Below are 110236 nucleotides of genomic sequence, written 5' to 3'. Positions count from 1 at the left end.
TTGGGTAAATGTCTTAATCTGCTCAAGTTTCAGTTTTCTCATATGAAGTGGCTAAAATAACATTAATTATCTCAAGCAAATGTTGTGAGGGTTAAATGAGATCTTTTATGTAAAATACACAGCGCACATTGCCCAGCACATTCAAGTGTTTAACAATTATTAATTAGTAATAATATATTTTTTTCAGTCTCTGGCTTCTAGTTGGGTAAGTGAATGAATGAACCAGGTTACCCGCCAAATCTAGGAATGCAATCTGGGCCCCAGAATAGTGTTGCAGTTCAGTAGGTACCAGTGGCCTTGTGCTCACCAGAGATTTTCTCTCACCAAAGGAGCTAGACAGCCCAACCAAAGCACTGCCTAACACCACTGCCCCCAAATAATTTCCTCTATTACAACCTTTTTATAAAATATTTTTCTTTCCTTTTCAGTTAGGGTTAGCATATGTTATTATATTACTTTCAGGTGTACAACATAGTGATTAGATACTTATATACCTAACGAAGTGTTCACCCCAATAATTCTAGTACCCACCTGCCACCATTTCCAGTAGTTACAATATTACTGACTGTATTCCCTATGCTATATTTTACATCCCCATGACCATTTTAATTACAATTATTGAGGTGCCATTGGTTAATAGCAGCGGTTCTCAACCTGTGAGTCGTGACCCCTTTGGCGGTCGAACGACCCTTTCACAGGGGTCGCCTAAGACCATCCTGCATATCAGATATTTACGTTATGATTCATAGCAGTAGCAACATTATAGTTATAAAGTAGCAACGAAAATAATTTTATGGTTGGGTCACAACATGAGGAACTGTATTTAAAGGGTCAGAAAGTTGAGAACCACTGGTTAATAGGATCATATAGGCTTCAAGTGTACATTTCTATGATAAAAAAATCAACCTTTACAATCCCATTTAGGACCAGAATTTTGTAAATAGAAGGTTCAGAGAATTCAATTTGTTTCTAGCCTTAGGGGGCCTCTTGGAGATGGAGAAAGGCTTCTGGGAGGAGAGCAGGTTATGTAAGTTTGATTCCTATTGGTGAAGTGTGGCTTTGGGCAACAACACCTCAGTGTGAGGAGGGCTGGAGACTCCTCAGGACCTTGCAGCTTCTTAAGTGCTTCTCTACAGTCTAGGGGAAAAAATATGTTGCATGAACATAAAAAGGCAGCTTTAAAATTGAAATTTATTCACCATCCTATGAATAAAGGGTGTTCTGGACCAACTAGGTCCATTGAAGAGCATGCGATCTTTATTTCTGCATGGTCTTTACAGCATAGTGACAATTCAGTGGCACAGATTTGCCATCAGACTGACCCAGTCTAAAACTCTGGTGGAAATGTCACTTCCTTTTTAAAGTGAGTCATGAATCACACAGGTTTTGGGGGAGAGGGTTGCTGATAGATTCCCCTCAGGCCTCAACTCCCAGGGACTGTGACTTATATTTCCAAAGTCAAGGATTCTAAATGTAAAACATCAGTAGTGTGTGTGTGTGTAAATCTCAGTCAGTTCTGTGCTGATGATCTGCAGACCTTATCTTGAACAGAAAAAAAATCCACATAAAAACGAATAAAATCCACTAGACAACAGCAAGAAAATGACTGCTGCAGACACAACTTGGTGTCAACATAGAAAACGATAGAGATATATGAGAGTCCTTGTGGCAGATATGGCCAGTGGACTCCTGCACTGACATTGGTGGCAAACTGCCACTGCCCCTCACCCTTTGAAGTAGACATTTGAGTACTGTATTCATGACTGCTCATTATCTTTTGAATTGCCTAATGCAGGAGTGAGAATCTTGTACCTGGGCATGCAATTCGAGCCCCAACTCCGTGCCACCCGCATAGAGACCACCTGAGAGGGAGCACTGATGGAAAACAGGGTCCGTGTAGTTTCCATTTGTTATTTGTAATTTTTAGAAAATATTTTAGCTACTCTTTTAGTGGTTTTCAGGCTTTCAATGGTCTGAATAAAGCTCAGGTATTATTTCTGGAAGTTTAATTTCTTGTTTCTGATTAAAAAGGGTATGAGTCTAACGTGTTCTATTAAAAATAATGTTTTCCAATGCTTTCCATAAATTTCTCTTGCTAAAATTGATTTCCCTTTCTTTTTTTTTTCTATTTACATTGCTGTTCTCTAATTTCTTTTGATGCTTAGCTTGTGGGTTTTTTTTTTGTCCTCTTTAATAGCTTAATTTAAGGCCATACATTTTCCCTAAAAACAACCCACAAGAAGTAGTCAGTGCACCCACAAAATTTGAGCTATACAGTAATTAAAATTATTTTTGAAATTCCATTTTGATTACTTTGATGTTATTTCAAAATATGTTATGCACTTTTCCTAGTATCTTCTTCTTGTTTTCTAGATTCATTTGATTGTGGTCAGAGAAAATGATCTGATAGATTTTAGTCTTTTGAAATTTGCTGAGTCTCTTTTTAATAGCTGGGTATTTGGTTAGATTTTATAAACATTTAGAATGTGCTTGAAAAGAAATCTTATTTTTCAGTTATTTAGTACAACATTTTATGAAGGCAAATTAAGTCTTTTTTAATGCATTTTTTATTGATTTCTGAGAGGAAGGGAGAGGGAGTGAGAGACAGAAACATCAATGATGAGAGAGAATCATTGATTGGCTGCCCCTGGCATGCCCGCTGACTAGGAATTGAACTTGTGACCTCCTGGTTCATAGATTGATGCTCAACCGCTGAGCCATGCTGGCTGGACAAATTAAGTCTATTTTTAAATCACATTGTTCAGATGACCACTAGTCAACAGCTTTGTTGGCTTGTCAAGATGGCAGTTTGCATGGTGTCAACCTGGTTAACTGGAGCTGCACTTACTTACCAGTAGTCTATAGTATGGTGTCAGGTTAGATTTGCAAGAGGAAGACAGAAGTGAAGCAGCAGCTATTTCTCTCTGAAGGTCTTTGGGACCAGATATGGTGAAGGACACACAGAAAAGGAACCATCTAGTGGACTCTAGCTCATTCTCACTCTTTTCCAGTCCATGTCCAGGTCTTCTGAACCCGCAGTGGCTCCAAGCCAATAAGTGAAGTGTGGCTGCAAACTCACAGGAGTAGCTCTATAGAAGCAGCAGCTTTCCATACACTTCTTCAATAGCTTCCTTCTCAGGCTCACGTCAGCACTTGAGTGTCCACATCTGCTGCAACTTGTCCACGTCTGGCAGAGTTTCAGGAGAACTGAGGGGTGTCTTTTCTCTGACCTTCCAAGTCTCCCTTCCTGCCATCATTTCCCAGTTCCTCCCACAATTTCAAAAGATCTCTTTTATATAACAAATTCTTTATTCTACAATTTTCATAGTAGCTTTTCTGTCCTGATTAAATCCTATCTAGGAATCTATTTGTTCTTTCAAATACTTAGAATGTGATGTATTCACCTTAATTTCTGGTTGGTATTCACTTTTTCTTTTCTTGAATATATTGATGAAAGCAAGTACATTTTATCTTATTCTCCCTCTTTTTTTAAAAAAATTAAGTAGAGACTATAGGTCTAGGGCTCTTAAGGTGTAAGATTTCAATTACTTCTGCACAGGATTAGAGGACTTCTACAAATTTGAAAACCTGAGTCTACATGACTTGGCATACTTCCCTCATGGTTGGAGTGGTAAATGAATGTTTGATGTTATTAAAAAATGCTTGAGGCTAGAGAATTTGATATTTTTATGAAATTCTCATCAGTTTTATATCCCCCAAAAGGTAACCCTGCACATTTTTTTTAAGGTTCTAAAGGTATATTTTTATGACAAATGGCTCACACACTTACCTTATGTATTAAAGAATATGGTTTTGTGAACCAATATCATCATAATACATTCAATTTTTTAAAAAGATACTAGCCCACCTGTCATGGCTCAATGGTTGAGTTTTGACCTATGAACCAGGAAGTCATGGTTCGATTCCCAGTCAGGGCACGGGCCCAGGTTGCAGACTCCATCCCCATTGTGGGGCATGCAGGAGGCAATCGATCAATGATTCTTTCTCATCACTGATGTTTCTATCTCTCTCTCCCTTCTGCTCTGAAATTAAAAATATATATTTAAAATAAATAAATAAATAAATACTAGTTTCCCAGCTGGTGTGAGTCAGTGGTTGAGCATCAACCTGTGTACCAAGAGGTCACTGGTTCAATTCTCAGCCAGGGCACATGCCGGGTTGCAGGCTCAATCCCTGGTGTGGGGCATGCAGGAACCAGGCCATCAATGATTTTTCTCTCATTGATATTTCTATCTTTCTCTCACTCTTACTTCTTCTCTCTCTAAAAAATCAATAAAAACTTTGTTTTCTAAAAGATACTAGCAAACTATAACACTATGTCAGCATAACATTCTTCAGATATTCTGTAACCTTGAAGACTGTTTTAAGGCTCCTCTCCCAGAGGCTTCTTCTGCTTTTAAAGACCTAGGGTAGGACCAAGGGATATGCATTTCTCACAAGTAGCCCAGAGAAGTCCAATGAAGGTTATTATGGATTTCTTCTGGGGAAAGACAGGAGTGGAAGAAAATTCAGAAAATATATTATCTTGCTATTTATGTCCTTGGACCTTTCTATTCACCTATATATCACCCCACAAAACAGAAAAAATAAAGAGGCAAAACAAAACCACTACCATCTCCAATTTTTTGTGCCTTCCAACCTCTATTTCAAGAATTTGCAATTCTAAATGTAACAAACGTAATTCTGTGAATTAAACATGTTGCATGTAATGCATTTAATGTTTCTAATGACTTAAAACCCTCTTAAAACATTCCAATTCAGAAAAATTATATCAACATACTATATAATAAGAGAAACATGCAAATTGACCATCCCTCTGCTACGCTCACCAGCCAATTAGGAGTTAGTATGCAAATTAACCAGACAAAGATGGCAGGCCTGTGGTCAGTGCCACATGCACAGGTGCCAAGTGGCTGGTTGCAGGTGTCCCACCTTGTCCTGGCTGCTCTGAGCCAGTAGGCAGTGTGTGCAGACATGTCCCAGCTGGGGTGGGGCAGGGGAGGATGCCTGGCTTCCACCCTGCCCCGGTCACTTTGGGCAGGTGAGCAGCACATGCTGGCGTCCCACCCCGCCCAAGCCACTCTGGGCCTATGGGCAGCACACGCAGAGAGCCTCTGGACAGGGGAAGCCGACCAGCAGAGGGAGGCCTGTACTCCCCACATGGTGGCGGTGGCAGCCGTGAGCATGCCAAGCAGAGCCTGCTGGCTGAGCTGAAGTAGCGCCTGCAGGCCATCAGTGCTGAGGAGTGGCTGTGCCAGTCCCACCTCCTAGCCAAGAAGGTGCATGATCACAGGGACAGTCACCGTGGAGAGCCAGGTTGACATCCTCCTGGCCACGCCATGGGGGTTTGCAGATCTGCAAAGCCACAGGCCTCCGGTGTGCACATCCTCTTCTCACCCCCTGGTGTGAGAACATCCCTCAGCGCGCTGTCACCCTTGCGTGCCTGCAAAAGTCCTGAACAAAGGCATGTGCAAGTTCCCCCCACTCCTCCGACGCACTTCCATCAACCCCAGCACGTCCCCTCCGGCATGCTCACGTCCTTTGGAGAGTGTCTGGGTGTTCTAGGTGCTGAGGGTGGGCGCCTGTGAGATGACAATGAGGGCCAAGTGGTGATGCCCTATTCCTGCAGAGGCCAGTGCAGTGAAGAGATCACCTCCATGGGGATAATGCAGGTGCTGAGGCAGGAGCAGGTGCAGACAGACGCAGCTGGTGGGCGCGGGCAGCCCTCGCTGAGGTGCCTTCGGTCAGCGTTCAAGATCAGGAACCCAGAGGAGGCGAGAAGTTCCTCTCAGTGAAATGGTGGGATAGTTGGGGTGACTGCAGAGGAGGAATGTGCACTTTGGGTGCTGGCACCCATGAGCAAAGGCTGCCCTGACTGAGCCTCGCTTGCTTGGGGCCTAGCGCACTCTTGCCGGTCAGAGGGTGACAGGACGTGCTTTTCCGAGTTAATGAGAGAAAACATTGATTCTCCTGCTGCCCACAAAGGTGGAAAGTGGAGTGGGGAGACATGCAGGGAGTGAGCGAGGTTCCCTGTCTGGGGGTTCCAAATCTGCTATTGGTTCCTTTCACCACTGACTAGAGATATACAGGGTTTCCCCCCAAAATGTATACACACTTTGAATACCTACTAATTCCAATGGGTTTAAGCATGAAAAGAAAGAAACAACAATGGAGCTGTTATCTGTTAAAAGTGTGGGCACAAACCCGCAGTCGGACATTCCCCGAGGGGTCCCAGATTGGAGAGGGTGCAGGCCAGACTGAGGGGCCCCCTTCCCCCAACCCCCTGCATGAATTTCATGTACCAGGCCTCTAGTTTTTCTATAAGAACAAATTGAGTTCATGTCAAAATGTAGTTTAAAAATAAGAATTACTTTATTCACTGAGTGAATATGAATCTCTTAGGATTTGTTACTTAATAGCAATTTTCCCCGCATACCCACTTCTTCCCACGGTATGCACACACGTACAAATTGGAAGAAAGAAAAAAACAGAACTATTTTATTATTTTTGTCAACTGCATGGCATATATTCACTCACAGAAAAGACATACCTAGTCAAATATTTTGGGGTGATGAAAGCAGGTATCTCACACACACTGAAAGATGCTATCTTTTAAAAATATATATATTATCATGAATTTTTACATAATGCTGGAATAAATGACATACTTAAATTGTTACACATAAAGGAAAAGAGTAATAAGTTGTTTAGAAAAAAGTATTAACAGAATAATTACAGTGAATCATGGTAGCAGACTTATAAGCCTGGCCAATGGTACTTCTTGCAACATTATTTTTCTTAAAACAGTAATTGATAAAAACTATTACTAATTAAAAACAAGTAGTAGAGAGGTTCTTTCAAAACAATAAATTCACCTTTTGAATGAGCAATACAAATTCCTCACCTTCAACTGGAGTCCATCAACAGAGATCCAGGGCTACACATAACATGACACCACAAAATCACTTGGAATCAGTTTTACTTTTGACACATAGTAGTTTCCAACTTGAAATTTCTTTTAGCGCCCCACCCCAACAGCTGCACCATGATACCTTACACAAACAACTCTCTCCCCATGGAAACATGCAGTTTCATAAGGAGAGAACTCCTTTATCTTCTTCTTCCTAGGTCCCTCTCCTCTTTATCATCTTCTTTCCTTCTTCTCCTTGATAACTTGCTTAATGGCTTAGATAAAAGAAGAATATTAAATCCAGGAGGAGTCATGAGATACAGCAAAAATAAGAGAGTATTCCATTTAATTAAGATACTCCATTCTTGATGGATTACTCTAAAATAAATGTTTTGAAGTGGATTCTGCTTCTTATGTTCAAAGAAAACCAGATGAAGGCAAGGATTAGAGATGACATTTGAAAAGAGTTATGTATTTTTCAGCATTTGCATTTAAAATTATTTCAAATAAAATCTCAAATGTTTCCTGTAACATTTCTAAAAAAGTAACTGTGGGTTTGATTGGATGATAAACACATTGGTCATGCTGATCAAAATCAACTTACATTTGACAGCCATGTGCTATTAATTCATCCCTCCCATAATAATCAGTTGGTTTAATTAGATAAGACAAATCTATCTGAATGGATTTGGCTTTGGACTTGGACTAGAGAACTTTTATGAAAGTGATGGATATACTTACATTTCATTTTAAAATCTGTAAAACTAGGAGAAACTCTTTGTAGAAGACTGAAACATGAAACAAAGTTTTATCAACTAGAGGCCTGATGCACGAAATTCGTGCAAGAGTAGGCCTTCCTTCCCCCTGGCTGCTGGCACCGGCTTCCCTCTGGCACCCGGGACCCAGGTTTCCCTCTGGCTGCCGGCAGGCACCTGGGACCTGGGCTTCCCTCACAGCCCTGGCTTCATCCAGAAGGTCGTTAGGAGGGACATCTGGTCTAATTAGCATATTAAGCTTTTATTATTATAGATATTTTAAAAGAAAAATACCAACCAATCATAAAGACTAAAATTTACTATTTCCTCTCTTGTCTTCCATACAGCCTAGGAATCTAACACTTGAGTTGATTTAGGATGGCAATGTACAGACAACCTTATGAGATAAATATGTCTTTATTTTCTTACAATCCAGCTCTATAAATATTGTTAGGCCACAAAAATTAAAACCATAAGAAACCAGTTTCCATATTTTAATTTTTATTAACACCTAGGAAGGAACAATATGAGCTGTGCACAATGTACAACACCGTAGTAATGCAGTTTTATTTAACAGGTCAAACATACTGCATCTGTGGCTTACTTCATAGTAACACTGACTGGACTTCTCACGCAAGAAATTTATCTCCTCCACATGTGAAATCATGCTTCAACAATGAGATAATTTCAAATTACACAAAAATATTCATAAAAATCTACCTAGTGGGTGACAAATTATTACTGCCAATATTGGGATAACTGTCTCATAGTTTTATAAAATTCATAATCCTCAGATCTAAATGCTTAATATTGATCATTGGTTAATACTACCTGACATATACTTAATACTGACAATTCCACAAAATATATTAGCATCAAATAATGAAACACCACTTAGAAATTTTTTGCAATAACGTTTCTTCTTTTGTGTGCAATTAAAAAACACTATTCCTTTGGAACTTAAGTGTAATTTAAAACTAGAGATTCAAGTTGACTGGTATCTCTCAACTTATAAGGTTAAAAAATATATATGGCATTTATTTTTAAGGGAAATAAGAATGAGTGTATATGTGCCACAGACCTAAGTATGAGAGTAATAATTCAATTTTTTTAAAAAAAAATTTAGCTATCAAATTACCACCTCATTCTTATTTTGTTGACCCATTTTTGGTGGTAAACTCTGTGATTGATGTCAAATCACATCAAATCAATAGCCAACAATACCACTGTGTGTCAAAGGCATAGGGGCAAGGCACTGAACATTGTACAAAGGGATGAATCAATATAAAAGATTGTAAATGCATTAAAAGAGTTGAGATTACTTTAAACAAAAAAATCAAATTTCATAAACAACCTGTGCCTAACATACAAATAGCTAATGCTCTAACAAGCTTCATGATGAAAAAAGGCATTGTAGAAGACAAATAATTTTTTGAAAATAATTCAACATTTTTATATTAAGGTCAATAAATTAATCAATATACATTGTCTGGAATTTCTTAACTACAAAGAAAAGACATTACTGCTTTCAAATGTCTTTCATTCACTCAAAGACCTGAAACAATCTAATAACTTCTTAATACTCTTTTCCAGATAAAACAATCCAGTCTTCAAACTATTTTTATCAAAACGTTATCTTTAAACAACTGAATTGTTAGTCTTTTGTTGAAACCCAAATGTTCAGTCTCTTGAAAAAGCAATTTTGCATTTACCTGAAGGACCACCTGGGATTCTTATGAAAGTTTCACTTATTCAGGACAACTTCAGAAACATACTCTCGCCATGATATTTACCCAATATGCTTAATATGTGGGTCTTCTTATGTCATCTGAGTTTGGTTTTTCATTTGCATAGTCTAAAATGGCAGGTTAAATATGGCTTTTTAAGCCCCTTCACTTCTTTTTTCTTTGTCCCAACATTTTTCTTGATGGGAAAGTGATATGAAACAACCCAGTAGAAGACCATGAAAATGTGCAGAGATGCACTGGAAGGTGACGGGACAGCCCTAGTCCAGTGTTGGATTATAAACTGCAACATTCCATGATTTCCCATATTCTGATTCCACATGCACTTTTAACAATCATTTATAGAATCCCAGAAAACAATATCTAGGGAGGGCCCAGCCAATGGAGCAGAGAAGGTATTCTTCTGACCTCACAAAGTTGGCCTCTATAAAAGTGTACAAAAACTTTGAGTTAAAAAAGAAGGGATAAAATTGACACATGGCTTCTGGCCTCTGGCCCTAATCTAGGGAAAATGTGAAGCCAGTCAGGCTCCCAGCTGCTTACTCATTTTGGTGACTAGATTGTTGATTTAGCCAGCTATACTTTGTTTTCCTGAATCATGAATTCCTTGGCAAATTCACTAGAATCAAATGTCAAGTTCTCTTTTAATTTCTTAAGCTCAAAGTCATGGAGAATCTTGACTGTCATTAGCCTTTCTCGCTTAATTTTCTCCAGAACATCTTTTGGAACATCAGGGATCATCCAAGCCAACAAAAATTTAACTAAAAACACAACATGCTGGAGAAAACATTAAAAACAAAACAAAAACAAACAAACAAACAAAAAAAACCAACAGTTAGAATTGTCAAATATTCAGCAGGAAGCTCTTACAAATAATTTCATTCATTCAATAAACTGTGCTCAATGTAGGAAGTACCAGGAAAATAAAGAAGATATGGCCCCTGTCTGGAACTTTCCTACAAAGACCAATAGTAAACAAATAAATACATTCTAAAATATGTAATACAGAAATTGAGGTTGAACATGTCATTGAATATACTCTTTTTTCTATGCTCCCTCCTAAAAACCTAATAAAATACTTGAAAATAAAATTTAAAAGATATAACCAACAAAGACAAAAAGAAGGGAGGGAATAGTAATAACAGACTCCAGAGTAGAGAAAGCTTGCACTTAAACTTGCAATGGTTCCCTGCCCCAGGTAGGGGTGTGGGCAGGAGGCAACCAATCGATGTGTCTCTCTCGCATCAATGTTTCTCTCTGTCTCTCCCTCTCCCTTCCACTCTCTCTAAAAAAAATCAGTGGAAAAATATCCTCGACTTGAGGATTAACAACAACAAAAAAAACACACACAAAAAAAACCAAAAAACCAAAAAAATTTATAAAGACTAGGGAATCAGAATGGTTTTGCATTTGCATTTCATAACAACACTGGCTCCAACCCAGGGAAAAACTAACAGAAAATAAAGCAATGTCTTTAAGAAAAATTCAGGATACCTAAATAAAGATAGTTAAGCATTTTTTTAGGGAAAATGACTTTCAATCTTGAATTTCATACCAATTAATCATCGATAATGAAAGAAAATATATTTTTAATATGCAAGTTTTCAAAAATTGATGGCCCATAATTTTCATCAGCAAATTACTGAAAGATGTACTTCATTAAAATAAGCTATCAATCCAAAAAAGGGAGAAACATGAATTGCAGAAAATATAGTAATTAATACAAGAGAAGGTAAAGAGAAATCCCAAAAAGACAATGAGTCAGAGCCTGTGATAATTGCAAAAATTAGTAAGAATAATGAATAAACAAAAACAAAAATATCAAAAGATTCCTTATGCAATTTACCAGACTGAAAGGTGATGAAAAATGTAGGAATGAAAGAGTGATAAAGAAAAGATAGAGAAAGAGAGAAAGGGGGAGGGGTAACATGTGGAGGAATGCTACATAAGACTGCTCTCTTTTCTTTATTGTGCAAAATTATTTGATTTTTAAAAATTACTTACATGTATAAAAAGAAAAACTGATTAGACTTTGTGTGTGCTTGCATTAGACTTTTCCATTATTGAGATTCATTGTAGAGTAAAAAAAGTGCCTTACATTGACTTGTCTCTCCCTTATTGGCTTTCATGTCTTAGGATTTGTAGCTCTCAATTTGTGTCTTAGTCAAATACCACCTCTGTATTTGTTCTTTTTTACTGCATGTCTTATATCTAAAATTATACTGGAAGTTCCACAAGGGAGAAACATAATATAATGGACAGAGCAGAGGCTTGGGAGTGAGACATCTGGCATCAAAACCCAGGTTTAATATTAGCTGATTACCTTTCAACCAAATATCTTATTTTGATAAGTCTCAGAGTCATTTTACAAGGGCAAATAATAAAGTCTAACTTATAAGGTTATTATTATAGCCTCTGCAACCAATATGTAAAGGTATTCAGTAAAATCAGTGGGTCCTCTGCCTTTATCCTGTCCCTCAAGGGATGTAGCCATATTTTTTCTTTTCTGCCACCTTGATAGCTAGTAAGTGAATAACAGGCACTCATTATACTGAAAATATCCCTACATTGCTTTCTATGACAACAAACATATCAAAACAATTTATCGAGATAATGCTAATTCTTTTCTAAGCAGATATCTTTAGACATATATGGCTAAAGGGAGCAGAAAGACTAATTGGAATGAATGCTAAGAAGGGCTTACCTCCATGACTATGATGAAGGTCATTTTGGCAGCAAGGACGTGCCAGAATTGCATATTATGAGAGTATTTCTCTGCGTGATTAGGGGGATATCTGTGATCTCTGTACCTGAAAAATATATATACAAAAAATTAGCTACAGAATCAAATAGAGAGACTTCTTAAGAGACTCTTTAATTGACTTCAAAAGTCAAGTCACAGTAAGATAACTGCTACCATGAAACATTTATCTTTCTTGTACAGATAAAAGTTATAAATGTTGCTCACATAGAGTATAGATGTAGCAGGAGACATAAGTGAAACTTCTCTCCTGTCCTTCAAAGACAGATATTGCCATCTCCATTACCTCCCTTTCCTACCCCTTAACACAGGTAGTTCTACCCATCACCCCAGAGAAACCAATTGTCTCCTGTCATTATACTCAAGGAACATTTTAATCCTCATCTTATTGTATCTTTCAAGAATAGAACTTGACATTATTAACGATTTCTATTTTCTTGAAACTTTGTTTTCTTTTGGCTTATCTGACACTGCATTGTGTAGTTTGGGATTTATTCTTTACTATCCTTCTGGAGTGTTTGTGCTCAACTTTGTGAGCTCATTGTTTTCTACAAAGTTACTAGAGATTGATGTGCTTCAAGGTTTTAGTCCAGTGATGACATCATGAAATACAACACAAGTGTCCATGCTTTTAAAGGCAATGCTATGATTCCTCTAGATGCAAATATGAAGCATAACAATGCTTCTGTCTACCTATGATGCAATATTTTGCAGTTTCTTTGCTGGAATCCAAAATGAAGTAATTGGCTTAAGAATTAAGGGGCCTTAATGTTTATTCTATCAATATATTATAGTATAGTATAATATAATATAAATAAAACCCTAATATGCAAATAGACCGAACGGCGGAACAACCGAACAATCAAACAACTGGTTGCTATTACGTGCACCAGGAGGTGCGTGTGGAACATGGCAGGCATTGGCAGCAGGCAGAAGACTGTGGAACATGGCGGGCATCGGCCGTGGTGAGATGGTGGAGCAGGTGAGTGGGGGCGCCAGACCAAGGCAGGGTGCCAGTTGCTGTCATTGGGGCGAGCCTCTGGTGGTTACTGAAAATTCTTTGCTCCATGTGCTGCGGTCCTGCCAGGCACTCACACCAGCTGGCAGCGCTGGAGCCGCTGCTTGCACCTGCTGCTGGTTCCCAGCTCCAGCCCCGATCACTCAACACTGTCAGAGGGTGTGAGCTGTGGCTGACAGCCCCAATCGCCCATCAGGACTTCTCCTCCTCCCCTTGCTCCTGAGGGGCAATAGGGGCCGACAGTTGCCTCTCACACCCACTCTTGGTGACGGCCGCACTCGCACCTGCTGCCAGAGCCGCCTCTTGCACCCACTGCATGCTGGCCCCTCTTGCACCCGCAGCCGGCACCGGAGCCACTGCTTGCACCTGCTGCCGGTGCCCAGTGCCAGTCCTGATCACTCAGTGCCATCAGTGGGTGTGAGTGGTAGCTGCCGGCTCTGATTGCCCCTGAGGACTTCTCCACCTCCCCCTGCATCTGAGGGGCGATTGGGGCAGCAGCCACTGCTCCCACACACTGATGGCGCTGGCCCCGCTTGCACCCGCTACTGGTGTCAGCCCCAATCGCTCTGCACCATCAGCGGGTGCGAGCAGGGCTGGCACCATCAGCACATGGGAGCAGCGGTGGCGGGAGCAGGGCTGCCAGCAGACAGGGGACCTAGGACTGTGGTGGGAAGGGCTGGTCGGGGGTGCAGAGGATGGGCTGAGACCCACCCCTGTGCCCACCGCAGCCTCACAGCCCACAGTTCCTTTCAAGGTGCATGAATTTGTGCACTGGGCCCCTAGTATGGTATGGTATGGTATGGTATAATGTATAATATAATATAATATAATATAATCAATATATTATAAACATATTATATGTAAATCTTTAAATTCTATAGTAAAAAGATACTACACAGGATAAGTGTAGAAAGAGTAGGTTTACAAATCCAATTTCACTCACTGCATAAAAAAGAACCCTTTACATAGGATGGATGGTGAAGCAATCATATTTTTACTTCTTTTTTAGTTTATCTTATTTTGAGGACATATAATTAAGGTCAAGTAGATTAGATTCACCTATAACATAATTATATATATATATATATATATATATATATATAATTATATATATAATTATATATATAATTATATACACACACACACACACACACACACACACACTGAGTGGCCAGATTATTATGACCACCTGACATCTGCAGCAAATTAGCTATAATTTCACGCTGAAGTTGCTACAGGGCCAGACCATTATAAATAGGGAAGCAGGTTGCTTACCACAACAGTAGAAGTGATTTTTTTCTTTTTTAAAAAAATATATTTTATTGATTTTTTACAGAGAGGAAGGGAGAGAGAGAGTTAGAAACATCGACGAGAGAGAAACATCCATCAGCTGCCTCCTGCACACCTCCTACTGGGGATGTGCCCGCTACCAAGGTACATGCCCTTGACTGGAATCGAACCTGGAACCTTTCAGTCCGCAAGCCGATGCTCTATCCACTGAGCCAAACCGGTCAGGGCAGAAGTGATTTTTTTTTCTGAAGATATGGGTAAACAATGCGATTTAACAGCCTTTGAATGTGGGATATATATTATTATGAGTGGCCAGATTATTATGACCACCTGACGTTCGTAGGTAAATTAGCCATACACTGCATCATATGGGATATGGAAGCTGAAGGCCTGTTTGAACACCTTTGCTGTCTGCAGTTACTAAGATAAAACTCCTCCAATTCGCACAGAAACACAAGGATTGGACAGTTGAGCATTGGAAAAAAGTCATGTGGTCCAATGAATCACATTTCCAGTTGCATCATGCAGATGGCAGGGTGAGAATTTGGCATGAAAGCATGCACCCCACATGCATGTGTACAACCCTTTAAGCTGGTGGGGGCAGTGTTATGGTTTAGGGCATGTTTTCTTGGCATGATTTGGGCCCTTTAATTCGTGTGGAACAACATCGGAATAGCACAACATACCTAAGTATCTTTGCTGATCAAGTTCATCCTATCATGATGGCATATCCCAATGGAGATGGCTTCTTCCAATAAGATAATGTGCCATGCCACGGTGCTCGTATTGTGAAGCAGTGCTTTCAAGAACATGAGGGAGACTTTACCTTGCTTAGATGGCCCCCACAATCACCAGATCTCAATCCAATTGAGCACTTGTGGGACGAAGTTAAAAGTGCCATCAGGCAGCTGGTTCCACAACCATCAAATCTCACAGAACTGGACAGTGCTATTCATCAGGCATGGTGTCAGAATCCTCGTGTCACCTTTCAACATCTCGTGGAGTCAATGCCAAGAAGAATCGCCGCAGTATTGAAGGCAAAATGTGGCCCAATGAAGTACTGATGGGATGGCCATAATAATCTGGCCACTCATAATAGCATAGATCCCACGTTCAAAGGCTGTTAAATCACATTGTTTACCCATATCTACAGAAAAAAAAAATCACTTCTACTGTTGTGGCAAACAACCTGCTCCCCTATTTATAATGGTCTGGCCCTGTAGCAACTTCAGCGTGAAATTATAGCTAATTTGCCTACAAACGTCAGGTGGTCATAATAATCTGGCCACTCAGTGTGTGTGTGTGTGTGTGTGTGTGTGTGTGTGTGTGTGTGTGTGTGTATGTATCTTTATATCTCTATATCTCTATCTCTATCTCTATCTCTATCTCTATCTCTATCTCTATCTCTATATCTATATCTATATATAGCATCTTGGAATCAAAGGGCATTTGTTGGTGAGAAATCTTTCCAATAAATTTAGAAAATAAAAAGCAATTCAAAATTGACATTATCTTTACCCATAATATTTTCTTACTTTGGGACATTCTACATTTCCAAATCAGAATCATAGAATGTGTGAATTCTAAAATTATGCACTTGATTTATCCGGGATTTTTATTGCTCCAAGGAAATCCTTTATGTTCTAAGGCATGAATGAAATACAGAACTTAGAAATACATTTAGAGGGTAAAATTAAAGTCTTAAGAAAACAAGAGGAAACCTGCAAGTGGTGAAGTCTCGTTTGTCCAAAGGTGCAGTGGTGTTTGGTAAATCGGCTATCAGGAAGACTGACAGGCTGTTATTGACATATCCTTTCAAAGGTTCATTGCCATTTGTTGAATAGGCATAGTAGTAAACTAAACGAGGAATGATGTCCGATGTAAATGCAACAATAAAAGCCTAAAGGATAAAGCAAGAGGGAGATCAGGAGCAAGCAATCTAGTTTTTAACAAGTCAGATTTGTTCCCTGGCTGGTGTAGCTCAGTCCCATGTGCGAAGGGTTGCTGGTTGGATTCCTGGTCAGGACACTACCTGGTTTATGAGCTTGATCCCGGTGGGGGGCATGAAGGAGGCAGCTGGTTGATGTTTCTCTCACACTGATGTTTCTCTTCCCCTCTTCCTTCCTCTCTCTCTCTCAATCAATAAAAATCTTTTTAAAAATGTCTGATTTGTATTTCTCTCAGTTCCATGTGCCATATGGATGCAAAATGATTAAAATGCTATTATAAATCATGATAATATGAGTCTTTGGCCTAAAATATGCAATACCACATTTATAGTATACTAGAGGCCTGGTGCACAAAAATTTGTGCACTCGGGGAGGGTCTCTCAGCCCGGCCTGTGCCCTCTCGCAGTCTGGGATCCCTTAGGGGATGACCACCTGCTGGTATAGGCCTGCTTCCCGGCAATCAGACATCCCTCTGGCAGCCCAGTAGCCCTTGGGGGATTTGCATGTTTCTCTTTTATTAGATTAGATTATGGTGTGTGTTTTCTTGCCATCATTAACCAGAGTAACTGTTGCTTATGTATTAAAGTTCTATTCCTGCTAAGTCTAGAAGCAGCCTCAGAATCCTTCTCACCATTCATCTTAAGTCTGATGCTTCGTTGATCAGAATTAATACCTGAGGTGAAGCCTCTTACTGCAGATGTACCCCAGAATGTATGGCATCCTCTCTGCTTTATGATCCAGCTAATAATACATTGCCTCAATCATGTTGGTTGAGGTCATTTTTCCCCTTGCAGTTTCTAGTAGTAGATTACCAATTACTGCCTAGGAAGTAAAATTGACTATCTCCACGTAAATCATAAAATAAGGCATTTTTCTCATCAATAAAATTTCATTATTTCAGCATGAGTAATTTTGTCAACAACGTTTTGAGGCAGTAACAGTTTATAACAAATTGAGTTGAATTATTGTTTCAGGTACTGTGCTGTGTCATTTTATCTTTGCAACAACTCTATACAGTAGGTACTGTAATGACACAGATGAGGACACTGAGGTATAGAGAGATCAGGTAACTTGACCAGTAAAACCCAAAAGTGGCTGAGTCTCATTTCAAATCCATGAGCCTTGACATTTAACCATTACACTCCACTCAGTATTGTGCTAGAGCCTGCTCTCACTGGCTCACAAATTTTCAGGAATTTTGTAAGCTGGTTGTTAAACATGTTCATTATTAAAAATTAAATTATATAATCTTAAAAGTGAATAAATTACATTAAAACCAAAGAAAATACATACTCTAAATTCATCACTCCTCAATTATTTACTACACTTTACTGTTCTGACTCTTGACATTATTTATATCTTTTGGGTCTTTCTGGTAGAATATAATAGTGTATTACTGCCTGTTTCTCCTGAGCTCTGCATTTAGTGGCATCACATTAGCAGCTGAAATCAGCCTTGGATGGAGAATTTATGCCACAGAAATTGGCCAACTGTATAAATCAGAGTTTTGTTTTCTTTGATTGAGAGCCAGTTGTTAAACATTTATCAGCACAACACTGACCACATTGGTGGTGGTGGTCTTGTCAGAATGTGTTAGATTATGCAGATGAAAATCTATTTAAACAGATTTGATGTAGGTATTTTCAAAGATGGAAGAATTGTCCCTGTCAACTATGTTAGTTGATTCATATCTTTTTTTTAAAATATATTTTTTATTGATTTTTTACAGAGAGGAAGGGAGAGAGATAGAGAGTTAGAAACATCAATGAGAGAGAAACATCAATCAGCTGCCTCCTGCACATCTCCTACTGGGGATGTGCCCGCAACCCAGGTACATGCCCTTGACTGGAATCGAACCTGGGACCTTTCAGTCCTCAGGCTGACGCTCTATCCACTGAGCCAAACCGGTTTCGGCAGTTGATTCATACTGTAACTAATTGTTATCATTGCAAACTTTTCTGTCCCCATATGGATTGCTGGATATAATAGGTCATGCACTGTCCCTGCCCTCCTCCCTTTGTAGCCTTTGTTACCTTAAGAACTCTAGTTTTCCATTTATATGTTTAAGTAGCAACCTTACCGACTTAAACGTGTAAGCTTCTAACACTGCTCTGTTCCGTATCCTTCCGATGAAAAGTGGAGTTGGGTTGTGGCACAGGAGAGAAATTAAGAAGGGGAATATTGAAGTAATGACTGCAGTAGAAGAAGAGGGAACCTATTTGCCGGGCCACAGGCGCTGGCACCCTGGACCACAGGGCTGGCAGCTTCTCCAGGTGGCTACAGCCTGGGACCTTGGGGCGGGTGGCTTGTCCATCTCCTGGGCCGCAGCCAGCTGCAGGCGCTGGCGTTTGGACTGCAGGTGGGCGGCTTCTCTGTGTCCCCTGTGATGTAGTGTGGGCAGCTTCTCCGGCTGGCTGTAGCCTGGGATAATGGGGCAGGCTGCTTCTTTGTCTCTTAGTCTGTAGCCAGCCTCAGGCACTGGGGCCCGGCTTCTCAGTCTTCCCGAGGACTTGGGGCGAGCAGATGTGGGGTAGGCAGCTTTTTTGGCCAGCTGCGGCCTGAGATTATGGGCAGGAGGCTTCTCCGGCCGGCTGCGGCTGAGAGCATGGGCAGGCGGCTTCTCTGGCTGGCTGAGACCTGGGATCACGGGGCAGGCAGCTTCTCCAGCCTGCTGAGACCTAGGATCATGGGGCAGGCAGCTTCTCCGGCTGTCTGCGGCCTGAGATCGTGGGCAGGCAGATTTTCCAGTTGGCTGCAGCCTGGGATCACGGACAGGCGGCTTCTCTGGCCGGCTGCAGCCTGGGATCATGGGCAGGCTGCTTCTCTGGCCGGCTGCAGACTGGGATCACGGGGTAGGCAGCTTCTTCATCTCCCAGGCTGCAGCCAGCCTCAGGCACTGGAGCCAGACTTCTCTGTCTCCCCTGACTTCTGCATCTCCAATAGGCCTGGAGCGGCCAGAGCCGGGATGCTTGCATGGTAGCTGTAGCTGCAACGCAAGTATCCTGGCTCTGGCCTCCACTATCTTATAAGTACCGCGCGCTAACTGATTGCGCCACTGGAGCTCCTAGCCTCCACTATCATTGTTGGGTTAATGTGCTTATCTCTGGATCGGTTTGTGGGCGTGGCTTGGGGGTAGCAAAGGTACGGTCAATTTGCATGTTTGTCTATTATTAGGTAAGATAATTAGTTGTCCAAGATGACATAGCTAGAAAGTGACTAAGTTAAAACTGAACCTAAGTGTACCTGTCTCCAAAAACATGCTCTTTCCACCCTGCTTTTCTATTTCTTACATTTCTCATTGTTGCACAGTGTAGTTCCAGTGTCCTTAAACAAAATCACTTGCCTGGATCAACTCCCAACTCCCAAAGCTAGGACAGTGTTTGGGTATGTGTGTATGTATGTGCGCGTGTGCGTGTGCATGTGGAGGAGTTTGGAGGGGAGGGAATGGAGAGAAAGACAACCATGAGCTAGTACAGTGATGGTGAACCTTTTGAGCTCAGCGTGTCAGCATTTTGAAAAACCCTAACTTAACTCTGGTGCTGTGTCACATAGAAATTTTTTGATATTTGCAACCATAGTAAAACAAAGACTTATATTTTTGATATTTATTTTATATATTTAAATGCCATTTAACAAAGAAAAATCAACCAAAAAAATGAGTTCGCGTGTCACCTCTGACACACATGTCATAGGTTCGCCATCACTGAGCTAGTAAATTTCCCATAGTTAAATGCAATTCATTTCAATATTTTATTTCATAGGGAAGCTATTTTTCCATCTTTCCTAAGCTCTAAATGGTATAAATAACATGTTTCTTTTAGGGTTGATAAGTCACTTTAAACCACCTGGCTCTATATCTACATTTCTAGTGGTAGATTTTTTTTTTTAATGATCTACACTAATAAAAGACAAACATGCAAATTGACCGTACATTTGCTACGCCTTAAGCCATGCCCACCAGCAAATCAGAGCGACTATATGCAAATTAACCCAACCAAGATGGCGGCCGGCAGCCACGGAGCTGGAGCAAGCAGGAGGCTTGGTTGCCCCAATGATGGAGGAAGCCAAGTTTCCCATTTGTCATGGCCTGTCATGGCATGGCCTCCACTCAAAGCAACAAAGTTTCAATTATAGAAGGTAAATAAACCCCAGAATAAAAAAAGAAAAAAGAAAAAAAGGAGAGGCTGGGAGCTTCCGTCGCCAGGGGGGCTTGGCCAGCTTGAAAACGGCCCTCAGCCCCTCACCCAGACTGGCCAGGCAACCCAGTGGGGACCCCCCACCCTAAAAGGGGTGTGGCCAGCCTGCAAACAGCCATCATCCCCTCACTCGGGCTGGCCAGGCACCCCAGTGGGGACCCCCACACTGAAGGGGGTGTGACCAACTGCAAACAGCCATTAGCCCCTCACCCAGGCTGGCCAGGCACTCCAGCAGGACCCCTACCCTGATCCGGGACACCCTTCAGGGCAAACCAGCCAGCCCCCACCCATGCACCAGGCCTCTATCCTATATAGTAAAAGGTAATATGCAAACTGACCCTAAGAGCAGAACGACTGGGAATGACTGGTCACTATGACACACACTGACCACGAGGAGCCAGATGCTCAATGCAGGAGCTGTCCCCTGGTGGTCAGTGGTCTCCCACAGGGGGAGCTCTGCTCAGCCTCAAGCCAGGCTGACGGCTGCCAGTACAGTGGTGGTGGTGGGAGCCTCTCCCACCTCCTCAGCAGAGCTAAGGATGTCTGACTGCAGCTTAGGCCTGCTCCCCACTGGCAAGTGGACATCCCCTGAGGGCTGCCGGGCTGACAGAGGGATGTCTGACTGGCAGCTTGGGCCCGATCCCCCAGGGAGCGGGCCGAAGCCAGCTGGTGGACATCCCCCGAGGGGTCCCAGACTGCAAGAGGGCATAGGCCGGGCTGAGGAACACCCCCCACCCCCCCCGCGAGTGCACAAATTTTTGTGTACTGGGCCTCTAGTCTTTATATAAAAGAAGATTTAATTGTATTATTCAAATCCTCTATACCTTTACTTGTTTCCTGTTAATTAGTCACAGTATGAAACTGTATTGCGTTATTTTAATGAGAGTGATTTTACAATTTTCCTTGTATTTCTAAGAGTTTCCATGTTAGAGATTTCTCTATGCTATTTACTGTATGAAAGTTTAGGGATATTTTACCTTTGTGGATTGTCAGCAAATGAAATCAATGCAAATAAAGATTGAGCTAAGCATCATTCACATTTCCCCATCCCCAAGAAAACAAAATACAATGTACCCCACCAAAATAGGTCCACTTACATTACTTGCAACAGAAAGAACAGCCATTGCATGAAGAATGTCTTGCCAAACACCTATGCTATGAGCTTTAGCTGCAACAGGTCTCCTGTACTGAGTAGTGAGTTTCCAGGCATCCACTCGAATCTCTAAAATATTATTCATGAGAGCAAGAAGAGGAGCCAAAGGAAAAGAGGCCACAAATAAGGTAACAAATCCAAATTGGATAACTGTAGGGAAAAAAGAAAAATTTGTAAACTCATTATTATGGAGGAGAAAAGAGGGAACACTCTGCCCAACACCTGCCACTTCTGACATTTTGGAAGTATCTATACCAGCAAAGTACTCCAGGTCTCTTTCCATCTGCCCACTTCCTCCTCCTTACAAGAAGCATAGTGATGTATTTGCTTGCTAAAATAGAAAGGAGAGCATTATGCTAAGTGAAATAAGCCAGTCAATGAAGGAAAAACACCACATGATCTCACTCACTCATGGATAATAAAGACCATTATAAACTTATGAACAAAAATAGATACAGAGGCAGAGCTGCCTCAAACAGACTGTCAAACTACAGCAGGAAAGCAGGGGAGGGTTGAGAGGCGGGAGGGGTGGATGGGGGGGGGGGCGGGTAAGAGATCAACCGAAGGACTTGTATGCATGCATATAAGCATAACCAATGGACATAAGACACTGGGGGGGGTAGGGGAGGCCGGGGTGCCGGGGTCCAACCCCAGCAGGTCCAGGGGTCCCCAAAGGTGTGGACGGAGTCGGCGAAGAAGGAATGACACGGAGACAGCGTTCAGTTGATCAGCAGCCTAGCCAGGATCTCTAGCCAGGATCTCCAGCCAAGTTCTGGTCTGGATCTCCAGCGAAGTTCTGGTTATGTGTCCATGTTGTCTTGCTAGGTTCTCCAGGTTCTCCAGCCAGGTTCTGTAGCCAAGTTCCCTCGCTAGGTTCTCCAGCCAGGTTCTGTCCAGGTTCTCCAGCCAGGTTCAGTCACTAGGTTCTAGTCAGGTTCTCTTGCCAGTTGCTGTAGTCAGGTTCAGTCCAGGATCTTTTGCCATGTTCTCTCGCTAGGTTCTGAGCCAGTTTCTGTCCAGGATCTTTTGCCATGTTCTCTCCAGCGAAGTTCTTCTGTCTCTAGAGAACGTTCTGTGTAGGTTCTGTGCCTAGGTTCTGTCTCTCCTCGTTCTGTCTTCTTACATCTGTATTTATACCAGTTGATTCAATCCTATCAATCTCTATTACAAAGGTTAGGGCGTTTCTTATCTCCATTCCAGGGAGTAAAGATTATGTAGCTTAAGCATGATTGTTCGTAGTTAAAGTGATTAATTACCCGCCTGGCACTTAGTTGAGGGGTTTTATTCCCTCCCTAACTTCAGGGGAAAATCCCTACCTGGGGAAACAACCTTTCTCAGAGACCTTGGTTAAAACACATAGTGCCAAGAAGGTGAGCAAACATATATGCCAGGTCCCTTGAAACAGCAAGCATGGACCGGCTCCCGGCAAATTCCCCCTTTTTTATTTTTTAAAATCAGGCATTAAAAAGAAAAACCCGAAATGCTCTCTTATATCCATTTTAAGAGTAGGATTGGCGCTTTCCGCTATTACCTGAGTCCTGATCTATCACCCCAGGGAGAGTTTGCCAATCCTGCACTTTCCCGGGGTGGAAAGGCTGCAGTGGGGTTAAGGATAAGGCTCCTTGGGCCAACCTCCTCCCATGCCTTTACATTTACCTTTCCTTCCTCAGAAAAGCATGGACATACTTCTTGTATAAAAAGTTCTGTCTGACTGGGAGTAACCTTAATTCCTCTGCTAGCAAGCATATGTGTTAAAAGATCAATACAGAGTCTTATTTCTTTAGACTCAGTATGGCACATCTTCTTAATCTAAAGATCAATACAGAGTCTTCTTTCTTTGGACTCAGTATGGCACATCTTCTCAATCTAAGTTCTGTACTATCCACCTTCTTACCCTACTTATCCTCTATAGGGGGGTCTGTAGCACCCTGGTGGAGTCCTATCCGTCCTGAGTGTGGGGGTTCTCAATGGGGGGGGCTTACCTATGGGAATCCTGTTCCAGGGGTTCCCAAAGGTGTGGACGGAGTCGGCGAAGACTATCCACCCTCTTCCTACGGTGGAGTCCTATCCGTCCCGAGTGCGGGGCGCTTACCTAGGGGTCCCTGTTCGGGCGCCAGATGCCGGGGTCCAACCCCAGCAGGTCCAGGGGTCCCCAAAGGTGTGGATGGAGTCGGCAAAGGAGGAATGACACGGAGACAGCATTCAGTTGATCAGCAGCCTAGCCAGGATCTCTAGCCAGGATCTCCAGCCAAGTTCTGGTCTGGATCTCCAGCGAAGTTCTGCTTAGGATCTCCAGCCAGGTTCTGTGTCCATGTTCTCTTGCTAGGTTCTCCAGCCAGGTTCTGTAGCCATGTTCCCTCGCTAGGTTCTTCAGCCAGGTTCTGTCCAGGTTCTCCAGCCAGGTTCAGTTACCAGGTTCTAGTCAGGTTCTCTTGCCAATTTCTGTAGTCAGGTTCAGTCCAGGATCTTTTGCCATGTTCTCTCCAGCGAAGTTCTACTGTCTCTAGAGAACGTTCTGTGTAGGTTCTGTGCCTAGGTTCCGTCTCTCCTCGTTCTGTCTTCTTACATCTGTATTTATACCAGTTGATTCCAATCCTATCAATCTCTATTTCAAAGGTTAGGGCGTTTCTTATCTCCATTCCAGGAAGTAAAGATTATGTAGCTTAAGCATGATTGTTTGTAGCTAAAGTGATTAATTACCCACCTGGCACTTAGTTAAGAGGTTTTTTTTTTTTTTTTTTTTTTTTTTAAAATATATATTTTATTGATTTTTTACAGAGAGGAAGTGAGAGAGATAGAGAGTTAGAAACATCGATGAGAGAGGAACATCGATCAGCTGCCTCCTGCACATCTCCTACTGGGGATGTGCCCGCAACCCAGGTACATGCCCTTGACCGGAATCGAACCTGGGACCTTTCAGTCCGCAGGCTGACGCTCTATCCACTGAGCCAAACCGGTTTTGGCTAGTTAAGAGGTTTTATTCCCTCCCTAACTTCAGGGGAAAATCCCTACCTGGGGAAACAACCTTTCTCAGAGACCTTGGTTAAAACACATAGTGCCAAGAAGGTGAGCAAACATATTAAGAACAGTATGCCATATATGCCAGGTCCCTTGAAACAGCAAGCATGGACCGGCTCCCGGCACCGGGGGATTGTTAAGGGTGGGAAAAAAAGGAGACATATGTAATACTCTTCGTAATACTTTAAGCAATAAAACAATTAAAAAAAAGAAAAAAAAGGAGAAATAGGGCATGAACAGCTCAGTTCTGTCCTTGCTGTTTCTTTTGATATCTGCTTATCTAAAGAAAGTATCTATTCTTCTTAGATAAGATATTCTTCTTAAAACACAGTCTTTTATTATTCTATATAATAAAAGGATAATATGCAAATTGACCAAACAGCAGAATGACCAGAATGCCTGCAGCCCCTTGCCCTGGCTGGCCCACCCTCAGTGGCCTCCATCAGGCAGGCTGGCTGGACCCCACCAGTGCACAAATTCATGCAACGGGCCTCTAGTAGTCTATAGTTAGGCCTTATGCTGGTCTACACTTTACATTGGTACAGCCATACTAGTGGGGTAATCAAGTTTTTCTCTCTTGCTAATCTGAGTACTTTTTCAAATCAGGGATATGAGCGATTCATTTGTATGCTTCCAATAGCCAGCATATGCTGGGTATATAAGAGTACACAACTATAAGCCTTATAAATTAACTAGAGACCTGGTGCACAAAATTCGTGCACAGATAGGGTCCCTAGGTGTGGCCAGTGATGAAGGCCGATCTGTAGGGTGACAAGTGGGATGATCGGGAGGCCCCCACTGGCACCCGCCTTGGCTGGCCTGGCACCACCCGCTCGCTGGCCCCACCCCCTGCTGCCGCAGCCGCTGGTCGCCTACCTCTGCGGGGCAACCAGCGGGGCAATTGGGGGGACCCCCACTGGCACCTGCCTTGGCTGGCCTGGGGCCTCTGGGCTGGGGGCAGCTCCTGTGTTGAGTGTCTGCCCCCTGATGGTCAGTGCGTGTCACAGCGACCAGTCGTTTCACAAGTTGTTCTGCCATTTGGTTGATTTGCATATTAGGCTTTTATTATAAAGGATGCTTTATTTAAGCTCTGAAGAAGCTAATGGATAAAAAGTCAGTGCAAAACAAACTATTTGAGAATAAACCATAAAGTGAATTTTCTAAAGCATTGGAAGTATATACGAATTATAAGTGGGCAGAGGAAATATACATTTTCTGGAAAAAAGTATTAATTAAAGTCCTGATTCTTTGTGATATCTTGACATCTTTCTAAATAAGTTTTACTCTCCTCACTTGGTAAGCTGGCTTCTCTCCCCATTTTTGTTATTTTGTTTCCAACAATGCTTGGAATAAAAAAAAAAATGCAGTTGGCAGTCTGGGCTTCCCACATGAATAATAATAATAATAATAATAATAATAATAAAGATATGCAGGAATGGCTCTGAATTGAAGGAGGAAATAATCTTCCACTAGTCCTCTATTTTTACATGAATCTTGAGTGCTTCTGGATTTCAGCTTTTCTTTTAAAATTTTCTCATGAAAATCAGCCTTGTCATCTACTAACCCAAGTGAACAAATTGCCTCATTCCTGCCTCCTCTGATCCAAGAAATACGAAATTAAGAGGAAGTAGTATGTAGAAATAGCTTACATTTTCCATGTTCAAACTCTAGATCTTTACTTAAACTCTTTGTGACAGTAGAAAATTAAACTATCGACGTTTCAGTATCCTCTGAAATAAAATGCAGTAAATAATGACTACTCTGTAAGGTGTTTCAAGATTAGAGATAATGTATGTAAAACATCCAAATAAATTACTTATAGCACAATAAATGGGAGTCAATCTTATGAAACCTTGATTTTATATTTTAATCAGTGGTAATCTCTGATGCATTTACATACAAATTCATTTGAAACTTATACAATTAAAAACTATAGCCTTATCACCCACAAAGCAAACATTACCTAACTCTGGAGCCAGCTACATAGAGACTTCTTTTTATTTGTCCTCAAGTTACCTATTTCAATCCAGGTAGCATAGATATGTACTATAGTGGGGAATCAGCAACAAATTCAGGCCATCTCATTCATTCCACTGTGATTTTATGGGTTTTAAGAATAAGTTAAAAATTGTCTAACTTAATTTCACCAGAGAAGCAAAGAAATGTCACTGAGAGGAAGCCCTCTAAGAAGCTATGTAGGCAGTCTCTCCATCATTCTCTCTCCTAAAATGTTACCTCAAGCTCTCTTCTCTGTTCAATCCTTAGAATATTTTACGAATTTATTGTGTTCAATTTGGGTTTCCCTGGAATAACTGCTTTTAACTTGCTTCTTTTCAGCATGAATAAGGGGAAAACTAAATGTATGTCATTCACTGGAAATGTTTTTCAACTTATTCTCTCTCAGCTGCCACAGAGGCAAACAAAGGGAGAAACAGCTAGGTAAGCTAATTTGAGACAGGCATTAAAAAGTAATCTTTATTTTATTTTGTTCAATATTAACATTCCATTAATAGAAAAAATATATCTAAGATTGGTGTTTTAAAACTAAACTTCACTCTCCATTCTGTTTGGTGGGTAAAGTCAATGTTGAGCCAATCTTTTCTATACTCATCCACCTATCTTCTCATCCATTGTCCAATGATTTATTGAACACCTACTATGTCCAAAGCAGGAAGAAATACTAAGAGATGAAAAAACACTTATTTTACTCAGCCATATTCTATGTTTCAAAACAAGTCGTTGAAAATTACCTGTTTCTAAGTATTCATAGAATAGTCCAAGATTTCCAAAAGTCTCAAGGTCATGATCCTGCTCCCATCGACTGTATAACTTTTCAGAGTTGGTCCGAGCTTTTCGGCGTCTCCACCAATTCAGAGCCAACCTGTTGGAAGTGAGAGAAGTAAATACATGGAATAGTGTTTTAAAAGGGTTATAGAATCAGATCTAGAAATTGGAAGTAAGAAAGGTTAAGTAATTTAAGATCACAGAGCAAGTAGAGCTAAAGTCCAAATCAAAATCTAGTGTTCTTTTCATAACATGGGCCAGAGTCAAAAGTTCTTTATTGGAGTGATTAAGAAAACGTAATAACCTTGAATCTTCCCATGGAAATACATTTAACCAGAGACAGTTCTGTTAAAGAGCACGTGGAGAAGAGGATCACCATAGGGCTGTTTTTTTCTATTTAATTTACTAACTTTTTTCTTTGCTTGTATATTTTTATTTTTTAAATTTATCTTTATTGTTGAAAGTACTTCAGTTAGCCTCCTTTTTCCCTCCATTTACTCCTTCCACCCTGCACCCACCCCTCCCAGGCCTTCACCACACTATTAACTTAAACATTTGCTAAAAAAAGCACCATGATAATAGAAGAATTTCATCTTCTTCCAGAGAAAATTTCTCATGATTACTTAAATCAAGCAAAAACTTCTAAGTCACACATATGGATAAATGGCTTCTTGAATGTTTCCGAAGATCTGTTTCCCATTCATTATGATAGTCAACTGGATTGTCAATTCTATAAGGGTTATGCATGTATGCATATGAATTCCCAGGTTAATCTCTCCCCACTCTCCCCACCCCCACCTTCCCTCTGAGATTCATCAGTCTGTTCTTTATGTTCTAATGCTATTAAGAAGAACACTCAAGAAAGTAAGAAACTGCTTAAAATAGAAAATGCATGACAACAAAAACACAGAGGCTTATCTAATCCATGAAAATAAATGCAATAATCCTAAGCAAAATATGGCCTAACTAAATTCCATATTATATAAAAAATAAATGTATATATATAAAAGGCTAATATGCTAAGTGTCCTTCCCACTGTCCAACTGGTCTCTATGATGCACACTGACCACCAGGGGGCAGATGCTCAACGCAGGAGCTGCTATGATGCACACTTGCCATTTACAGAGAAACAGCAGTGTGGACCTGGCCAACAAAACAACATTCAGCTTCCCCAAGTGGGACACAGACCCACCTCCACCCCAGTGTGACAGCCTACCAAATCACAGCCAATGCAGCTGAAACCCCATGGACATCCTGTAAATGGTTGCTGTGGGCACTGCGTAATGACTTCACGTAGCAATGCCTGGCTTCCTCTCCCTAGCGACTAGCCTCCTTGCAGTTTCTTCAGCCCACAAACACAACTTGCTTTATACCCAGGTGGAAACATTTACACTCTAACCAAATGTCTGTGAAGTGTTTTCCCGTGCCTCATCTCATTTGATCCTCACAGAAGTCCTGGAGTAAGTAGATAGGAGACTCAGCGGAATCCTATTTTCTTTTCATTAGCCGGAAAATGGAGATTTAGAAAGCTTAGAAACTTGACCCGATTGAAAAGAAGTAAGAAATGGTGGACTTTGAAAATGACTTCAGGTTTTCTCACTGTTCAGCATATAGTCAAACACTGCTGCAGTTAAATATTTTACCCTTCGTTCTCCCTGTGTGATCTACAATAATATTCTGCTTTGTGTTGATATTTACTGCTGTGTTGCTGACAATTACTTGAAAGAGAAGTAGGGTGCTTCACTGGGCTGGAAAAAGTTTAGCTAAATCAGAAAGCAGGTCTAATTAATCAAGTTTATTCTATATCTATAAAAGGCTAAGTTGACTCGCACATGCGCGATACATATAAAACTCTTGCTGGCGTCAAACACACACGTGTATTTCAATCTATCATTATCGATCATGAATTTGGTTGACACTTCTATTATAGAGAAAGGGTGAATAGCGATATTAAAATATTTCTTCTAATTAATTTCCTTTTAATATACAAGAATTTGTGCACTGGGCTCCTAGTATAATGATAATGTTGGATTACTTTAAGAAACAAGAAGATTTTTTTATTTTATTAATCAATCATTTATCAATCAATGTAATAAACCACACCAACAGATTTAAGAATATAAAATCATGTCAACTGCTGCAGAAAAATACATTTGATATATTTCAAGCAACTATTTATGACAAAAAGGTAGAAAAGAAGGAAATTACCTCTATCTGATCATAAGCATCTACCAAAATTTTGGGCGAACATCATTCTTAATAGGGAAAAGTTAAAAACATTCCCTTTAAAACCAAGAACAAAATAAAGAGTGTGTATGATCACATAAAATAGACAAATAAATAGAGCACTTTATACTACAGGTGCTAAACAAACCTGACACTATCATTTCCTAACTAGGAGCCTTGCAAGATTACAGGCTTACGATTCTTCCTCTTTTTATCCATGGGAATTTTCATCTTATATTTGATATCAACTGTTATGTTGGTTTTCACTTTTTAAAAAGTATTTGTTATTGCTATGCTTTTGGAACAGAAAGCAAACCTTTCATGTATCTGTATTTCATTCATGACAAATTTTTGCCTAAATGTGTCCAGGAAAAATAGATACTATTACAGAGTTCAGTCTGTGACTATATAACATGCAGAATAATCTATAGAGGATATGATACATAAATCTTCCTAAAAAGGCGCATAATTACCTTTCCCTCAACTTCAACTCAAGCAACAGTGATGCATATTTAAAAGCCTGTAATACCTTAATGCATTCGACTGTTGATTAAATGTGAAGTTTCTTTTTTCATTGACTTAAACATTGCTAACAAAGGCACTATGATAATAGAAGAATTTCATCTTCTCCCAGAGGAAATCTCTCATGATTACTTAAATCAAGCAAAAACTTCCAAGTCATACATACGGATAAATGGCTTCTTGAATGTTTCCGAAGACCTGTTTCCCAGTCATTATGATGGTCAGCTGGGTGGTCAGTTCTATTAGGCAGCCTCCAGGGTCACACTAGTTAGAAGGGAAGGGTGCAAAGAGAAGTGAATGACGAAAGACAAAACATTTGCAGTGAAATAAATCCAGAGGATAAGAATCTGAAGATTTGGGTTGAAATGGATACTAATGGGATATAAAGTGATATTTAGCTCAATAATCCAAGCATGATCACAGACTAGTGCTGGGATAGCTGCATTAGATTCAGCTGTGTTAATAAAACATTTGTGGATCTCATTCTCAGAAAATTCTGCATCTTTATGTCTGGGTTAGGGCAGAAGTTGTTATTTTTCTCCATGTGATTTGGATGCACAGCCAGATTTGTGGACCACTGATCTGACCTAGCTCACACCCATGGTGGAGTCCTCTCTGCTGTACTTTGAGAGAGTTATCATTCTTCCTTTGCAGGAAGCCTTCGGGAACATAGAACTCACTTATTCCATTTTGCAGCTCATTTTTTGATACCAACAATAAGAAAAAAATAACTTCTTGCCCTAAAGGAACAGGGAGATCTATTAGATGACAGAATTCTAAAACCAATATTCTCTGCAGACAGAGTTAGTATCTTATACTTTTCTTCCAATTTGAGTAAATTTGAGTCTGTGCTGGGCACAAAAAAAGGTATTTGGTTAACACTGAGTTATTGAAAAAACAAACCTCGCTTCTCAAAAGAGTTCTTACCTCTTCACTTCTCCACACATTAAACAAATATGTGTACTTTCCAGGATAGCCCACAAACTTCCCTTTAAAGAAAGCTAAGTAGAAGCATGATGAGTAAAAATTTACAAACTGAAACAGGAACATTTTCAAGGTCAGGCTGCTTTCATACTCCTGGTAAGTTCGAGGGATTTCTGGTAAGGAAAAAACACCAATGTTTAACAGTGCACTTTCCTGTTTCTAATGAAAGTTTTTAGTCCCTGGGATAAGTGGATGTCTAGTCACATTTTTCTGTGAGCCTGTTGAAATGTTTCCCACTCTGGTCATAATACACCAATACTTAATTATAGACTTGTGCTGGGCTGCCGACTACAGACTTTTTGTGTTGATCTAATCACCAGAGGAGCCTAGGAAGTGGTCAGTGTTACATTTAGAGGGGTGAGATACTTGGCCTGGAGTCGCACAATCAGAATATGGAATTCCCATCCATATCAGACTGAAGAGCCTGTGCTCATCCCCACAACTATATATCCTGTAAACTTGGGAGATTTCACTCTCTCTTTTTTTCTCTCTCTCCTCCTCCCTCTTTCTCTGTTTTCAATCAGGTTTAAGCAAAGTAAGCTCATACCAAGGGCAGAGGATAATTTGCAAACCAATTTGTGTTTTCATTTCATGAATTAAATTTATATATATAAAAGACTAATATGCTAAGTGTCCCTCCAGCTTCTATGATGCACACTGACAACCAGGGGGCAGATGCTTAATGCAGGAGCTGTCGAGCTGCAGTGACTTGGCAGCAGCGGTTCTCGGGTAACACACCCCGAAACCAGAGAGGAGGGAGCCCGATTCCTCACGGGGCTGAGCGATTCCACCTTCAGCCATGAGTTATGTTTTTGCTGGGGCACTGTTGGCCCTGAATCTGGATTACTGCCCACTTGCATTTGCATTCCACACCCTGTATGACAGCAACTTTGCAGAGTGCCCTCTCACACTCCAGGACTCCTTGGGGGATGTTGGAGAGCGGGTTTCGGCCCGATCCCCACAGGCCAGGCCAAGGGACCCCACCTGCCAAAGGGACCTCACTCACTCCATAGACACCTTTCAAGTGATGATGCCACCCCAGGTGTGGCCGGCCAGGGAGGGACCGCGGGAGGTTGGCTCCAAGGGTTGTCTGGCCCATCTCGCCCAGTCTTGCCCCACCGGCCACCTTCTAATTAATTTCCTTTTAATGTGCCTGAATCCATGCCCTGGGTCACTAGTAGCTATATAAAATTTTAAAGCCATGTCACACAAATGGTGGCAGTAATAGCATATATTTTCCTTCTCCTTATTACGATCTATCATTTAATGAATTCCAAAATAAGAAAATATTAGATTCTCTTCATGCCACAGTAAAGCATCACTAGGCATAAAAGAACATGTTTTTCTGAGCTGGTGATCTCCCAATTCAACCAAATCCATGACTTTTTCAGTGATGCTGAAATACACATATTATTCTAAAGACACAGATAACACCTCCATTTTAGGTGCATTCTTACAAAATCTCAAAAGTGAACACAAGTGCTTTTTCTCATAGAAGAAAGCTGCTATTTTTAAGTATTTTACTTTTGGGTGTTATCTGCTGTGATATTTTTGTTGTTGCTACCAGAAAAATACAAATATAATTGAGGGAAGAACTCCAAATTGGGGGGTCATAGTTAAAGAAAGTGGCTGCCCAGTGCTCACTCCAGGGCTGGGCGGAAGAGGTGCTCTATTGGGTCCCATTGGGCCTTTCAGGGGGCAGTTTAGAGGAGGAGCTCCTGAACAAAGAGCACTCAGAGAAGAAGCTGAGGCCTTGAGCTGAGTCTCTGATCTATTTCCAACTTGCTGGGGCACGATCAGGAGCAATTATGCTCTGTGCTATTCTCCCTGGCTCAGTCTCCCACCTCACCTGTGGCCACTTCACTTGAGACTCTTTCACCTGTGATGCCTTCACCTTTCCTCATGGCTTTAGGGCAGTGGTTCTCAACCTTGGCTGCACATTCGAATCACCTGGGAATCTTTTTAAAATCCTGATTTCTGGGGCTCATCCTCCGGAAATTCTGTTTCTTTGTTACTAATGTTGTGGCCCCACCCCATAACAAAGAAACAGAATTTCCGGAGGATGAGGCCCAGAACTCAGGATTTTAAAAAGATTCCCAGGTGATTCGAATGTGCAGCCAAGGTTGAGAACCACTGCTTTGGGGGGACATTCAATATCTTAAATAGAAAATAATCTAGATTCTAAGATATTGCACCTGAAAAGAGAGGCACTACATTTCAGATTTATTACGGAGAAGCTGATTGTTCTCATGATGTTTTTAAAAACCAAATACCTTCTAAAAGTCATATACATGAAATAAAAACTCTCTTTGCCTTGAGAAAAGTGAGGATTTTACTTAGGATTCAACTAGCCCAGTGATGGCAAACCTTTTGAGCTCGACGTGTCAGCATTTTGAAAAAACCCTAACTTAACTCTGGTGCCGTGTCACATATAGAATTTTTTTCATATTTGCAACCATAGTAAAACAAAGATTTACATTTTTGATATTTATTTTATATATTTAAATGCCATTTAACAAAGAAAAATCAACCAAAAAAAATGAGTTCGCGTGTCACCTCTGACATGCGTGTCATAGGTTCACCATCACTGAACTAGCCCCATGAAAGGACAATTAAGATAAGAATACATAAAAAGATCTACAAAGTCCTAATTCTTCTTTTTAGTTCGTCATCTTGCTTCCATTATGATGGCCTGGATATAGCGGTTAGGGCATTCTGAAGTACCAAGCTATGGGTCTACCTATGGAACCAAATTGCCTTAAAATGTGCTTTTAAAAAATTAGCTCCCTGGGGGATGACCCAGAATGAATGTGTAGTGTTGCTAGTGACCCTTTTTCAGAGCCATAGTAAAGAGTCAGCTTACCCATCTTTGTAATCCAGACGGATATCTTTTCATAAAAGAAATTCAAGATCAAGATGACAATAAAGTTTAAGCATGACCCAGAGAGTGCTGTAGCTATCTGAGGAGTGAGAAAACTTTTGACATGCTTTAAGGATGCTTCAGTTTCCATGAATCTGGAAAATGTAGCAAAGACTGACAGGCGGTACACGATCACAGCCACCAAACAGGCAATGACAAGAGACATCTGCAGAAGGAAAACAGAATTGGTCACTCTGGTCCTCGTATTATGTCTGTAACATACTCTTCTCTTCATCTCATTCTGTTGGGCTTAGCAGCTCTGACATGGAAATGAAACCAAGTCTCTCCCAACACCAAAGGCAGGAAATGAACACTGGTAAGGTAAAAGGGTTAGAGATAAAGCATATGGTAGTGAGGTAAGTCTAAAATGGAAAAGTATTCATGGTCCATACTCTAGCAAGATATAGGAAAACTAGCCAGAAGGCCAAATTCTGCCTGTTGTCTTACCAGTTTGGCATGGCCCTCGAGTTAAGAATGTGTTTTGCCTGACTGGTGTAGCTCAGTGGTTGAGTGTAGGTCCATGAACCAGGAGGACATGGTTTGATTACCAATCAGGGCATGCCCAGGTTTCAGGCTCAGTCCTCAATAGGGGGCGTGCAGGAGGCAACCAATGGATGATTCTCTCTAATCATTGATGTTTCTATCTCTCTCTCTCTCTCTCCCTCTCCGTTCCTCTCTCTGAAATCAATAAAGACATTTTTTAAAAGAATGTGTTTTGCATTTTTTAGGTTGTAAAGAAAGATAAAGAGAATTATGTGCCAGTGACTGGCCCACAAAGCCTAAAATATATCTGGCCTCTTTACTAAAAATGTTTGCCAACTTCTGATCTAGATTGTAGTTAAACATGTAGCATGAAGATGACTTACTTTCCCAAGAAAAGTACATTTAAAGATTGTATTTCATTTCCCCTCAGAATGTTGCCATTAGTGGCCTGATAAACCAGACAGTTCAGATATTCGCATCTGTTGGGTATAAATTTTGTATACTTCCCATATTGCAAAAAACCCCCACAAAGATGTGGGGATGGCTTTATATCAATGATTGGGGAATTTTACTCTGAAAGTTGAGGAACTGAACCAAATTGAATAAATAATAGAAATAAAAGACAGAATAATCTTTCTGGACACCACTTCAGGATATTTCTCTAGGAGTGTCCCAAATTGATTGTCACCTCCTTTATTCTATGGTCTTTCTTTAATGATTTTTATATTATCTAAGAAAATGCAAATTTAAAATAGAAAAGTCAATACTTTCCATAAGAAATGTTAAAGGTAAGAAATTATGAACTGGTGAAGTTAAGCTGTAGTCTATAATTGCTAATTTTTTATACTTCAACATGCTAAACTCTCAGAGGGTAACATACTTCTTTTTCTAAAATTAAAGTCCTAGATCTGTGCCTACACACCTGCAGCCCTGCATTTCCACTCGGCCTTCTCACACCTGCCCTGGTTACACCCAGAACACCCCCTGCTATGAGATGCCTCCCCGCCCCACCCCCCCAACTCCTGCCCCTCACCTAGAGCTTATATCTTTTACCTCCCTCTTGAAGGATAAACCTGCTCTCTGCCCATACACTGGCCCAAGGGCTTCCCTGACTTGGGAGGGAAGAGGCTACTGATGTGTGTGTCTTTTTATGTTAGGTTGCCATTTTGCACGTCTACCCCTTTCCCACCTCAGCTCTTTGCCTTATCTGTGTTACTGTCACTTAAGCAGAAATACAGCAACTGTTTGTATCAGAAAAAAAAAAAAATAAATAAAATAAAATAAAATTAAATTAAATTAAAGTCCAATTGTAAGAAGGAACACTTTTGGAAAAGGGAGGGCAGGAAATAGATTATAGTGATTGAGGACTCATTAGCTGAAAGGCATGGAGAAAACCTGATTCCCTCAAAATGGGATATAATAATTAAATTCTTCACGTAGATGAAGTAACATTTTTCTTTTGTGTTTTCTTCTCTTTGTGCAAATATTTTAAGTGGAGAAAAAGATAAACTAATGATTTTAAAAAAACCCATAATAAACTAGCCAAATAATTTGCAATAAATTTGGGAAAGAGGGAGGGACAGGCTCTAAGATAAAGCACCTCTCTCTCTCACCCTAACTATTTTTCCAAGATTCAACTATGGTGCATCCATGTAAATTACAGTTTATTTTATATAAGAGCTCTATTTAATATAAAGACTGTGGAGAGAAAAGGAAGGAAGGGGCTTGAGGGCTGTTTCAGATTAAACTGTTGAGATAATCCTAATGCTTTTTAAAATGCTTACCCATAACGTTACTGTGGCTCCTGATAAGAAGTACCATGGGATCCGACTCTTCAGAGGCATGTGAGGCTCCATCTCCTATCATTTTGAATAAATCACAGCAAAATTCAGAATCTACCCACAATTTTGGGATTCCAAGTAGTAGTCAAAATCACAAAGACCAGTTAAATAAGAAACTTCCCAAAACCTCCCAAAAGGGTCCAGTACAGCTCATGGGAAGCTGCATTTTAACAATGGTCCCTCCCCTTTAGGTAGAATACTTCAACACTCTTAGCTGAGATATTTTACATGTGATATGAGACATAATGAGTACACACTATTTCCTGAGTGTTGAATTAGAGTGGTATTCAAGTAGATAGGAAATAAACACTATTTCCTGAATGTTGAATTAGAGTGGTATTCAAGTAGATAGGAAATAAAGTCAAAATCTGAGGGCAGTTGCTTAAGTAGACACTTTAATGATGTTAAAATTCCATTAGAGGCCCCATGCATGACATTCATGCACTGGTGGCGGTGGGGTAGGGAGGTGGGGTGGCATCCCTCAGCCTGGCCTTCACCCTCTTGCAGCCCGGAACCCCTTGGTGCGATGTCTGACTGCTGGCTTAGGTCCAATCCCCGTGGGGGGCGGGGCGAGGCCGGATATCCCTCTCACAGTCTGAGACCCCTCGCTCCTGATCGCCTGCCTGCAGCGGGGGCAGGAAAGGCTCCAGTCACTGCCCCTGTGCTAAGGAGCGCCCCTCCCCCTGTGGGAGCACTCTGACCACCAGGGGGCAGCTCCTGCATTGAGCGTCTTCCCCCTGGTGGTTGCATCATATCAACCAGTCATTAGGCCAATCAATCGATTTGCATATTATATATAGGTTTTATTGATATGACTCTAACTCAAATGAATTAAGTTGAATTTCATTGCTCTGTAATTGCTCTGCATGATATTAAACAGGATGCCTTCTTTATATTTATAGGATTTCACAAAGTTCAGGGGCCCAAACTTTTCCATTTTTAAGCTTGTTAAGTCATTAATGGAAGATATTAATTAAATCAGCTAACATTCTTAGCTACATAAAGAGTTAGATTTTACCCCAAATAATACTGCCATATAGAAAAAAAAAAAAAAGCAGAAACCTAAATTATATAATTCTATTTAAAATAGAAGATTTTGCATTTTTTGGTATATTTTTCTGAGTGGAAACAGAAATCAACAGTAGAGTATGCTCTCTGAGAGTTCTACTGTACCTCAGGATGTGTGCATGTATGTGGATGTCAACATATGAATCAGTGTTCCCAATATGGACTCAAATGTGAGAATTCTGGTTGTACTTAACCACTAATAAAGCACAGCAAGTAAAAAAAAATTCTGATTACAGCTAAGTGGATAATTACAGCTAAGTAATAAACCATTTCATGGAAATCATTACAGCTAAGTGGATAATTCACAGTGAACCAATACATACTGTTGTTGTTTTTTTCAATTGGTTTGAAAGGTAATCATTCAGTACATGTGGCTTTCATGTCAAAAATTTTTGGCAAAGCCAATAAGCCTGCCTTAATTTTCTATTTTATCCCATGAAATATGAATAGATATATGCTGGGGATGATGAACAGCCTGTGAATGATGGATGAACAGATTACTTTGACACAGTTTCACTGTGAAAGAGAGGGCTAAGGGATGGCCTGGCCAAAGGGACCAGGCAGCCTAGATTGCCTGCCTTGTTAGCCTTTTATTGTAACAGCAGTTTGAGATAAATTTATCTTTAAGATACAATCAGTAGGATGAGTACTCTTGAGAGGACACATGTATTTACATTGTCCTCTATGCAAGGGTATCCAGGGATTAAGCAAAAGGATTCCAGTAAACACCCCGGGGGTCTGCTCCTGCACAGAATTGTTTGGAAAGATTAAGGAATAATTAGGAGCACTGCCTTGGGCACTCCCCTAAGTCAGAATTCAGATAAACAGGGCAGGCGGCCTTCCACACACTTCCCTTTTCTCAGATTGTCCTCCTTACAATTTTCCAACCAAGTCTCCTGTGCTCCCCAACAGATATACATAATATTGAGGAGGAAACTGGTCTTGCAAGGAGTGTCAGGCAAAAAAAACTGTGAACAATGCACTGCCCTCGGGTGGGCGGGGGAAGTTTGTTATCACTGGCCCCAGGACAGGTCATCGGATATGGCCTGGGGACCCCCAACACCTGGGGCCTTCCTGTAAGCCCATGAAAGGGGGCAGAACCATATCTGCAAGACAAAGACCCCAGAAGGTTATAAAAAGTGAAGCCTCTGCATGTTTCTTCACTCTGGTTTGGAAATTATTCCTGGAGTCCACTAGTGTTAATAAACGGGGTCCCTCCCTTACTCTAGGAAGTGTGCTTGGTATTTCTTTGGTCTTCTGCTACAATATCATTAGTATGACAATATCACTTGTGATATAATTTTATAATTTCAAACTGTTAATTTCACCCAAGTTGTTAATGTATTTCCTCAGGTGTTCTTCCCCCTTTATTCATTTATTGAATTTTGTAATGTTTCAATGCAATTTAATAAATGTTAAATGAATGCCTAAATTATGTAAAGAATTTTGAGTATTATGCTGCAAGAATAGTGTGCTGAACAAAGTAAGGAATGCTACTAAAAAGACTGTGTTAGAAACATATTATTTTCTGCCTTTAATAGCATCTGGTAACAAAGTGGTTACAGATTATGGAAATGTAGGGACTCTAAGAATATGCAGCCAAGAGTCTAGTGTTTGATGGCAAAGTACCTTCTATTTTCACATGAAAAAAGGTGCCAAGAAGTCAAATTACTCAGTCAGCCACATAGCTGGTTTGCCAGTCAAGGATCCCAAAATACAGACTTTCACCCCAAATAGCAGTGCAATGATTTTCCTATTATAATCAATTAAGAGAGACTAGTTGAATAAAACAATCACTCCTAAGCCCACTATCTTAATACAATACTAATTTTTCCATATTATCTTTAGTTCCATGTATACATATTTATACACATATTTAAAGCCCAGAGCATACACACTGTTTTCCATTTTTTTAAAATTGCACCTGGTATTAAAATAATGTCTTTCATAATATGATTCCTTGGATTTACTTCAAAATAATCCAGTGGCCACAAGGAGTAGGTGTATAAATAAAACAAGATTGTCCATGAATTAATATTAATTGAAGCTGTGTGATGGGTTTCTCCTGGAGTTCATTTTACTTGTCTATCTACTTTTCTATGTGTTTGAAATATAAGAATAAATAGTTTATATGATTTATATGTTGGAGAATACTTAAAGGCAAATTAAAATAGACACCATTATTTGAGAGACAACCTACAGCAATGAGCCCATTGAGGTAGGATGCTCATTTCAGTTTCCTAATCTACCTGAGTCACAGGATTAATTTTCCTCTTTTTACACATGGCTTCAAATTCTGGCCTCAGCTGAAGCTGCTGCTGCTCCTCCTCGAAGTCTACCAGGTCCCAATCACACTCCAGTCTGGCTTGACGCTGTTTCCAAAACTCCAAAAACAATGTGACTATAGGAAAACAAAGTATAAAAACAAATACAATTATGAGATGGAGAAATACAGCGAATAAGAAAATAACTGAGTTTTCCTTTATTTTGATTTATTGTATTTTTAATAGAATTTATTAACATTGGTTAATAAAACTATATAGATTTCAGCTGTGTAATTACATGATACATCATCTATAAATATATGTGTGTTCACCACCCTAAGTGAGGTACATAGTTTTCCTCTATTTTTTGGTATGTTTTTATTAATTTTACAGAGAGAAAGGAAGGAAGAAAAAGGGAGAGACAGACAAAATGACAGAAAGACAAACATAACTGTGAGAGAGAAATATTGATCAGTTGCCTCCGATCTCATCCGGGGATCAAACTGAAAGCTAGGTATGTGCCCTAACTGGGAATCGAATCCACAACCTTTTGATGTACAGGGCGATGCTCCAACTAATTGAGCCACCTGGTCATGGTCTCTATTTTTTAATATCAATTTGGTTGCATGATAGCAATTCTGTCACTATTATTTGATGATAGATTTATAAAATTCTTAATATTAACATAATTATGTAATAACATTGAAATGACTCATGTACAAAATTTTGAGTTAATTCCTTAGACAATAGTCCATGCAAGAAAAAATTCAAGTTAAGTTCTCTCTCTTCATTAAGATAAATTGAAGGAATAAACTTAACTTTTTATTAACAGCTAGATTTTGTTTACAAAATCAGTCTTTTACTGAAATTATTTAGTCTTTTAGTGAAATCATTCAAGCATTATACCTTAGTGAAATTTAAGAAAAATGTAAAAGCCATTTTATAATACATTCTCTCCCCTCTCTCTAAAATATGTATTTCATGTTCATTGCAGCATTATTTTCAATGGTCAAGTCATGAAACAACCTAAGTGTCCATGCATGGATGAATGGATAAAGAAAATGTGGTTTATATAAAGAATGGGATAATATTTTGTCATTAAGAAAGAAAATCCTGCCATTCTGCAACAACATGAATAGGCCTTGAGGATATTATGCTAAGTAAGATAAGTCATACAGAGAAAGAGAAATACTGTATGGTCTCACATGTGGAATAAAAAAAAAAAAAGGCAAACTCATAGAAACAGTACAGTTTGGTGGTTGGTGATGGTGGGGCAAATGGGTGAACATGGTCAAAAGATATAAATATCCACTTATAAGATTAGCAATTTTGGGGGATATAGAGTTAAAACTATATAGCATGGTTACTATAGTTAAAAATAATGTGTTATATATTTGAAAGTTACTAAGAGTTGATCTTAAATGTTCTCATCACAAAAATATTTGTAACTATGTGAAGTGATGTTAACTAAACTTACTGTATTAATCATTTCATATATATATATATAAACTCAATATATTGTAAACTTTAATAAAATCTTATATGTCAATTATATCTCAATAAAAGTAGGAGGAAAAAGTGAGAGAGACCTAAATACCCAACAATAAACAACTAGTTAAATAAATTGTAAAAAGTTCATAAAAGTATAATAAGTTCATCTATTCAGGCATAAATACACATACACACACACAACAAATGTACATATTCATTCTACAAAAGGAGTCCCATAATTCATGTTTGTTCTATAAAAAAGTAGGCTTAAAATTACATATAATACTAGAGGCCCGGTGCACAAAAATTTGTGCACTCAGGGGGAAGGGGTCCCTCAGTTCGGTCTGTGTCCTCTTGCAGTCTGGGACCCCTTGGGGGATGACCAACTACTGGCTTAGGCCTTCTCCCCAGGGGATTGGGCCTAAGCTGGCCATCAGACATCTCTCTGGCAGCCCGGCAGCCCTTGGGGAATGTCCACTTGCCAGCGGGGAGCAGGCCTAAGCTGCAGTCGGACATCCTTAGTGCTGCTGAGGAGGTGGGAGAGGCTCCCACCACCACTGCTGTATTGGCAGCCATCAGCCTGGCTTGTGGCCGAGCAGAGCTCCTCCATGTGGGAGCTCACTGACCACCAGAGGGCAGCTCCTGCATTGAGCGTCTACCCCTTGGTGGTCAGTTTGTGTCATAGTGACCAGTCATTCCTAGTCTTTCTGCTGTTAGGGTCAGTTTGCATATTACCCTTTTACTATAAAGGATAGAGGCCTGGTGCACAGGTGGGGGCTGGATGATTTGCCCTGAAGTGTGTCCCGGATCAGGGTGAGGGTCCCCACTGGGGTGCCTGGCCAGCCTGGATGAGGGACTGATAGCTGTTTTCAGGCTGGCCACACCACCTTTAGGGTGGGGGTCCCCACTGGGATGCCTGGCGAGTCTGGATGAGGGGCTGAGGGCTGTTTTCAGGCTGGCCAAGCTGGCGACGGAAGCTCCCAGCCTCTTTTTTTCTTTCTTTTTTTTAATTCTGGGATTTATTTACCTTCTATAATTGAAACTTTGTTGCCGCTCCAGCTCTGAGGCCAGGGCCTGCTGAAAGCAGATATCTGGGGTTTGTTTAGCTTCTATAATTGCAACTTTGTTGCTTAGAGTGGAGCTCAGAGCCGGGCCGCGGCAGACGGGGAACCTTGGCTTCCTCCATCACTGGAGCAAGCAAGCCTCCTGCTCGCTTCAGCTACGTGGCTGCCAGCCGCCATCTTGGTTGGGTTAATTTGCATATCCTGCTGATTAGCCAATGGGAAGGGTAGCGGAGGTATGGTCAATTACCATGTTTGTCTATTATTAGATAGGATTATATCATTTATGTAAAGTTATATGAACACACACCCACACAGATAGGATAAAAGATTCTGAAAAATCATGGCCAGAATAATAATTCTATTTCTGGTGATTTTAACATAATTGTCTTTCTGTTTCAATATACTACTTGAATTTCCTAAGATGAATATTTATTTTCATTATAAACATGCCATTTTTTTTTAAAAAAAGCATTCCTACCCTTCAGTACAGAGCTTAGTATGCATTACTTTCAGGTCTCAATCCCTAAAACGAGTGTTGTTTTCTCACATCTACTCTGCTAACTCATCCTGTGATTCAGCTTAATTGTGAACTAGTATTTGTACTAAAACAAACATCCTGAAAGTTCTGTTTTCATGAAATTTGGACAAGATCCTCAAAAACAAAAGCTAAATCAATTCACTGCTACAATAAACTTTTCTGAAAGAACTGAAGATAGCACCTCCTCAAAATACAGTGTTGCTGGGAGCTCTGCATATGGTTGCTCTTCTATTTGTGATGAAATATAGAGCTGGTGGAGGTACACAATCTCTCTTAATGGAAACAACTGAAAATTACTAAATATGTTTAAATTTGTGCACCTATCCTTCACTTCTGATTCCAATTAACAACAGAGGCAGGATTTGGCAGCCACATAATGGAGTGCATCTCACAACTTACCAAACTTGGGGCTGCTGGAGAATTATAAGATTTCTCTGTCCTCTCTGCTTGTTGAACCTGGGTGGTCTCTCTAGACCACAGCAGCCAGGCGGAAGTGACAAAAACCCTTCAATCCCTCTGCTTCTCATACACATCAACACATTTTGTTGTCTTTTTGCCTGGATCAAGCTACCTTGTCCTTTGCCCAGTTTTTAAGTGCACATATTTGTGTTTGCTAAATATTTTCTTTATTATTCAGGAAAAAAAGTATATTTTTTCCAAGTCCTCTGAATTTTGAGGCATGTTTTAGAAGTCTGCAGGATTTCCTATCTGATGGTAGAAACAACTTCTTCACACTTCTACTTCCCATGTGATATCCTGGAATATTTCTAAAATTAAGGGCTATTTCACTTTAGATCTACTTCCAGATCTATTTGAAAGATTTTATCAAATAGATCTGAAAGCTGGCACTAGAATTAGCCACAGGGAACTTAGATTCAAACACCAACATATTAACCCTCTATACCTTTTAAAAATTCTTATTCTAGTTTGTTTCCATGATTCAATATCCTCTAACTACCAAATATTTGTTTATTCTCTCCTGAATTAACTACTTATTGACCCTGATTTTTATCATAGTTCTGGGAAACACTGTGAGCTGAACACATATGAAGTTTAAAAAATTATGTTGTCTCTGCCTGACCAGCATGACTCAGTGCTTGAGCGTCAACCTATGGACCAGGAGGTTATGGTTGGATTCCCTGTCAGTGAACATGCCTGGGTTGCAGGCTCAATCCCCACTGTGAGGTGGGCAGGAGGCAGCTGATCAATGATTCTCTCTCATTATTGATGTTTCTATCTCTCTCTCATTTTCCCTTCCTCTCTGAAATCAATAAAAATATATTAAAAAAATAATGTCTCTCAGAAAAAGGAGCAGGTGATTATAGAGGTTTTTTTCTTCTTTTTTGACCAAGGATCAAGGATTAAAGACCATTGTTTGGAAGCCATTAGTGTATTGATGCTAGATACAAATACCTGCATCTAAAATCACCTTTGGTATGTTATACATATGGGCCATATACCACAAAACATGGAGAAAGCTATTTTTTATGTGACTGTATACTCACCCCAAATTCCCATGAATATTGCAAAGAATACTGTGGACTCATTATCAAATAAATGAGAGACCTGTAAAAACAAAAATAACATCACAAAGACAATTTAGTTTCCAATGCAAAAGGAGGGAAATTACATTTTACCAAAATACATACATACCTTTGAAGACAAACATGTAGTATTTAGTCTCCAAAAATCACACAATAGGTCACAGAGTGGGCACATGATAATCTGACCTCCAATCTCAGGGTCACAGACTTCAATGCTGCAGAGGGAACAGCAAAGTTATCTTAAAAGTAATGTGTGTTTGGGTGAGAGTCCAAAGCTATTCTGATCAGAACAACTTTTCATAGAGCTTCTCATATGGCAGAAGGGGGAGTGAAGCAGCAATTTCTTCAAGTTAGCTTTGAAGAGCAAAATCTTTAGAACTAGTCCTTAAAAACAGATTCTTCATAAAATATCTAGTGAGGGGGGCTGCTTGGGTCTTATTCAGAAACATCCCTGATCTGCTGCCATAAAGAAACATTTCAAAACAAATGCCAGGAAAAATAATAACATGTTTCAATTAGCATAAGATCAAGACATTCTCTCTACTTTGGCAACTCAGCTGCACTTACCTCGTTGTGCTAGAATGAATGGAAAATAAGCCATAAATAAAACAAGCTAAACCAACTACAGCTGCAAGGACCAGCATTTCTGTGTAAAATCCGAGAAAGACAAAATACATGCCAATTTTTTCTCCAAAATAATTCCTGTAAAAGAGGATAAAAATAGAATCAGAGGTTGAAAGAATTACATAGACCAGACAGCCTTTGTTTTGCATTCAGACAAACCTTTATTCTAATTTTGGCTCCACAATTTTCTGGACGTATAATTTTGGAAAAGTTACTAAACTCTCTAAACTTTAGCTTCCACGCCATAAAATGCAGGATGATGTTTACCCGAAGAATTGGTGTAAGGATTAAAAGAGATAACATATCTAAGTAGAAAGCCAACTGAAAGTTAAGTTTTAATTTTGAAATAATACAGGAATTTGAAAAGTTTTTAAATTTAAAGAACTTTGCATGTTTGAAATGAAACGGAGAACATTCTGCAATGTAATTTCTAGCACTTAATTTAACAACTCAAAATGACATGCACAATCTGCACAGATTTGTGCTTTATCTCTCTTTCTGAAATTGAGGAAGTTACTCTGACCATCTATTAAGGAAGAGTGGTTGTATTTACAAAGCTCCATTTCCCCCAGGTTTGGATCTCTGATGGATACAGTACTATAGAATTGTGAGGCAGGCAGCACACCACAGGATTAAAAGTGACTGCTCAGTAAAAGTTCCATAAAAGATACAGTTCAGCTCTTGCTTACAAAGAGGTGAAGAGTGACAGCATTACTTGGCATAAATGTTAAAGTCTTACACCAAGCTTTTTGTTGTGGTTGTTTTTTTAAAACCCAGTACCCCTTAAAGAATCCTTCAAGAAACCTGAGAACATAGATCAGCTCACCAAATCCATAAATTCTTTCCAGTTTCCTAATAGCATGCTATTTATAAACCTATTACAGCACATAATATAAAATTGTAGTAATTTCAAAAAGAAGGCAGATCTGAATATAAAGGCATAACCTTAATTTCACAATGAGAAGATTAAAAAATTTTCTCATAGTCAATATTAATTTTATTTAACTTCCCATTCTTCAGTTTTCAAACTGTATAATCATTTCAAATTAAACAGGCATCTTACTGTTTGCACCATCTTTCACTCTTTTCAGTGATATTTTTGCATTGTTGTTTTTTTCTTTTTCTGCTCTTCAAATGACTATAGACTTAAAAGTGTAATTATATCATATTCTCTTATTAATTTGCCACCCTAATTTCCTGAGGTTCCACTCACACTTAGGATGAATAAAATCTTGCTTTTTTCTCCTGTTTTCTTTTTGCTAAAAAAAGCAATTATTGTAATACTGCATACCATCAAACATTTTTAAAAAGAGAAAAAAATTGATTTTGTGTGGTATTTACTATTTATCATGTCTATTTCCATTTGATGTTTTAAAAAACACAGAATCAATCATTTTTGAAGACATAACTATTACTGTAAAAATTCTTCAAGAACTCATAGAGAAAGCTGAGTATTTAAACAAGCTTATTTTTAAAGAATTACACTTTCCTCCCTTTCAAATAGCAGAATCTTATTCCTTGAAAATAAAAAAGTCCTCAAGAAATAAAGTTCGTATAATGATTTACAGAAACATTAGTTTATATGCTCCAGCTATCTTTTATCCTTAAAAGTTTCCCCTTATTTAGCTTAGAGAAAACTGTTGTGATAACATTTCAATTGATTTGGATGTTTGCATCAAAATCAGTCTCCTAAAAAGGATGCCATACAAGCACTGCAGTAGAAACATTAATCACCAAAACAATTGTTCTAATCTGATTATTCCTTTACTGAAATCATAGCAGGAGGCCCCTAATATCCTGTATGTATGTAGTATTGTAATGGTTTGAAGCAGCAGCCTGCAGCCATAGTCTTCTTACTTAACTAATAAAACTGCCTGAGAAATTGTCTGAGAGCATGGAACTCAGACAGGCTCAGACACTAAGCTTATCAATTGCCTGAGCCCAAAAATGAAAGAAGAAAAACAAAACAAAACAAAAAGAAGTTATAGAGCAATTGTCTTCACACACAGACACACACACACACACACACACACACACACACACACACAGCTATACACAACCTTTCTGCTATCCTCTAAATTCCTGGAATGAGAGGAAAACAAAACAAAAATATTATGTATTAAGCAGTAAGTGCTAGTTCCTGTCCTAAAAACGTATATCTCATTTAAGAATGAAATAACCCCAAAAGGAAAGTACTAGTCATTCCCATTTTACAAATGAGTGTCATAGATGTTAAGAACTTGAACAAGTTTAGATAGCTTCTAGGAGGGAGAACTTAGACTTGAACCCAGCCTACCTAAATACCAAGGCCCAACCTCTGAGCCACTGAGCTATCTCTGCAGGGTGGTTAATAGCATTCTGGTAACAGCACTGTGTTCACAAAGGAATGACTAAATGATAGTGTAGATACAAAATTGGGAAGGTGTAAAATATGGTGGGTAATAGTAGTAAAAAGAATGGAATATGATGCCACTGTAAATAAAAATCACATGATCAAGTTTTAATCATCAGTGTGATCTTATGTAAGAAACTTACCTAATCAAGTCGAAAGGCTGCTCCTTGTAAAAATAGGAAAACCGAGCCCAATTCTGGAAAAGTATGTACCTTTGGTTAGCAGGATTAGGAGGTTCTGATGGCTTCCAATATTGACCCTACAAATATTCAAGAAGAAAGTACATTAACGACCAAGCAAAAAATGAGGGTGAAAAGTAAACCAACACAGCTTTTATGAGGTAAGTGAAATATAAAAGTATTTTTGACCTTGTTTTTAGACTGGGATTTTCATGTAAAGTGAATGAATGTGAAATTATTTACTAAAATCTATAATCCCATATAATAAAAGGGTAATATGCAAATTGACCAAACAGCAGAACGACTGGTCGCTATGATGTGCACTGACCACCAGGGCCAGATGCTCAATGCAGGAACTGCCCCCTGGTGGTCAGTGTGCTCCCACAGGGGGAGCACCGCTCAGCCACAAGCTGGGCTGATGGCTGGAGAGCGCAGTGGCAGTGGCGGGAGTCTCTCATGCCTCTGTGGCAATGCTAAGGATGTCCAACTGCGGCTTAGCCCCACCCCCTCGGACATCCCCCAAGGGCTCCCAGACTGCTAAAGAGTGCAGGTCAGGCTGAGAGACCCCTACTCCCCACCCTCGAGTGCATGAATGTCATGCACCAGGCCTCTAGTAAACTCTAATAGTGATTTATTTATTAAATTCTCACACCCAATTATTTAAAAATGCAAGTTTCAAGGCTCTGGCTTTACTCAAGCTATTCTTTTCACCAGGAGTACCTTTCTGCTCTACTCAAATTCAACATAATATGCACAGCTCAGGATGCATATGAATTATATACCTGGCTGGGACTTTAGAAATAAGCTAATACTTTCATTGTAGATAGTATTGAAAGATAAACTGCAAGAGCAGCTAATTGGGTGATCCAAAGTCATACTGCTATGACAGGAATCCCCTCTAGGGAACCTGTCTTATCTGCACTGATATCCATTTCCCAAAGAACTTAAAATCTATACAACAAACTTTAGCACTTAAGAGCCTCAGTACTGCTTCATGCCTAAGTTCTCTCTCCACTGTTAGGTATTGTGCAGGGTTATTAACACCCCTCAGCAGAACACGGCCTACCCAGCTATTCAATATGTTCTTTGTAACTGCTCGCCTAGACAAGTGAACTGCTCAAGACAGCAATAAATAAATACCCAATTAAGCACATGTGAATATCTCTATGTGATAATGTGTAACATTTTATATTATCCAGATTCCAACAGTTTTCTTCTTCTGTAGTTAATCCTACTGAATCTTGAGGACTGAAATAGAAAAAGAAGCAGCCTATTTACCTGTGTATCTGGAAAAATGATTCTCTAAAGTACATAAAGGAAAATCCAGCATATAAACTTTCAGGGGGAAGGGAATTCAGGGGGAAGGGAAGAAATAAAAAGTAAAATTAGCCCTAACCAGTTTGGCTCAGTGGATAGAGCGTTAAGCTGTGGACTGAAGGGTCCCAGGTCCGATTCCATCAAGGGCATGTACCGTGGTTGTGGGCACATCCCCAGTAGGATCTGTGCAGGAGGCAGCTGATTGATGTTTCTCTCTCATTGATGTTTCTAACTCTCTATCCCTCTCCCTTCCTCTGTGTAAAAAAAAAAAAAAAATCAATAAAATATATATTTTTTTTAAAAAAAAGAGATTAACAGTAAATTAAAGCTCTCACTAACAATGCTGCAGTAATACTGGTTTTCTAATAAGCATACTGGAAGGCTAGATGTATGGATTAACATTTTTTGGTGATTGAGGATATTTGATCATTTTAGTTTGGCTTTATGAACTGGGATTAGGAAGAGAATTAATGCTCTAAAAACAAACAATCCTCAAAATCTTCAAAGAACTGAATGAGCCCTTATGTGAAAAAGACTGACAAAAAAAAAAAATGCATTGCCAATGTTCATTAACCTATTATAGATCTCTCTATTTATGTCTATGGCATTTTTTAGAATTCATAATCTTCTAGAATTTATTTTGCCCCAGGGAAAAAATATGGGAGAAGGGAAGGGGCAAGGCTTGGAAGGGTGGGGAGGATGGTTTCGCCTGATTGATACTCCTGTTGAAAAGAGTATTCATTCAGGGAAAATTCTGCTGCACCCTTATAGAACCGTACCACAGATAATCGACTAACCATCATTGAACTGACGAGAGTCAATTAGCATGTTGCTGAATGAATACTGACAGATGACAGTTGGCACAACAGTGTAAGTCCCAGAACAGAGAGAGCTTGGCTTTGGGTTTTTCAAAACTACAACAACAACACTGCCTTCAAAAACATGAGCAATGACTTAGATGCCACCTGTTTATTTTATTTTATTTTTTTCAATTTATTTATTTATTTATTTTATTGCTTAAAGTATTACAAAGGGTATTACATATGTGTCTTTTTTTTTCCCCCCGCCCTTGACAATCCCCTGGCCTCCCCTACCCCCCAGTGTCTTATGTCCATTGGTTATGCTTATATGCATGCATACAAGTCCAGATGCCACCTGTTTAAATGGAAACACTTGGTTCTTCTATATTCCTAAGGAATGTGTTTCTCCAACAGAGAGCATGTCATTAAAAAGTCATCTATAAGTATGGAAGAATAAAACAGAAATAAAATAAATAAAAGTTCCAAGAGATGATGTCAAATAGTTTACATATGTTTAGCCATGTGATTTCTACTTCCAATGGGTGGTGATATTTAGACATGTAATATCTAACAGGAAAGTTTTCCCTCAGAAGCCCCCAGAAACTAGGCTGTCAAGATTTCAGGTTTGGTTGAACGGGGCATCATAAAAAATGTCACTTCCTCATTGATCTTATAAAGCTCAATAATTTTGTACAATGATCTGACGGCCTCAAATAATCATTCTTGTGAATTTCAGTTATTTGTCTGAATCTTTCTTATGGACTGACTAGAGGCCTGGTGTACAAAAATTTGGGCACTTGCGGGGGGGGGGGGGCATCCCTCAGCCCGGCCTGTACCCTCTCGCAGTCTGGGATCCCTCAGGGGATGACCACCTGCTGGCTTAGGCCCGCTCCCCAGGGGATTGGGCCTAAGCTGGCAGTCAGACATCCATCTGGCAGCCTGGGAGCCCTTGAAGGATGTCCACTTGCCAGCGGGGAGCAGGCCTAGCTGCAGTCGGATATCCTTAGCGCTGCTGAGGAGGTGGGAGAGGCTCCCACCACCACCACTGTACTAGGAGCCGTCAACCTGGCTTGTGGCTGAGCAGAGCTCCCCCATGTGGGAGCGCACTGACCACCAGGGGGCAGCTCCTGCATTGAGCGTCTGGCCCCTCGTGGTCAGTGTGTGTCACAGTGACCAGTCATTCCCAGTCATTCCGCTGTTAGGGTCAATTTGCATATTACCCTTTTATTATATAGGATAGAGGCCTGCTACACAGGTTGGAGCCAGCTGGTTTTCCCTAAAGGGTGTCCCAGATCAGGGTGGGGGTCCCGCTGGGGTGCCTGGCCAGCCAGGTTGAGGGGCTGATGGGTGTTTGCAGGCTGGTCACACCCCCTTCAGGGTGGGGGGTCCCCACTGGGGTGCCTGGCCAGCCTGGGTGAGGGGCTGATGGCTGTTTGCAGGATGCCCACAGCCCCTTCAGGGTGGGGGTTCCCACTGGGGTGCCTGGCCAGCCTAGGTGAGGGGCTGATGGCTGTTTGCAGGATGGTGAAGCCCCCCCACCCCCAGTGGGGACCCTCACCCCATGAAGTGGAGGTTTGGCCAACCTGGGTGAGGGGCTGATGGCTGTTTTCAGGCTGGCCACACCCCCTTTAGGGTTGGAAGTCCCCACTTGGGTGCCTGGCCAGTCTGGGTGAGGGGCTGAGGGCCGTTTTCAGGCTGGCCAAGTCCGCCCAGCAACAGAAGCTCCCAGCCTCTCCATTTTTTCTTTTTTTCTTTTTTTATTCTGGGATTTATTTACCTTCTATAATTGAAACTTTGTAGCCTTGAGAGGAGCTCAGAGTTGGCCAGGGTGGGCAGGAGGGACGCTTGGCTTCCTCCATCGCCAGGGGCAACCCACACCTCCTGCTCGCTCCAGCTCCGTGGCCACGGCCGCCTCTAAGCAGGTATCTGGGGTTTATTTACCTTGCATATAGTCGCTCTGATTGGCTGGTGGGCATGGCTTAAGGCATAGCGAAGGTATGGTCAATTTGCATGTTTGTCTTTTATTAGTGTAGATGTCTTTAGCTTGTTTTGAAGTTGTGTACATGCTTTATTTCCCAGAAATTCCTAGTCTACGAGTGACTCATTGATGTCTTCCAATGATACCTAACAGAGTGCTTTATATACAATTAAAACAAATTATTCCTTTGATGACTAAATATGTGCATGCATTAAGTGCATTCATGTAATTTAACTTCTTTACAGCTTTAAAACTTTATGATAAAAGATCTGATAAATTCAGATAGAAATTCCAAATATTATGCTCTAAAATGTTTTACTATAACTGCATTTTCAATATGGGTCCTAAAAAAGTCATGTGCCAATGTAATAATTTTCCCCAAATGAATTTATTTCCATTAAAACTTCAGTGTGAAGAAATGTTAACTCTATTTCAGAGTACTTGTAATTATACATTCTCTCTCTGCCTCCTCTCAGCTTGGAACTAGGGTACTTTTGGGGGATTTTCCCAACACATGAGAGAATTAAGCAACCTGTCAAAAAAGAGAAAGCAAAGGGAAGATTCTCTCTCCCAATAGGGCAACATCTGAATGTGTGAGAGGGAAAATGGGCTCAGTATTTCAAAACCAAACTAAGACTTACATCATGGAGTGGATAGGCAGCTGAATAAGTGTTAGAAGTCAGCAGTCTTTCAATCCCAAACTTTTTCTTCCCATCTTCAATGCCAAAAGGACATCGGGTAAGAATATAATAAACCTGTAAGATAAGCATAAAGAGGCACACATTTCATAACTATGCTTTCCACATTTTTGTCAAGCACAATTTAAAAATGTCTACTTTGTCTGAATGTAGATAGGGGCTCTGATTACAGAAAGAACCTTCCCTTTGTTGTTTGGGGGAAGAGGTGGAGGGTGGGACTATGTGGAGTTTGCAGATATTTCAGCTCCTGGGTATGAGAGCCTATTCCCATAGGCAGCGGTTCTCAACCTGTGGGTCGCGACCCCTTTGGCGGTTGAACGACCCTTTCACAGGGGTCGCCTAAGACCATCATGAATATCAGATATTTACATTACGATTCATAACAGTAGCAACATCACAGTTATGAAGTAGCAATGAAAATAATTTTATGGTTGGGTCACAACTTGAGGAACTGTATTTAAAGGGCCAGAAGGTTGAGAACCACTGCCTTAGGGAGAGTGGAGAGTGAATCATAACTTATTTTGCTTCTTATTTCCCACAATCCTCTGGAAGTCTATTGTGCCAGAATTCCTGCCATACTTAGGGCTCCAAGTTGGAGTCTAATGTCAACACCACCAATTCAATTAGGGGAATATAGAGTAGAAATGATATTTGGACAAGCTGTCTCAAATACTTCTTCGTTTAATTACACTGATGATCTATTTTCCCTGTTATCTGAATTTATTAACTCAGATTATCCTTTCTCTATAATTATTGTGTAATCACTCATATCTTTAATCAGTTTTCTCCTCTATATACTGTAGACTTCGGTGTCTTCTGCTATATATGTCTGTCAATTCAATCTTACCTGCTTTTTGTGTTCCAGCAACTTTTCAGAATTTCTGCCTTTCTGATTGTATTTACATCATTATTATTTATATCAGGTTCTTAAATTGAGTATTTAGTAGGGGTGAGTTCAATTAAAATAGGTTGTATTTAGGACAAATAGGAAAAAAGCCAGCCAAATACAAAATTTAAAAATCCGGTGGGACTTCAGATATTTAAAGTTAATCTAGTACACCAAAAACTAATACAATGAGCCCACTTAGTGTGCCTCAGTGGTTGACCATCAACCTATGAACCAGGACCTCATAGTTTGATTCCTGGTCAGGGCACATGCCCAGGTTGTGGGCTCAATCCCCAGCATGGGGCATGCAGGAGGCAGCCAATCAATGATTCTCTCTCATCCTTGATGTTTCTATCTCTCTCCCTGTCCCTTCTTCTCTGAAATCAATAAAAATATAAAAAATAAAAGAAGTTTTATATTTTTGGATAAAGACAACTAACCCAGATAAACACTTCAATTACCAGTTGAATTTGTGATGAACAACGTGGCAAATGGTTCTGTCAAATCAGAGTAGGAGGTGGGGGTTATGAATATTCTTTAAGTCATATGAGGAAGGGTGGTTCTCTATGTGAGCAGTTTCCCAGAATGAGAACAGTGGGGGTTTTCTTTAACTGTCCCTGTTTTCTAAGACTACAGAACACAGGCAAAGTTCAACATTGTCAGCACTGATACAAAAATAGACAAAGAGGTCAAAGGCATAGAATCAAGCCCCTCAGGAGACCCATGCCTATACTATAGATATGTGGGTTATAATAAAAGTAGAATTGTAAGATAGTATTAAAAAAGTCTGAGTGTTTTCAGTAATTGGAGCAAGTTAAATGACTAAATATACGGGGGAAAGGGACTCCATCTCACACCACACACAACAATTTTTTCCAGGTGGATAGCGGTTCTCATTGTGAAAATCAAAATAATATAACTCATAGAAGATAATGTCGGAAATTAACTGCATGATCTTGTTGGTAAAGTTTAAGAGCATTATTTATAAAGCAAAGGCTTGAGACAGTGGACTACATTGAAATTAAAAACATCTGTTCAGCCCTAGCTGGTTTGGCTCAATGGATAGAGCATCAGCCTGCGGACTGAAGGGTCCCTGGTTCGATTTCAGTCAAGGGCTCATGCTCGAGGTTGTAGGCTTGATCCCCAGTAGGGGGCAAGCAGGAGGCAACTGATCAATGATTCTCTCTCATCATTGATGTTTCTATCTCTCCCTCTCCCTTCCTCTCTGAAATCAATAAAAATATATTAAAAAAACCAAAACAAAGAAAACACCTGTTCATCAAAAGCAACCATTAAAAAAAAAGAGAGAGGCCCTAACCGGTTTGGCTCAGTGGATAGAGCATCGGCCTGTGGACTCCAGGGTCCCGGATTTGATTCTAGTCAAGGGCATGTACCTTGGTTGTGGGCACATCCCCAGTGGGGAGTGTGCAGGAGGCAGCTGATCGATGTTTCTCCCTCATCGATGTTTCTAACTCTCTATCCCTCTCCCTTCCTCTCTGTAAAAAATCAATAAAATACATTTAAAAAAATAAATTAATTTAAAAAAGGGAGAGAGAAGCACAAACTAGGAAAAGATCAATAAAATATATAATAAATGGAAATAAAAACAGTTGTTACAAATCAACAAGTGAAGACTTAATTTAAAAACAGACAAGAGACTTTAGCAGGGATTTCATAGAAATGCTTTATCTAAATGACCAATAAACATATACATGCAGATCAATCTCCTTTCTATCAGAGAAATGCAAATTAAAACCATAATAAAACACATACACAATTTCCATACAAAACAACACAAATAAATGGGAAGAAGCTTATACAAAGCTAAGTTACCCATCCGAATAAATGCTGAGTCAAATGCTGTATGATTCTTTTTTTTTTTTTTTGCTTATTTGTTTTAATTTAAACTGATCTCTGCTGTGAGAAATTACAGTTGATCTCTGCTCCAGAGAATGGAATAGTGATTGGGAGAAGGCACTAGGGTTTCTGGGGTGTTAGAAATATTTTCTCTTTTGATGTGGGTGGGGATTACATGGCTGTGCATTTTGTGATAACTCAGTGAGATGTACATTTATGACTTGTGGGTCCTTCTCTATTTATGTTACTAGGATTCTAAATTAGTACATCTTTTTATAAAGCAGGAAAGTGCAGTCTGTATAAATTTTAAATGTGTGTGCATTTAGATTCAGAAATTTAATGTGGTATCCATTTTGCAGAAAAATTTACATATATGTTCAGATATGTAAATACTATGCTATAAAGGGCAGAATTGTTTGTTATATCAGAAGAGTTGGAAACAAACTCAATGTCTGTCAGAAGTGGAAATGTTTAATAGAATTATGTTACATTTATATAAGATGTTACAAAATGCAGATTGTGAGGGGCATATGTCACATGGTTGTGATTATATTTTAAAAAGTATGAAATTCCATACCAATGTAAATGCTCTTGCAGTACTGTTCAATCTGTACATACATAAACTATAGTGGTTGGGATGAAGTTAGTAAGGAAAGGACTTTTCTACATTACCCTCCCAAATAACTTCTTCAACAGAGCAAGAATAGTATTGCTTTATGAGAGGAAATTATTGAATTTTAAAACTAAATTAACCTAAGGTACTGACACTCTTTACAAACAACAACTACAGATGAATGAATACTGACATTTCTGTTCCTGATCAAGTTCCTAATTTGTCCCTACAGAGTCACTGGTCTTTTGTTAGCAACTTTTCAGTGTCACAGGGATATCTGAAGTACTTCACAGTTTACGAAGTGTCTCACAGACATTCTTTTACTTCATTTTCCCAATATTTCCAGTATTATCATTCTCTCTATTTCAAAAGAGGTTATATATTTAGAAAGAAGCAGACACATGACCTGAAACCAGATTTTCTGATTCCATGCCATGTGCTCTTTATTTATTTACCTATAGGCTGCCTCCTAGGTTTGTTGTTGTTATTTAATCCTGTTAGAAAAGGGGACACAATTTTTAGTTTGTAGATTCATACCATTATACATTAATTCTAGGCATTACATTTTGTTTAATATTTCTTTCCACGAATTATTAAAAAATAGAGGTAGGAACTAGAAAAACTGTTATTTTAAAATCCTTCTAAGACACTTAAAAGTACTGAACCTAAAGGGAATGAAGTCTTCAATTGCTCAGGGAAACAGAGAAAGTAAAATCAAGGGAAGGGTCTTTTGATTGTTAGAACCTTGGTGACTACATTAATATGCAATAGAGAGAAGGTATAAGAGCAACAAAGAACCTGCATTTTTCCCCCTCTAAAATCACACCAGTAAAAATAATATCTAACACTTACTAAGCACTTACTATGTTCCAGAAACTGTTAAAGCCTTTCATACCTAAACTCAATTCTCAGGGTAATGAGAGGTAGATATTATTTCTATCTTAACACAAAGAAACTATGGCACAGAAATGTGATTCTTTAGAAGAGAGGGTTTGAATGGTGAACTTAAAGATCCTAGAACTACAAATGGAGAGGAAACATTATTATTGAAAAGACTAAAATAGTCTTAATGAAAAGAAAAAGTTCTGTGGTTTCTCAAATGCTATCCTATCTAATAAAAGACAAAAAAGGTAATTAACCGTACCTCCGCTACACTTCCCATAGGCTAATCAGTGAGATATGCAAATTAACTGCCAACCAAGATGGCAGCCAGCAGCCACGCAGCTGAAGCGAGCAGGAGGTTTGCTTGCTCCAGTGATGGAGGAAGCCAAGGTTCCCCACCTGCTGCGGCCTGGCTCTGAGCTCTGAAAGCAACTAAGTTTCAATTATAGAAGCTAAACAAACCCCAGATAGCTGCTTTCAGCCGGCCGTGGCCATGGAGCTGGAGCGGGCTCTTAGCTCCAGTGTCGGCAACATAGTTTCAATTATAGAAGCTAAACAAACCCCAGATACCTGCTTTCAGCCAGCTGTGGCCTCAGAGCTGGAGTGAGCAGGACTGCAACAGAGTTTCAATTATAGAAGGTAAATAAATCCCAGAATAAAAATAAAAGAAAGAAAGGTGAGGCTGGGAGCTTCAGTCACAGGCCAGCCTGAAAATGGTCCTCAGCCCCTCACCCAGACTGGCCAAGCACCCCAGTGGGACCCCCACCCTGATCTGGGACACACTTCAGGGCAAAGCAGCCAGTCCCCACCAATGCACCAGGCCTCTATCCTATATAGTAAAAGGGTAATATGCAAACTGACCCTAACAAAAGAAAGACTGAGAATGACTGGTCACTATGACACACACTGACCACCAGGGGGCAGACGCTCAATGCAGGAGCTGCTCTCTGGTGGTCAGTGTGCTCCCACATGGGGGAGCTCTGCTCAGCCACAAGCCAGGCTGATGGCTGCCAGTATATCGGTGGTGGTGGGAGCCTCTCCTGCCTCCTCAGCAGCCCTAAGAATGTCCGACTGCAGCTTAGGTCTGCTCCCCGCTGGCAAGTGGACATCCCCCGAGGGTTGCCGGGCTGCCAGAGGGATGTCTGATTGCCAGCTTAGGCCCAATCCCCTGGGGAGCAGGCCTAAGTCAGCAGGTGGTCATCCCCTGAGTGGTCCCAGACTGCAAGAGGGCACAGGCCGGGCTGAGATACCCCCCCCACCCGAGTGCACAAATTTTTGTGCACTGGGCCTCTAGTCTATATATAAAGCATTCCATTTCCATTTGGAACAACCAGTATTCCTCCAACTATGCACTAATTTAACAAAACCAAACTCTAAGATCATAAAACCATTTTGAAAATATCTTAAATAAGTCCTATTCTCAATTAAATGCCTTTCCCAGCATTGCATGATGTCTCCTTCTTTACTATGTCCACAATGGCCACCATTCAATTTTAAACAATAGTTTGAGAAGTAGGGAGGTTAACACACTTAAGTGGGCCAAGTGAAATTTCAAACATGCCCAATACCACTAAATAAATTATCAAAATTTCCACAGAAACACCTGCTGACACCGTATTGCCCATGCGCACATATAAAGGAAAACAAAGGTACACATCCCTTACTGGAAGGGATATGCCCAGATGGCTTCTCTACCTACAATTCTGTTTCTTGATGAGGATGGAAAGAAGCTTGACTTGTCCTCAATGAGGAAGAGTTCCTGGCGATGTCTGGTAAATTGGACAGTGAAATAATCCGGATCAGGATGCTTTACATTCTTTGGGAGCTTCAGAGGCCCAAGAACTAAGGAGCTTTCCTCCGGTCGCAGAATATCACTCTCCTTAATTGGCCTTTTGACGCCCAACACTTCAGCATAAGTAACTAATACCTCCCAAGGGGCATGGATCTTGACAAAGTAAGTTCTTCCATCTTCAGAGTTCTATACAAAAAGAGGCAAAATAAAAGAAAGCTGACTAATATGTTTATTACTGAGCTAATTAAGGAAAAGAAATGGAATTATATAAAAACACAAATTAAAGATATCACAGCATTTTTCAATCTACTGAAATTCAGCAAAACTTTTAGAAGAGCAAATGCTCAAGATAGTTGTATACTGTATATATAGGTTTTACATACAGGGTGTCCCAAAAATGTATACACATTTTGAGTAATTAATTCCAATGGGTTAAATCTGAAAAGAAACATCAATTGTGTTACCAGCTGTAAAATATGAATACATTTTTTGGGGACTGTGTGTGTGTGTGTGTGTGTGTGTGTGTGTGTATGTATGTAGAGAGAGAGAGAAAGAGAGAGAGAGAGAGAGAGAGAGAGAGAGAGAGAGAGAAAGAAAGAATATTTTAAAATACATATTTCAGTGTCAATGTATACTAGCCTGAAATCCACAGATACATATGTGTTCTGGGCAATCTCTTAAGTATTGACTTAGCAACTAGCTATGTGCTTAGGGTATATGTGGAACACTTAGGAAGTATAAGATGCAGTCACTCTTTTTCCCTAACTTCTATGTATAGCCCAAACTTAGAGCATGTATAGCCTACACTATTTTTTCCTGCAAAAGGCCACTTGGATATTTATAACATCACTCAAGGGCCATACAAAATAATCAACTTAAAATTAACCTGCTATATTTGATCAAACATTTAATTAACTCACCCCTAATGCCTTGGCAGGGCCAACCAAATCCCAAACCCTGACCTAGAGGAAGTACTTCAGAAAATAAGGGTTCATTAAACAGAAGAATGGTTATGTTTCAGTTATAGAGTGTGTGGTTTAATACATACTTATTAGTTCAGTAAAAACAGGGACAGATAAGAACTAACGAGTGTAAACTTAGAACTAAAGAGTATTAGAGTTTCATAGACAGAATAGAAACTTAAATATGGCTTAAAAATAATTTTGAAGGAAATTCTAGAAAAATAGTAGTGGGTTAGAAAAAAATTGTGTCATAATCATGAGCAGAAATGTTCCTTGTCTTAAATATCAGCTAAAAATTAGCCAGGCTAACTAGATCGGATGCCAGATTATAGGCAGCTTTCAAAATGAGAAAGATATAAAACAAAAACCATGTCTTCACTTTCTTCATATCCTGAACAGAATTATTTACATCTATTTGTCAAGTGTTCCACTCATCATCTCACAGAGCAAAAACCAACTTACCTGAACAACCACAGGTATTACCATTCCCAGTGTACACATTTGTAGCCAAAAAAGAAAAACTAATGTATTGCTCCCAAGACAAGGTTTATCTAGTCAAAGGCCAGAGTAGAAGAAAAGAACATTTTAACACCAAGGTTCTGGTATAAATTAACTACTTTACCCTTTTGTCTTCAATTTCCAACTCAAGACCTGTTTTTCTGAGGTTTTCTTCAAACGTTTTTCTTCTTTCCTATGGAAAAATGAATCAACAGAATTATGCAGAACATTTCAATTTACACCATGATAGACTTATTACATAATGAAGATGCCTCTGAGGGTCCATTGCCCTTCCTATGGTTTCATTTAAAAGTACTCTATGTAGAATCCCCATCTCAATGTCATGTGCTGATTTTCACCAGGACTTTAACTCATAAATAACTAGAAAATTCCAATATATCTAAGGATAATCTCCAGGAAGTGTGCAGGATCTCTATCTGAAAAAAAAAAATGCGCAAAACTTTACTAAATAAGAACAAAAAATAGAGAAACAGATCATGCTCCTAGTTAGGAAGACACAGTATTACAAAGCTATCAGTACCCTTCAAATAAATGAGATACGTAAGACAATTTTAAACCAAAATATCATCACGATGTTTTAATCTTAAAGAATAGAACAGGTTCACTTAGAAAAAGTAAAATTAAATTAAATGCAAATAATCACTACTTGTGGGCTTCAAAACTACGCACTAATTGCTGAAAAAAAACTTTTGGTTTTAATTATGATTTCATTGTGAAAAATTTCATAATAATGGAGATTTTAAAAGGCTTTGCTAGGATGTTAGAGGACACTCATCTTCAAATGGATACCTTGAGATGTAATCTTTTACAAGGAATAAAAGATTCTTTTATATCTTTACTAGTGCCCTGGTGCACAAAATTCATACACATTGAAAGGGAATTAATTAGAGGAAATATTTTAATATTGCTATTTGCCCTTTCTCTATAATAGAAGTGTCCAGCTGGCCCCACCCCCATTGGGCAACATCAAGACCTGGCCAGCCCCACCCCTGTCAAGCCCTGCTGGGCGGGGGATGCAGTCTCAGGTCCCCTGGCCCTGACCCACGCCATGCAGCCTCATCCAGACCCGCTGCGCTGCGAGACCCATCAATGCACCTTCTGGTGACCAGTCGTGGTCATTACAGATGAAAATAAAGCCATGAATTTAAGCATGCACATTCATTTTCAATGCCTGATTTGTCTGCATTCTCCAAATTGCAAAATAAATAAGATCTTCAGCCAGATAGCATCCTACTGCCAAGTTCTTTATATAATGAGACATACCATTCTCTCTGCTCAGTATGCTCCATTTGAATGGATTAAATGTATGTGACTCATGTGAAAGGCACTGCTGCTTGCTCTTAATAGAGGAAGCATTAGCTCATTACCTAATGCCATAAAGTGGTTTAAATGGCATATACTGACTTGAAGAACAGAAGGAAAAATAACAAAAAACACACAAAACAAAGTTCAGTGCTGTGGACGGCAGAATCAGAATCCTCTCCCTTAGCCTTTGATTTTTTTCTGCTTTTCCAATGAACCTGTTTGTGCTCTGCCTCAAAATCAACACAGAAGACAAAATCAGATGCTCTAATCTGCATTTTATAGTGCCATTTGAGTACAAAGAGGTGTTTTTCAATCTTTGCATTTTTTTTTTTTTTTTTTAATCAATGCAGCTCAAACTTGCTCCCAACGTCCCAGGAGGCAGGCCAACATGGCTATGCGGACACACCTTTGCTAGGTGCTGTCAGGCTTCAGGGCTGGGGCAGGGAACATGCCCGGTGTTGCTGGAAATGAATGAGCTCACCTCTCTACATAGCAGGAGTCTTTTCATTATAAAATGCAAAGCAGCAGCCATTTTCCATTACCCCCATCCCCAGCTCTCCTCGCCCAGGGGCATAGGAAGGGGCTGGGAAGATATTTACTCCCGGCTCTTTGATTTCTCTTATTTAATGGAGCCCAGTGAAAGCTGCTTCTCTGAGTGCAATGCCAGCCAGCTGGCTCAGGGCTAGCCACACCTGGAAGGCAAGTGACAGAGCTGACCAGGGACTTTGACCAAGCCCAAGAGCAGGTCACAGCAACCTTGGCAGGTGGGCTGCTCCTGAAGACTCTAGGCCTCTCCCAGCTCCACATCCCAGCTCCCTGCTCTCCCCCTTTCACCCACAGGCTCCACCGGCATGGCGTGCCCCAAGGCGTGGTGTGCAGATGCCAGGGTTGCAGGTTCAAGATGCTCTGCCTCCTCCTGGCACTTTGAGCCATAAGCGCCAGCAGGGACCTTTCCACTCGGTCTTGGTCTTTGGTCACTGCTGAGGTTTTCTGAACTCTCTAGGCCAGGGACAGCCAGGACCTTTGCCTCTGACCAACGCTGTGCCTGCAGCCTGTCTGGGGTACCCCAAGCCCTGGGAAAGCGTGGGGGCATGGCTGGCCTGGGTGAGGGGCCATGGGGGGTGAGGGGGTTGGCTAGCCACCCCACCCTCAATTGGGGTGGGAGAGGCTGATCAGGGGTGGGACCTGGGGAGGGGCTGGGCAGGGCACCCATCTTGTGATGGTGTTATGGCATGAGGGTCAATTTGCACATTACCGCTTTATTATATAGGATTTTTAAAAAGTATTTTTATTGATTTCAGAGAGAGGAAGGAAGAAGAAGAGAGAGATAAAAACATCAATGATGAGGGAGAATCATTGATCACCTTCCTCCTTCAGGCCCCACATTGGGGATCAAGCCCACAACCTGGGCATGAGCCCTGACCGGGAATTGATCCCTGACCTTTTGGTTCCTAGGTCAACACTCAATTACTGAGCCACACTGGACCAGGAAAAGTTATTTTAATATGTCCTTTCCCTCCTCTTCCAATGTTTACTATATGTTCACTACATCTCAGAACAGGCCTGTGGTAATGATGCAAGGTTCCTTTCTCAGCTACCCTTTCATAGTTGCCCTTCTCCTATGTTATCAGAAAAAGACAAACAGGAAACAAAAAAAGGAGAGAGACATTAAATGTATTGTATCATGCCATGGACAGTGTGGCTCAATTGCCTGAGCAATGTCCCACACTGAAATGTTGCCAGTTGGATTCCTGGTCAAGGCACATGCCCAGGTTGTGGGCTTGAGTCCTGGTCAGCGTGTTTGTGGGAAGCAGCTGATTCCTCTCTCTCTCTCTCTCTCTCTCTCTCTCTCTCTCTCTCTCTCTCTCCCCCCTTTCGTTTCCTCTCTAAATAAATAGAAAGATATTTTTATAAGTCTTAAAAATATTGTATCAGTATTGAAAAAGTGAATAATCCTTCTCATTGTAATAACAATTGCTTTTGTAAGTCATATAGCCACTGCTTCTCTGAGTTCGAGGAAATAGGATTGTTAGTTCATAGACCATTAAACACTACTTTTATGATGAATCACTTTGTAATTTGTATGTATAATTCAGGATTTCAAAAAAGATTAAAATTGCTAGAGCAATCATCTTTTATTCCAATCTATTTATTTATCTAGACAAGCTTAATTCACACTAAAAATATATAAAAACAAAAGAGGACTATATTCAAAGCTGAACCATCTCATTCTAGGAATAATTCTCATTCATCTATGAACAAGAAAATATTTTTTCAAGCCCTGATGCCCATCTTCTTAACTGATGCATTTATCATGAGTTTACTTTTTTAAAATAACTTTTTTTTTTTTTTATTTAGACCAAGCGGTGATATTTTATTTATTTATTTTTATTGAGATCAAGTGATAGTATTTGTTCTTGCTTTTTTTTAATATGGAAGAATTAACAGCACATTTGTTTGTTCAAAAAAAAATAGCCCAGTAAAGAACAACACAAAATATAATTTAAATGAGAGAAGAAAGACTTGTAAGAGCAATATCCCTAAGCAGGCATACGGAGAAGTTAGTATTATAGGCTTGAAAGTGCTATTCTTAGAAAGGCCTGCCTGCAAGAGTGGCGCTCAGGTCTGAGAACTTGGCTTTCGGGAGGATTCCCACAACTCCCAGAAGTGATAAAAGTTGCTTAATTTACCTTAACTGTTTATATAAACAATACCATTTATGCTAATCATTTGCTTTCCATCTGGGACTATGACATGTTAGTGTGTGCTAGGCAGAAGGTGAGAAGGTGACCAGCCCCCAATAATATCCTAGGGCACTTAGTTTTTAATGAAAATCCCTGGTAGACAACAATTCACCTGTTACCAGAGGAATTAAGTGCATTCTGTACCACTCCAATAAAAGAAAAATCTTGTGAGCTTGCACCTGTTTTCCTCTGGACTTTGCCTCATGCATTATTTCTATTATTTCAGTGCAATAAAACATGGCCATTGCATATGACTATATACAGTACGTTAGTATCCTTCTAATGAATGACCAAACCTGGGGGGTGGTATTGGTGACTCCGGAATAGTAGGCCAAAAGAAATGGGATCCAGGGTACAAGTGGAGGTGTTGGCTGTAGGCAGAATAATAGTTTTTCTATGATAACAGGAAGAATAGTAGATTATGCAGGCGAAGATGCTGGTCAATGGACAGATGTGAACGGAAATTTAGAATTTCTCTTCTACTTACTTTAGTTTTCCCAGTGAAACAGAAAAGTATGGTCAGCTAAGCTTGAAAATGGGGATGAGGAATTGGAGGTGAGAGGAGAGAGAAAAAGTTGAAAAACAGTCATCAAGGAAAGTAGAGAGAAAAATAGAATAAGCAAGTAAAGTATGACTGCCAGACAGTATTAAGGACCTAATATTTATTGAGCATCCATTATGCTCCAACCACTGTCCTAGGCATTTGGGCATAGAGCAATGAACAAGACAAAGTCCTTGGTCTTATGAACTTAATTTATGGTGTTTGACACAGCAATTAAGTAAAAAAAAATAAGTAAGTTCAGAAAGGGACATGTTATAATGGAAAGAAAAATAAGATAAGGAACAGAGCATAATCTAAAGGAGATTTCAGATAGAGTGGATTAATGAAAATTGAAACAAAAGTTGCATACAAAAATATACATTATGTTTAGACATATAACTCAAATTTTAGAGGTAACAATTAACATTTAAGCTAAACTATATAAAAATAGAAGTAACTTTGAAGAGGAAAAAGAAGTTAGTCTATAAAATGTCCACAAAATTGAACTGATCTTACACATTCATTCATTCTTAGGCTGCCTATTTTGTAGTCCTCTAAACCAGGTTCAGCTTTCGGTAACACTTCAGAGGCCTCTGAGTTTTGCAATATAATTCATTGGGAACATACCTGTCCAATTACAGAATGTGCTTCTTTCTCTTATTATCATTTCTTTCACATAAGTACTTACCATCTTTATTTCGGCTTCTTTCTTTACTTCATCAACATAGGAAAGCACAAAATCGATTCGCCTAATCCCATCTCGGAAGAAGATGGAGTCTTTGCTTTGTTTATCTTTATCAAACTGGAAGAGACATGAATGACAGAACAGTTTTATTTTCAAATGGCAAAAACATGATATCCTTAATCAGCTAAAATTGGGTCACCATTTAATTTTTTTCAGTACTAAAATGACAGTTGAAGACAAGTAACCAGTTTTCATCAACATAAAATTATGCTTATTTTAGAAAATGAAGTTTCATAAAGGAGATGTTTATTAAACAATAAGGATTCCAGATGAAACTGAGTATATTAACAAGCATACACAACAAAAATGATGAAATTATATCCAAAATAGAATGAATATATGTATACACTGATCCCAAAATGCATATTCAGAGAGAGACTTGCTATCTTCATTAAACAACATGCCAATTAGTTCAACAAATAATTAATGGTCACACACTACTTTAGGGTTAGTTAATGAATCTCACTATATTATGATTTCATAAAATTGCCTAACCTATGATTTCATAAAAGGGTTCAAATAAAATCAAAGTGCAGTAAATAATTAGGAAGCTGGTAGCTTGCAGCTGGCTTCACTACAAGTAAAGTCTCATGCAAATCTTTCAATATCAATTTCTTAGACGAGCCAAAATCAATCCTTTGTTTAAATTTGTGTTATTCTCTCGGTATAATAATCAAACTTTCAAGTTCAACTTTCATATGTTGTATAGTTCATTAGTGCCTTCCCTTTCAAAACCACAAGGACACTAGAGAGATTTAGAAAGAAGGAACTTCAGAAGACTGATTCTCTTCTTGGTTTATATGTATTTCTTGGAATAGTCCCATGTAATACTTAGAATGATTCAACCAGATAGGCAGTGGATGTCAGTGATCTCTCTAACTCTGTGTTGCAAAGTTATAATATAGACAACTTTGTTGTATCTAACCTGTGAATGAAGAACTAGATTTTTAAAATTTTCATAACTGGTGTTTATATCAGTTTGTGAATTTCTTTTATGGTACTCTACGCTGTTTTTTTAGTCAAGTCAGGCCAGGCAATCCTCCCATATAAAAGAATGAGTGTAGATCAGTCATGTATAAATAAGACAAACATCTCATGTATGATCTGTGTTTCACGAACAGAGTAATTGCATTTTATCTATATGAACACATAGTTGATGCATCTGCAAAATAAGCAGTTTCCAATGTAGAGAAGGAAATGAGTGGAAAAATAGATTAAGAAACAAAAATATTTAGGGAGTCTAAAGATTAAATATCAAAATATAGTAACTCATATGTTATGTCTGAGTTCTCTATGCTCCAAAAGAATTACACAATCATCTCCCTTTTCCTAAAAGAAAATAAAAAAACCTGAGAAAACTCAAACTGTTATCTTATATACTGATTATAAATCACTAAAAAAGTAAAAGTAAACAAAATAAACCATTTGAGCTCTTTTGTAAATCATTATAGTATTAACATGAAATTCACTGGAACTCATGAAAGCTAACTGGGGCCAAAATAATTGATTAGGATAAATATAATCAAAACAGAAAATAGAGGGGAAAAACAATAATCCTTTTGCTATAAATCTGTGACAGCTATTTTGCATGGTATTTTATAAAAGGAAACAAGATATATTTAAAAGTGCTCTTACTGTTTGGACAAGCTAAATTTAGGTCCATGGACAGTTCTGGTAACAGAAAATGTGCACACAGAAATCAATAAAAATCACAGAGTATTTGACTATTAAGAAATACACAAGTAGCTACAAGAATAGTGACTCCAATTATTTTCCTGAGGGTTCAGGCAAAATGGGTATATACACTTCCCTTCTCTGAAAGCCAAACGGGACATGGGAAAACCCAAACTTCTGTCATTATGTTGTGCCCTTACTAAACTGTAAACATTTTTAAATTAAGGAAAAATCACTTGTAACCTTATAAATCACCATGAGGTATGTGTCAGCACTGTTAACAAAAACTAGTTGAAGCCACTGGGGCAGAAAAACCTGATAATTTTAATATATAACCAGATACTATTAAAACCCATCATTGTTTTGTTTTGCCCAAGACATGACATTAAGATATTTTGCAGTGTGTGTACAAGTTTGTGTTTATATTTGATTTGCTCTTAGAAATGCCTATATATAATGAGACTTTTATAAATCTGGGGCCTTTTCTTTGAATTAGGTAATTATTCTGAACTTCAGAGGCTTGGATTCCTGACGGGGGTTCTGAAATAGTATGTAAATTATATGTATGTTATATATACATATTACACATACACATTTTTAGGAAGAGGTCCCATGGCTTTAATCAGATAAAAAAAATTAATAGTCACCATTCTAAAACTTCAATTGCCCGGGGAAGAGGAATCAGTAACAAAGACCACCCCCCCCACACACACACACTCCAAAATCAATACTATTCTTTGGGATAAAAATGAATTAGACTATCACTGCAGCTATCCAAGCATAAGCAGCAGGATTCAGCACAGCTTTTACCATAAGACGTCGCCTCAGGAACAAATTGTATCTCTTTGCAGGCTGTAAAGCAATCGACAGAGAGTTAACAAATCCTGCACAGGATTAAAGAAAAGATTTCAAATATCATGGAGGGACCTGGAGAGTATTAGGTTAAGTGAAATAAGCTAGTCAGAGAAAGCCAAGTACCACATGATTTCACTTATATATGGAATCTAATGAACAAAATAAACAAACAAAATTGAAACAGACTAATAGATACAGAGACCAGACTGACAGCTAGCTGTCAGAGGGGAAGAGGCTAGGAGGGCTCTCTCGCGCGTTCTCTCTGTCTCTCTCTCTCTGTCTTTCTCTCTCTCTCTCTCTCCCTCCCTCCCTCCCTCCCTCCCTCCCTCCCTCCTTCCCTCCCTCCCTCCTTCCCTCCTTCCCCCTTTCTAAAACCAATTAAAAAATTCCTTTATTAAGAAAAATAAATCAACACTTGAAACCTATATAATCTTATAACCAATGTCACCCCAATAAATTTAATTTAAAAAGATAAAGTATAGTACTGATCATTGCTTACCAATCCTGCTTCATTGAGGAGATAGCTGGTCTCTCTGCTGCTCAGGCTCTGCAATTAGCACCATAAGGAAGATACAATGCTGTTAATAATGATACGAGTGGGGAGCATATAATGTTCAACAACAAAAGCTCTAGCTTCTTTCTGCAGAAATACTAACCCTGCAATTCAGGGGAGCTCTGAAACACCTGAAACTAAATGCAAAACTGTGTTTATAAATGTGTATACATATGCATGTGTATTCATGCAAGTGTGGGTGTATATATGTGTATGTGTGTGTGATGAGAGAGAGCTTGAGAGGGAATGAGAATCTCGGAGGTACCTTCATCAAATAATAAAAACACCACCACCACCTGAGACACAAGAAATGGTTAAGAACCACTATAGTATAGAGAAATAGCAAGGATCTCCATTCTTTTAATGATGCAGAATTCTCAACAGGACCAAGACAAAGGGCAGAATCAATGGGTTATTTTAGGCCTTTCAAACATTTGATGACATTACTGAAACAGTGGGAAGACTGAGCCTAAGTAAATAAATACTCAAAATCCTATTTCACTGATATTCAATCTATCTGCCTGTGGACCTGGAATGATTCCATTAACTCAGATAGCAGCATTGTTTTGGCTACAACCCTCAAATGTTACTATGTTTCATTTTCACTTTTATTCGGTTCAATGTTTTGTTTTGTGTTTTCCTTGAGACTTTTCTTTGACCCATGAATTCTTTAGAAGTATGTTGTCTAGTTTCTAATTGTTGGAGATGTTCCTGTTATCATTCTGATTAATTTGATTCTATTGTGGTCGAAAAACACACTCTATGATTTAAATTATTTTAAATTTGTTGAGGTTTGTTTTATCTGGGCATATGTTCCATAAGTACTTGAAATGAATGTGTATTCTCTTGCTGTCAAATGGAATGGTCTATAAATGGCAGTAATATCCTGTTGGTTGATGTATTAAGTTAATCTACATCTTTGCTGGTTTCCTCTTTAGTTGTGTCCTCTATTGTTGAGAAAGGAGTGAAGTCTCCAGTTGTAATAAAAGACTTGTGTACTACTGCTTTCCATTCTATTATTTTGCTTCATATATTATGATGCTATTTCTTGGCACATATATCTTACCTATATCTTAATGTTGGATGGACACTTCTAATGATTCTATTAATGTACTGCTCTATCCATGATGATTTTCTTTGCTACAAAGTGTACTTTATATATTAATTTAGCACTCCTACTTTCTATTAATGTTTGTATATATTTTCAGTCATAATATGTTTTTAATCCTTAAACTTTCATGTTTTTAATCCACTTTGCAAATCTGTTTTTCAATTAGTGTGTTTAGACTATTTACATTTAATATAATTGATTAGGAATTAATTCTGCCATTTTATTTTTTGTTTTGTTTCCTGTTTGTTCTCTGTGTTATATGTCTTTATTTTATTTTGCATGACTTAATATCAGTTATTGGAACTTTCTTAATAGTTCCATTTTGATTTATTTAAGCAGTTTTTGAGTGTATCACTTTATGTATAGTTTTTTAAGTGGTGGGTTTTCACATTACATTATATACACATTACTTATCACAACCCAAAATGTGTATGTTTTATCTATCAAGTGAAGTATATAAGCCTCATGTCCATTTATTTCCCTGAACCTCTTTATTTATTATCTTAAAATAGAGGCCCGATGCACAAAAATTTGTGCACTTGAGAGGGTCCCTCAGTCCGGCCTGTGCCCTTTCGCAGTCTGGGACCCCTCGGGGGATGACCACCTGCTGGCTTAGGCCTGTTCTCCGGGGGACTGGGCCTAAAGCTGGCAGTCAGACATCACTCTGGCAGCCTGGGAGCCCTCAGGGGATATCCACTTGCCAGCAGGGAGCAGGCCTGGCTGCAGTCAGATATCCTTAGCGCTGCTGAGGAGGCGGGAGAGGCTCCCACCACCACCGCTGTATTGGCAGCCGTCAACCTGGCTTGTGGTTGAGCAGAGCTCCCCCTGTTGGAGCACACTGACAACCAGGGGGCAGTTCCAGCATTGAGCATCTGCATCCTGGTGGTCAGTGTGTGTCATAGTAACCAGTGATTCCCAGTTGCTCTGCTGTTAGGGTCAATTTGCATATTACACTTTTATTATATAGGATTATATAGGATAGAGGCCTGGTGCATGGGTGGGGGCCGGCTGGTTTGCCTCGAAGGGTGTCCTGGATCATGGTGGGGGTCCTGCTGGGTGCCTGGCCAGCCTGGGTGAGGGGCTGATGGCTGGTTGCAGGCTGGCCACAGCCCCTTCAGGGTAGGGGTCCCCCCTGGGGTGCCTGGCCAGCCTGGGTGAGGGGCTGAGGGCTGTTTTCAGGCTGGCCACACCCCCTTCAGGGTGGAGGGTCCTGCTGGGGTGCCTGGCCAGCTTGGGTGAGGGGCTGATGGCTGTTTTCAGGCTGGCCAACTCCCCGCCCCCCCCAGCAGAAACCCTCACCCCATGATGGTGTGACCATCCTGGGTGAGGGGCTGATGCCTGTTTGCAGGCTGGCCACAGGCCCCAGCTACCCAAGCTCCCAGAGAAGGCTGGCTGGAAGCAGGTATCTGGGATTTATTTAGCGTCTATAATTGAAAGTTTGTTGCCTTTTGTGGAGGCTACAGCTGGCCAGGCCAGGCGGGAAGCTTGGCTTCCTCCATCGCCGGGGCAACCAAGCCTCCGGCTTGCTCCAGCTCCGTGGCTGCCAGCTGCCATATTGGTTGGATTAATTTACATATAGTCGCTCTGATAGGCTGGTGGGCATGGCTTGGGCATAGCAAAGGTACGGTCAATAGAGTGTAGATATTTCTCTGTATACATTGAGAACATCAGAAATTGTTAAAAATTTTTACTTCAATTGTCAAGCATAATTTTGAAAACTCAGAGGAGAAAGTCTATTGCATTTAGTCATATTTTTACTCTTCCTGCTTTTTTTCCTCCTTTCTCATGTCTCAATATTCATTTTATCATTTATTCCTGTTAAAGAACTTATTTTGGCCAATCTTTTAGGGTAGATGTGCTGGTAAAAGTTTTCATTAGTCTTCCTTCATTTGAGAATGTCTTGATTTTCTGTTGATACCAAAGGGTACTTTCATTGGCTATATAATTCTGGATTGGCACTTTTTGACCACTTAAAACAATTGTAGCACTTCCTTGGGTTTCTGATGAGAAAGCTACTATAATTTTAATTACTTTCCCCCTACAGTTAAGGTGTTATTTTCTTACTTTCAAGAATTTTTTTTATATTTAGTTTTCCAAACCAGTTTTAGTTCAATTGATGTGAATTTCTTTTAGTTTATCCTGTTTATAGTTCCTTCATCTTCTTGAATCTGTAGGTTTATGCATTTTGACAAACTGAGATATTTCCAGCTGTCCTGGGTTTTCAGTAACACAAATACAAGATCTTTTGTTATAGTCCCATAGGTGCCTGAGGCTCTGTTCATTTTATTTAATTTTTTCCTCTCTTCTGTTTAGAGTAGGTAATTTCTATTCTATCTCCAAATTCAGTGATTCTGTCTTCTATCCATTCCACCTTCTGTTGAGCTTTTTCTAATTCCAGTTATCTATTTTTCAATTCTCAAATTTACCATAGGTTCTTCTTCAAAACTTCTGTTATATTTTTGCTGAGACTTTCTACTTTTTTATGTATGAAGTATGTACACAATTGCTCACTGAAGCACTTGGATGATAGATGCTTTAAAATCTTAATCAGATAAATTCTAACATCTGTGTCACCTCAACATTGGTAGCTATTGCTTGTCTCATCTCATTCAAGTTGATGTCCTTCTGGTTCTTGGTATCATATGTGATTTTTCTACAGAAATCTAAACTTTTAGGGTATGTTGTTATAAGATTATAGATTTTATTTAAATCTCCTGTTTTACTAAAGCTGAAGACTTACTACTAAGTCTTCTCTGACACCACTCTGATGGGGTAAGTGGAGTGATGCCTTACAACCTGGTGGGGGTAGAATTCCAGGTTTCTTTCTCAGCCTTTGAGGATATGAAGGGCTGGTGGAATGGTGGAAGGGTTTCTCATTACTATTGGGTAGGGTGGAAGTTCAATCTTACCATTAGGCCTTCACTGATCCCAACCTGTCTGGAAAGATGCCTCCTTACTGCTCCCTACATGGCTTCCACTGTCACCATGGCAGGGAGTAGTATAGGGATGGCTTCTCCAGTGGTTCTCAACCTTCCTAATGCCACGACCCTCTAATACAGTTCCTCATGTTGTGGTGGCCCCCAACCATAAAATTATTTTTGTTGCTACTTCATAACTATAATTTTGCTACTGTTATGAATCGTAACATAAATATCTGGTATGCAGGATGTATTTTCATTGTTCGCGACCCACAGGTTGAGAACCACTGTGTGAAACTCATGGCTTTCCACCAGGCTATCTCTGACAACAACCCAGCACAAATGAATTGTGCATCTTGTTACTACGGATAAGAGTGAAAGTCCAGGCTGCCCACATGTTCTCCACTGATTCTATGCAGATGAGTATGTGGGAGGGACACATTTTTAGAGTACCTGACTTTCACTGTTAAACCCTAAAACAGTCTTTTGTGATGCTGGATATATTGTAAATCAGCTAACGTATGAATATTTCAAATCAGACTATCCTTACTATGTCAACAAGTCAATAGTTCAATATCAGCGACACTAAAAACAAAAACCCCATCAACTATGGCATATGATATTACTAAAATGCTATAGTTGAATTTTTCTGAGTTTGACAAACCAATTGTAGAGCCTTAAAAATGTGAGCAAAATTTTTTGAAATAAAGTCCTATCTGAGATTAAAGGCAAGGAAGCTATATCCATTGCTCTTGAAATTTGCAAAGGGATAAGGAACAGCATAAATATGACAAGAAATTATTTTTCTGTTATAGAAATTTAAGTCTAGAGTATATATGAATATGAAAGATAAACACAGAAGCCAAGAATGTAAACTGTAACTGCAGTTAACTTGAGAAATACATAAAAATCTGTGAGTATGTTATTATGCCAATATGAACAAAATGACAATATATTTGTTATCACGTAAACTGGTTCAATCTTATAAAATAAATCTTTCCTCAGAATGCTTTAAAGAAATGAAGACCTGATTTTTTCATGTTCTTTATTCTCTAGATACTTGTCTTGATTCACTTAATAAGTATGTCCTAGTGTCACATTATATCCCTTTAGTTGTGGAGACTATTTTATGATAGTGGTTTTCAAACTTTAATGGCAATAAGAATCACTTGGGTGCTTTTTAAAAATCATGATTTCTTAACCTTACCCTGAAGAGTCCTGATTAGTAATCTGAGGTTGGGCCCAAATGTTTTCATTTTGAGGGAGTTTTTCATATAATTCTTATTCAGGTGGTCTACAAATTATACTGTAAAAATTACTGGGCTATATGATTTCCATAGTCTCTTCAGTTTTCATATTCTGTTTCTGTCAGCATTTTGGTCATTGAACTTTTAAAGGAATTGAAGAACTTCTGGGAATCTTTAGTCAACCAGTTTATCCTGCTAATAACTAGCACACAGCCAACCTACTCTAATAGACTTTCTTTCCCAGGGTGAGAATTTCAGTCATTCCTAAATAGCTATTTTTAAAGAAATATATTTTTGGTTATCTTGTTGGTCACCCTTATTCCAATTCAAGGACATGTACCAGAAAGATTACTTTGTCTGAAGTAACTTCAGAATGCTTACATTCTGTATACGAGAAATCCTAATTGTTAGTATCTTATATTCTGTATACGAGAAATCCTAATTATCAGTTTATATAAATAAAATAAGGCTTTTGTTTGAGAAAATTCTGTATTTTTACAAGTAGCATTTAATTTTATTATTTATTATTTTATTTAATATGATTACTTAACTCAGGTTGAATTACTGGAACCTTGGCATAGTCATCAATAAGCACTATTCACATACTAATAATTGTAACACAAAAAGCTGTCACATATTATAACTGCATTATACTCTATCAAAGTGTTAAGCCAAGTACTATTATATAGTATATCAAGTCTTAGCATTCTGAGTTTACTTCATAGGAATCCTGAAAACACATCCAAGCTTGTGTTTACTCCCTTACAACATCTAGAAAGACCCAATAATAAATCTTCATGAAACATGGTATTTGCTTTACTTAATAAAAAAAAAATGACTAGGTTAGAGGACAAAATAGAAAGAATGTAGCATGAGTAAATAGCTGAAGGACAAAGACCTAAGGTATTCATATAAAGTACGTTTCTAACCTAGTCTTAGTTTTTCATTCTGACTTATAGGCAGCTAGTATATATTTAACTTACCTCACTCATTCCTAAATCAAAGTCTGCTTGCCTATTGAGTCTTCTTCCTAAATTAAATAAGAAAGGGAAAAAAAACCACATGTTAAATGGCCAATTGATCAGAATATGTTAAGAGTTTGCATATAGAGAAAACAAGAATTCAAAAATCAAACAAAAAGTTCAAAGAAAAAAATACTGAAAGAAAAATGCCCCAAATATTCCTGGAGCTAAGTTGTTCAAAACAGCCTCCAAAACAAATCAGTGCCGCAAACTGTATATAATCTAGGAGAAAAACACCAAATACCGATATGTAGGATATAATGGCACCTACCAAGAAATAAACTTAACTCTGATAAATGCAGTTATTAAATACATAGGCACAAAACTGCTGAGAGGAAAATATCCTATAGGGATGTCCATTGCTATCTCTTAGTTCTCACTATGTGAGATTTAATATTCTATCAGCATATTTTCCTGGAGTGGACCCAAGTTGGTTGCAAATAAGCAACTTAAGAATACAACATAAGCCCGGCCAGTGTGGCTCACTGGTTGAGCATTGACCTATGAAAGAGGTCATGTTTCAATTCATGGTAAGGGCACATGCCTGGGTTGCAGGCTTGGACCCCAGTGTGGGGGGTTCAGTAGACAGCCGGTCAAGGATTCTCTGTTATCACTGGTGTATCACAAACTGTTTACACTGAATAAAGTTTCCTTCTTCACTGCACCCAAACTGGGGATTCCTGTTGATGGTACTAAAGACCATCAGTTGACACAAAGTATTTTAAAATTCTATTTTTTAAAAGAGAAAGTTTTTCAAGCACCTCCTTCCTCTAGTTATTTTTGCTGTATTTAAAATAAATAAAAATATTTTCAAACTGCTATTGGAACTTGATGCAATATGTTTAGTTGATAATGTAGAAAAGAGATGATATTTTTCCTCCAGGCTATCTCCTATCCCTAGTAGTTCTATCTTATGCTTTGCTTTCACCTTTTGGCTTGCTGCTTTCTTTCCCTAGAACTAACAACTACTTTCAACTAGGCCAGTGGTCAGCAAACTGCGACTCGCGAGCCACATGCGGCTCTTTGGCCCCTTGAGTGTGGCTCTTCCACAAAATACCAACTTCTGCGCATGGGCCACGATGTGTCAATCGCACTGTACATGCGCGCTCGTACGTGGTATTTATGGAAGAGCCACACTCAAGGGGCCAAAGAGCCGCATGTGGCTCGAGAGCTGCAGTTTGCCGACCACTGGACTAGGCTAACTCTTGCTAATTTTCCACATTATAACAGTTTTGATATGTTCCTTTCAGGCCTTGCCAGAAACTTCCTCATCTGTCCCCTGGATTAGCCTCCTACCTCTCCCATACCACCTGAATGTAGCCCTCTCTGGCACCTATCCCAATTACTCTTCCCTCCACTGACTGAAAGCTACCTGAGAGCCAGATGGAACACAAAGATTAAAGAGGAAAGGTGTATTACCTCAGACTATATGCTCACACACACACACAAAGTCAGATATTCGCACATGCCATAGACCCAGACACACTTCCACACCAACTCACAAAGTATAGAATGTAATAACTATGCATAATCACCAAATCCCTGTCAAAACAGAGGCCTATCTGAAGAGTCAGGATTTGAACCCAACAACTCTCAATCAGCTTTTTGTTATTCTTCCAACTGCCTCTAAAATGAATGGAAATGACTATGTTCTTTCTAATGTGCTAGAAACCAGAGACATAAAGGGCTTATATCATTGTGAAGCATCATAAAATATGAGTTAAAAGTAAAGTCAGTCCAAAGACTGAGCTCTAAGTTTTTGCTGAAAGCACATTACTAAGAATACACACTCCACCAAACCCAGAGCCCAAAAATAGCACCTGCATTTACCAAATGATCTTCTCAGTTTACACTCCTTCCAGCTGCGTTAAATAAAAATACACTTGATCCACGCAGGGATTAAAGGCACTGACACCCACCCCCCATAGCCAAAAGTCTTTGTATAACTTTTGACTCTTCAAAAATTTAACTACTAATAACCTACTGCTGACAGAAAGCCTGTCACAGTTGATTAACACATATTTTGTACTAGAGGCCTGGTGCATGAGGGGGGGTGTTCCCCAGCCAGGCCTGTGTCCTCTTGCAGTCTGGGAGCCCTCAATGGATGTCCAACTGACGGCTTAGGCCCGATTCCTGAGGGGATCGGGCCTAAGCCATCAGTTGGACATCCTTAGTGCTGCCGTGGAGGCGGGAGAGGCTCTCACCACCGCCACTGCACTTGCCAGCGTCAGCCTGGCTTCTGGCTGAGCTGCGCTCCTCTCCCCCTGTGGAAGCACATTGACCACCAGGGAACAGCTCCTCCATTGATCATCTGCCCCCTAGTGGTCAGTGTGTGTCATAGCAACCAGTCATTCTGCCGTCGGTCGATTTGCATATTAGCCTTTTAGTATATAGGAGGATTAAGATAACAAAAAGAAAATATTAGGAAAATCATAAGGAAAATACATTGGCAATATTTATTGAAATATATCCACTCGTAAGTGAACCTACACAGTTCAAACCCATGTTGTTCAAGGATCAACTGTATATGCAATCAAATATTCATATTATCAAATGATAGATGGTTTGGTTAAATACAATGTTTAATATGGTTGTAAAGATGCAAGCAACTATACATTCAACTTTAAAACTGTCTTTTCCACCCCGTCCGTGTGGCTCGGTTGAGCATTCACCTCTGAACCAGGAAGTCATGGTTCCATTCCAGGTCAGGCACATGCCAGTTTACAGGCTTGATCCCCAGTGTGGGGTGTGCAGGAGGCAGCCAAGCTATGATTCACTCCCATCATTGATATCACTCTCTCTCCCCCACTTCCCTCTTCTCTGAAAGCAATAAAAATATATTTTAAAAAATAAACCAACAAGTGTTGGCAAGGATGTGGAAAAAAAGGGAATCCTCATGCATTGTTGGAAGAAATGTAGATTGGTGCAGCCACTATGGAAAACAATATGGAGGTTCCTCAAACGTTTTAAAATGGAACTGCCTTATGACCCAGGTTTCCCCTTCTGGGTATATATCAAAAAAACACACACTGATTTGAAAGAACGTATGCACCCTTATGTTCATTGTAGCACTATCTATGATAGCCACATTACAGAAGCAACCAAAGTGCCCATCAAGAGACGAGTAGATAAAAATGTGGGTACATATATACAATGGAATATTACTGAGCCACAATAAAGAATGACATCTTGCCATTTGCGAAAACATGGATGGACTTAGAGGGTATTTTGCTAAGTGAATAAATTAGACAAAGACAACTATCGTATGATTCACTTATATGTGGAATCTAAAGAACAAACTAAATGAACAAACCAAACAGAAGACTCATAGCTACAGAGGACAAACTTATGGTTGCCAGAAGCAAGGGAGGTTAGGGGACTGAGTGAAAAAGGTGAAGGGATTGAGAAATATAGATTGGTGGTTACAAAATGGTCATGGGGATATAAAGAAAATATAGTCAATAATATTGTAATAACTATGTATGGTGCCAAGTATTGGAAATATCAGGGGGAACACTTTGTAAAATATATGACTGTCTAACCACTATGCTGTAAACCTAAAACTAATACAAAATAATATTGAATGTAAACTGTAATTTAAAAATTTTAAAATACATCCTCACTGAAATGCACTTTTCATACAACCCTAGTAATAACAGCAGTCTTAAGAATGGGAAGTAAAGCCAACCCAGCAAGATAATTGGCATATTGAAAAACATTTAGAAAAATAAGTGTCATTCGAGTGGCCTGGACCTCACCAATTCACACTACACTCCTGTACTTGGATTCTGGATTTATAAACAAAACAGCCAACAGGAATTTGGGCAGGCGCAGTCATCAGAATCAACCATCAACTGTATATGTATTTCATATCAATATCCTCTTCTATCTCCACCCAAATTGGAGGCAAAGCTTCAATCACAATGAGAGAAAATATAAATATATTACAACGGCTTTTGCTCCCCCCACCCCCCAAAAAAAAAGAAAGAAAAGGAAAACTGAAATTCTTTTTGGAAAAGTTCTAAAACCTTCCTGGGGCAGAGTCAAGCTGCACCATGACATTCTAGTAGCAAAGTTATCCTGAGGCTAAAGTAGATCACACTTCTAATATCGGAAAGATAATAATGGTCAATTTCTGCAATGCCATATTGATTTTTTAAATTATATATAGTTATATACTTCACATGTTTCCTCCACTCCTTCAATGAAGGACATATTGTTGTACTTTCTTATAGCTTTACTTCAGAAGGACTGATTATAAGGAATTACTGAATGCTTCAAGCTAAAAAAATATCTATTAAGACCTTCGAATTACTGGAATTACAACAAAAAGTAATTCTCTGCAAAGGAGAAAATCATTCAATAAATATAGGGACCTCTAATTTATTTATTATTTTATACATTTAAAAAATAAATATACTGGTAGGTAGGGACCCCCGATTTTATACATTCGAAAGTCATTTGATTTCTTTTGCATTACTAAACCCCAATCATTTTCCCTAACAAATAAATATATTGCATCATTTAGCAAAGCCATTAGTCAAAGCTAAAAGTTTTCAATTGTTTTATTTCCCTCTATCCTTAAATTATTTTTGACTTAAAAAGGGAGTAGTTGCTTCACACAGAATTAGAGAAAATATTTGAAAATCATATATACAGAATATGTAAAGAACTTTTACAATGCAATAATAAAATGACAAATAACTAAATGTTTAAATGGCAAAGAATTTGAATAGACATTTCTCCAAAGAAGATATATGAGTGGCTAGTAAGCACTGGAAAAGATATTTGACACATTAATCACTGAAAATAATGCAAATCAAAACCACATTAAGATACCACTCGACACACACTAGACTGGTGATAGCTAAGACAGATAACAAAAATGTTAGTGAGTACCAGTGTGTGGAACAATTAGATTGCTAGTGGGATTATAAAATGATGCAGATACTTGGAATAGTTGGGTAGTTTCTCAAAATTTACACTATAGAGCTACTACATGATCCAGCAATTCCACTCCTAGGTATATAACCGAAAAAATAAAAAGAATGTCATACAAAACATTGTACATAAACATTCATAAGAGCATTATTCATGATAGCAAAAAAAAAAAAAAAAGTGAAAACCACCTAAATGTTCACCAACTGATGAATGAATAAAATGTGGAATATTATTTGGCAATAAAAAGGAATAATGCACTGATATAGGTTACAACATGGGTGAACTTCAACATCATTAAGATAAGAAAAAGAAGCCAGTTATAAACAACCACATATCATATGAGTCTGTTTACATGATCACAGTTGCAATTCATGCAAGAGTAGGTCTTCCTTCCCCTGGCTGCCAGCACCGGCTTCCTTCTGGCACCCGGGACCCCAGCTTCCCTCGCAGCCCCCTCTTCATCCAGAAGGTTCGTCCGAAAGGACATCCTGTCTAATTAGCACTTTACGCTTTTGTTATTATAGATTATGTTTGCTATATAAATTTATAGTAAATAAATGTGTGGCTGCCGATAGGCTGGGAGTACAGAATAAGAGGAAGGCGGGTGATGGGGAGTGACTACTAAGAGGATTCTATTTGAGGTGATGAAAATGTTCTAAACTTAGATTATGGTGATGATTGCACAACTCTGTAAATATGCCAAACACCATTGAATTGCATACTTTAAATGGATGACTTTTATAGTGTATACATTGTATCAATAAAACTGTTAAGAAAGTGGAGGAGGAAGATGCAATAACATGTTCCATTTCTTGGTGCCTTTGAAGACTACCTAGTAAGACCACATAGATCTCTTATTACTTAAAAGGATTGTGTCCATGTCTAGATCTAACACTAAACAAGACAAGAAAACAGACTGTTATCAAGGGAACTTAGCTTCATTGGAGATAGTTCCAGAAAATAGGTGACTTTTTAGAAAAAGGTGTGTACCAAGGTAAAACAGACCCACAGGGTATGGGTCTGCGCAAAGGCCTTAGCAAACAATGAGCAAATAATTTCTCCACTGAAGATTCAATGAGAGCTGGTGGTACAACGGTGCTCTGAGTGCATGCTTAAGAATCTCCACCCTCAGGGCCTGCCTCTCCCACAATTAACCAGGATCTCACAGCTCCAGCAGCCATCGGCGAATAGAGGCAAAAGCACCCACACAGCCCTGGCTGGTTTGGCTCAGTGGCTAGAGCGTCAGCCTGCGGACTGAAGGGTCTCAGGTTCGATTCCAACCAAGGGCACATCACATGCCTGGGTTGCAGACTTTATCCCCGGTGGGGGAATGTGCAGGAGGCAGCCAATCAATGATTCTCTCTCACCATTGCTGTTTCTATCTCTCTTTCCTCTCCCTTCCTCTCTGAAATCAATAAAGATATATTTTTTAAAAAAGCACCCATACAAGCATCCGAGGTCATGCACCCTAAGCAATGGCTCTGTTCTGGGTGCCTGGGCACCTAAGCTCACACGCCTGGCGCGCTCACCTCGCCTCCCAGCACTTCCCCCGGGCTCCTGGGCGCACAGAGGTGCAATGGGAAGGTGATCTTGGAACCACAGGGGGTCACGGGAACTAGGTCGGGGCTTGTAGGAGCCGGAGAAAATCATGGGGCGCCCACCCACCCAGGGCAGGGTCTTTGCAGCCCCCCGTCTTGCACAGGGCACGCCAACGTCCCCCGGGAGCCCGGCCCTCCTCCCGCGCCCCTCGGCCGGCTCCTACCTTCCTCCTTTACCATTTCCAGGACCTCGGGGTCGCCCATCTTCGCCAGCTCGTTAATGATGCTGAACGAGGTGTCCGAAGGGAGATGGCCGGCCTTCGAGGACTGGATACTGAATTTGAACTTGGGCCGCCGGAACTGCTGCTCCGCGGACTCAGCCGCCACGGTCTCCCTCTTCCGCTCGCGGAGGGTCTGGCTGTCCCAGAGCGACCCCGTCAGCGACTCCTCCGGCCCCACGATGTCCGAGAGCTTGGCCTTCTTCTCCAAGGGGTACCGCCACTCGCCCTCCCGGGCGCTGCTGGACATGTGCTTCGCCGCCCTCTCCCGGTAGCGCTGCCGGGCCCCCTCCCAGTACTGCTCCCAGAACGAGCCGTCCTCCCGGCGGCCCTGCTCCTTCGCCTCGCTCTCGGGCTCCCCCGGGTCCTCTCCACTCCAGCTCCCCAGCTGCGGTGCGGAACCCTCACTGCGCGCCGCGGCCTCCAGCCCAGCCTCCGCCATCTCCCCGCCCCCCGGCCGCGCAGGCGGGGCGCCCGCCCCCTCCTCTCCGCCCCGACCGTCCGAGTCTCTCGGCGTCTGCCCCGCCGCCTCCCCGGGGTCAGCCTTTGCCCCTCCCTCCCCGGGGCCCGCCGCCTCTTGGCTCCCCTGGGCCGACAGCTCCGCGCTCAACAGGCTCGGCTCGTCCCATCCCGACGGGCGGGTCCACGACCAGGACTCCCCGGGCGTCGCAAACAGCACTCGCTCCCAACCCTCCTGCTCGGTTCCCGACCGGCCCGCCGGCTGCTCCCTCCGCCTTTTGTCCTTCTCCTCTGCCATCTGCCCAGCCCTCGCCCTCAGCGGCGGCACTCGCGGGGAGCCCCCTCCCAGTTGGGGACTTATTTTTTGTCGGGTGAGAAAAAGCCCCCCTTTCTTAAGGGGACCCTCCCCCTTAAGGCCAGGATTCTAGCAGCCCCCTCCAGCCTGCCCCGCGCTCGGGTATGAACTTTGCTTCTCAGCAGGGCAAGTTTCCTGCACCTGCAACCAACTCTCTTGTCCAATAAGGTTGGGGGCATGTCATACATTTTTTTTTGGTCCTGAGTTCGAATTCAGCCTCTGCTCCTAAAAATCGGGTGGCATTGGCCAAGTTTCTATAAGCTTCCCTATCTTAAAAGGAGATGGGTAGCAGTACCCACTTCCTAGGGATGTTGTGAGTACAGTGTGGAGTGCACGGGCATCATGTGTTAAAAGTTTAGCCGCTATCAAAACTAGGCCATATCACTTTGAGCCCTGCCCCGCCTCAAAGGGTCTCAGTGCCTTGAGCACTTCAGCTTCCCACTCTGCACACGCTCCTCTGAATTCCTTCTATGTTGTTGAGACCATAACAGCTGCCAGCTCCCCAATAATTAGGAGATATGAAGAATGACTGTCTACTCAGACTCTACTTAGACTCTACTGGGTGAAAAATGCATGAGCGATGATGAACTCAGGGTGAAGTGGAGATATGAGATGGCGGGCTTTGAGAGTATGCAGGATTGGATGATTTAAGAACAAGGAGATGACCAAAGAAGACTTCCCTTCCCTTCCCTTCCCTTCCCTTCCCTTCCCTTCCCTTCCCTTCCCTTCCCTTCCCTTCCCTTCCCTTCCCTCCCCTTCCCTCCCCTCCCCTCCCCTTCCCTCCCCTTCCCTCCCCTCCCCTCCCCTCCCCTCCCCTCCCCTCCCCTCCCCTCCCCTCCCCTCCCCTCCCCTCCCCTCCCCTCCCCTCCCCTCCCCTCCCCTCCCCTCCCCTCCCCTCCCCTTATGCTATTCTATTCCTCCCTCCCCTTTCTATGGAGTTTTTATTTTTTAAAAAATATATTTTATTGCTTTTTTACAGAGAGAAAAGGAGAGAGATAGAGAGTTAGAAACATCGATGAGAGAGAAACATCGATCAGCTGCCTCCTGCACATCTCCTACTGGGGATGTGCCCGCAACCCAGGTACATGCCCTTGACCGGAATCGAACCTGGGACCTTTCAGTCCGCAGGCCGACGCTCTATCCACTGAGCCAAACCAGTTTTGGCACTATGGACTTTTTAGAACTAAGAATTACCATTTACAGATGAGGAAAAAAGCCTAGAGAAAAGTGTTTTGGTGAAGGTCATGGTTAACTGTAGAACTGGAAGACATCTTTTGGTTTTTTTCTATATCTTTCTATCTATACTCTTAAACCTCTAGGACTATATCAGTCACGTAATTTGAGACAAGCAGTTCCTTACTTGATACATTCTGGGATTGTGTTTGAAACGTGAGTCCGCCAATGGGCTTACATGTAATTACAATAAATTCCTAGTTAGGATGCGAAGTGTTTGGTTTTACCTTTTGATTACTAATCATTGTTTAATTCTAATAGCACGTTTACAACATGATTTGTTTCATGGTCTTCCTGTATTTGTTTCATGTTCTTCCTGTATGCTTCATGTTCTTCCACTAGGCACTGTGCATATTGTGATTCAACAAATGAGTGCAATCTTTGCTTTATATAGATTAAATAAAAATATTTATTTAATTGTTTTTCTATTGTTATATAGTTATAAGTTTTATATTTCTTGATTCTGCACCATATTTGAAGTGACATATGAGAAGACATTTAATGCTCTTGGTTTTGCACAAAATTAAATGGAATATTTTGATGCTGAATTGGCTGAAATTTTATCAACTTTCTGTAAACATTGTTAACAAAATCTTGAAGGCTTCCTGTGTTCTTCAGATAAAGCTCTGTATCTTAGTTGATAAATTTTCTCTATAGCCTTATCACTGTAATATTTTATATTGCTCATCCATTTATAATTTTTATGTGCCCCATCACTACACCCTGCCTCTTTTTTTTTTTTTTTCCTGCAAAAAGCTTTATTGTTTCATTTGATCCAATGCATGGGAGAGGGCTTCAGGGTGGTTAAAAGAATGGATAGTAGTTTTGCGGAGAGGCTCAGGTAAAAGCCAGACACCAGGGGAGTGCAGAGGGGCCTTCAAAGGCCTCTGGGCTCCAAGGGCTCCCTGTTGTGCTTGAGAGTGAGCCTTTGGAAGAGATACTCGCCCAGCCCGGCCCAGCCAGCCTGTGGAGGTTAGTCAGGTAGTTGCCCATCTTCTTGATGAGTTTCACCTCCTCATCCAGGAAGTGGTTCTCCAGGAAGTCACAGGGCTGAGGGTCTGCGGGGGTAGAACCCAGGGCCTGCAGCTCCAAAAGGGCCTGGTTCAGGTTCCTCGCCAAGGCCAGGGTGGCTTCCATGGCGGCCTGAGTTTTGTGCACTCATCTTGGGAAGGCTCAGCAAGTCCTGGAAGAGAAGGAGGCCACCTCACGTGTTTTGCAACTTTAAGGGATGCTCATGCCCTCAAGCTTCTTCTCTGCCAACTCGCAGAAGAAGTGGCCCTCGCCCTCGAGAGCCACATCATCATGGTCGAAATAGAAGCCCAGAGAGAGGTAGGTGTGGGAGGCCCGCAGAGGCAAGTTGGCCAGGCGGTTGACCACAGCTTCCACCTCAGTGGAGTAACTCTAACGAATTTGGGAGCTCATGGTTGTTCACCAATAAGGAGTTAAGGTAGGAAAAAAACAAACAAAATAAAACACACACCAGTGTATTGGCTGGTCCCGGAGGTGGTTCTGAGGGTGGTGACTGGATAAGACACAGGAGGGTGGTCGGAGGCTGGAAGAAGGGGTGTCCCTGGGTCTGTTCCGTCCAAACATTGTTGAAGCAAGAGACAGATCCGGGACTGCCGCCGAGGGCAGTCTATACCCTGCCTCTTTAGACCCAATCTTCAGCTATACATTTTGAGAATGTGCTCTAAATAATGAATACATGTTCTCTTAATGTAATTGAACACAGGGTTAAGTACAGCAGGCCCCCGTTTGTCTGCAGTTTTGCTTCCCCCAGTTTCAATTATCCTCTGTCAACCAAGGTCCAAAAATATGAAATGGAAATTTTCAGAAATAAACAGTTACTAAGTTTTAAATTGCAGGCTGTTCTGAGTAGCATGATGAAATCTCGCACCCTCTGCACCCTCTCTCACTCAGCGTGAATTGCAGCCACGTGAATTGCAGCCACGTAAATTGTGGCCACGTGAATTATCCCACGGGAGCCTGCCTGTCACTCAGCAGCTCTCTTAGTTATCAGGTGGACTCTCATGGTATGGCAGTGCTTACGTTAGCCACCTTATTTTACTTAATAATGTCCTCAAAGCTCAAGATTAGTGATGCTGGCAATTGATTATGCTAAAGAGAAGCCTGAAAGTGGTTCCTTTCAGTGAAAAGGTGTAAGTTCTGGACATAACAATGAAAGAAAGGAAAAATGTATGCTGAGGTTACTATGGGTGGCAAGAAAAAAAAAATCTATCCATGAAATTGTGGAGAAGGAAAAAGAAATTAATGCTGGCTTTACTGTCGCACCTCAGTCTGCAAAAGCTATGGCCACAGTGCGTGATAAGTGCCTTAGTTCAAATGGAAAAGGCATTACATGTGTGAGTGGAAGACATGAACAGAAAACGTGTTCTGATTGATGGTATGTGTTGTGGCAGAAAGCACTGAGCCTATAAGGGAGAGGTAGGACACCGTTTTTTTCTGCCAAGGGCCATTTGGATATTTGTAACATCATTTGAGGGCCATACAAAATTATCAACTCGAAAAATAGCCTGCTATATTTGGTCGAACATTTAAGTAACTCACCCCTAATGCCTTGACCAAATGATTTATCGGGCCTTCTACAGCCTGTGGGCCAGTAGTTCCCACCCCCTGCTATAAAGACTTCAGCAAGTGACATGTAAAGGATGGTTAAAGTAAGATATTTTGAGACAAGAGACCACACAACTTTATTATAGTATATTATTAAAATTATTCAATTTTATTATTAGTTGTTCATCTCTCTCTCTCTCTCTCTCTCTCTCTCTCTATATATATATATATATATATATATTGATTTCAGAAAGGAAGAGAGAGGGAGAGAGAGATAGAAACATCAATAATTAGAGAGAATCATTCATTGGCCACCTCCTGCACACCCACTACTGGGGATCGAGCCTGCAGCCTGGACATGTGCCCTTGACTGGAATCCAACCCAGGACCCTTCAGTCTGCAGGCCGAGGCTCTACCCACTGAGCCAAACCAGCTAGGGCTATTAATCTCTTACTGTAACTAATTAATACTTTAAACTTTATCATAGTTGTGTATGTTAAATCATTTAGGAAACTGAGGCTAAACTGGTTAACTGCCCAGAATTGCATAGCTATTAAAAGACAGAGCAAGAGCTTGGAGCCAGAAGAGCCTGACTCCTTGGTTCATTCATGTTCTTAATCACCATAGAGCTTTGCAAAATGCAAACTAAAATCAGCTTTGATTTTGTTCAATATTTTTAGTAATTGCTCTAAATTTCCAGTTTTCTGTCAGTTCTTCTTTGGAAATGTCTCACTCAGTTATTGAAAATGTTTTCATATAGCTGGAAGTCACAATGCATAATTTCCTACAGTTGCACTTTATCACCTTCCTCTTTGTTTCCTATGATAGCCTGGTAGTTTGTTTTCTTCCTTCCCATCAGGCAATATTGTTTATGGATAAATATGTTGGTTTGGGGTTTGATGGAACTGATTTCAAGTTTAAGCTCTCTTACTTCTTAATCCATGTGGTATTTGATAAGACTCTTACCCCTTTCTGAGCCCCAGTTTTCTTACTTATAAAACAAAGAAAATAATTCTTACCTCACAGGGTTATTTAGTACAATAAATGTAAGAACGCCTATGTTTTCACTTGTTTAAATATTAAACCATGAGATGCCATTTTAATTTTATCGCATTTGTTATTGTTGTTGAGTTGATATTAAGTGATAGAGTTTTGGAGAAGCTGGAGCCTTTAATTGTAAAATATATATTCATTCTTTTCATTTTCATGACAGAATTTATTTTTATTAGTCTCTAACCCTTCTAGTAATCTATGAAGCAATCCCACTGTTTTCTGGCTTTGAAATCAAGTGCATGATGCATAAACATGTCAATACAAATATTGCTTAAATCAATGGGAAGGACTCTTAAGGCCCAATGGGCTCACATATGATTGAAGTGCTCCATTATGTAGCATTCAGATGAACTTTAGGTCTGTGACGATGCCATAAAAGCTTCTGAGAAATAGCAGGTTCCTCTTAAAAGATGATTTAATGTTTGTATTCAAATATGCTGTCAGCCAATTTGTGTCCTCTACAATATACCCACTACTGAAATTCTAAAGGAGACCTTCAAAATTGAGTTCAATACAAAAACCAAATGATTGAATTACAGAAGCTTCAAGTTAATGAAAGCATACAATTATGGACACTAAAATTGGTCAGGCCTTTAATAAAACATGTTTATGAAAATGTAGCCTATTTTCAAAGTATTCAATTTGGCTATAATTTCCACCATGAGTACAAAATGCAGTTAAAGAGTTCCAGTGCCCTAGTAGTTACGTCCAGGGTTTTATCCTCTTAACTAATCCTCTTTCCTGTGCTCCACCCAGTGGCTCCATGGATTTCACCAGTAGCATAAGAAGCACCAAGAATATATTTGACTCCCCCAAAATCATGGGCATACTTGTATCTGAGCCTGCTGTGGTTTGTAATTGCATGTTTTAAGGAGAAAATTGTTGATCACGTTCTTTATTTAGTTCCCCTAAACCAGAAACTTATTTGTAGTTGCAAGCAGTCACTCACAGAGAAAAAGAATCCACCCTGTTTAATTACATAGTGATTTTACATTCAGGGGTGGATCCATTCTTGAATCGCCAGAAAAGTTGTCTTCAAAGACAAAGACGTGGGAGTCTGTAAAATAAAAAGAGGCTGCTTCAAAATGGGCTGATCTACATCCACTCCACTGAGGTCAGAGAAGGCCCTGCAGGTAGAGCCAGGGCAGGGTCTGCGAACCAGGACTTAATCTAAGTAGGGGTGTTTAGTCAGAAGAGAAAATAACTGATGGCCACTCTGAGAATATTTTACACCTATGATTATTTAATTATTTGTTCAGTATTTTCCCCTCTGTTGCTCCATGAGGACATGAACCATGTCTTGATCATGTTTCTTTTACTCATCACTGTATCAGCAAGCATGGAGCCTGACATATGAATATGCATTCATTGATGGCCAGTTGAATCTCGTTTTTATTGTTTTGCTCTCTGATAGCTTCTATTGAGATTGTCTTATCTTGCCAACTAGACTGTAGTCATTTGATAGCAGAGACCATGTCTAATATTCCTCCAAAATCCTTCCCAGTGATGTTCCATTCGAATCAGTATCAATAGCTATAGGATAGTAAGGTATGAATTTGAGAAAGTGAGGAAAATACAGGGGAGCAACAGTGTTAGCAAGGCGTTGTGATGATTTCTGCACAGCGCATCTCTAAGTACACATTGAATTATATGACATTTCCAAATTTGACCATATTTGACTGATAAATTTCATATTAATTTTATACAGTTCCATCTAACTATTGGAGAGTAATAAAGGTTGAGAAATCAAGAAAAATCCATGACATTTTGGGTGGAGAAACAAATTTAAATCAGAGCTCTCTACTAATTTAGTAATCTTGCACAAGCTCCCAATTCTTTTTTGTAAAAATATTTTTATTGTTTTCAGAGAGGAAGGCAGAGGGAGAGAGAGATGGAAACATTAATGATGAGAATCATTGATCAGCTGCCTCCTGCATGCCCCCCACTGGGGATCAAGTCCACAACCCGGGCATATGCCCTTGACCGAAATCGAACCCGAGACCTTGCAGTCCACAGGCCAATGCCCTACCCACTGAGCTAAACCAGCAAGCTTCCAATTATTGTTGGATCTCTGTTTCCTCAATTGTGACATGGGCATCATGCCCTTTATGGAGGGTTGTTGTGGAGTAATTAGGCGAGCTGAGCATTTAAGTCTCTAGTCCATTACAGACGCTCAATAAAAGCAGCTCCCACTCATCTTGTGCAAGTATATTAACATCTCCTTGTCTCGATATGCTTATCTGCAAAACAGATACATTAAATGCGGCTCAGAGCCCATGCTCATTACTACTACACTATAGTGTTTGTTTGTTTTTAAAATTTAGGCTTCAAATTCAAACTGCATAAAAAATAGTCCTTCATGCACCAAGATATGGAGTTAGTGTAGGAAGCATGAAAAAAGAATGTCTGTGTGCATGTGTGTGTGCACACATGCATTGTGTGTGTGTTTGTGTGTGTGTGTGTGTAATGGGGGTGGCTAATGTCTGTGTCTGGCTTGGCTTATCTATTTTTCCTCTTAATGCATGAATGAGTGACTAGTGTCACACTTCATAAATCTTTGTGTGCCTAACCTTCATTTGGTAGAAGCATGAGGTATTTATCTCTGAGTCAGAGTTTGCAAGTCTGCTGTTTAAATAAAAGAACATTTATGGTACAAGAATATGCATCATTTTCTTCATATTTAGGATCTTCCTTTTAATCATTTTAATAAACTGATTTCAATTTCAACATTGGCACTGTTCTAAGGACTTTACATGTATCAATTCACTTAATTTTTATAACAACCTCATACAATATACACTATGCTCCCCCCTTTTTTTCCAGATAAGAAAACTAAGGCGCAGAGTGCACCCGGGTTTTAGTAACTTTCCCAAGGCCACACAGCAGGTAAGTGGCAGAGCCAGGATTTTTAAGGAGACAAATAAATTCCCAAGATCATGCTCTTCCTCTCTGTACTACTCTAAATCCTAACGGTTTATTAATTTTATACATTAGAGCTGAAAACCTACTGCCTAGCAGATGTATTGTAGGCAAAAGCGATGACCAATTATTAGTAGGGAATGTTCCTGATGGATGTCCTGACATCCATAGCTCTTTAACTGTCTCCAATTGCACCATTAAAGTTTCATTTACTTGCATCACAATTTACCTTCTTTAAGATGCTTATGGCGGGTGAGAACCTGAAGAGGGGGGAAGGAAAGAAATGAATCCTGGAGCCTCGGAGAACTGCTGGGAGGCCAGGCCAGGATTTGGTGCCTCAGTAAGAGGAAGGTGGAGGGGAAAGAAAGGAGGTGCCCTGTTTGGTTAAAAGGTCATAGCAGTGAGGTTGTTACCATGAGTCCCATGAGAAAACTGAACCTCAAAGGTTAAGGTCTTGCCCTTGGTCACATAGCTGGTAAGCAGCAGAGCATGGATTCAAAATTGTGTCTAAATGACTCCAAATTTAAGTGCTATTTCCTCTATTAACCTGGGTATCTTTTAGGGAAGGGGAGAAAAAGGGGGGAAATGTGTATCCAGGGTCCCGAAAGGGGAAATAGGAGGGGATGGAGAAAAATAATCCTCTTTCTAATTTTATAAGGTTGCCCTGCTCCTAGACTTTTTATTTCTATTATTTTATTATGAATTCATGTCAACTTGTTTTCCCCTATATTGTGCTTTATTTGAAAAAAACTTTGTTGATTGAGATGTACAAAGGATTGTGATCTCTGCTGTTGATTTCTGTAGTTGGCATCTTGCTCTGCTGTTTTGTCAAAATCCATTATTCCACAGCTGCTTGAAGGAACTTCTGCATGCCTGTGGCAGTACACATGCGCAGTAGAGACGAAGCAGCTGGTGTTTCAGGAGGTCAAAGCAAGGTGTTTTTAGGAAGAGACTTATAGTGGCACTGCCAGTTCCTAGGCCCCTCATGACTGGGCTTCCTCCGGCTCAGGTCTTCACTCCTCTCTTGCCTCGAAGCTCTCATATGACCTAAGGGGTCTATTGGAAAGCAAACCTCATTCCATTGCCATGATTCTTCCATCCCTAACATTGCCTTGATGCCGCTTTCTAAAAAAAAAAAAAGAAAAAAGAAAAAAAGAAAAATATATCTTTGTTTCTCTAGCTAAGCAGAGGTGGGGAATGTCCACCCTCAGGCTGTATCAGCCCCTCAAACTCATTTGGTCTGGCATTAGGGGTGAGTTCATTAAATGTTTGACCAAATATAGCAGGCTATTTTTTAGGCTGGTAATTTTGGATGGCCCTAAAATGATGTTATAAATATCCAAATGACCCTTAGCAGAAAAAAAGTTTCCCACCCATGAGCTAAAGCAAAGCCCCATGTATAACAATTTATGTAAAGACAAAACTTGCCCAAAGTGAGTGTGTTACCTAACTGTATACAACTTTACTCCAGGTAACACACTCATTGCATAAGAGTAAAAAGTCTAAGGAAAGGAGATATTTTTATTATAGAGCTAGTGTGAGGTTGTCAGAGACAAACAGCCTTTCTCCCCAGGCTGATCAAAGACTTGGAACTTGTTCTCCAGCTTTCCTGTGACTTGTTACTATTCCCAATGCCATGGGGAAGTTTACTTCTCCATGTATTGGTGGGATATTAGTTAATAAGAACTTTATGAAATGCAGAGGTGTAGCTTCTGGGCTTTGGCTCAATTCAACCACAGGATTTTGGTAGAGAATGGAAAGGACGGGCTTTAGTGGTTGCATCAGCCCTGTAACAGAGGTGCCAGGGAAATAACCAGTATCCTTTGACATCTGTTTGTTTTGTACATGTAGAGGCTAAACGCAGGCCTAATGCAAGAGAAGGGAGGCCAATTGCAGGTAAGGAAAGAAGCCAAGAATAATCACAGAGGAAAAGGAGAGTGGATTAGGTTGAGAGATGAGTTCAAGGTTAGAAACAGAACAGGAAGGTGTTGGAAATTAAGTGTGATATATCACCTATATAGGGGACAGCGTATTAGCTTGCTAGGGCATCTATAACAAAATCTCACCGACTGGGTGGCTTAAAAGACATTTATTTTTCCCAGTTCTGCAGGCTAGAAGTCTAAGATCAAGGTGTCAGCATCTTCAGTTCAGTTTCTCCTGAGGCCTTTCTCCTTGGTGGGCAGATGGCTATTTTTTTTTTCCCTCTCTGTCCTCATATGATCCTTCCTCTGTATGTGCATGCCCCTAGTGTTTCTTTGTATATTCACATTTCCTCTTCTTATAAGAACACTGGTCATATTGGATTAGGAACTACTTAACAAATTCCTTTAACTTAATTTCTTTAAAGGCCCTATTAACAAATACAGTCCCATCATGAGATACTGGGGGTTATGGCTTTAACATTTGAATTTGGGGGCAGAAACAATTCAGCCAATATCAAATATACAGGGCGGGGCAAAAGTAGGTGTACAGTTGTTCATATACAAAATACAATAATTAATAAATAATGAGAGAATAAGCTGTTTCCCATACTCATAACTGTATACCTACCTTTTCCCTACCCTGTGTATTCAGCATAATGAGCAAACATGGTGCTTTGCACAATTGAAACACTATCTTATGTTAGTCTTTCATTATTCCTTAAATAGTTATTTAATGGAGGTAAACATTTCTTCAGCCTGGATGGTATTTGGAAATAGTCTAAGACTTTTTTTCAAAGAGTTAAAAGATACTTAAATTTACAAACCATTGTTTCAGTTCAGTAATTAGGAAGTGGTCATTTCCAGATATTAAGTGATTCAACCTTAATTGAAAGGTAGGACTTCCTACCTCCCTCCTTTCTAAGGTCTATAGATGGCAGCTGCCCGCTTACAAGAAAGGCCTGTGTGATTGGACTTTTTATCTCATTGCCCACATCCTACCCACTTACCAGCTGATGTTTCTGGCTTCTAGAGGCAACGAGAGAAGAAAGGAATTAGAAGTAAGAAAAAGCACTGTCTGTCAGCTTGGGCTGCTATAAGGAAATACCATAGATAGGGTAACTTAAAAACAGATATATTTCTCACAGCTCTGGCTTCTGAGAGGTCAGCGTCAAGGTGTCAGCCAATTCAGTTTTTGGTGAGGGCTCTCCTCCTGACTTGTAGATAGCTGCCTTCTTGCTGTGTCCTCATCTAGCCTTTCCTCAATGTGTGCAGTTGGAGAGAGGGAGAGGGAACGAGAAAGGAAGAGAAGGAATGAGAAAGGGATAGAGAGAGCGAGAGTGAGAGTGAGCATGAGCGAGAGCAAGAGCAAGACACACAGAGAGAGATCTTCTTCTTCTAAGAACACTAATTCCATCCTGAGAGTTCTACCCTCCTGCCCTAAAACTAATTACCTCTCAAAGGTCTCACCCTCAGATACAGGCACGATGGGGGTTAGGGCTTCAATAGATGGATTTTGGGGAACACAGACATTTGGCCCATAACAGGCACAGAGGCATCCTGACTAGGCTGGATGGCTTTGTGACGTTAGATGCTGGCAAACACTGTTGGATCCTTAGTGATCACCACCGAGAGCACCTCTCTACCGAAACTCCCTTGACTTGGGTAGATGCTTTCTTATTCCATCTGGTTGCTTATCGCTCATTTCTTTAGCCCCCAGCAATCTATTGGCCATGTCCAGCGTTTTGCAGCTAGGGTTCCTCTGCCCTTCCAGGCAGCTTTGTTTGTTGGCCAGGACCTAGGCTAACCCTTTGCCCCTTGATCCTGCATGGTTCACATCTGGTTTATGGGAAAACTTTTTTCATTTTCTTTGCTTCAACAAAGTCTAAGAGTTCCCAGGGGTGGGCAAACTTTTTGACTCCAGGGCCACAATGGGTTCTTAAACTGGACCGGAGGGCCGGAACAAAAGCATGGATGGAGTGTTTGTGTGAACTAATATAAATTCAAAGAAAACATCATTACATAAAAGGGTACGGTCTTTTTTTTTTTTTTTTTTTTTTTTTAGTTTTATTCATTTCAAACGGGCCGGATCCGGCCCGCGGGCTGTAGTTTGCCCATGGCTGGTTCAGACCTATCCCAGTTTGCTTTGCTGCCAGCCTACGTTGGCATTCTCACCCACACACAAATCAGTTACTGATCCTCAAGACTTCTTAATTGCAGAAATACATTTTAAGTCTTGTGAGTGGTTCTATGAGAACTTCCCTGCCTGGATAAGCTTCAAGTAAAGGTTTATCTGGAGTGAAGTCAAATGAGAACTCATATTATAGAAGCAGCTTTTGACCAATTCTTCTGCCTACTCTCCAGTCCTTCTGTATTCTCGATTTGATTGAGACATTCAAGAGTCAGTTGACATTTCATATCACCTGATCACACATACATTTATCCAAAGACAGCCAGTGAATGTGAGAGGCAGAAAGAAAAGTATACTAAAAATATTGAAAGAGATCAAGATAGAAATAGAGAGATAACTAAGGAGGGAGGAAAGATAGGATGGAGAAGTGAGGGAGAAAAAGAGAGGGAATGAGAGAGAAAGTAAGAGAAAAAATATGCTAAAAATATTAAAGGTATTTATGTAGAAATGGTACAAATATCCTCTTTAGATGTTTTGCATTTTCCAAATATTCTACACTGATTTTTAAAATAAACTTTAAATTTTATTTAGAATAGCTTTATATTTACAGGAAAATTTTAAAGATAGTAGGGAGAGTTTCCATATACCCACAAGCAGTTTCACCTATTATTAATATCTTACATAGTAGAGAATATTTGTTACATTAATAAACCTAAATTGGTACATTGTCATTAACTAAAGTTCATACTTGTTCAGATTTCCCTACTTTTTACCTAATGTCCTATTTCTGTTCCAAGATCTCACCCAGAACACTATGTTACCTTTAGTAGATCATGTCGCCACAGGCTCCTTTGGGCTGTGGTAGTTTCTTATTCTTTCCTTGCTTCTGATGAATAACCTTGAAAGTTTTGAGGCGTACTGGTCAAATATTTATTAGAATGTCACTCAATTGGGATTTTTCTGATGTTTTTCTTATGATTAGACTGGGGTAATGTAATTGGGGGGCGGGGGGTGTGACCACAGAGGTAAAATGACATTTCATCATTTCAAGAGTAGGTACTATTAATATGATATCACTGTTGATGTTAGCCTTGATAACCTGGATGACAGTGTCGGGTAGGTTGCTTTACTGTAAAGTTACTCTTTTTGCCTCCTTTTCATGCTGCACTGTTTGGAAGGAAGTCACAATGCACAGCCCACACTTAAGGAGAAAGGAGTTATGTTCCACCGTCTTGAGGATAAACTCTATAAATTAGAGTATTTGAAATTCTTCTGCATGGGAGATTGGTCTCTTGTCCACATATATTTACTCACTCATTTACTTGTATCAGTGGTATTTATTTTATACTTTGGTTATATGGTACTTTTCATCTTCAGAAAAAAAGAAACATTGTAAAAACATTAAGTAAATGAAAACACTTTTACTTGGCATTGAAGTAAAAAACACATTAATAAGACCAGAAGAACCTTCAAATAAGCTTATTCACATAAGATAAATTTAATCAAATATAATTTTCTTTCTGAAATTAATTTTAAGTAACATAACCACAGTAAAGGGGTTAAAAGATCTAACCAAATATCTTCTAAAGATATTTTTAAACCAAATAACTCTTGAATTACAACTTTACTCTAAAGACAAAATGAACTATGAACTAATCTTAAACTCTTCTTGTAGGTTTGCATTTCACAGTAGCATGAATTTAGCAATTCTGAAACTACTTTCTGTGTATTGCTGAGGCTGGAATGAACGAGGAAAGACACTGATCATGTTCAGAGCCAGGGTTTTTACTTTGAGAGAAGGGAGATGCAAATATGGAATAGAGGAAGGCTAGAAAGAACTCTGTAGTGTTAGACTGGAATTTTCTAGAGCTGAGGCAGGAAGGAAAGTACAAATAATCTTAGAACATTTTGTGGTGCCACCAAGTAAGTGCTCAAAAACAATTAATAAAGGAAAAATGATGGGGGCATGTCAAAGGACAAAGGGCCCTGGCAGGGTGTCTCAGTTGGTTAAAGTGTTGTTCCTAATCCAAAAGGTTGCAGGATTGATTCCCTGGTTGGGGAGCAACAGGGAGGCAACCAATGGATGTTTCTCTCTCCCACCAATTTCTTTCTCTCTCTCTCTCTCTCTCTCTCTCTCTCTCTCTCTCTCTCTCTCTCTCTCTCTCTCTTCTCTAAAAACCAATAAAAATATATCCTCAAGTGAGGATTAAAAAAATAAAAAGGACAAAGGGGCTAGCCTCTAGTGGCTTACCATGACCAAATCTGGCAGCATTGGAATATCAAAATAAAAAATAACAGTAATGGATTATAACCCATTGATTAAAAGAAAAGTCTATGTGCCTATACTGCTAAGTAAATGGGAGAGAAAATAAAACTTTACAAAAGAAAAGCCAACTATTAAAAGTAGAAGAAATGATGGTCAGAAAGCCATCATCTTGTGACTCAGGCATAAATAATCAAAGGATGAAAGCACTCTAGTATACGTTTTTATGAGATTCAGGGCATGTACATTATCTCAAAGCATCTTCCCAGAAATGACTTATTAATCACCACAAATCGGACATATGATGTGATTTACTGAGGCAAAACATATTACTTAATTAATATCCCAAACAAAAATATATAACCAGAATTATATTATAAGGAAGAAACCCACAAATTGTTGAGAGACATTCTACAAAATAACTGGCATATAATCTTAAAAATAAAATGCTGGTATATAGTTAGTAAAATAGGTACTCTCATACCTCATTCATATGTGTGTATCTTGATGGATAGACAGGTAATCAATATATTTTTAAAATATATTTTATTTTAAATATATTTTATTGATATATTTTTTAAAATATATTTTATTGATTTTTTTACAGAGAGGAAGGGAGAGGGATAGAGAGTTAGAAACATTGATGAGAGAGAAACATTGATCAGCTGCCTCCTGCACACTCCCCACTGGGGATGTGCCTGCAACCAAGGTACATGCCCTTGACCAGAATCGAACCTGGGACCCTTGAGTCCACAGGCCAATGCTCTATCCACTGAGCCAAACCGGTTAGGGCACAATATATATTTTAACCTGAAAGATGTCAGCTCTTTGAACTTATTCTAATAAGAGATGTTGGTTTTTGTTGTTGTTTTACTATTCTTGAATCTTTTTGGAAACATTGTTGTTGTTGTTGTTTTTTAAAAAAAGGTAAAAAGTTTCCCCCCTCTAACCATAGATTGGTATGTTGGCCATTGTAGAAAATTTAGAAAGAATCAAAAATTTAAAAAGAAAATTTAAAAGTATCTGCAATCCTACTAAGTAAATCTAACCACCATTTATAAAGAAACATTTTAAAATATATTGTGAACATACTGTTCATATAATTTTATTTTCTGTTCTTTTTAATTTACTAAGATAGCATAATGTAATTAAATGTTATTTAATACTTTTTGAAGACCAAAATTTCAATGAGAGCATGATATTTTTGAAATGAAAGTTATACTTTACTATTCCCATTATATTAAGTTTACTTACACTTTTTACTATCATATTGCTCTGGAAAATGTCTTTATACATTTATATTTTACATATCTCTTATGACTTTCTTAAGCTAAATTAAAAGAGGTGAACTTTTTCAGGTTTAAAACCTACAAACATGCATTTCCACATTGTTTTCTGAAAGATTTTTTTAAACCAATTATTATTCCCGCAGTGGTGTAGGAGAATGTCTATTTGCTACATGCTCACTAGCATTTAACATTATAATTAAAAAAAAATATTTTTATTGATCTTAGAGAGGAAGAGAGAGGGAGAGACAGAAACATCAATGAGGAGAGAGAACCATCATTTGGCTGCCTCCTGCATGCCCCCCACTGGGGATGGAGCCCTGCAAGGCTGCACATGCCCCTACCAGGAATCCAACCAGACCCCCTGGTTCATAGGTCTATGCTCAACTACCAAGCCACACCGGCTGGGCTGTTTTTGTTTCATTTTGCATTGCTGAATTATTATTATAGATGAACATTGTTTCCTTGTAATATTTGGCCATGCTACTTCTGTAAATTCTGTTTTTATACTTTTCTGACTTTTCTATTTAAATGTTAAAGCTTTTATTTTTTGCTTTGTGTAATATATATCTATATTTAGATTGATATATGTATAAAACTAGGGTTAAAGGTATAAAGCTGGAGATGGAGATAAAAATAGAGGGATAAGTATAAAGGGAGAAAAGAAAGAAGTGAGGATAGAGACAGAGAGGGAGAGAGGATAGTAGTGATATATGTGATAAAATATAGGTTTTTCTATCACTTTAAGATTACCGAGGAAGAGATGATCTTTTCTGGTTGCTTTTTATTATAATCATCCTGATAGTAATATGCTTCTTTAGGTTAAAATAATTATGTCCTCCTCTCTTAAAGAAGCGTATATATTCTATTTAAAGAGACTCTTTCAAGAATGTATAGAGTATATTATTTGAATTTGATTTTTTCTTTGCTCCCCTTAGTGAGAAATCTATTTATGTACACATTGTAAATTTGACTTCTTTTTCAGTAGGTAGTTCCCTCTGGTGTTGCAAAGAAGGAATAGCAGTATATTTTGCCTTCAATTTGTTTTCTGTTTATCAGAATTCCTTGGCACTGATGAGTTATATCTATACAGATTGAGATAATAATTGAATATATTCAAATTTACTTCAGAAATAAAAAATAAATGACAGTCAATAGTTGTTTTGGGAGATTCCTGACATTTAAAAATATCTAGTATTTCCACTTGGCAAATTAGAATAAAAGTTTCAGTGGCTCAGTGGTTGAATTTGATCTATGAACCGGGAGGTCACGGTTTGATTCCTTGTCAGGGCACATGCCCGGGTTGTGGGCTCGATCCCCAGCGTGGGGTGTGCAGGGGGCAGCCAGCTGATCAATGATTTTCTCTCATCACTGATGTTTTTATCTCTCTCTCCCTCTCCTTTCTTCTCTGAAATCAATAAAAAAATATATGTATTTTTAAAATTGCCTGAGAAACGTAGTTACCAGTGGCTCTCCTTTACAAAGTCACAAAAAGAAATGTTCACATTCAAACTATGAAGTTCATTTCTTGATGATGTAGCAAATACTATAAGAATAACAGCAGCAGCCAGAGGGAAAGGGAACAATTCTCCAAGGAGGAGAAAAGAGGAGAAAGAAAGGAGCAATTCTTCTTTGTTATTAGATGACTACTATGTTTTTTTCCAGGGGATTTTCCTCCTCTTGGGAATTTTTAATTTTTTTATTCTAATATAGAGATAGTGCCTTAGACATTTCTGCAGCTTGAAGTTATTTCAGTCATTTAATGTGGGCTTCAATTTTCTTAACTGTACGTTGATATTTACCTAGGTCAGTAATTTTCAAATCGCTGTGAGGGAAGAGGTAGAGTAGGCACTTATTCAAAGAAAATATTCCATGGAAGTCTAATGTAAGCACAGCGAAAAGCAAAGTTAATCTGGCTTGAATGGAGCGCAGAGCTGGGGAGGGGTTAGGTACCTGCTATTTAACCTTCTTTTTTGTTGACCTCCCAGTTCACATCTGGGTCACCTCTGAGGCTTCCCCAGTTCTTGAAGAAGATATTTTGATGAATAGGGCAGCAAAAACAAAATTTACAAATTGCCTCCTCCTCTTAACTGGTTAAATGTGACCCTGAAATGCAGAAAATCTGCTCTCTCTGTTTTTGTATTTCAAAAACTAGTAAAATCTCTTTCATGTATTAATGTTCTTAACAAATACATGTTAACTAGATAGTATGCTAGGTTCTGGGGGTACAAAACATTGATACATGCCCGGTCCTCCATCCTATATAATAAAAGGCTAATATGCAAATTATCCCCTTGGGTGGTCGTTTGACCAGGAGACAGGGAGTTTGACCTCTCGCTATGACATGTGCTGACCACCAGGGGCTGGCGTGGAATATTGGCCAGCATCAGCGACCATGGTGGGATGGTGGAGCAGGTGAGCGGGCGGCGCCAGGCCAAGGCTGGTGCGAGCTGGGGCCCAATCGCCCCTCTGATCGTCCAGTAGACAGTGACCAGTGGTAGCGGCAGGGGGTGGGACCGCCACCCGGCTCCCAGGCGCTGAGGGAGCGCCTATTTATTGCCCCATAGGTAGGATGGTGGGGCAAATGAGGGGGTGGCACCAGGCCACAGCAGGGTTCCAGGCGGGGCTGTAGGGCTGCAAGCCTGGGGGTGTGAGTTGGGGCTCAATCTCCGCAGGTTACCCCGAGGGATCCCACCCATACACCAATTCATGCACTGGGCCTCTAGTAAATCCTATAAGGGAGAAAAAGAAAAGATTGCATAAGTAAATATAACATTGTGGTGGTGATACATTTAATGAGGGAGATGCAGATGTTAGCATGAGATCATATGATAGGAAGATTTGATCCAGACGGTATTATCAAGAAGGCTTTCTAGGGAAAGTGATGGGAGAAACCAGATCTAAAGATAAGTTGGGAGTTACCTGGGCAACGCTAAGAAGCATTTCATGCAGAACACAGGGTGAGAAGCAGCATGGCACTTCAATTCATTGAAATGGTCAATATTGTAAAACAAAGGAAGCAAGGGGCAGGGGAGGAATGGAATTAGTAGGGGTCAGGACAAAGAGCCTGTGAACTACTCCAAAATGTTGATCTATATCTTAAGAGAAATAGAAAGCTATTAAAGTGTTTTAAGGAGAGATGATATCATCAGATCACCCTGTGGATAGCATGGTGAATGTATTGGGGTAGGTGGTGAGAAGTACAAACTTGGACAAGGATACATGTGAGATTTGTTAATGTCTGGTAGAGAGATTATAATGCCATGGACTTGGATGTGTCAATGGAGATTTAAAAATGGGGGGTATATTTAAGAAATTCTTATGGGATAAAATTGACTCAACTTGGTGATCAATTGGATAAAAGGTATATGGGAGGATGGTATCAGGAATAACCCCCAGATGTCTGTCTTATTTAATTGAGTAGATGAGACATGGTCCATCACAGGATAAAATTTTGGGTGAAAGCAGGGGAATCATGAGTATGATTTGGATGTGTTCTATCTGAAGCGTTTCTGAGACAATTTGTCCAGTTGCCTATTACAAATTCTTAGTTGAAGTACAAAGGAGCTATCTAAGCATGGGGTATATGTTTGCGAGTCATCTACGTTTAGGGGCAATGGAGACATGAGCATAAATAATGGTTCTAAGAAAGAGAAGGAGAAGTGATAATATAATTGGGCCTTTGATAGAACATTTAGGAGCTTCAACATTAAATGGCTAAGTAAAGAACGCAAAAGAGTTTAAAGTGAGCAACCATAGTTGTGACCAAATCAAGAGAGTATTATGACTACGTCCTAGGATGATGAGGAAAGAAGTATTTCAAAAAGGAAGCAGTCAGCAGACTCAATGCTGAGAAGTTAAGTCAGATAAGGCCTATAAATAGCCACTGGATTTAGCAACCAGAGGTTTTGAGAGCCCTATTTTAGTAAAATGATAGAGGACACACTCTAGATTAATGTAGCTAGAGGAGTGAATTCAAGGTGAGTTGACTCTTTTCTTATATAAGTTTGTCATTAAAATAGAGGAGAGAGACTGGCTGCTAATTGGTGTAGGATATAGCACTGAGGGAAAGATTTTTAATTTTGGAAGGTACTTCCCCTAATAGGCAAATGGGCTTTATGTCCATTTTAACCAAGGAGAAGCATTGTTAGTTTAGTTCGTTATATAGAGCAAATTTGAATATTTGGTGGCAAGTGGAGAAGGCATTTGTGTGTGTATGTGCGTGTATATAGATCATTCTTATACTTTGTAAAATAAGCGGTGATATTTTCTGCTTAATTTTTTAGATGAGAAGGGGTGAGTTAAGTTTTGAGGTTAGATTAGTAGGTCAAAATAACAGAAGAATGAGTTGACCAGACAAATCTAGAAGGTTGGCCTGAGAGTGTTGAGTCTATGCCAAGATTGGTTACCATGAATTTATGGGTGCCATTCTGCTTTCCTTGACTGATTCCCTTTACGCTTACATTTTGTTTTGCCCTTTGCCATGCCCAGTTTAGCTGGGAGAAATAAAATAAGAAGGCAACCGTGGAAATAAAATTTTATGTCTATTTCAAACAGCCTGCATGGTGCTCTTCCCATTCACTATAATAATAACCTTTTTGAAATTCCCTGGAGCCACCCCTGGTGTAATTGAATAAGTACAAATGTAAAACAGTGAACTAAATCATTTAAAATCTAAAATCACTTAGAACAGAAAAAAGAGGACTGCGGAGACCACAGGACCACAGAATCTAATGCGGCAGGGACATTTTGATACGCATGCTAACCTTTCCTGGCATTAGGGAGGGATGAAAGAGGCGTAGAATGGTTTCTTCATGCTTTCAGAAGCAAACCTACGAGATGAAGCATGCTAGTGTATATAAATGAAAATGTTGTTATATAAAAGGGAGGAAATGGGGATTTAATGTGACTAATTTCACTTTTCAATCAATTTTTTATGCCATTGCATGAAACCTTGGGTCCTAAAGCTAAAAGAACAGGTAAAACATGATGAGGCAACAAATCTTATAGCATTTTGCTGCTGCCTCTTCTTTTTTAAAAAATATGTTTTTACTAGAGGCCCAGCGTGTGATATCACACAAGACCCAGACCTGCCACGCTGGTGGGACCCAGACTGACTCCCGCCATGCAGTGAGACCCAGAGTCAAGTCCCCGCCCACCCACGTGTGCCTCGCCAGGCACGCAGCCTCCTGGTGACCAGTCTTTGGTTGTTAGGCTGTGATGGTGTCATGACCACAGAGTTCTTATGATAGAGTTTGATTTCCAAGAGAAGAAGGGGATGGAGCCCACCACCAAGGCCTGGTGCATGGGATGATTCTCAACCAACTGAGCCACACCTGTCTTTTTTTTTTTAATATGCAAGCGATTATCCTTTTAATGAGACTGACCTTATGTAAGCATAAAATATGGTTTTAGTATAATAATTACTATAGCTTTTTTTAAATTTCAACTCTCCAGTGGATTTGGTGCATGTGCAGTAAGGAATTTAACCTTCCCAAAGAGAGGTCTGGTCTTTGTTCCAGATTCCCTGGAGGTAACCTCTAAACCCTTGTAATTTCCTGAGTGACAAGAGTATCTTTGTTATTCATGATGGGCTCCTTGGCCTTCACCTGGTAGTTTTATGATACCTGCTATCCAGGTGGCTCAGGGTAGGCCCCTCTGTCCCATGTGATGTTAGCCCAATCTCCAAGGAGGAAGTGGGTATTGGAATTGAGTTCAACCACATGAGCAATGGAATGGTTCAATCAATCAGGCTTATGTAATGAATCCTAATAAAATCTCTGGATGCCAAAGCTGATATAAACTGCCCTGGTTGGCAATACTTGGGCATAACATCATACATCATGGCCAGGAGAGGTAACACTGACTGTCCATAAGTTGATTGGGAGAGAATGGCTGGAAGCTATGTTTGATACTCCTGGACTTTACCCTATGCTTTCATTCCTTTGACTGGTTCTACTTTCTATCTTTTCTCTATAATAAATATGACCTTAAGAGTAATAGTGAGAGGAGAACCAAGATGGCGGCATAGGCTAACGCCGGAGTTTGCTGCTTTGAACAACTACTTCAAAAGTGAAACCAAAAAACGGAAGGGACATCACCCAGAACCACAGGAACGCTGGCTGAGTGGAAGTCCTACAACTAGGAGGAAAGAGAAACGCATACGGACACTCAGAGGAGGCGCAGTGCTGAAGTCAAATTCTGAGGTGCGGAGTGCGCGGAGCGGGCTGGCGGCGGAGGGCGCGGTTGGCGTTTTCAATCGGGAGGGAGTCGCAGACTCTGAGCTCCAGATCCGGGCGAGTCTTTAGGGACCCAGACTCAAACGGGAGAAGCGGGACTGTCTGGCTTCGGTCAGAGCGAGTGCAGCTTTCTCTCCGAGCTTTGCAGCAGGTGCTGGGACTCAGAGAGGCAGAGCCCCTGGGGACAGGACTGAGAGCCGCCATAACTGCTCTCTCCGGCCCACCCTGTTGATCCTGTTCGACCCACCCAGCCCAAGCCCTGCACACAGGCATTTGCCGGATAGCCTCAGGCAAAGGCTGGATTAGCACCTCCCTAGAGGACAGAAGTTCTCTCACTGCTGACACAGCTGATTCTCATAGCCACTTGGCCTGGAGGTCAAACCCTCCCTGGAATTAGCTACAACAATCAAGATTTAACTATAAGACTGTGAACAAAGACCACTAGGGGGTGCACCAAAGAAGCATAACAAAATGCGGAGACAAAGAAACAGGACAAAATTGTCAATGGAAGATATAGAGTTCAGAACCACACTTTTAAGGTCTCTCAAGAACTGTTTAGAAGCCGCCGATAAACTTAATGAGATCTACAAGAAAACTAATGAGACCCTCGATCTTATATTGGGGAACCAACTAGAAATTAAGCATACACGGACTGAAATAACGAATATTATACAGACTCCCGACAGCAGACCAGAGGAGCACAAGAATCAAGTCAATGATTTGAAATGCGAGGAAGCAAAAAACACCCAACCGGAAAAGCAAAATGAAAAAAGAATCCAAAAATGCGAGGATAGTGTAAGGAGCCTCTGGGACAGCTTCAAGCGTACCAACATATAGGGGTGCCAGAAGATGAGAGAGAGCAAGATATTGAAAACCTATTTGAAGAAATAATGACAGAAAACTTCCCCCACCTGGTGAAAGAAATGGACTTACAGGTCCAAGAAGCGTGGAGAACCCCAAACAAAAGGAATCCAAGAGGACCACACCAAGACACATCATCATTAAAATGCCAAGAGCAAAAGATAAAGAGAGAATCTTAAAAACAGCAAGAGAAAGAAACTCAGTTACCTACAAGGGAATACCCATACGACTGTCAGCTGATTTCTCAACAGAAACTTTGCAGGCCAGAAGGGAGTGGCAAGAAATATTCAAAGTGATGAATACCAAGAACCTACAACCAAGATTACTTTATCCAGCAAAGCTATCATTCAGAATTGAAGGTCAGATAAAGAGCTTCACAGATAAGGAAAAGCTAAAGGAGTTCATCACCACCAAACCAGGATTATATGAAATGCTGAAAGGTATCCTTTAAGAAGAGGAAGAGGAAGAAAAAGGTAAAGATACAATTTATGAACAACAAATATGCATCTATCAACAAGTGAATCTAAGAATCAAGTGAATAAATAATCTGATGAACAGAATGAACTGTTGATTATAATAGAATCAGGGACATAGAAAGGGAATGGACTGACTATTCCTAGGGGGGAAAGGGGTGTGGGAGATGCGGGAAGAGACTGGACAAAAATCGTGCACCTATAGATGAGGACAGTGGGTGGGGAGTGAGGGCGGAGGGTGGGGCGGGAACTGGGAGGAGGGGAGTTATGGGGGGAAAAAAAAAAGAGGAACAAATGTAATAATCTGAACAATAAAGATTTAATTAAAAAAATAAATAAATAAAAATAAAAAATAAAATTAAAAAATCAAAAAAAAAAAAAAAGAGTAATAGTGAGTTCTGTGAGTATTTCTAGAGAATTATCAAATCCCAGGATGGTTTGGGGAACACCCAAACTTTCAGTTGGTGAGAAGTCTTGGTCAGACTTGGCAATCTGGAGGACTGTGCCCTTAACCTCCCAGTTTGGCTAACTCCTGGCTGTACAGAATCAAATCAAAGCTTTTGAATGCCCCCTCTTGGTTATTCAGATGCTTTTGGACTCTAAAAGGCACATTTCCTTCGCATCCTAAATGAAGGCTTATCTGACCTTCAAATATAGTTATCCTCTTATTAAAAACCGTGTTTCTCTCTACTGACATCTCACTTCAGAAACAATACCCCTCTGGGAGGCTTAGCAGTGAGTCTAGATGATCCCATTCCAAATAACATCACCTCTGAAATCAGTAATCCCGGGTGTCAGAATCTTAAGCTGTGTATCAGTCAATGCCCAAACAGAAGATAAAAACTACACAGTATTAAATAGGAAACATTTGATTTAAAGAATGATCAGCTATAACAATGTTTGGAGAGTAAAGAGGGTTCTAAGAGGACAGGAAAAGCAGATTAAAGGAGTCGGCAGCACCCCTAGTGCTAAAACAGAGCACTAAGGTCGACCGTCCCTTCAAGCCTAGGGCTGAGATCCAGACCTTGTTGAAGGCCCTGCTATGGCTCACTGGATGGTAGAGAAGTGGCTGTGGTGTCTCACTAGTGGAACTTGCTGGAAATTCACCCTCTAGTGGCTGGGGAATGTTATTCACAGGAAGTTATTTTACCTGAGGCACTAAAGTGCAAAACTGCCTGGGTGAGAGGCTTCTGGTGGAAGCTGCTGTCCATGGGGTGCCACTACTCACTGGTCACTGCAGGAGCCAGGATCTGGGGAAGCCACGCTTCCTGCAGGAGCTGGGTGCCAGTGAAGGCCCCAGTGCTGCAGAATTCTGCTAAGAAAGCAGAGCGTGACCAGGAGGGGGAATCTTTTCTCTCAGCAGTATTTCTCTAGCACCCTCTACTGATATATCTTAATATTGTGCCAGCTGGCAAAGAAGAGATGTTTAAAGAGCCCAGTTCCATTTTCACATAGCAAGCAATAAATTATGCATTTAGATTTGAGAAGAAATAGATTGATAACTAGCAAAAGCTTAAAACTATATGGTAGGTTATTTTACTCTCTGGAAGGTTGAGGGAGTTGCCCAAGGTTACACAATGATATGGGACCAGGTCCCAGGTCTTTCAATACTCGATCCAGTACATGTATGTGTGTGTGTGTGTGTGTGTGTATGTATATATATATATATATATATATATATATATATATATATATATATATTAGTGGCCCGGTGCATGAATTTATGAATTTGTGCACATTGAAAGGAAATTAATTAGAAGGTGGCTGGCAGGGCGGGACTGGGCAAGATGGGCTGGACACGCCCTGGAGACAACCCCGTACGGTCCCTCCCCGGCTGGCCAGCGGCACCTGGGGCAGCGCCAGGGCTTGAAGGGCATCTGCAGAGTGAGCGGGGTCCCTCCAGCAGGTGGGGTCCCTCAGCCTGGCCTGCGGTGTTTGGGCCGAAACCAGCAGTCCAACATCCCCCAAGGGTTTCAGTGTACAAGAGGGCACTCTGCAAAGTTGTTGTCACTCAGCAGCTCCTGTGTTGAGCATCTGCCCCCTGGTGGTCAGTGCGCATCACACCTCATCATACCTACTGGCAGCTTAGCCTTTTATATATATAGATTTGCAGTTGGATGAACTCATATTTTTACCATGAGTTTATCCAACTGAAAATTGTTGGGTATTTTTCCCCTCCAAATTATTTTCTTCTGGGAGAATTTTCTCTCTTTAAAGTTCTAGCAAGAAAAACAGTGGTGATATTTACAGGGTAGAAACTATATCCTTACAACAACCCAGAGAAAAATGAAATATTATTCTCATTTTATAGATGAAGAAAGTAAGACTTGTGGAGATTAAGAGATTTACTTAATGTCAGACAGTAAGTGGCAGAGTAGTTTCTCTGATTCTAAAACCTGGCTCTTAAACCATTATGCTAGTTGAATCAAATGCCTTATGAATTAGAGCCAAGAAAGTACACCAGTCTGGGTGGGCTGCTTACTTGCCTATGGGTGTGAGTGGTGGGGGGTTGTAGACCAGTGTCAGTTGAGAGAACACCGCTTGGCAGCTGGGCAGAAGCTGAAGGGCACTGGGCAGCTGGGATCAGGGTAGGACTGCAGGAAGCAGGTGGCCTTTGCAGATGACTAATGCCTCTTCCACAGCTGGTTAAAAATACAGCTTCCTGATTGCTCCCTTCACGTGGGTCTTTTCCCATGAGCTGTGATAAGGTGTGGGAATATGTGAGTGTGTGTGTCTGTGTGTGTTGATCTCACCCTTCCCAGCTGGTTTTGTAACCACTGAGCTAGAACAGCCCCCTAATTTTACATACAAGGAACTGAGGTCCCAGAGAGCAGTTGTGATTTGCCCCGCACCATGGAGGGACTGTGTTAAATGCATTCTGCTCCTCTGCTTCCGGGTCTCACACACAAAGATCCTAATCTACAGGATATAAATTCAGCAGAGTTATAAAGTTTCTTCTCTCCTTTTTGCCTTGCTTCTTTAGCTGTGTATTATGAATTTTATATTAGGAAGTGGTTCATATCATTCAAGTAAAGGTAGGGTGTGTATTTTGAGCAATTACTCTGGTGTTATAATGCCACCACAAATCGCATTATCAGTGGTGAAGGGTCTGGAAATGTTGCCAAGTTCCTCAGGGTACATAGAGTAGAGGTACAACCCTCATCATAGAACATAACAACTAAATGTGGTTTTATTTGTGTCCTTGGTCAGAAAATGACTTTTCAGTGAGATGAATGAAATGTCAGTTGAGGTTGGGAAAACAGCACTTTAATATTCTTGAATCAGCTATATTTAAATCAGCCTGTCCAGTAAAGGTAGACCTGCAGTTCATTGTCAGTTGATGGACTCAGATTAGGTGTTTCTGAGCCTTTGAACTGATCTGTGCATGGGTACTCAGGGGATGCAAATAGATTTTCTTGTGAATTTACAGAAAAAAAGCACAAATATTATTAGTAAGCATACTTACAGTAGAAAGAGATGAAACAAAAACACTATACAATAAAAACTACAAAAACTACAGTTCTACAAAACACTTCGTAGAATAATAGAACTGGAAAATATCTTACTAGTAGATATATTCTCATTCAGCCTCTTAAATTCACAAAAGGGGAACATCAGGATTGAGTTTTTCCTCTGATAGACAACTTTGCCTTTAGAAGGCCTTTTAATCGTGCAAATATACCACAACATAATGTATGGTATGGACACAGAGTTGAATTTGTAATTACAAAAACACTAAAGCAAAACTACAAATTTAGACCTAAATTTCACTTCACTCCTCATTTCTAAATTGGGAAAGAGGGTACTATTAAGATGGAGGCCTCTCCAAGCCAAGACCTGAAATGGTTTCTCCTGTTTTTCTGTTTGTAGCTCTGCCAGTTGCTAGGTATAGGACTTCAGGCACGATCTTCAGTGACTTTTATTTATCTCCTTTGTAAAATTGGGGTAATAATTCTTTATAGGATTTTTGTAAGAATGAAATGAATTAATAGCTAGAAAAGTAGTTTCAAAATATGGAGTACTACATATTTATATAAGTAAAATGAGTATAATATATACTAACCTATAAAATAAATATGAGTATTGTTGTTTATATTATTTCAAAGGAAAACCCAGATAATTCTAAGCACTGAGTAGAGCTTCTATTTTCATGCAGAGCAACTCAGTTTTTTAAATAAAGACCTGACTTCTAAAGAAAACAGGCAGCATTTAAGGCAAATCCACAAAGTATATGATAAAAATTGATAGGAATAGCATTGCAGGTGTGAAAAGTCACCGTCTGTTTTGAAATTTGCCTGAGGCTTTGTTACTTTTATTGCTAAAGGGCAGATCAATGATCATTTTAAATTATCTTCTCAATTAATCTGTTAGACTTAGTACAATGTCTATTATTATGGCAAAATTTCATCTTTCAGAGAGAGTAAACAGAATATGGGACATGTTTATTGTGATGAAGGGGGCATGGGAAGTCCAGCTTGGGGGAACTGTGGAAAAGGGCCTAGTGGCGTTCTACCCCTGCCCCATCATTTCTCCTTCTGTCCTCCACCACAACCTTTCTTAATTTAGCACTTATAACCATTTCATATATATTCATATACATGTTTTTTTTTTTGTTTGTACCCACCCACTAACTATAAGCACTTTGAGACAATAAAATTAGATAAGCAAGAAGAGAGTCTGGACATTCTAGCTGCTAAGATCACTTGTTGGATGAATGCTACAAGTTGGACTGTGGGAGAAACAGAGGAGTCAGATATAAGCACTAATTACCTCAAATGTTATTTTTCGAATCCCAAACATAGTCTTTACTTTCTGTGTTTCTGCTCATTCCACTTGATGGAATTTCAGCAATCCTGCTTCCCTATGATTTGTTGCCACTTTAGGTGTGGCCACATAATTCCTCTGCAGTTCTGAGTAGTTTTCACTTTATACCTCCATTTACCTAGTGAGGATTT

The 110236-nt window shown here is 40.0% G+C and overlaps 1 protein-coding gene across 2 annotated transcripts; it reads right to left on the bottom strand.

The window, feature by feature from the left end:
- Positions 1-8166: 8166 nt before the first annotated feature.
- Positions 8167-82288, bottom strand: ANO5 (anoctamin 5). Of its 2 annotated transcripts, XM_036325666.1 has the most exons (22): positions 81463-82288; positions 74721-74767; positions 68408-68455; positions 67864-67905; positions 65323-65436; positions 60148-60216; positions 58471-58749; positions 52477-52590; positions 47705-47820; positions 45113-45247; positions 44655-44760; positions 44507-44567; positions 39894-40045; positions 36520-36594; positions 34196-34418; positions 31276-31445; positions 30515-30612; positions 27567-27697; positions 21743-21948; positions 16222-16400; positions 12136-12241; positions 8167-10208 (listed from the first exon to the last, which is right to left on the bottom strand). In XM_036325666.1, exons 1-22 carry the CDS (start codon positions 82271-82273, stop codon positions 10008-10010), a joined length of 3483 nt encoding a protein of 1160 aa, XP_036181559.1. In that variant the 5' UTR covers positions 82274-82288; the 3' UTR covers positions 8167-10007. The 2 variants fall into 2 exon arrangements, with proteins under 2 accessions (XP_036181559.1, XP_036181560.1); XM_036325667.1 differs by lacking the exon at positions 67864-67905.
- Positions 82289-110236: the final 27948 nt, after the last annotated feature.

Source organism: Myotis myotis, unplaced genomic scaffold (assembly GCF_014108235.1).
Source record: "Myotis myotis isolate mMyoMyo1 unplaced genomic scaffold, mMyoMyo1.p scaffold_m19_p_10, whole genome shotgun sequence".
Taxonomy (NCBI): domain Eukaryota; kingdom Metazoa; phylum Chordata; class Mammalia; order Chiroptera; family Vespertilionidae; genus Myotis; species Myotis myotis.
The sequence above is the reverse complement of the archived record's forward strand: the minus strand, read 5'-3'. Positions and strand labels throughout refer to the sequence as shown.

Bases quoted from the DNA above. Each gene is read 5' to 3' on its own strand.
- ANO5 (XM_036325666.1), bottom strand. From the start codon at position 82,273: ATGGCAGAGGAGAAGGACAAAAGGCGGAGGGAGCAGCCGGCGGGCCGG. The intron at 44,568-44,654 runs GTATGTATGTAT...TTGTTTTTACAG, and splicing joins CTACATGTTTGTCTTCAAAG to GTCTCTCATTTATTTGATAA. The intron at 31,446-34,195 runs GTAAGCTGACTC...TTTCCTTACCAG, and splicing joins CGTCTGGATTACAAAGATGG to AAATCCCTCGAACTTACCAG.